The following is a 144179-nucleotide window of genomic DNA, read 5'->3' as shown; positions in this document are numbered from 1 at the left end:
AAGATTGTAAGAGCTCCGTATGTACATATACTTATACAAAATAGTTTATTCTTAGCAAACAGAGCGTTTGATATTAGGTAGCAGTATTTAAATTACCAAAAGTTTTGTCTCGAGTCTAATCTCGAATATTGTCTTGGTCTTGTTGAAATTTAATGATTATAAATAAATACAATGAAATACGCTCTGCCCTGAAACCTTGTAACAACCCTATTCAAATTATTTATAACAGCCTAGTTTCTTTTGTTGATCAAAATTACCGAATGCCCAGAGGCGTATCGCTACATTATTGACATAAGCACTTTAAAACTTAGGATAACAATAGGACGAAGGTTATTTCTGAGCTTGAGCGCGAGTTTTGGGACAAAGCTTTTGCATAAACTAAGACGAATCTGAGACCGTACACTTAGAGGGAAATCTGATGTTTCCAATTTGGAACGGTCTTCCCAAGGGTCTGCGATAGAGCTCACAACGAGTCGGCATCATTCTCAAAGTAAATGGATTGACTCTTTGTTGCGTTTATGTGTACATTTTTTCTGTTGACAAATATCAAGGGCCGGCAGTCACGCGAACTGCTCACGAATCACAACGACATCATCTCCCTGAACAAAAGTATAAAAGTGTGCCGCTGATGGTTCGTACAGATGCATCGTATCAACCTTCGTATACGTATAACTTATAACGAAGAGCTGTGTGGAAATGGAATAATACATAATATCGGCTATATTCTTATTAGATACTACGAGTCTTATTATTTTATTTCAGATATGAGGTCTACTGTTAGTTATGAACACGTTTTATCACAACAAATATGGTCTGCCTACTTTATTAAACTTCGTATATTGTGTGATAAGTTCGCGGGAAAACAAAGGAGGAAATCGTTTCCGGAATACCGAAAAACAAATACTTACCATTCAATTTCGAGACTTTGAACTGAAACATTTGTTTCTTATTTCCTTGTCTTTTGTAAATTGTAAACTTTTGACAAATTACTTGTATTTTTTATTATATAAATAAAACCAAACTAACTTTAGTTCCATGGCTAACTTTATGTAAACACGGTTAAGCTTCTTCTTATCGCGGGTTTTTCGGGATATTCTTTTGGGAGACCTCGTAAAGCGACTCATTATTTAAAGGTTAAGCGTGTGGAATTGTGGAGAGGTTTGACGACGGCCAGTGGCTTCGCGACCGGGTAGAGAGCCCGCCGCGCCGTGTGGCATGGCCAGGCTCTCGGCACTCGTAAACTACACATGTTTACGACCACCCCCACATTCCCACTCGTAAAATGGAAATAGACCCAGCGAGATTATGCGTTTTACCTACCAAACTTTCCCCACGCAATAAACTTTAAACCCGAACTACAAATTCTAAAAGAAAAGCATCGACAAAAATAGCTGTTACTTCCTTAGCCAAGTTTCAGACGGAAATGTTATGTAAGACAAGCCGCAAGCCAAACTGCAACAAAAAAGAACTAGAAAAGTACAATCAAATATTCCGACGCGTTGCAATAATATAAATGGCTCCGTGCTATCGTGCTGAATTTCTGAATGAAATACGCCGCAGTTGCTGCACATGACCTGAAATTGAATCGACGAAAAAATAACAAAAGTTTTCAGTATTCATATTTTCCTTCAGTAGCTCCGTGAAAACATTTCTAAATTTTAATCTTGCTTACGTGTGTATGGTCTATTTCACACACGCTCTTAGTAATATCTATGTTGTTACCGGCATTTTCGTACAACTTCTTATTTTATTGAGCCATTTCCAACACATAACCAACCTTGAACTGTTATGGCATGTAAAAATGGGCGAAACTCTTGGGAAATAAAAGTTTTTTGCGTTTGTCCAAACTTCTGTCTTTATCGGTTTTGTTGGTAGTAAATAAATATACATATGTTTAGCGAATAAACTTGCTTTTATGAAACAAGTTTAGTAGTATTTTGATGTAGGCGTATTGTCATATGTGATAACGAAAGTAAGTATGCTCATAAGGTAAGGTTGGAGACTGCGGCAGCTCGTTGGAGTAGGTAGTAACTTCTCATTCTTCTAGAGATCTTTACGCGCGTTCCGCACTATCACAGTTCTTTCCCTAATATATAATGTTCTCAAGCGAAATTCGAATTTTAAATAAGACGTTCTAGATAAGATCAAAATAAGCATCAAGATAGATTGAAAATTCCAATAGTTTCTACGTGTATAGAAGGGGAAGTTTAATACCTCGGCGGGCTTATAGGCATGTAGTTATCTCCAATAGTGTAGGAACGGCATATAACTGCGTCTCAGAATGTCGGAATACTCTGAGCAACTCATATCCGGTGCCACTGGAGGTGGATAATACGATTTCGCCTGGAGAGATCGACGTCAATACGCAGCCTGTATGTGGGAACTTGTGACTTGATTATTGCAATGTTTACGATAAATTCGGGGTGGCGGTTTTTTGTTTTATTTAAAGCATTTGAGTCTTCTTCTTTCGTGTGGGTTGTGAGGTGAATTATCAACCCTGGTGTCAGGGTTATTATTGAGCTGTCAAAGGCCCCTGACATGGCTCATGTCGTCGATCTTTCTACGGCATGATATCTGCTTTTAAAGCACATAAATAATAGCTTAATACAATGTATATCTGCTTTTGCTATACAGGGTGTTAGTAACATCGTAACGAATACTGAAGGGGATGATTCAGACCATGATTCTGAGGTAATATCAAGTGGAATTTTACGTCGCAAAATTCACTTCAAGTATTTTTTTTTATTATTTTCAATTCTATACTTTCACGATGGAAAATTCCACTTGATATCAACTCAGAATCATGGTCTGAATCATCCCTCAATGTTTTCGTTACGATGTCGCTAACACCCTGAATTGCTCCTAAGTAATAAGCATCTAAACTTTAATAAAACACCAACCTACTTTAAGGTATGTAAACATCGAAACTGAAACTGGATAATGCAGTTTCTTTCTGTTTTGAATCTATCGGAACTCACGTAAACCGTTCTATTTAAGTAGACAATTTCTAAATCTAGGTTGGGTCAAAATCGTGCGTATACTGTCTGCTATTACATCCAGTCTATGCGGTTAGCATTCACGCTATTTTATATCCTTGCTAATACTAGCACGGGTTTGGTCATAATTTATTCTCTTGTTGCCCGGTTGTCTTAACAAGTAAAAGGGTAAATCGCCGATAAAAATGTTTCTCCGCCGTTCGGAAACACGAACACAGCGCCAAATTGATTTCGTACTTAATTTACCATTGCGAGGTTTAAAGAATTTCAAATTGAAAAAGGGAAATCCGAATAATCAGATAGAATATAAATCAGCTGTTCCCGAACGAATTAAGTGCCTCCGACAAGTTTGATCGTGGACTTATTGAGGATACCTGGCCATTGTGAACCTTTGTAAAAATATCCCAAAATACTTAGAAGCGTACTGTGATGATTTGACCTCTTCTAGACACATCATTCTGCCTGACAGGCGCGTTATTTTAAAGGTTTATGACACTATAAATGATTTACAAGTACCTATCGTACTTACAGATCAAAAGTTATTCATATAGATAGCAGTCATTGCTCAGCTGTCTTCCAGGCTGCTTATAGTTCTACAATTCTAAAACTGAATTTCAGGATATTTAAAGTCCAAAGACAAATTCATGCAATAATATGATTCCATAAGTAATTAATTCACCAAAAAAGTTACTTTAAATTTTTAAAACGAATAAGTAGTGAAGAATAAGCATATTTTGACGTGATCTTGTAGCAGAGTACAAACTCTGCACATACTGGCCTTTCGTTCTGACCGTTACTCATTTTAAATTACGAACTTCTCATTCCATTCCGCATTTCCTTTCATTTTATACTCTTTTGACTCATTGCATCCTCGACCTTCATAAGAACAACACAAGTATATTATACTGTTTAGATCTACTGTTTAGATATACTGTCTCCTCTAATTCTTGATTCTTTTGTGAATTGTTATTAATAAACTATATATATTCCTGCTTGCTGCTTGCCTGTAATTTGTCATCGTCATCATCCATAATTGTACTGAGTGGACGAAGCGATCGAGGCCGTATTGGGACCGTTCGCTCCAAATGTATATTTTAATCAATGCTGCGCCGCCCGGAAATGAATGACGTCCGTTTTCAATGCAACACCCCACTCCACGTAATCGACTATATATATAAAATATCCCACCGCCGTCGCCTCGATTGACTTCACCTTTCGCATTGCACAAAATTGAATATTCCGGCTAAAACCGTTTTATGGGAGTCTTAATTAAAAGAGGAAATAGGCCAGCTACTCTCGCGTCGAAAATTAGAAAGCCGGTACGATAATTATACCTTTAATAAACTTGAGATTGTCGTCTTTGTGATGCTATTATGTATACAAAATGGAAAGCGAAAACAACATGGCTTCATTCTTACATAGCAATAATTATTTAAATTAAAATATTCTTAATTTTTCACATCTGGGGTCGTTTCACCCGGTTGAGTACATTTGTATGCTATGCTACCCTTTAGTTGTCTAACGTCCAAATTTATTGATACCATTTTTCACTAGATTGCTTTATTGCAGCTCTCACGTACTTATGCTGTATTAACTTACATCCTTAACGGCGTTTGGCGCGCTTCCAGCGGGGAACTCAGCAAGACAAAACTTTGTAGTCACTAATCAACGGCTCCCTATTTAGTTTTATGCCTCCCTGTGAACTCTCTCGTTCGCCGAGTATTAGCGTTAATGGTTTGAGTGGTAGAATATATCATAATCCTGAAAGATGCGGAAATCTCAGAGGAAAAAGTTGTGAAACTATTATTGATGTGGTGGTATAAATAGTCTGTATTAACGTAAGTAGTGAATTATTGTGAAGTGCATAACGTCCTCTGAGCATTATGTTAAAGATGAGTGGTGATGAGGAGTCGGAAGTGGTCCGCAGGCCAGGTTTTGCGTGGACTATTACGTAACTCAGGAATCGGTCGACCAGCATCACTGAAACGGTTTGGAATCCGGCTCTAGATAGAGTGCCTCTGCATTACGTCTAGATTTCTCTACTAGCCATCCATTTGGAAACTGCTCTATCTTTTACCGTATAAAACAATACGAATAGCGAAAATAGATAACAGTCTAATGAAACCAGATTTCTGTAATTTTGTTTGACGTATGCGTATCGTTGGGCAACAATTCCTTTGAAGAGAAGACTCCTTTGGTTGAGGGCAGCAATCGTGTTTGCTTTATCGGAAAATTCGTCCAATTCCTCTATAAACAATGTATTCTTTTGTTGTCCGATGGTCATATGTGAGAGGAATAAATATGTGATATCTTTGAGTCGGTCTTGTTTGATCATATGTTGGGTAGATATTGCCAAGTTGATCAATGTCGGTAAAATAAATATACTGGAAGGCCGAATCTATGTTTTAGTCAAATCCACTGAAAGTTGTATTTCCTTTTATCACAGATTATATATACGTACAAAATCTGTGTAAGAGTAGTCTACTTGATACTTCATCATATTTTGCATTTGAATTAGCAGCGTGTAAGATACGAACAGCGCGGCGTGGTTTTGAAAGTACGTTCGTATTTTCAATGCAGATGTATTTCGAACACAACGATAGATAGCCGTTGGAGCAGGCATGAACGTGAGCTGAGAGCTCTATTGACGTTTCAGTTAGATTTCATTCACTGTCGAACTTAGTTGTCGTTAATACGTCTATGTTTGTTGCTATTCTGTTATCACAACAGCATAACCAGGTGCTACGCGTCAGCAAGTATCTACTATAATTGCCGTGGTTAAAAATATATTGGATACTAAAAGAAAACAGTAAGCTACAGTCGGCGGTTAAAGATAATATCCAAAGTGAATCCAGGCTGAAGAGGACGACCGAGTGTCTTTTTCGGCTTACAGCGACGAGACACACAAAAGGGTGGCAAACAACTGAAAACACTGGCTGTGAAGAGCTTAAGTTGTCGGATCATTAACTCGTTAATTCAATTAACTTGGCCTAAGTTCTGTTTAGTGGGACTGTGGACTGAAGTGTCTTAAGTGTTTCAACGTTTATTAATCTCAATCCAGTCTCAATCTTATTTATAACTAACGTTCCGCTCCGACTTCGCTCGGGTGCAATGCTGAGGAAAAATGAAATCATTTACGACATCACATTAAAAACCTCAAAAATAACAGTATTTCTCCACTATTTAATGGATGTTGTTATACTAATCACTCTCTTGAATCACTCTATCTATTAAAAAAAAAACGCATCAAAATCCGTTGCGTAGTTTTAAAGATTTAAGCGTACATAGGGATATAGGGACAGAAAAAGCGACTTTGTTTTATACTATGCAGTGATGTATAGATATTTATACTGTATATACTGTGACCGCACATTGGAGGCAGAATACCAAAAGACAACAGCCAAGGTCAACAACGCGTGAATATATTTTAGGTGCATAAGTGATTGCGCAGCACAGATCCACCTTCTCGTCTTCAGGATCCGGGCATCAGTGGACCAGAAAACCGGTACGACCGACTCCTATCGGTCCTAGAAGATGCAGCAACTGACCGCACGTTATTTAAAGACTCCAACATGCGTTCTTTAAGGCGTGTTTATAATAAGAAAAATAAACAAAAATACTTAAATAAAAATCCAATAATTACTAAATACATTATTCTTCGTATATTACTTACTGTTTACATTGTTGTCCTGGGCTGTAGATATCGCGGCAGCTTTTCTATAATTACATGGCTGACCCATGATCGAAGACTATGGGGCAATAAGGGACAGGCCTTAGGCTAATAGTCTGATTATCTAATTACCCTGCACCAGCCGAGTAGATTGTACTAACATTGCTTTTTCCTTTCAAACATCATGATAATATGATAAAAAAAATAGAAAAAAACTGTTAGTACGCTCTACTCTAAAAGGTAGTAAGCACGACTTTGTACCCCTGTTGAAATTAGGCATGAGTTTATATGTATGGTATGTATGTTCAACAAAGGATAACGTTTTATCTTAAGTGGCGTCGTTTTATCTATTTTGAGACATCTCTTGTTTAGACCGAACACATGTTTTTTCCCGCTGATAGGATTCCTCTCACTTGCCCCTACGTGGGTTGTAAAGGCTCATAATTTTATATTTCACAGCGTTGGAGAAAACAATACTGAAATCATTTCCGAAATTTTATTCGGTAAGTTACACAAAATATTTATCAAGCGTGGGTTTTATCGGTGTACGTAGGAGGTACTATGAGTCCCACATAAGCTACTGTACTTCTGATTACGTAGTTGTATAGATTAGAATGGGAAAAATGTTTATATTTTCGAAGAATACAAAATGTGTTACAATTACAAGCCCACATACCTACTTTCCTGAACTGAAACTAAAATGAAATTGATTGCGAGCAACTGCTTATCATGTGGAGCGTATCAAAGAAGTCGACTAAGAGCGTATGAACTGATAATATCAAAAGCAGGGTCAAGTCGGGAACAGTGACTCACTTTATTCAACAAGCCTCACTCTTATCATAGACAAAAAAGGCTGGTAAAGTGCGAGTCGGACTCGCGTACTGAGTAAACTGCCGTAAATTAACAAATTTTATAATTCATATTTATATAGAAGTGATTGACAATTATTTTTTTATATATTTTATAAATAAACTTTCTCGGGTTGGTTCTTTTTGGTTGAACTTGCTACTGGGTTTTCTATTTCTAGTATTTATCATTGTTTTATTTATGTAATCGCCAATTTATATGTTTCGGAATATATTCCTTGTTTATGTACTTTATGAATATACATTATTTTATATTTCAAAATGTTAAAGGTCGCCTAACAAACACAAGGATATAAAATGTTAGCCTACGATTATTTACCGCAATCAATAACATCCGATTTACTAGGTAATTGAAAACAAAGGGTGCTAAGTAATTAAACGTTAAGAGGAGAATTAATACCGAATATTATTACTCGCAAATATTTTAAGCATCTCACTTCGTTTTCATAAACCTTAGAGGCAGCTCGTTTTAATAAGATCCGAATTAGGAGTAGAGGATAAGGAAAAATATACCGAGCTGACTCGGGATAAAATCGGAATTTCGTTTTATTATATTTTGATTTAAAATTTTAAACAGCCTGAATATTAAGCTTGTGTTTTAAGTGGCTACATTAGGGCTTTAATTAGTTTTATGTGGTAACTTATATGCTTATATTTTATAATACCTACTTTGGTTTTTCATCAGTTCTTTAAGATGTTAGGTACACAATTGTTTATTTACTTCAATTTTAAAATTAATCCTTTTATGAACGCCTGTAACGGTTGTCGCGGCTTGAAATTCCCTGTGTTTGTCGGGTGCTAATAATAGATTTAATATAGTGTTTACCTTTTACTTCTTATTTAATTTATTAGCCTACTTAACAACCTAGTTTAATGAGATACTTTTTACAAAACTACAATACGATACGTTTTCTTTGTAGTTTGAATGGAAATACTGTCCTGTCGACATCAATAAAAGCGGTCAAACGTCGTGCTCATTGTAATTAAAAATAAAGTCGGTAAATAAGTTGAAAAGTAAAATGAGATTGACTTTTGATCATCTTAGATTGGTTTTTATTTCTAAATTAGCATTTTATAATTTATCTTTGACGCAGCCAAATACCCTATTGCCAGTCAACGGCATATCGAGAGCTATAGTTCTTTGTCATAGAAATTAAATCTAAAATCCTCGTATCCTGGCAACACCGTGATTGTGGTCAGTACTGGATGTTTTATCGTCTGTCTACTCGCGCGTACCAAACACCATAGTGTGACATTTCGCAAAAATGACAATGAAATATTCAGGACGGGAAACGTTGAATATGTAAATAAGAGAGAATGTTTCAACTACATTCACTTTGCATTTCCATCGGGCTCCTCGTTACGGAATCGGAGCTACAAATTAAATATTTGTCGGGAAACTTACACCCAGTAGTATATTTAGGTAATAACTGCTCAAATAAACCGCATCGTCGCTTTTTATTTATTCAGTTTTCACAACTTATTTCTATTTGCATTTTCCGTTTGTAAACAGTTGCAAAAGTGAACTATATTTAGCAAAAAAACTCATGAGTTTGTTGCATGGTTGTGGACTTTGCAAGTAATAGTATTAAAAACTAAGTTGGTTTAAAAGTTGGATCTGTATTTAGCTCTACAAGCCGACCGCGCTGTTCTGACCTCACTTGAACACAATGTGTCCGCAAACTCCGTAGTAAGTTTGTAGTGCGTCAAAAACCTTTTAATAGCGCTCAAAAAATTAAAAGTTTGAAAAGCTTTTTTATGTATTCTTTTTGGCCTAATTGTGAATGTAACAAGCGTTGGTTATATGAACTTGTACGTTTAGGTACCTTTTTTTTTGATGTGACTTATTGTAAATTTGCCGCAGATGGCATTAACTACTTGGCCGGACAAATGGGGAGCGCTGAAGGCTCTCACCTGGTACAAAGTTTAAGACAACATGCCTGAGGGTGCCCACCTCGGCTCAGGGCGTCGTCTGAGAGGAAGTTTAGGTACCTACTACCTACACTTTTTACACAGATTACTACATAAGTACATAGTTACCCCAGGGGTACACAGACAGGTTTCAATCAAATAACTCACAGTGTTTATATTTTTAAAGTACCTAATAAATAAGTAAGACTACAGAGAATAGATCAATATAAATATCTTTAGAAATAATAACAAAATATATATGAGTTATGTAGGCACTTTTTGTACACCTTTGGTGCATTGATAAGCAACAAGGCAAATAAGTACTGATTTTTTGACATATTTTGGCTTATGAGTGTATGCATGTATAGTAAAACAACTTAGAAGAGGCAAACGGACAACCAAGTCAAACGATATACTTTTTACGAAACATTAAACGATACATTTTATCAAAGTATAGAAATACACGCATATTATGACGTCTGCCATCAAAGTGGTCAAACTTTGTACTTTTTGTCAAAATTCGCAGTTAAGTTAAAAAGAAGATTGAACATTTTAATCATTTTAGACTGGCTTCTATGTCTAGATTAGCATTTTATAATTTTATATCTTTCATCCAGTCATCTAGCCTATTAAAAGTGTTAGTGAAAATGTGACCCGTACTACTATGCCGTGGGCAGCAGAGAATGTAGACAGATCGCGGCCATCCATTCTCTTAACGTGGCCCATAAAGTTTGGAAAGATTCAGTGGGAATAAGCGAGTGATATCACTAGCTCCTACGTTCACTTTCACAGTTTTAAGTGTCCTTTATTCTCGTTGCTGGAAGAGATTTTTTTAAGTTCTTGAGTACAACTGTACTAATTCAAGAAGTCTTTTTGTCTTTTTCTTTCGTGTCGATGACAAGTCGAACAACGTGACTTATAATTTGATTTCCAAGTCCCACCTAATCGTATGCCCCCTGTGCCCTGAAACATGCGCGCGGGTGGACCTGATGAGCGCTTCCGCCCGTGCTCTTGCCATGGCAGCATATTGGGCTGACAAAAAAATATAATTAATCCATATGTCATCAGAATACAACAAACACATACGGTTGGTATGATGAATATGATTGTAATAAAGGCTTTGCACACCAAAAACAGGTCAGTAGTGGAGCAGTTCAGAAACAGCGCGGGGCAGTTTCAACTTAGGTCCACGTTACAACTACGTTGTTTTTGTAATCTTTGTCTAAGGATTTATCTTTACGCACTAATTTGATAATATTTCTTGTAAATCCTACACTCGGCAAAATGCGGCCGCGTCGCGCCTGCATAGCTGCTGATTTTGGTGTGACGCACGCGCACGGCATAATAGTTTCTTGTATTACAACATGCGCCCGCACCCGCACACAATCTGTGATGCTTCTAATCTGCTATAGGTACGTTATGCATGTGACTGACTTTTAAAATAGGTAAAAAATCCCATTACTTTTCTTGCCTTATCTCCATGATTACTCGTTTCTTTAGTACATTTTTATACAACCACATGTAATTTCCATTTAACAAGCAAGAAACACTACGCGCTAAAACAAGCAGCGAGTCTAGAGAGGATTTGCAGCGCGGGGAGCTGGTCGTAGATTCTGGAGCCTCACCGTCCACCAGCGCCGCGTGTACCACGCGCCGCGAGACCGCGCCGCGAGGTACCACGCCCCGTAGGGCTGTGAGACGCAGCGCCGCGCCGCCCAGTGCCGCGTCGCCTAGTGCTGCGCCGGCCAGGGCCAAATCACGCAGGGTTACAACACGCAGAGCCGCGCCGCCCATCGCCGCGTCGCCTATTGCTGCGCCGCCGGCCAGGGGGCCTACCGGCTAATTCGCCGAACTTCGGCGACTTGAAAACGATTCAGATAAATCGAAGTTCGGCGTTTGGTACCGGGTAATTTCCGATGTTCATTGCAATCTGGATGAAAATCAATCCATAGATAATAATAGACATATTAGAGGGGTGCATGATTGAACGAATGACTTTTGGTCTTGCGTTCCGTTGAGACATTTGGTAAACATTTAATATTTTATATCATTATGAAATTAAAAAATACAGACTAATTTTGTATGTTATTTTTATTAATTGATAATATTTTTAGTTAATCACTTTGTAAAGTCTTACAAATGTTTAAAACAAAAGGAAAATGCAACGACGGATTTTTCTTTTGCAACTGAAGTAATGAAACGCAAAAAAAAAAGAAAAATGACGTTATGTTATATCAGCTGACATACTTGAATTCGCGCCGAATGCAACAGTTTTATCTTCTCAGAATTTATACAATAACAACAATAACGAAAGAAATGTAAGTAAATTATTAATCTAGTAGTAGTAAGAAACAAGTCAAGAAAGAATAGTCACATAATGAACCTATTCATTGTTCAACAACATAAATAGTTTGTTGGAAACTTGTAAATGTATCTTTTTGTTTTTCTAGATCACCGATTTACTACCTACTAGATCTGAGAGTCGGAGGCTAGACATGGAGGAGCGACTTGTTTCAGCAGTTAACAAGCTGGCTGGCTACAGCTGCTGAAGCTAATAGCAAGGCCGCGGATATGCAAACAGAGTTGCTTCGGCTGCTGCTGGAGGAAGCTAGGTGAAGACCAATATAAGGTAATTTACTCAAACTTATTAAAAATTGTATGGAATTGGAGCAAGTAGGAGAAGTTTATAAGGATCACGACACTTAGTGGTCTGTCCTTACTGCCTACCCCGCCAGGGATGTAGCATAAAGATTGTATGTATGTTATATACCCAAATTTACCTCCTTGATCAGCATATTTTACTCCATACTAGCAAGAATAAAGGCCAAATATAAATATCCTTATACCTTTGTATGTGCTACTTTATTACATTCCAAAATATTTCCTTTACATTGTATTTCATTCCATTAGAGTCGGCTAGTGTTCCTAAACTTTTAATTCATGAAGGACCACTTTACAAAATTTTTGTCTTGCCGGGATCACCCAAATGAATAAAGTAATAACTAAAGGATTATAACTAGTCTATAAAGACTATTACTAATGTACATGATAGACGTCATAAAAACTTTGTCATATTGTGACTGTTTATATTTCGCATGTATTTTATATGAATTAATGGATTTATTTATTACAGGTTAAAGAATAGCAGCATGACGATTCTCAAGAACAAAGACACTAGCGAAGAACGAAGATACAAACTAAGTTAAAATACTTAAGTAAAAACATATGTATTCAATAAACTTGTATGTAAATATTTAAGCTAAAGTATAAGTACTCCATTTATGTTATTTAAGTGAAGTTGTATTTAATTTAAATACTTAAGTTTGGTCATGTTATTTAAGTGAGTTTGTCTAGGGGTAACATTAAAGTACATTAAAGACAAAGCAACTAGATATCATTTTACCAAGAACTATTTTGAAACAAAAATAATATAGCATCACGCTTCTATTCCCGAAGGGGTAAGCAGAGGTGTATAGTATATGTATACACCCACTCCTTGCCAACTACTATCTAATAAAAGGATTTGTATAGGTGTATTGATGAAGATGTTGGATGCAATTAACTTATATTTCCATATTATAGTAAGAATTGGGAACAATATTATATTTGTAGTATGTTCTAATTGATTACATTTCTTTGATCCACTCGCAGGGCTTTTTTGACTATACTATTACACATTACAAATAGTCTAGTCCAATAAGGCCCCGCAAGCTTGTATTTATACAAAATAAATGGATTTATTTATTACAAGTTAAAGATAGATGGATAAACTACTTTATTAAGCACAATGGACACAAGATTAGAAAAAATGTATCTACTTGAGAGATAGGTTGGTTAATGAGAGGGGTGTAATGAAACAAATTATGTAATAACACAAAATAAATAAATATGCATAATGAAAATAGTTTATTTGATGTCAATAAAGAAAGGTTTGTTTAGATGTTGTATTATTGAATAACAAATCTGCCACTTTTGATTACACCACACTGACTTCATAATTTACATTTCAAGGACCACACAAGTCCGCTTAATGAACTTAAACATATTAAAATTAAGGAGATGTTCCTTTTCCCTTCTCAAAGTGCTGTTGTTCCAAATATGGTTATCTTGGCTAGTAGTCTAGCACTAACACTCCCATTGGATGCATCATAAATGTAATGCTCATATCTCCATCACAAACCTGAAAATTAAAATATTTTTAGTGACTCAATCATAAGAATCAAAACAAATGTAGCTAGTTAAAGGCATGATTCTTACCAACATAACATGCAATGAATGGTAATACTTGCTATTGAAGAAGGCCTCTTCCCACTTGTGAGGTTGGATAATGGCAATTTGTGTGCCATGGATGCATCCAAGTACTCCAAGAAATCCAAATTTGTCATTAAAACCTCTGGAGACTTCTATATGCTCAGTTTTTGTCCGAGGAAACTTGATATATTATCTCACGATTGCAGGCTGATTGAGGGCATTTGTCACTGTAATTATAACATACAGATATTATATTGGATTCATGTAATGTTGTAGTATAACTTTAATTATCAAAATATAAGGTAAAATATAACATAATATAGTAACCACCTACCTTAAAGTCGATTGCACAGTTGTAGAGCATTGGACCTTCAGATATGGTCCTAAGTCATGATACAAAGTCCGATATGCATCTTTTGATAATCTAAAATTACCAATGTAGCTACTCTCTGAAACAAAACAAAATAGATAAGTATGAAATGATCAAAAATGGCTTCTAGTAAGTTCAGCAACTTTTCCTCTGTAAACATTGAGCCACTTGTCAGAAATAATGTTATAAATAGATGTACCTGTGAGAAGTATATACCGGCTTTTCTCTCGAAGTATCCTGCAATCGATTTGCTCAAGATTCTGAAGACATTTTCTTCCGCAGCAGCCCATAAAACAACTATCTCCATGACACTGTATTTAGGTATTTAAACACGAAAATCCACGCCGATATCAATTTTATATTGATTAAGATGTTCCTAAAATTTGTCGCCCACCGTAAATAGCTCCTAATATTGGTGAAAAACAGTGAAAATAAGAAATTAAAATTGATCACGGTTACTGAAAAGTGCCCGGCTTCAACTGACACTTCCAATGGGAATCGGCTTCAGACGCCGAACTTCGATTTTTTACGCGGTAGCGATTTTAGTGTCAAAAGTACTGAAATCATTCGTTCAATCGGCTTGCCGAACTTCATGTGACGTCACGAATCGGGGATCGCCATCTTGGCTGCTTACGCGGTACGACAGAATCAAATCGATGTTCGATTTGCTCCAATCTGAATCGGCTTCGTCTTAGCCGGTAGCCCCCCAGGGCTGCATCGCGTAGGGCTGCGACACGCAGAGCCGCGCCGCCCAGTGCCGCGTCGCCTAGTGCTGCGCCGGCCAGGGCCGCATCGCGTAGGGTTGCGACACGCAGAGCCGCGCCGCCCAGTGTCGCGTCGCCTAGTGCTGCGTCGGCAAGGGCCACGCCGCGTAGGGCTGCGTCACGCAGAGCAGCGAAATGCAGTGCCGTGCTCCCCGCCGGTGCGCCGCTGGCCGCAGTGATGTGCGACACCGCACCGCCCAACAACGAGCCGCCGTGTGCCGCGCTGCCAAGTGTCGCGCCGGCCGGTGATGTGCCGCCGGGAGCCGAGCCGCGGAGGGTCGGAGCTCGCGGAGCCTCGAGGCGCGGGGCGTCAGCGACAGCGCCACCGCCCGCGGCGCCCGCGCCCGCTGCGCCGACAGGTGGGGCGCTGCGAGGGCCCGAAAAGGTCGCGACCGCATTGCCAAACATCGTCGCGCCCCAGAAAGACTGTGTCCCACGTCTAACGAAAAAGACTGTTGTGTTCTCGGACGATATAGGCATAGGTTTAGGACTACTTCTAAAAAACTCTTTTGATCATGACATTATTAATGTGTGCATGCCTGGCGCGTCATATTCGCAAATCATCACAAAATTATTCCAGTGTAAATATGATGCAAACACTACCGTTATTCTTTTAGTAGGCAATAGTACAGGGCTCACAAAACAGCAATTGACTAGGTATCATAGGTCACTAATGACTGTTGAGTGTGGAAACTTAATTATTTGTTCTTTTCCATACTCAAATACATTAGCTAGTGAGGAAAATAATTATATATTTTCTCTCAACCAACACCTTTATAACAGAACCTGTCATCATAGTAATATTATTTATTTAGATTTGAATAAGTTTATTCGAAATTGTATAATAACGACAGATAGAATATATCTATCTAAGTACTTTAAAAAAATTATATGTTCAGTACTAGTTTTTTATATTACAGACACTTCTGCCAGACCAGGCAGTAAACTTATTGACTGTACTGTCTTTTACAGTACAAAACTTTTTATTGACGGTAGTCAGCAATGTACCACGAATGGTACTTCATCTTTAAACTAGACAATAAGACAAAAGAGAAGCTTGGAATATTAAAACTAGTTCACCAAAATATTCAAGGCTTCTCTGGCAAAGAATTAGACGTAGAATTATTTTTAGAGACATTTTTTATTGACATTTTATGTATTACAGAGCATTGGTTTAAGGATTATGAATTGTTATTCGGTTTTAAAAATTATCATTTCGCTAGCGCTTTCTGTCGAAAGATCAAATTACGTGGTGGCTCCCTTATTTTTATCAGAAATAGTTTAAAATATAAAGAACGCAAAGATATTACTGGACTTTCGATAGAGGGCACTATGGAGATTTCATGTATAGAAACAGAGAAACATATTGTTGTAGCCGTATACAGACCCCCATACAGTGCTAACTTCACAGTTTTTGAATCAGTGATGGAAAATGTACTGAAGGTCATATCTAAAAGTAATAAAGCCATTATAGTGTGTGGAGATTTTAACGTTGATTTATATGAAGTAGATTCAATTACAACTAGATTTCTAAGTTTGTTTACATCTTTTAACCTTGTTAATATATTTATGGAGCCAACTAGAATTACAGAAACAACTGCCTCATGTTTAGATAACGTTTTTTGCAATTGTGACTTCCAAGACAACAGTATCCTTAACTGTTTTAAGTCAGATCACAGTGGGCTGCTGGTCAGTTTTCCAGTACTTAAAAATGTTCAGAAAATTAAATTTCGTACACGACCCATCACTGATACTCGGATAGAGAAATATCGAAATAGTCTTATAAGTAACTTACCTTGTCCAAACTTTGATACAGACAATCCTGACGATTTTTACAGGGATTTCTTTACTATTATCCATAAAGAATTTGAAAATAATTTTCCTCAAAAGGTAGTTACCAACAGTCAATCATTCAAGTTCAGTGACTGGGCTACCGTAGGCATTCGCAAAAGTAGAAATACTCTTTATTCTTTATATGAGGAAAAAACGTATACACACACTGATAGTTTTAAAAGCTACGTCAAAAATTATTCTAAAATATTTCGAAGAGTGTGTTATACAGCCAAACAGATGCATATTAGTAGTAAAATAAAGACCGCGGATAATAAAATAAAGGCAGTTTGGCAAGTAATAAATAGCGAAACAAAGGCTTCGAAACCGCGTGAATTAGAATATAATATAGAATCGGGCACTGGGTTAGTTAAACAAGATAAAGATGTAGCTGAAGTTTTTGATAAATTCTTTACGAACATCCCTGTAAAAACTACAGAATCTCTCAGGTCCTCTCCTGTTCAAGCTGATATATTGTTGAAAAGTAATGTTACTGCTTGCACTGAATTATTTGATTTTAAACGCGTTGATCCGAGTAGTATTGTTAAAATATTCAAACAGCTGAAACTTAAAACCTCGAAAGATTTATGGGGATTGTCTGTCAAATTGATGAGCTCTGTTATTGATATCTTAGCACCATATCTAGCTTACATTTTTAATATGAGTGTTGAAAATAGCACTTTTCCAAATTTAATGAAAATCAGTAAAGTTATACCTCTTTTTAAATCGGGCACAAAATCAGACCCCACGAATTATAGACCGGTTTCTATTCTACCAGTACTTAGTAAAATTTTCGAGAAAATTATTCTCGACCAACTGCTATGTCATTTTAATTTAAATAACTTACTTCACAGCCAGCAGTTTGGTTTTACTAAGGGTCGGTCTACAACAGACGCGAGTGTCACATTTGTTCGACACATTTTCGATGCTTGGGAGAGGTCGCAGAATGCCGTAGGAGTATTCTGTGACTTGTCTAAGGCATTCGACTGCGTGGATCACGAGACCTTGCTTTTGAAATTGAGGCACTATGGATTAAATAATGGAGCTCTCAGTTTGTTAAATTCATATCTAGGTGATAGGATACAAAAGGTACAAATCAATAGTACGACTTCTTCGGGCTCTCATGTTCAAATGGGAGTTCCTCAAGGATCCATTTTGGGGCCATTCCTTTTTTTAGTGTACATAAATGATTTACCTTATGTAGTACAGAACCAAGCTGACATTGTACTGTTCGCGGATGACACTTCTCTTATATTTAAAATCGATAGAAAGTTAGAGGAACTTGACGAAGCAAACAGCGCTGTGTCGCAGGTTCTAAGCTGGTTTACAGTAAATAATCTAGTTCTAAATGCTAAGAAAACGAAGTGTATTAAATTTGTTCTACCAAACGTAAAGAAAGTAAATAATAACATAAAAATTAACGACGAGAAACTAGATTTTGTTGAACACACCGTTTTCTTAGGAATTACTGTAGATTCAAAACTTCAATGGGGCCCACATATTGTATCACTAGCGGGCAAGCTAAGTTCAGCAGCATATGCCGTCAGAAGAATCCGACAACTCACAGATGTACCCACTGCTAGACTTGTCTACTTCAGCTACTTCCACAGCATAATGTCTTACGGTATTTTATTGTGGGGTCGAGCCGCTGATGTAGAAACTATTTTCATTATTCAAAAAAGGGCAGTTCGCGCTATTTATAATCTGCGTTGTCGGGACTCTTTAAGGGAGCTGTTTAAAGAAATAAATATACTGACGGTCGCAAGTCAATATATTTATGAAAACATTATGTATGTGCGTAAAAATGTATCTCTCCTTCCGAGAAACTGTGAAAGGCATACTTACAATACAAGGAATAAAAATAAAATTGTTGTTCAAAATTCTAGATTAAGTAAATTAAATTCATCTTTTTTGGGGTTATGTATACGTTTTTACAATAAAATACCAGATAATATTTTAAATTTGTCAGAGAATAAATTTAAAGCTCACGTGAAGCTTACTTTATGTAAAAAAGCCTATTATAAGATTAATGATTACCTAAATGATAAAAATGTCTGGTATTAAATGTGTTCCTCTAGTTATTAAATAACTTGTAATGTACCCTCATTGATTTAAAAGATGTGTTGCTGTTGCAGTTTCTTGTCATTTCTTCTCCTCAGCCATAACACCTTGCGAAATGACGTAAATTCAAAAATGTTACATTGACCTTCAACAAGTTTATCCATGATAATTACGTTGAATAAATGATTCTGATTCTGATTCTGATTCAAGAATACCTCGTGTAACATAAGCTAAAAGCTTCCGAATTTCTGAAAAATATACACATAAGGCTCTCGTTATTACTTATTATAGAACATTAAGCTTTAGTGCCTACCTAAAGATCGCAGTAAATAAGGCTTTATTATGGAGAAGGAAGGTTCGCTATTGTATAGCACATTGTACACCCATTACCGCTTTTTACGAAATTCATCTATGCGTGACAGCATTTACGACCCCTGTGGTGTAGTGGTTAACCTCGATTCTGTATCAGGGGGCTTTGGGTTTGGTTTGTGTCGGATTTAGGTATTTACAATATTAACTTTTCCAGATTGTTTAGATTATGGGTATTTTGCTATCAAATATACAGGGTGTTAGTGACATCGTAACGAATACTGACGGGGATGATTCAGACTATAATGATTCAGCTCATTATTTTGAGTTAATATCAAGAGAAATTTTCCATAGCAAGAGTATTAAAATAATTTAAAATAAAACACAAAAAACATGAATTTTGCGACGAATAATTCCCCTTGATATTAACTCAGAATCATGGTCTCAATCATCCTTTAAAACCTCCTTTCCTTCTTTCCTGTTTCCACTTATAACATAAAATGTAATGAGCCGAAGTCTGCGCTCTACTGGGCACCCTAAGGCCTGTTGTCTTAAATTATGTACCGGATGAGAGTCCTCTGTTCTCCCCATTTGACCGGGCAAGTAGTTAATGTCATATACAGTAAATCTACGATAACTTCTTAAATGCACTGTGATGCGGGTTAAGAATGATCAGTTTATGATGTGGTAAGAAGTTATCATAGTTATTTTAAGACGCCAATGGTGTGGATTCCGGTACACACTATCTAATGTTATTTTAACCTATACCTGTCATTTTCTTATCCGCCGAAAAGGAAAGGGACGGGTAATCGACAGACATCAAATTCATGGAACACACGTCAATTTTAGGCACAAATCTAAAATAATCTGCTAAAAATTTTACAATTACCCGACAAAATTAAGTTGACAGAACACGTCCAACGGTTTGCATACCAGCGAGATACCTATTTTAGTCGCCCGGGCTATTAATTCATTTTAAAATTAACTTAAAAATGACAGGTATAACTTAAAATAAAAGTACGAGGTGTCTGCAGGAATCAGGGGGCCATTATTAAGAGTGGTTGCAAGTAATACATAGGGCTCTGTCCAGCTCCATAGGGGCGTAATTGTAAGTAGACTTACATAGATTAAATATCTCTATCTCCCCTTAGCAAGTGCAAGCCATGAAATAGTATAGCACAAAACATTTTGTCGGAAGCATTTTGCAATGCCTTATTGGGCCCAGAAAAACCGAGGATAAAACATCGACGGGCATTTACAGAAATGTCTCGAGCACAATATTTATGTGAAAGAGATATATAAAACGGTCTTGTTAGGTGTACGAATAGTGTAAAGGCCAGTCTGTTATATTTGGAATAATTTAGAAGGCTACTCTACTATCAAACAAACAATTGTTTGTCTATTATATTTCTCTGACAATAACGAGCTGCTTTTCAATAAAAACTTCTAATATTTCGTGATTTTGTAATTTTTATTAAAGAATCTACATTTACATAATAGAGTTACGAGAAACTTAACATAGATAAAAGATATGTAATAACTGTAAAGCGATATATTACCAGGCGATCAAAATGCATACAAAAATGTTGTCTAAAATAGGAGTTTATCAAGGATGAAACCATCGGGTGTGTGATAATACAGATGTGCGCTCGGCCGAAGGAAATCTCGTCTCGAGAGATCTAAGCATGGGTTGGAGTTGGCTGGAGTGGAAGGCAATTAGGACGAACGTCGTTTGAGCGAAAAGTGTTTTCCAAGTGATAGTACCCACTTGTATTGTCTGTCCCTATCTTTACAGAAAACTGTGATTTTTTGTCGTAACAGATAAAATATAGGCATCCTTGTTTCTATTTTCAAACCGAGAAAGTAAAAACCATTTATTTCAGCTGCCGGACTTCCCGGGAATGTTTTGTTCTTTCTAACGTGATGGAAAATTATTATGGGCGATATAGGCTGATATCTTGTCACCGGAAGGTTCATCATATCCATCTTAGGACTTTGTATCAACAGTGGCTGCAAGTTGTCTTTGATAGCCGTTGGGGAAAACAAGCGTGAGTTTATGTATGTTATGTATTAAATAAGACGCAACAGGAATTATATATTATGACCATGGAGTGAGAAAACTCCTTTCCATGGCTTCAAGAAAGAGGGAGAGGGGAAGACCTAAAACCACCTGGTTGACAAATGTCCAGAGGGACATGAAGACGCTGGGTCTCAAAGAAGACGATGTTTGTCAGCTAATACCTAGCGCCGCATGATTGGGAAAGCCGACCCTGAAGAAGGAAAGGAGAAGAAATTATATAATTATTATGCTGTATTATTGATATGTTTTTCATACTAATAGTAGCTTGGAAAGTCACTTATTGGACGGGGGCTGTTCAAATTCAATCGAGCACGTCATAGTTTTCATGAAAACTACGGTAAAGCGCAATCAATTTGATGATTTTATATACTTATTTTTTAACCTATACGTACTTATAGATATTAAGGTTGGGTTAGAGGTTGGGCCCGCTTGACAAATACCATGAAAGTGCAATCACCAACACATGCCTGGGGTGGTGATTATGGCTTCATCCCCTGTAATGGCACACGTCATTATGGGACATGATGGTCACACTATTTTGTCCCTGTAGTTAACGGCTTCTTTTCATGTAAGTCCCCATGTAGAATGGCTGTTTATTATTTGTTATTCATTTGATGCGTTTAGATGAGTATAATGTGCAGACATACTCAGAAAACATTACGGGACTTTTTACATGCTTATTATTCGCGGAAGTATGTAATAATTTTATTATTGTAGACTATATTAGAAAGTTTCATTTACTTATAGTAAATTAACTATTACCTACCACGTTTCTTAAAAAAAAAACGATGGTTCATTATTTAAACATTCCACTCTGATGCTTCCTGTACACACCATCTAATTTTAAGTTATATCTGTCATTTTCTTATCCGCCGAAAAAGAAAGGGACGGATGATTGATAGCTGTTAATTTAAAAAAAAACCTGGGCGAATCAAATTGGTATCTCGCTGGTATGCTAGCCGTTTGACGTGTGCTGTGAACTTAATTCTGTCAGGTTATTGGCCGATATAAAATTTTTAGATTGTTTTAGATTTCTGCCTAAAATTTACGTTTGTTTTCAGTGAATAAGAAAATCACATTTATTATTGCAGATAAAGCTCGCAAATCTAAGTTGGGAACAGCTCTCAAGGACGAGTCGCAACATTAGGGCACATAAACAGTAAGACGGTCCCTAGTGCCTCGTATAGCCGACGGAACCTTACGTCCTGAGTCCTTATCACCGCGTTATTGGAAACTGAAATCACCTATCAATTTACTGTCCTATTTTTGTTATCATTTAGGTCCCGTGACGAGTGGAAACGTTTCATTTCGAAATATACAGAATTTCCTATGTGTATGAATAAATATTTTGTGTAAATAGTTGAATGAAACGAATGGTACACATTGTGAGCGTTGTTTTAATTTCAGGTAGGTATTTTGAAATAAAATATTTACGATATTTTATGGTATTAAATTATTAAGGTTGGTAGTAGGACTGGCAGAGAAAGACCTAGAAGGACGTACATTGACCAAATGGGGAAAATGGTTTAGTACCATCTACTCTGAATAGGCTGGTGTGTATGAAACGATTGATAAAGGTAAAGGAAGCAACAGAAGTGTGTCAGGATCGACGCAAATAAAATTCCATAGTCCCTGCTTAGCCCGGTGGGAAATAGGCGTGAGTTTATGCATGTATATTATTCAATCAGATTAAAAATAACCTGAAACCTCTTATTAGCATAATAATAACCTTGCTAACTACGAATAAATAATATTGCTAATGAGGCAATACAAGTCGATTCCGCACATTTTTTTTGACGTGACATATTGTAGATTTGCCGCAGATGGCATTAACTACTTGGCCGGATAAATGGGGAGCGCTGACGGCTCTCACCCGGTACAACGTCTAAGACAACAGGCCTGAGGGTTTCCAGTTGGGCAATTACGCACAGATAGGTAGGTATAATTTGTAAAATAGCTACTCGTACATACGTTAGAACGAAAGGTTTGAGTTTTAATCTTGTCTGCGCAAATATTGTTTGCATTATAATATACTTACTATATGTATTCGTGTTTGTGTTCGTCAGCCCGACACGTGGGATGCCGAGGGACGTTCTGCGGCGTATTTTCCTCTGTGAGAAATATAAAGTTGACGTGACAACAAATGTAACTGTTCCTCGTCCCCTGTATGAATACACAGCCGCCATTGACTGTCTATTGTCGGCATTGGGCCTTGGGCCTATATTCATTCCAAATTATATAGGTTAGGTCGTCAGGTATCTACTACCAGGCGTGGTAGTTAATGTACTGCATAAATATGTGTGTAGAATGAAACTTTTATCAGTTTTCCCGAATGTTTACTAGATTATAAGAATTATCCGAGCCCGTAGACCTCATTGCTCTCCATCAAGTGACATATTTATGAACATAGTGACGTACGATTTTGAATAAAGCCTGCCCAGAAATAATAATAACTCTTTGACTCTGCTTCTTACGTAATCTTAATTAGCGTATTTTGTCCCACTTTTGGCTTCCTTCCTTTGATCCTTTGGGTGCAATTATATATCGTGCCAATATATATTTTTTATAATAACCACTATGTCTAAATTGGAGATGTCCTTAGAAAAGGTTCAGTAAGATCTACTCTGAACCGACGTGCGTGTATGTGTGTGAATGTGGAGGAAGCAAGAGAAGTAGGTATGTCAGGACACAAGCAAATGTAATTTCATAATCTCTGCTTACCTCGGTGGGAGATAGGCGTAAGTTTATGTATGTACTTACATATGTATATATGTACATTAGCCATAACAATTGAATATATAACAACAGGGGGATTAAATGGCCACATTGAAGCAATTCACCTAAGAAAGCAATATTGCAATTTGACATTTGCGCATATTAAAAGGTTTGTAAGTTCGCAATGCAAACAAGTGTTAAATAGCAATATTGTTTTCTTAGATGAATTGCTTCGATGTGGCCATTATAACCCCCAGAACATTCTTGTATTCAATGTGTATTTTTGACTTCGGGTATAAACTGGCGAAGATTTTTATGTGTTTGATCAAGGTTTTAAAAGTAAATGTGTTGCAGGCGCGCTGGAGGGAGGCGCGCTGGGCGGCGGCGGCGGCGGCGGCGCGTTCGCGCTGCGGGCAGCTGGCTCGCCGCCCGCGCCCAGCCTCGGCGCCAGCCGGCACAGCCTCATAGGTACTTACATCTGATCCGTATATTGTGAATGTGGCCACTGACATGAACATTTGCTCCATTTGACTATTCTGATAATTAGGACGTTAGTGAGTGTAAATATACTAAAAATAGAACCATTTGCCTTTTGACTAGGCTTTTAGACATACTCACATCGAACGATTATTCTTGTTAGTTGCCATATTAAGAATATTAGGCTGGTTTCAGACTGGTATGGACTCTCTGGCGCGGCCTCGTGTGATTTACATGAGAAAAGTGTTACAGTTTTACAGGTCCCTCGGTACACAGGTTTGTAGGCCGACAGTCCGTACGGACTGCATACCCTGAACCCAGCCTTAGTATATTCACAGCTGAGAATTATGAACGCTCAACTTCATACATTATCCTTCTCAACTGCGAGATTATTATGAGTATGTATGTAGCTGAGTATTCACTAAATTAGATTCTGTAAAATGATTATATGACAACAGGCCGCAGTTTTGTTTTAAATATAACACGACCCTTTAGACACCTTTCTCTGTCCGCTTATCTATTTTGTAAAACTCATTTTGAACCTAAACCTACGACTATACTTAAACTACAGCTATGTTATATATATATATATATATATATATATAATAAATAATATATATATATATACTTTACTTAATATATATATACTTTTGCTTTGCCTTTATCCGAATCTAAAGACGAGTGATGTTTTACTGTAGTATTATTAATTTTATTACGTACCTCATAGAACATTTATATGATGTCGTTACCTACCTCAAACTTACATTAATGTAACCTGTATATTGGATTCATTCTCTGTACTACAAAGTATAACTTCTAACCCTTATATACGCTTAAATGTATCTAGGTTTCTGCCTTATTGACAACGCCTTTCCATTTTACTGCACTCTAGAATATATAATGAGATATAAAGTGACACACAGACAGAACCTCATGTGTACCTGCCTAACTTACTTACACCATGCGTTCACACCTTTCCAACACAATTACGATTAAAATGACTTATAGTGTTTTACATACTTTGCTTCTCAGATTTAGTGAAACATTAAAAAGTAATTCCCTAAAATAAAAAGAATATCCGAAATCAAAACATTCAGTCATAAGTGGACTGTTCGCTTTTTGTAATTGATATTAGGAACTGTGTTTTGTTGATATCTATTAATATAATTCTGTGAAACATGTTACGATATCTCCGTAACTCAATATCCTATAATTCCATATCCTTTCGCTTTTGATAGCCACTTGTATTACATTTCTTGCGAAACATTTGCTCCTTGGTTTCCCCTCAGACTGCAAACCATTTTACCTCTCTTTACCTGAAATTGGTCCACTTACCTCTACCGGTGCATGCTCTTACTCTTACCTTAGTTTTTACCTATTCTTCGCGATAGCTGTTCCGTATCCAGACCACTTCGCTTTTTAGTCTATTTGTTTCGACCGGTGTCTCCATTTCTTTCCTGTTGCTACCGTATGTATCAACTTTTGCTTATCTTTTTCTCTTCTTTGTTTTTATTCTCGCTTTATTTGTTACTAGGAGGGCACAGAGAGGCACAGAGCATCGCGACTCTGGCAGATTTTCGTAGCTTCTTATCGCCAACGCCTTCCGCATACATGTTGGCAGATGAGCGTGAGTTGTTTATGTTGCCATTCGCAAGCATTTGATGTGTGTTATCTTGGAAAGTTCGTAAAACTTGTTCATGTCATATAGTTCGTGTGTCACCCTTCATTGTTGTATGTAGTTTTAAGGCCACATCACACTAAACGTCTTCGGACGTGGGTTACGTCGTAGGTACGCAAAATGCGAGCTGATCGTAACGTTATATATGACGTCAAGAAGAATTTGTCGTGTTCATGATGTTCGGCCAACTTGCGTTTTCTGAACCTGTGATATGGCCCTTAAATTAAGTCGTTGTCTGTGGGTTGTGTTGTGTTCGTAATCCCTTACGTTGATTTAGTATCAATTTCCCGGTGTCGTATTCCCAGTGACAGTTAAACGAAAATCCATATATTGTGTAACATTGTGTACCTACTGCCATATAACCCTGTAACTTTATTGGAGTTTCATTTCTATCTGCATGTTGGATAAAACATATTCGTCGCAAACATTTTTATGCATGTTCAATCCCAAAAGCCATATCCAACATTTTAATAAAATATGTGTATGGATCCGGAAATATGTCAATTTTTAATGTTATTTCTGTAAGTTATAAAATAACCATAATATTTTTGCGTCGTTTTATATTTCACTATGTTTCCGTGACAGAAATCATAACGTTTGACATTGTAATATATACATATTGGCCCCGATTCTTGCAGACACCGCCTAATTTTATTTTAAGTTATATCCGTCATTTTCATATCCGTCGAAAAGGAAAGGGACAGATGATTCACAGCTCTTAATTTTAGGAAGAATGAGTAAATGAATGAATAACCCGGGCGAATCAAAAAGGCACGTCGCTGGTATGCAATCCGTTTGACGTGCAACTGTGTCGGGTTATTGACTGATGTAAAATTTTTAGACGGTTGGTTTAGATTTGTGCTTAAAATTGACGTGTGTTCCATAAATTTTATGCTTATCGATTACCCGTCCCTTTCCTTTTCGGCGGATAAGAAAATGACAGATATAACTTAAAATAAAATTAGATGGTATTTACAGGAATTAGCACCAATGCCATACTAAGTTTTACTCTAAATGCACATATACTTATTTATGGTAAAAGTAATATCAAATAAAATGCTCAAAACTAAAGTTAAGTAAGGCGAATACTTGGAGGCTATCCGTAGACTTTACATGTACCTAAAGATTATTATAGTTCGAAAGAAAAATGACACTCGGGAGTAAACATTTGATTATTGTACCCTGGCAACACACATATCCGACCTGAAAATGTCTTTAAATAATAAAGTTGTTTTACCTGAGCAACTAGAGTTTATTCCCAGTTTATTCAACTGGCGCTCTTTTCTAGTGTTGTGTTATTCAGGCAGCCTTACGTTCTAGCCAGCTCGATGGTATATGATTTCGTTCTACTTTGCCCTCATAATATGTTACTTAGGTATAACAAGTGCGACGCTGTCCCGACTGCCGGCGCTATCCCTAATGCGCATATTTTCCCCGCTCGCCGCAAAACCGCGTTTCCCTCGATTGTTCTGGTTTAATTTGGCGGCATAGTTTAATTAACAGGATTCCAAGTCGTATGTCCTGAGGAAATTGATGAGTTGTGTAGTGTGAGGGGGGCGCGAGCGGGGGACGCGTCTCCTCGTAAATCTACGCTACGTGGGCTGGCCTGGCTCTTGATTAATTTATTTTCAGAGGAAACCTTGTAACTCATCTGAAAAGCGTTATTTAGGGGGATTTCGTTACACTCACCGTCTTCCCCTAATTTCTTGTGTCGGGTCTTATGAATATTCCGTCATGTTTTCGCAGTAGGTATTGAATTGAGGGTATTTATCATCCTTAACGACGTTCTGTTGGTGTTAAGTCAATTGGTGTATAAATAAGAACAGGGGATTTTTATCATTTTGTTTTTCTCATCCGACATTTTAAGGGATGAAAAGAAATCATTTCGGAAATGCAGTTGGTCATATTTATTCAAATAACCTCCTTCTTTTTTGAAGTCGGTTAAATAGCGTAATTGTTCGGCTCTAATAGGGATTGTGGGCGTTATTTAAATTGTTTCTGTTTTACAAAAATGTGTGTTGTATCACAACAAAAGAGTGTGTTATTCTAAAAAAGTTGGATGTAAGTTCACGCGGGTGTAGGAATAGCAATTTCCGTAACAATGTGGTGGGCACTGGCCCCTGCAATATTCCCTCCCTGGAGGCTACTCGTTAAAACTTGCTACACTGTACGACTTCTGTCAAAAAGATCGTCGTGTCTTTTGCATTGTTTCTTTTAAATGTACAGACATAAATCCTTTAAAAGAAAATAATCCGTATTCCCTCATTTAGGTAGCTACGTATAATAATGCGAATAAACATTTAACTTAAACTTCGAGCCCGTAAGTTATGCTGCTTTTTTCATTTAAGTACTTATATTATTTACTTTACAATTGATTCATACAGAAAACATCATGTTCAAAAGGTAGGTATGGTCTTAATATAAGTAAAAGGAAAACCTGTTACTTAAATAGTTGTTTGCATTTTGCAACAGTGTCGAAATATCGGGAGTCTTATATCCCTACTTTAAACGCGGTAAGAACCCGTTATTATGTGTTTTAATTATGATAATAACCGCGTAAACTTAAAACAATGTATAATAATAACTTGTAGGTATTGATCAGTGTAGAAGGTTCCCAAAATAACCTGAATTATTAATTAAGGGACCATTACTACTATCCCATTAGTAACGATACATACATATCGCTACATATTCAATTTTAGAGGGCTTTGAACCTTCTAGTAAACATGGAATTATTAATTTGGATACTATGTTATGTATGGAATTTTCTAATTGGGTTGGAAAATGTTCAATTTGCTCTCACTAAGCAAATTAATTTATAGCTACTAATATTTGTTGATTGAAAACTTTAAGCAATGTCGGGAGCGGTCAGATTTTCTACCTAGCTACCTGTCGAACGAAAACGACAGTCAATTTTTATACTCAGTTTTAAGATAGAATAGAATGAACAGGAAAACAGACTACATAAGGTCGGTTTTACCACCGAAATAGACGCCGAAAATACATCTCAACGTAAAGAAAATAACATAAATATACACTTAGCATCTACATTGCCTCACGTATATTGCACTTAATAAGATATTAACTAGATTAGAAGCAATCAAGCTATATATACAGAGTTATGTTGGTTCGTTATTGATTAGATGTATTTAGTTATAATGGCTTGGCTCGGGACGACTCCCGATGTTGGAATTAATTGCTCCTCTCGCCGTGTTTATGGCTTACAAGCCTAGTGTGATGCGGACGTGTAGACCAGGGAAATGGGCTGATTAATCGTAAACTGGATTATTAGAGCAGTTACCTATTATGATTAGTTTACGATCCACGTACAGTCCGAAAACAAAACTTTCATAATACTGGATATGTTTATATGATAGAGCCACACATCAGATCTGGTTAAGTAGTGACTCCTAAACAAATCGTCGTTAAGTCACATCAAAAATGTCTTATATCATGCAACCTAGTCTTGGGCATTGGCGACCTACAGAACGATCTACTGAAATAAATAAGAAAACTTCAGCTTCTAGTTGTGATTGTGTAGTTTGAAAAAAATATTTTTATCAACAAATAGCTTCCCATATTGACCAAACTACGTTTCCGTTAAAATCGTCAAAGAGTGCTACATAGGTTAGTAAGTAATAATATATAACATTTTATTACGTAGCCAACACAAAAGCGTTTATAATAAACATTTTCCGCATCAATATCCCCGCGAGCAATCACCGGTTTTGTGTACACTGGGGTGTCAATGCAATTACTATTATAATATATGCGGCTATTGACGTCACTGCAGAGCAAGATACATACATGTGCAATACAAATGCTGTTTTACGTAATGCAGGTGCCATTCGCCGCAGGCATTCAGCCTATGACACGTTAAAACTTATCATAGCCATCGGACAGTTTTGTAAAACGATAATAATAAATCGTGTGTACACAATCGGTAATGACGTCAGATGACCAATGGAAATAAATGGTGCAGCCGGGATGTTTTATCGTTCCCAAGCGGGTTTATGGATTCAGCGGCTATGCTTGTTTGTTTATTCAGCGGTGTTCTCTATTGACGTAAGGAGCAATAGAGAGACAGCTTACGAATTTTATTCAACGAGTGTTTGTTTTGTGATTCGAGAGGTGGGAATTTTATACAGTGTGCGCGGGGCGTAGGACGTGCTTCTCGTCCGGGGCTGCATCAGCATAACGGGCGCCCGGGCGCATGGCCGACGCGCGGGAACGTGCCGGAATGCCGTCGTCTCAATACACCCTCGTTATCGCCCAATCGTTCGGACTTGTATTCGGCACAATATCCATTTTTTACGACTCAAAAGCTGAAAGACTGATCGGAACAAATCGCCTTTTACTGGAACTCGTTGATTACAATCGTTTCTGCTATTTCGTCGATATCATTCACCAGTTTATTATGCTGCAACCTAATTGTGACTCGTTGGTATTCATCCGGTGTCCATCCATACTCTGTGCAAAATTAGATCGATACAGTTTTATTTATAAATGAACTGAATCGGAGACAGTCAATAGTTGTATAAAATCATCCCAACATTTCAACAAAACGATAAGGGTAAATCCTTTTACGGATATCGCTAAGTCTCGTTGACGTGTGTCTAAGGGTGGTTTATAGCTCGTAGGCAACGATTTTATAAAACAATTTTCATTGAAACTACCAACGCTAAATTCGTATGGATAAGTGCAAAACATCTGGAAGGCGAATTTCTAACACGCAGCCGGCTTTGGGTGGAACTTCATCAATTAATATTCGATATGTAAGTATAACTTGGGTAATGGATAGATTGTGGGTGGAATATCCTCTGATTGATAGCGATGTGGCCGCGGGTCGACCGCTGTCGGCCCCTGTCACGGAATTATTGTCCATGCCAAACCGTTTACCACTAGACTCGAACACGACGAAATTGTTTCCCTGTTTTATTCTTGATCTCATTTCTGATGATACGGGACGAGTCGAAAGAAATATTGGATTGTGTAGTAAACATTTATTTTACATATTGTGTTGAGTGCGCAGGTTGAGTGGTTGTATTTGGTGCGATTTATCGTCGTACATAGAGACGATACTATGAACGACGTCATTTTTATTTGGTACTTCATTTTTACTTTTGTGAGCCGTTGTAGCCCAGTTGGAAGAACGATTGACTCTCATTATGAGGTCTCAGGTTCGAATTCCAGCACGGGCCTAAACCAATGACTTTTAGAGTTTGTTTTACAATTAGTATTTGGATTATAAATGATTGGAAACATCGTGAGGAAACCCACATTACCGAGAAATGCGTTTCGGAGTTATGTGTCTTAATCTGAATTAGTTTGGTTTTTATTGGGTTTGAAGGTCAGCCAGGTAGTCGCTTCTATAAAAAACTGGACCTGTTAAATCGTCAGGTTAGTTAAGCGGAACTCTTGAGAAACGGGATAACGCTAGGAAGATGACTTCTGTTTTACTTTTGGTGTTTATCCTATAGTACGTGCAAATGTTCAATTACTTATACCACTTACTCAACATGAAACTTTATAGTTGGACATGAAAGAAGTGTTACAACGAGGGAAATGAGAAACTATACGTTACTGCGCTCCGCTGTCAAGAAAGTTATAAAATTGAATCATAATTTACATTTGAAGGCCGAATATAAGGAAAGGCATACGAGTTTCATTCATTTTACGAGGTGATCCGAATGTTGGCCGCGGGTTTAATAAAACTTGAGGCTATACGGTAGAGCCGCGGTATAAAATATGATGTTGCTGTAATGCAGGGCGTAAAAGTTTGACGGCATACCCTCAATATCCGTGATATGCCGCGCGATCTACGCGCCTGTGCCCGGCATAACTCTCTGGTAGTAACGCTAGGTGCGTCGGAAAATGCTGAAGGTGAACGCTTTCAGAACCTACTCTATGACAAAAATTCTATTACCGTTACAAAGTACTGGCGGTTACATGGAAAATGTACGTTAGAAAGATGTCTTGCACATACTTACAACATACCTACAACTAAGTTTTATAACTTTTCAGTGAATAAATTAACATGTAGGTAAGTATTCAAAAGCCACAGCGGAGCTTGTGTGAGACGTACGTCGACCTTATTTTCCACAACGATATTCGAAATCTAAATAAAATTTCGAGAAATTCATTTTCGGAGGTATGTGTTCTAACCTGTATTGGGCTGGTTTTCCCTTCGCGGGTTGGAAGGTCAGACAGGCAGTCGCTTCTGTAAAAAGCCGAACGTGTCAAATCTTCAGGTTAGGTAAGCGGACTCTGTGAAAAACGGGATAGTGCTAGGGAGATGATGATATATGCAATGTATACGTTTTTACAATAAGATTCCCATTGACATTCAGAATTTGCCTTTCAACTGTTTTAAGACAGTAGTTAAATAAAAACTATAAAAATAAAAAGGTTAGTTAGTAATTATTCAGAAGATATGAATGCATGGGATTAACTGTCTGAGAACTGATATTAGGCAGCTAAATTACTCAATTGTATACCAATATTTTATGTTTTTTTTTAAAGAACGTCTAGGGCCCTGTGCCGAGGTTTTTCTTGCAGCTTCTTTTCCCCGGCTATACAAGTTGTGAGAAGCTGCAGTAGTTTTAGGCGGATGAGACGTTCGTTATGTAAAATTGACGATTCAAAGTGTAACTATGTTACCTATCGAATAAAGATATTTTTGAATTTGAATTTGAAATCTAATTAAAAAACCTGATTCAAAACTTAAGCTGCTTACTTTTATAACACAGTTTAGATACTTCTCAATTAGATTTTTTTAAACCTAACGAAACTGTTTATTTAGTTACAAATCAATGGATTTTATATCACTTAAATGTGTTAAGCGTCCCATTCCACTGTATCCAATAATTCTGTAGTAATCATCCTTATCGGGGTAATCGAAACTTTCCTCATTTTTGGAGGTTTTATCACCGCAAACCGCCCATTTAGCGGCGTTTACAATCCCATGGGATTTATCTCGTAGCCAAAAGGAGGGCTTACAATAAATAAAGAAGCATAAAAGGGAAAGGTTTATTCACTGATTTGAGTATTACGTATTTGACTCGAATAAAAAATACTGGAGATCTCAAAAATACTGGAGATCTCAAAAATACTGGAGATTTGCGCTGATGCTGTTTGTCTGTATTTTATTTAAATAAACTTAAATATTAATATACTTATTTCCAAATATTTTCTTTTGCTATAAGTAGATAATATAATAATACCTAATGTATTTTTAAAGTGATTTAAGTGCAATAAAGAGTTATTGTATTTTATAATATGGTCACGTTACTATCAAACCGCTTGCAGTCAGCACTCTCGGCATGTCACGGGAGCAAGCTACAGAGGCTGCAAAGGATCCCGAGGAGTGGAAATCTATCATTCGGGTCCTACATCTCAACAGGAGGTAAAAGGATTAGAAGAAATAGACTACCAAACGTAATATCACTAACATGCTTAGTGACTTTTTTATGTATGGTATAGTGGGTGTAGTTGTTGGATTGTCGCGATAATCTATTATAACCATTTCGCGTTCATCCTTTACTATAAAGATATTATCTTAGAAAATGAATGAAGCTATTAGTTTAATTATGATCCCTCATTTAATTTTTGAGCTAATTAGCAAACGACTTGATCGCTAATGATAAATGGCGTTAATAGAGTTACTCTAAGTCCGAAAGAGGTTGTTAGTTAGATTCCATAAATCCTGGGCCGTGGTTAATTATTTATCTTAATTCACCTTCGCGACGATGAAGATTAAAATTAGAAGATTTAAACACGGGATATAAGGTTCAGGTACTTTTATTAAAGTTTGAATTCAAGTAAGACAAGAAACTGATGATAGGTCTAAAATGATTTATCTATATCTATGAAATTGCTGTTTGTATAGAAAAAATCAAAAAATATATTTGTTTATTGAAGGCCATTAATGGGAGTTGTGGTACCCCACATGGAAGAGGACCTCATTGTGAAGTTAAAGGTTCGAATCCAGCACGGGCCTAAACTAATGAATTTCGAATTCGTTTATGAATTCATGTTTGTTATGTAGATATTCCCACAATCCCGGGAAATGCGTTTCGGGATATATGTGACCAAAACCTGCATTTTTAGTCGAAGCTCCTGTGTTTTTTTTTTTCGTTTTTCCGTATGTTGTCGTGAAAAGGGGGTGGTCTTTCGGTTATTTGCAGGATATTTATTTATTTATTTTATTTATTTATAAGAAACAAAGTTGTACAAATTAATTGTTGAACTCTGATAAACCAAACTAAGCACACAGGCCTGTGACTTGGTAATCAGGGTTCGGCCATATAAGTTGAGCTATAAGAGTAAACTTATATAATGTAAATTAAGAACTAATACAGTAAAATGTCAATTTTACTATTGAACTTTAGACTACCCAGTATTAGAGAACACCAATATCATAGATAAAGGCAATTATAATTCAGTTAGAAAATCTTCTGAACAACGATGGAATAAGGAAACATGTTCAAAAAGTTTCTCCGCAAACCAATACCAAAATATAGACTTTGTAACAATATCCACTTTCGTAGTACGGCTGTTTTTCCGTGATATCAATTTTGCGCCGTCCCGTATGACTGTGGTGGAGAAATTAAGAGGAAGTGAGGAGTTATTAAGGAATACACAAGGTGGTTCTAGTCGCGATGCATGGTTCCGTGTAACAGGTGTAAAGGGGTCATATTTTACCGTGCGGACATGCCGCGACCGGCCAAGGTCGACCTGGAAAAAATAGTAACAATAGGTCTTTCGGACTGACGCGCAGATAGGTGGAATTTTGTCATTCGAAGCGTAACTTTTTGAGGTAGAAATAGTCTGCTGTGTAAAGTCGATAGAATAGATAGATAAAAACATTTATTTGGTCACATACAGACACACACGCATACAAAAAGAAAAAGATTAGATACAGACAACCAATCAACAGAGACGGAGCTCTGTAATAAACACGCCAGGTATGTATGTGTGCTGCACCAGCGCAAATCGGTCATAGCTCAGCGCAAGTTTTGCTCTTACGAACAAAACGCTGATTTAAATATGATACTAAGTAGGTAAATCTTCGTCATAGTTAGGACATCACGGCGAAATCGTTTTAAAACGAGTGATCAATTTAAAAAGCTTCTTGTACTCTATATATCAGGCTGCCTAATGTGCCTTTCTGTATCTGTTGTCCTTATTTCTGTATCTTGTGGCCATTGTGCTTAATAAAGTATTTTATCTATGTATCTATATTGTAAGGTCATTTTCACAAAAGGGCAATAAAAAAAGTTACATGTAGTGTTACCAAATATTTTCGATAGGTTATAATGATTATATTGTTTTTGCGTCAGAACATAGTGCTAATGTGCCATACGCTATCATTATGTATTACAGATATCACCTCTTAACACTACACACACATTGGTTATAAAAATCGCTAAACCAGAATGGAAAATTAAATATTATTTTAGACGCTACTACACTGAATATCATTCAAATTTGTAAAACTAGACAGACTTGTGTGAGAACTAATGCAGTTTAGAAACAACATTAGCAATTGGAATTTTAGACCAAAATTGTAAAAGTTTAGTTGGTCTCGAATTTCTACAGAAGCTAAGAAGCGTTTAATTAACTAAATTGAAATTACTTTGTAAGCGAAGAAATCAATACTGTAAGTCGATTTAACAGGAAATTAATTTATAAATTAGATGTTCCCGTTGGAGATGACTTAATTATTTTATTTGGTGCCAGGGTGCTTACTCATTTGGCACCGCCTTTGGAAACGACCGAGTAGTGGAGGTGATTTATACAAAGCGCGGTGGCGCATTCTTGAATTGATATTGGCTTTTCTGGTGTGAATTACTATAGGTTTGCCACAGACGACATTAAATTGGACAAATAAACAGTAACATAGTATGATTTGCCTGAAAACAGCATTCAAGTAATACAGGACGCTGCGATACTTATTCAGAGAGCCTCCTTAGAAATAAATTATAGTTAGGTTGTTTTGTACTTATTTGGAAAAAGTCCCCTGCAACATTCTTGGTAATAAGTTACTTACATCGTTACTTATGCAACGTAAATAATATCGTTAATAATATATATTTTTAATGGTTTTGATAGGTACATACTCGTAAGCTTTTGAAGTTTTACGAGTATATTCCTTGAGAACACATTGAATAGACTTTATCCGGGAGGAAGAAGAGTAATCATTTTGATAGGATATTCAGAAACGTAAGATTCCTATTCTATTTTCATAAAGGTGTAGAGTATTCGCCACGAGGCAATTTTATTCATCTCAAATAAGCATTAACCGACGTTTTGTTGAGAGCCCCTTGAATTTCTCCCCTGAATATTTTGGTGCAGAAAGGCCCATAAAGTTTCATTAGGGTTGGAAATTCTTGGATACAACTTAACACAAAGGAGTTATGGAGCTGAAGGCATCTGAAGTGGCGACCCTGGCTCTCTCGGCGCAATCATTATCATTGCAACGCAGACTTGTTCATATTCTACTTTATTAAGTTTATGGCTGGGTTTAAACTACCTTAACTTTACACTTGAATACTAGGTATTCTCCTGAAATGGAATAGTGTTTTAACGTATGTTCTAGAAGTCCAGAGTAATGTCTTTTAATCAACTTCTGCAAAGCGCAATTAGCTCGACTTAACTTAGTCGTAAAATAATAAGTAGATTTATAGGAAAATGCTTGAAGAAAACTTCATAGAGTCAAACCATGGTACCTACATGTCATAATTAGGTACCATTTTTTAATACAATGTGTCTTTGCCTGTCTAGTATGTTTTTTTTTTAATTTAACTATTTGTCTGTCTGTACTTAAGACAAATTAACGGACGATTTCAGTTTCCAGTAGTAAGTTAGTTAGAAAGAGCAGGCAAGTTAAAACCGCAGTAAAGCAAAACGCTCACTCTCAGAATTTAATAATCGTGGTCCAATCGCACGACTGGACGATCTCGGTTTATAATGGTGAGATCAAAGGGAAGAGCTTTAATTATTATCGGCTTTCATCTCAGAATTTCAAAATCGTCATATTTTATGACCATCATAATATGTTCTATGACATTGCCAGTAGTACATTAGACTAAGTTTACGAGTATAATGCGTTACTTGTAATTAAGGCATTATATTATGATTATTATAAATTATGATTAAATTATTAATAAAGTAAGATTTCCTTGGAAAGAAATATACCTATACATAACGTACTATTGTGTTTCCTCTTCTATCAAAGGTACAAGTCGTGTATAAGCCAAAATCTTGCAAATATAATGAAACACGAGGTAAAGGAATGTCACGTCTTCAAAGAAGCGTCAAATAAGTCAATCGTGTTTCGCGACTTTAGTCCTTATCACGTTAGAGATCTGCAATGCACAAAATGAGAAAATCACGAGAATTTTTCATACTTACAGATTACCTTTATTTTTAGTGGAAATACTGGTGTGAATTACTATGTAGCATATACGAAGCCTCTTGTGTGTGTAAAATGTTGCCAGCCACAGTAAATACGCCACCGGGTTTTCAAGTAACAAGTATGAATGGTGGCTGTTGCGGCGGATATACCGGTGCATTTTGCGCCTAATTTGTATCTCGTGTGAACAGCGGCTCCGGGGAACGATACAGAATTCGTATGAAAAATAAATGTTTCGTAAATAAAAATATACGAAGTTTGAGTCGCTGATTACTTGCACGTGTCGGCACGTTATGCGTCACGTGACGCTCATCTCTGAGGTCCCTGTGGTCTCTTCCGTGGTCAACTCTATCATTACTGAGAGCGTGTCGCCATTTGCATTATTATTTCAGGAGCTTTCTGTTCAGGAGATCCGCTAGTTGATTAACCAAGTGTAGTTAAAGCGTTGTCTGGTTCAGTAGTCCCTTATGTACAGGCGACGTGCATAAACTCACGTCCATAAACCACGAGGCGTGACGATAATCATTCAAGCGACACGTATCATTCAAATGTTATAGTTAAGTGTCTCGATGAGGAAGAGCTCGATGGCGCAGCGGTTAATGCGCTCGGTGTGAGATTGTTGAAGTTAAGCAACTTTTGCAAAGGCCGGTCATAGGATGGGTGACCACAAAAAAAAAGTTTTCATCTCGAGCTTCTCCGTGCTTTGGAAGGCACGTTAAGTCGTTGGTCCCGGCTGCATTAGCAGTCGTTAATAACCATCAATCTGCACTGGGCACGCGTGATGGTTTAAGGACCGATCTCCCTATCCATCCATAGGGAAGGCCCGTGCCCCAGCAGTGGGGACGTTAATGGGCTGATGATGATGATGAGTTAAGTGTCTCTCCTTTTTTTTGTAGTAGTATTGTAGATTTGCCGCAGATGTCATTAACTACTTGGCCGGATAGTTTCTCTCCCTAAACCCGTGCGAATATGAGATATATTTCATGTGCCATACGTAGTATGTATTTACATATTGCCCATGTTTTCAGTCGGCTCCACTGCGCTAAGAGTTTGATTAGGTGCGTGGTAGACGCGGCGTGTACTCACCTCGCAGCCAGGTCCCGGCGGATCATTACTGCGGGCCTCATATTTGCATGATTGTTGCTAACGTTGTCGGACAAATTGGAATACATAATCAGGTTTCTACCTACAGGACCTTACTGGTAGCTTTGATTTCCAGAATAGAATTTTTCATATGCACCGTCTAATTCTTATGCAGCGGAAGCGCTATGAGGGGTTTGGGGGTATCTATTGATGTTATAATTCACGTGCATTTTTTTATCTCATCCATTAGTGATTTCAACTGTTTTCGATTGAGATATTTTCCATTCCATACATACATACATACATAAACTCACGCCCGTAATCCCAAATGGGGTGGGCAGAGCCAGAAGTAATCAAAGACAACTTGCAGCCACTGTTGATACGAAGTCCTAAGATGGATATGATGAACCTTATGGTGATAAGGGATCAGCCTATCGCCCATAACATTAGTCCATCATGTTAGAGGACGCAATCCCTCTGTCGGTTTCATTCCATTTTGTTTCAAACCTGTAGGTTGATAGACTATACTTACATAAAAACGTGTTTAAGTTTAAATATCGCAATTTAAACTTAAACGTACCTAACCCTTTCAATGCGAAAGTCTGCAAACTTTAAATTCCAAAGTTTTCCAGTAGAGTTCTTTAAGAATATGTTTAGGACGCAAGAAAGGAGCCTCGTGTATAAGATTCGATATAGTCTTGTCTTCTTGTGGGTTGTGAGCTGGATTACTAACCTCGTCAACCCTGGCGTCAGGGGTTATTATTGAGCTGCCAAAGGCCCCTGACATGACTCATGGAACGACTACGTACTTACATTACATTCGATAAAGTGATAGCAGCCTCCATTACCTACATCCGATGGCGTGGGCAATCGACTAAAATAGGTATATCCTACACAGATTTGAAAATCTTATTCCCATTATGGTGCGCCGTTCGAACGAATATGGATCTATTATTATTATTATTTGAGTGTGAAATGGCTCGAGCTGCCACAGGCCACATAGCCACTGCGACCAAGCAAGATCTATTGTGACCAAGTCCCTATTACTACTAACTACTGAACGACACGACGACCACACAATACGATACTACACACCACTACTATACAATATGTTAGAAACATTAAACTATTTATTAACATCATACTATTTAAAATGTTAGAAAGCTTAGTAAATATTTAAAGTAACATTTTTTCATCAACTTATTTTATTTTCAATGCTTTATGTGACTCAATGATTATAATGTGGTACATGATATTGATGAATAAATTATTGCGTGTTATCAAGCTTATCAAAAGCAGAGGATCGGGAGTTACCTTGGCTGTGTCGCCATTGTTATTGAAGCGAAAAACATTTGTAACTCAGTTAATATACTATAATACTATACTACATTTAGAAATCCTCCTCTAGATCGATGCTTTGGATTAGATCTAGCGTCTTTTTGGGAGGAAGCTCCATGACCTCCTGGGGTAACGAATATGGATAGGTGCGCCATTGACAAAGAAAAGTAGAAGAGCAATAATATATATCCGGTGTCAGATTCACACTTGGATTCCATCAATAACGGCCAAAGTGTCGTTATCCAAGCTAGACCTGTGCCAACTGTGGTCCTAGGACTTCCGTTTACCAGTTTTAAACTGGGTAATATTTCATAAACTGTGAACTTCTTCGATTTGTTACTATGGGAATTGGGTTATCATTGATTTTGATGGGAGCTACAATAGCTGTTGAGGTACTTTACCATACGGATATTTCACTGTGTTGTGCATTCAAAGGTCGCCCGGTGCGTGAATGTTTTTAATGCTATTTTATATCATCACCAATTTAAGAGCCACGCTCTTGTCGGTGTAGCATTTTCGATTCCAGTCTATCAAATGACAATTCCTTGACTTCCCTATAAGACACGACGTTAACCTTTTCTTTAATCTGTTCCATGTAAGCTCTTAGCTCTTAGCTATTTTATAACCCATTGGTAATTCTCTTACTTGGCTATTTTGTGCTAATAAACTCGGATTTTCAAATGCTTAAATCAAAATAAAGTAGTAGATACAGTAGTAAAAGCTTAAGCACTGTGATTAGAAACTGTCGCAGGAATGGTCCAATTAATAGTTGATTCGAACTATCTAATTGGTATCTGCTGGTCACTTTCTGTGGTCGAAGTAGTCCAGTTCAACTCTATATTGTGGACAGCCGCGCCCTACTTTCCACAAGTTAAAGATATTTTCTCAAGTCTCGATAGGTTGAGATACAATACGAATGGCTTGTTATGTGAGATGGATATCACAGACAGCGAGAGAAAGCAGCAGTCCTAGTTTCAGTTTTTTACACATTTACAGTGGCTCGCGAGTCACATTCCTACAAAAAAATATATGGAAAAAGCATCAGTTACTATCCTAACAAACAACCTGGACTAATATGAAAAAACTTTATCTTCTACAAGTAAGCTACTTTACTTCTTTCCCAGTAGAAAGCACCAAAGTCAAGAAAAGAAAAAGAAAGGAAAAATAAAGTAAAAAGAAAAAAGTGCATCAAAGGGGCTTAAGAAAATATAGGCACCTACTTACTTAATTTGCATTATGCTACTAAATGATACCAATAAAGTATTATTTTTAGACAACTTTCCTTGATAAAAAATGAAGCTGAACGTGCTTGTTTTAAAGGTCCAACTTCTCCTATCTTTGATGTATTTTTTTCTTCAACAAGAAACTCGTCGCCGATGGAGTTCTAACGAACCGAATAAGCAAGTAATTATGGGAGGCGATGTAACGGACCGCGATGTGCGGTCACAGGCGGAGCACAGCGGGCGCGGGCGCTACAGCGGGGCGACCAGAGGGCGCGGACGCGGGCGCGACAGCGTGGCGACCAGCGGGCAGCGGCCGTATCTACTAATTGAATCTGGGAACTCCGGCAACTTTCCCAACTTGCGCGAAATTTGATTAGCTCGTCATCTTTCAGAGCACTGAGTTTTAATTCTTTAACTTTAGATTATTATCTAACACAAGATTAATCACATGACGTCGGCAAAACGTCGCGTTGGTTGTCACAAGTTTGGTGCTTTGTTACGAAATTTTGTCTTTTTTATATCCACTTTGAAAACAAGAGATATTAAAGTACGTGTTGTTGTTGTTACTTGAGCATTTTAAATTGGTAACTGATAGACGTGTTTCGTTTATTTGGTTGAAACTTTGTGACTTTACAAGTGGGAAATTGGATTGTCTTCACACTTAAATATTTGGAATAGTGCATGCGTGGGTGCATGGATTTGTGGCTTTGTATGTGCGGTAATTTACAAGCTTTTTCACATAAAATGCAATCGTATTTTCACTTATAAGTGATACTGTTTTGGTTTCAATTAGAGGCGAGTTTCGTGTGTCTCTGTGTCGTTAGCTGGTAAACAATCGTCGCTTCAATCTATATCGGGTTACCAGTAAGATTGCTTCGCAGACCTGTGTAATGGGAATGAACTGTGCATGTGGGTAGATCAATTTTCTATGAAAGTAGTATGTGTTCATGATGTGTGTATAGATTATAGTGCATTCATTGTACATGTTAACTTGTAGTACTTACTGTTGTTTTCTGATTATTCATTTGAAAATGTGGGCAACCCCAACATTAAATTTATATTTTTATTACTATGATAACATTTATCTCTTCACTTCCGATCTTCTTGTAGGGTCACGAGTACTAATATATATACACTTTGAAACCGTGTCACATTAACTTTTTTGACAAATTAAACCGTAACTCTCATTAAATGTCAAATATTATAGTGCGACAGGGTTCTAAAGTGGGTACATGATATTGTTCATGACTATATATCATACTATTTGTACGAATTTAAATTAAATTCAGTGAGTTTTGGCACTCAGGACGTTTTGTCTGTCAGCCTCATCCTCAGAAAACCAGCTCTCACAGTCACTAGGAACTTTACACCCATAATAATGTTAGACATTTCGTCACTTTCTAACAATTCGAAACAAACACAAAAATAAAACAAGACAGTGTTTTAAGTTGCTCAAATGCGCTCGGATTTCTATCACGAATTAAATTTTAATTAACAAATCCGTAGAGAAATTAAAGTCGGCCACATAGTCCATATAAACTGGAAGGTAAACTAGAAAAAGTTAGCAATTAAGTAGCTTGTAGGAGCTTTAACCTATGGGACGTCTAATTCAATAGACCTTTGCGTCGACCTCCATGATAAAATGGTCCTACAGTCAAGCAAAGGCATTCCTCTTTTGTCCATGTTAAAATTATCAATAGGTATAAACAAATAACATGCATTTTACTTTCTTTTTCTTGAAGCGTTTTGATATAAATCAGTAAGTATATGCTTTGTACCTTTAAACATAAGTAATGACAAAATGCCTTTGTCCCAGCCACGGCAATTAATTTCCACGAGATCAAAAAGAAAGATAATTACTTATTTTTCAATCCCATTCTTATAATAACGGTGGTTTTAATTTATGGTAGGCAGGCATTTTTATTTTTACATAAATTCAAACATTTTGTAAGAGGCTTATAAAGTGGGTACTATTTTAAAGCAAGAAAATACTAGTAGATAATTTGAAATATAGACGTATGTTATAATTGTTTTTTTTTTTGGCGTGACTTATTGTAGATTTGCTGTAGATGGCATTAACTACTTGGCCGGACAAATGGGGAGCACTGAAGGCTCTCACCCGGTATTACAATTGCAGTTTTAATATAATTATATTAATCTAAATTATTCTATACTTTTCAGATTCGTTACTGTTTACTAAACGTCAAAACACGAAATGACTATGGAATTCGTATGAAAAAGCAACCTGTGACGTCACAGAAAAACGTGACAAAATTTCGCACTTATTATTACACAATTCTTTATCAAAATTCATAAATAAGTTAAATAGAAAAAAGAAAACGTTTTTTGTCACTTTTAGATATCTTTATGTACTCGTAGTTAATCAGAATTTCATAATTTATCTTTGATCTCGGGAATTGATTTTATAAACAAAGAGATACATTATTTTTTGACGTGACTTATTATAGGTTTGCCTGAGATGGCATTAAAATACTTGGCCGGACAATTGGAGAGGGCTGAGGTGTAACGTCACACAATTCATTTAAAGTTATCCTTATAAGTAACCAAAGATGATTATTACTGTTCTTGGCTTTTCGTATATAAAAAAAAAACTATAAAAAAAAATAGCTGATCTTCCGGATCTCCTTGAAAAATATCTGAGTAATCGTTCTTCAAATTGCGGGTAGTATCATAAATTGCTGGCGGGCCTTTATCCCGGCTATGATGATCTTGTCAATTAGCAGAAATTTTGCCGCTCGTGCGCACGGCCCGTTATATTCGTACAATTAACTCTAATTTGTAGCCAGCCTGCAGATATTGCTTTTAGACACTGTTGCGGCGTTTGCAATTTACTTAGTTTTAGAGGAGAGTTTGTATTTGTAGTGTATCTTGTGGAATTGGCTTTGCAGTTTTGTTCTGCTTAAGGTGTTTCGATTAATCTGATAATATTGTCCGTCATAATTCCGAGATTGGATGGAAAATATTTTCAGGAACCATAAGTATCAGACTTTGACTAATAGGAATAGTTATGAAGTAAAATAAAAGAATTATAAAGATAAGGATAGTGAATAATAACTTCTGAAGTAAGGTAGAAAATCGTGTAAAAAGGTACAAAACGGGCTATGATCATTTCCTAAACCGTAAATAATCGCTGAACATACATGGGGGTGTTTCTGATAGCCAATGAGCTCCTGTAGTAATAGCCTTTAGGCCACTTTGTATATTAGTGCATATCCTCCTAAAGTTAATAAGGATAAATATTAAGAAACTGAGTAACATTTTCCAATATCAATGAAGTCTACTTAAGACAAGAATTTACGGATTGAAGTTTCTGAAAGCCTTTTAAGAAATTGGGTACCGATTTAGAAATGATGCTAATAACAGTAAGTACCTTATATAACGGTGATTTATTCTTTAGCCAAGAGTAAAGATCTCAACAGAATCAAAATCATCTTTTGGAAAATGTTTATGTAAGTAACTTTAAAATATGCAAAAACGCATTTTACGTGACCTTTTTATGAATCGTGAAGACGACTCATATTTTATTCAAATGAACTGGGATGCGGGTGAGATGGGACGAGACTCCCAACTTTTGCAGGGTATCCCAGACACCTCCGTCAACCTGGCTATAGGTTAATCATTGAGGCATTTTTTATGTGACTTATTCAGACGGCAGTTGACCGGAATTTAGCGACGTATTTTTCTGCACATTTGCTTATTTAAAATAATTTAAATTATCAAACACGTAAGTATTTAGAGCTTTTAGAGCGTCTAGTATGATAGAACATAAAGAAAGAAGATTAATTGCTCTCATATTAGTCCCGAGACGGATTGATAAATTGAACGGGAACATTTCGAGAACATTCGAGATTCGTTTTTCAGAAATTGTATTTAAGAACATTCTGTACGTACATAAAAATATTATTATACATGTAGATGATATTTTATATATCCCAGGGCGACCGGTGAGCTATCAATCTTTCCCTTTAGTTATTAAACTTTCCCCGCTCAGTCTTTATCGCGCCGTTCTCAGTTTGCTTGTAAGGCTTAACCTTTAAGTTTTGTTAAACTGAGTGTTATTTTAGTAACATACGCTATATTATTACATCAATGGCAGAAATACTTAGTTTCCCATTTTAAATGATAAAAATGGACATATCGAAGGAGAAAACATTGTATAAAATAAAGATAGAAATACAATAATTGAACTTCTGGAAAGGTAACACGGAATATAATGGCAGGTAGGTAATTTTTAAATATTGTTTTAAATGCTCTTTTATTTGGCATCTGGATTTTTCATGGGATATGTAAATAATACCTTTTCCGAGATTTGCTTTGAAATTAAGTATGTTTATTTGATGTGTTTGTTCATCCATTGGTTTTCATTATGTACGTAATACCTATTTTATACACCATAATGAAAACTTGTTATAACGTATGAAGGATTTGTTTGGAAAGCCGTTTTCATGATGTGACACGTTGTCGTGGAGTTGGAAAATTCCAGCGAGAGAATTGAAAAGTTGCTCCTCATGCGAACAGGTGGGGTCGTGACTTGCACTATGTTTGCGGCGGTGTTTTATTATCCCTCGTGGAATGTTTATAACACCTATTTATGGTGTCACCGTATTACGTTGAAGTGTGCTGAAAGTTTTTCACATGGCGCTTTAACTTTATTGATTGATTCAATTCCAACTATTTTTGGTTCGATTTTTTGGGTGTATTTTGCCTTACAATCAGTGATCGGGATAGGTAGTGCCATTTGGGGTCAATAATCCTGAATGTTGTGGTTAATATGGATATGACCACGAGATTCTTTTGATATTGCAAGATTACGTTACATTATAATATTGTCATCTTCTTGTATTAAATAAAAGTAAACTGTTTGAGATATCATAAGTATAGTTCTACTAATAATATAAATGTGAAAGTTTATTGATCCACTACAAACAGCTAAGACTAAAATACATAAATATATAAAATAAACGTGTGACAATACGAAAATACTAAAATAAAAAAAAAATCTTTATTAAAAATTCGAATGTTGTGTTTCGAGATTTAAGATTTGGGACGCATATCCATGTTCTGAAAAATCTCGCAAATGACACTACCTGTCTCGATCAGTGTTTATAATACAAATAGGTCTCATTGTGAATAGATGTTTTTGAATATTTGCTATTAGTAAATAGTAACTAAAGGTTTCGTAAATATAAAATACAATCAGTGTAATGTCAGTATCAATGCCGGTATTCAAAACGCTTCGAATATTCATTTTTTATTATTTCGTACCTGTTCACTCGAAAAGGGGCAACGCAAATATCCTGTATGAATTAGTGCAAAGCGGAAACATGAGCGGAGGCGGGCGTGTTCAAACGCACGTGGCTGATTCACGCACGAACGGTCACAAAGTCCGCTCGTGTCGCTGCCTATTACTTCCCTTTTCCTTCCAAATATTTTATAGTTCCTTTGCAAAAACGTGTCACTCTTTTGTAGAAAAAAGAAACACATTGTCCATTATTAATTTTAGGTAATAAAGAAAAATGTAATAATTTGTCCATTTATCCAACTGAAAAAATACTTACATACCCGAGTAATGAGAAAATAGGTAGGTTATTAATTATCACGCCATCTATATTATTTTTGGGGACCGTAGCCTGGAAAGTTCCTCATTGAAACGTAGCTATTCCATTGCAATCCTCAAATTGCAAATACCTGAATTAGAGATGCACTGTTTGATGAAATTGTTTCCGGATTACAGTTTAACTACTGACGCTGCATTGCGACAGAAAACGAATTCGAAATATTCAATCAAGTTGCACGGTTTAAAATACGAATTTTTTGGCGGATCTCAGTCGTTGGCCGTTCAATAATTATCCTGATACCAGGGTTGGTTAAATCCAAATTCAAAAATATCTTTATTCAGTAGAAAATAGTTACTCTTTGAATCGTCATTTTTTACATAACGAATGTCTTATCCGCCTAAAAATACTGCAGCTTCTCACAACCTGTATAGCCGGGGAAAAGAAGCTGCAGGAAAAACCTCGGCACATGCCCTAGACGTTCTTTAAAAAACATTTTTATACAATTTAGTAATTTGGCTGCCTAATATCAGTTCCCAAGTATCCAGACAGTTAATCCCATGAATTTATTATTATTGGATCATAAATTATTACGTGCTCAGCGGTGAAGGAAAACATCGTGAGAAGATTCACATTCCCGAGAAATGTATTTTCGGAGGTATGTGACCTAACCTGTATTGGGCTGTTTTTTCTTTGGCGGGTTAGAGGGTCAGACAGGCAATCGCTTCTGCAAAAAATCGTTCCTGTCAAATCTTCAGGTTAGGTAAGCGGATCCTGTGAAAAACGGGATAATGCTAGGGACATAATATTTTGAGCTATTTTGACTTGTCGTATTGCTTCTGTCGAACTCTGACGAATAGATAAAAACAAAATTTGTATCATTTTTCCTTTTTTGCGTTTTTACCTACAAAATTGTGCAACTTAATACTCTCGCCAACAGACAAAGTGGAAGATTGAAAACGGTATAAATCGTTTATTCGTATCCCAGAGCCACGTCTATAAATTATGTCTTACAAACGGACACATAAATTATGTACCAAGACCACCATCTTGCCTACTTCATTTGCTAGCTAAGAAGCTACCCTTCTTGAAGGGTAGGGCTTGCTCAGTAATTATTGTATTAGTAAACATGGTATAGGGTTTTCACGGTTGAATAATTTAGCGCCTGTAGGGGCCTGTAAATGTACCCCAGTGATGCTTGTTGATTGATATCGATGAACAAAGTTATGTAATGTCGGGTGAGGCTAGGCACCTATTGGGTCTTTTTGAAGTTACAAATATAAATATTCGTAGGAGCAAAGTAAAAAGGCATCTTTTTAAAGGCAAGGAAACTCAAAATAAAATTAACTTTGGACCAACAAACACTGACGTATAGGAGTAATACTAGGAATTATGGAAATTCTTCAAATTATAAACCGCACTGTTGTTCCTGGGTCGAGAGATGCTAACAATAATGTTATGCGAAAGTTTCATTATTTACTTCCTTCCTTGTATATGAAGTAAGGTATAAGTAAAGTCATGAGCAATATAATGTACCCACTTTAGGACTCTGTCACACTAACATATTTGACATTTAGTGAGACTTACACTATAATTTGTCAAAAAAGTTAATGTGACATGGTACCAAAGTGTATACATATTAATGTTTGTGACCGTACGTTCATTTAATATAAGTGGACACTATGACGTGTGCTGCTGGCTGTTAAGATATTTATGATAGATTTTGAAATTAGTGTTTTTAATTTTTACTTTTCTTGAGTGTAACAAGGTAATAGCCCCGATTTCTGTAAACACCTCCTAATTTTATTGTAAGTCACCTGTCATTTTCTTATTCGCCGAAAAAGAAAGGGACGGATTATTGTCAACAAGTTAATTTTAAAACGAATGAATAACCCGGGCGAATAAAATAGGCATGTCGCTGATATGTAATCCGTTTGACGTGCTGTGCTGTCTACTTAACTCTGTCGGGTTATTGGCTGATGTAAAATTTTTAGACGGTTGTTTTAGATTTCTGCTTAATATTGACGTGTGTTCCATAAATTTTGTGTGTTTATGCCTGTCGATTACCCGTCCCTTTCTTTTTCAGCGGATAAGAAAATGACAGGTATAACGTAAAATAAAATTATACTTATGGCGTCTGCAGGAATTAGCACCAATGTTGCATATCTGTACTACTCAGAATGGTGAGAGAAATTACCGAAGTGTTACAGATTATCTTTTATTTTCGCAATACGAAAGACTTTAGTGTCTAAAAATTAAACTATCCTCGAGGGCCTGACTGGCCTCTGAAGAAATATATGTGTGCTGAACGCGAGTCTAGTCCACAAAAATCTGCCCACGACAGCAGACGTCTTCTAAAAAGTGAAAATTAAGAACGTACGATAAATATACCTATTACCCACCAGCACACGTCACTTACATTTCTTAGAAGAGGCAACATCACACACACTCGAGTTATCACAGGATGGTATAAGATTGAGCAATTGTTCTTGCTGTCACACTTTAAGCTACTTAATATTAAACGTTAATGATAAATTATCAGCACACCACCACCTGATTTTCCGTAAAAGTAAGATGATTCCGTGCTACGGAGGGCACGTTAAGCCGTTGGTCCCGGCTATTAGCCGTAAAAAACACCTCCACCAACCCGCATTGGAGCAGCGTGGTGAAGTATGCTCCATACCCCCTCCGGTTGATTGAGGGGAGGCCTGTGCCCAGCAGTGGGACGTATATAGGCTGTTTACGTTTACGTACGTACGATAAATTATCATAAATTCACGATTATTTCTATTTATTACAAAATTAATGTATAATCATGGAATGAATGCCGTTTAACGTTCAATCTAGTGACGCGCGGAAACAAATTACCTTATTTATATGACCAAAATCGTATCAAGTGTTCCTTTCTGAGAATTTAAATTAATACTTACATGTAAGCACGTGAGGGGTTTTCGGAGTAATTCTGTAATTCTCAGATTACCACCGCTGCTGGGCTCACACCGGATCGACATTTGACGAGTTCCATAAATAGGTAGCTATTCGTAGTAGGTTACGAGTACTGCAGACTATAATTAAATAACATTGGGCTTGATTTTAAATGCGATAATTAATTAAATTACTTATATTTTTCCTTGAAGGTTGAGAAGGAATCAGATAAAACTATAAAGTATGTCCGGTAATATCACAATAGGATCATCCTCCAACGGTTGAGCGTATTGCTCACGATCCGAAGGTCCTGGTATCGATTCCCGGTGGGGATATATCATAAAAATTACTTTGTGGTCCCTAGTTTAGGACATTACAGGCTGATCACCTGATTGTCCGAAAATAAGATGATCCGTGCTTCGGAAGGCACGTTAAGTCGTTGGTCCCGGTTACTACTTACTGATGTAAGTAGTCGTTACATGAGTCATGCCAGGGGCCTTCGGCGGCTCAATAGTAACCCTGACACCAGGGTTGATAAGGTTGGTACTCCACCTCACAACCCACACGATAGAAGATGGATCATCCTAAACGTTAAGTTTGTGTGGTGTCCTGTAATAATTAATGCATCTTTCATTACTTAAACTTTTTTTAAATAATGAATGTTTATGAATGATTTTTGATTGCAGAGTTATTCTTTAACAATATCGTAATTAATATCTATCGTATCTTCAAAATCTGTAAAATCCCGCTGTTTGGCAAGGACTTCCCTTGATTTCGTCACCTTTGCTGATCTTGAGCGGACTCCAGCCAGTCTTTTCAGTTCTGTTTCTGGCCTCAAGACTGATAATTTAGCGAGAGTATTTTCTTTAAAAAAAATCAGTAATTCATATTTAAGAAAACTGTTCATAAAAATTATTGAGCACGTGTGTGCTCAGAAACATACATTCCCGAGAAATGCAATTTTCGGATGTATGTGACCTAACCTGTATTGGGCTGGTTTTCCTTTCGCGGGCTGGAAGGTCAGACAGGCAATCGGTTTTGTAAGAAATCGGACCTGTCAAACCTTCAGATTAGGTAAGCGGCACAGGGTCCGCTTACCTAACCTGAAGGTTTGACAGGTCCGAGTTCCGTACGATTTCCGTACAGGTCCGTAAACGGGATAATGCTAGGCGGGAGGTAGAGTATTTTAGGCACAGGACCTAGAGCAGTCTAGATTGTAGCACCTACGTCTAAGAAAACGTAATTGCGACATTATGGGAACCATGAGCAGCCATGTCTAGTTATCAATAATAATATTTTTATCAGTAAACAAATCAGTGCGTTCGTCATCACGTAGGATGAGGAGTAATAGTAACGTGTAAAGCGAATTCAGGCTGGTGGTAGGAGTCGGTAAATTTTAATGATATGTGGCGTCGCAGTGCGGCTCTGTGGAGCGACAGTTATGTCCCCGCAGGCTCTAAGCTTCAGTCCCGGCAGAACAACAACCCAGAAAAATTAAGAAAATCATAAGTATTATGCTAATAAGCCCCGCTTAAAAGGCGTGTGTTTAAAACCAAGCAGAATTTTCGTCTTTCATTATGTAAAGTGTGATTGCTACCTACAGAAGGAAATTCAGCTTATTAGATTGCAAGCATATCGACAGAAAGTAACAAAGAAAATACGTGGGTTTAGAATTGTGCTGACATGTACAAAGAATGTGTGGCTGTGGCGAAGTGTAGCAATCACTGGGCAAGGAGTTGGCGTTATCTAAGGCACGAAGACGCGAGTTCACTCAACCGAACCAAACTTGCGTTCCGACAGAAATTTCCTTTTTCTTCTGCTCTTTCTCTCAGAAAATATTTTGATATTAATTCCATTAAACGATACGCAATTCTCTTTTCGTTTTAAGAATTCGTTTCATAAAATCATAATACTTATTTTCGTCGGGAAATGTGTTGAGCACAGAAAATCGTTTTGCAAACCAAACATTTTTTGCTGAGTTTAATTTTCTCCTAAGGATTCAGCTCGAACTATTGTAGACAGTAACATTAAATTCTAAAGTGTGGTGAGTGCTTTCGACAAAAAGCCGCCGGTGTCAGCAAACTTTCCACTGCGGCTCTCCACCTCGGAACACATGCACATTTCCACCACTTCGCATCTGTTTATTGACCACCATTTTGGGCACGCTACTTCTACGCAGCGCTAAATTTACTTTTGGTATCGAAACAACGTTTTGATATTTCATTTGAACATTTGTTACCATTATTTTCCATTTCGCTACGACAGAGTTCTATTTCTGCTTTATCTAGTTGTATAAACAAGGGGAGTAATAGAGAGTTTTGTTACGTAAGTAACGTCTAAAACTAGCGTGAGCTTACGTGTTTGTGTTCTTACTCAATATAAACTTATAGCTATTCATATCCCGCCGATTGTGTGTGTGTTGTGTATGTAAATACGAGCGTAACGTATGATAAGCAGGCGGGATGGTAACAAGTCCCAGCTTTCCGCACTCCGCACTGCGTCGCAACATGACATTAAAATTTACCAAAACCACTGCCTGCTGCGAATGAAACAATCCACGTACAACCCTATTTACATAAAGCGTCGGGAATGACGTCAGAACACAGATACTACAGCTCCAGTATAGAGGCTCGACTAAATATAGAGCGCTTAATTAATTCTGGAATTCCGGTAATTAGCCGCGGTTCTATAATTTCCACATTTAATGGGGTTGTAGAAGTTGTGTTCGTCTTTCAATCGAGTGCCGATCGCATCCGATTTTTATTTATTTTTAGTTCGTTAGCCAACTCGGGGAGTGCTGTGAGTTTCTTTTCAACCGCGTAATTTGGACCGGAACTTTCAGGGAGGGCCTCGACGCAATCGTGGCCAGCAGTTTATAAAGGCTATAATGGTCTCATTCGATTTGCCGCTGTATTCATTTCATGCTTTAGCCGAGATAATTCGCTTTTATTATCTTTTACTTACCCTTTTGTTCGATGATTGGTCTTTTGAAGAGTTTATAAAAGCCGACTGAATTCGTAATGAGTACCTACCCAATATTTTTCATTTAGACTTTGATGACTAGGAGAAAAAAATATTCTTCAACTTAAAGCGAGTACCTTTATGTAACTTACTTATTACCTACTTTCTTGTGATTACATACCGTCTTTTCGTTCTTTAGTAAATTCATTGAATAAATTGTTACATACGTACATACATAAACTCACGTCTATTTCCCACAGGGGTAAGCAGAAACTATGAAATTCTATCCGATCCTGACACACTGCTCTTGCTACATCCACATTTATCAATCGTTTCATACACGCAATCCGGTTCAGAGTAGATCGTACTAAACCTTTTCTGAGGACAACTCCAATTTGGTCAATATACTTCCTTCTAAGTCTTCCTCTGCCACCCCTATCACTAACCAAAATAAAAATAATTCGAATAAATTGTTATTATTTCCAAATTCGTTATATTTATCATCCCTACATAACTGTGACTAAAAATATGAATGATATTTACATAAATATCATAGTCATTTACGCGTTTTTGCTATCCCTTGAGTGTAAATAATTTGGAGTCGTTTATATGTTCCCTTAGTTTATTATTTCTTTGGCAGTTTATAGCTCTTCCTTATCCTATTTAATTCTTCGTGATCTCATTATAATCTATAAAAAAATAATGTACGATATGGAGACGAGTAATCGTGTTCAGCGAAGTGGTGTCGTATCTATAGTGTCTGTTACCATGGTACGAGTTTGGCATTTACATTGTAACATTCACTAGAGTATTCATTGCAAGTAAATCAAGTCGAAACCAAACATCGAGTGCCGAGTTTGAATTATTTTGTTGCTCAAGTTTGTATCTATGCTCTGTACGATACGAGTACATATTTCAAGTATAAGTGCTTATATTAAAAAAGGCGGGCTCCGCCGCGGTCCAGCAGGACTTGGTCAGTATGCTCTATTACTCTGGAGTAGTTCCCTCATGTTCACGTTCACGTTCCCGTACTTAAATGTTATTGCGTTCATTTTTTTGCTTACAGTTGTTGCAGAATAAAAAAGCAGCGAGAAAAGTAAAACATTTTTCGAAATAAGCATTCTGAACCCTTTCTGTGTCAAGTCCCTAAAGTATTTATTTTATATGTGTCGTTTTGGGTATTCTAAATAAAGTTTTACTTTTAACATATTGCGACGTACCGTGACGTGTTCGGCGAAGGGCTATAAGACTGAGTATTGACAGTCTTATTGTCAGAGAAAACACGATAAATCCCGGACCCCGAGGGTCTAGGGATTCACTATAAACATTATGCATCTTGACAGAATATTTTGGGGTCTTTTTTTTTGAAATATGAATAGAAATAATCTCCCAAACCAAGGCGCTTACTTATATAAGTACCTATTTAAAAGTATATTTATATCTGTTCAAGAATACATTTTATATAGGTCAATTGTACACTTTGCTTGTTCTTTTTCCATTTTATATTTATTTTAGTACTTATCAGCTTTTTTCCTTATTTGTTGTTTTAAACGTGACATAAAAAGAAGCTAAAAATAGGCCGCTTATTTTTCGATTCACGACTTTTTTTTTAATGTGTAGCAGTAAAACTGGGATGAATCGTGACTGACGGTTGAATAGATAGATTAGAAAACTTGTTTTTTTTAAATTGTTGTTTTTAAGTTTTATATTGACCAAGTGTTGAATGCACGATGCAAATAACATGACGCTTTATTTTGTCCCAAGTAAAAGTATATTTGGGTTGCGTAGACTTATGTCCGCCAGACAGAAAGAAATATTTCCAAAAATTCATTTCATCTTTTTGGAGATGTCCTTACAAAAGGTTTAATACGATCTACTCTGAACCGGCGTGCGTGTATGAAGCGATTGATGAATGTGGAGGAAGCAAGAGAAGTGTGTCAGGATCGAAGCAAATGTAATTCTATAGTCTTTGCTTACCCCGGTGGGAAATAGGCGTGAGTTTGTGTATGTATGTGTTAAATTCATTTCTCGCGGCGCTGCGGTCAATAGTCCATCACGCGGGTTGTCCCAGGATTATGCAGAGTTACAACTCCGCATAATCCTGGTTTACTACAGTAGTACCACATGTAACAGTTGTTGTGTCATTAACAGAGATGATGACGTGCCGGCTGGGGTCGCGGCGGCTGGGCGGCTCGCGCGGGTCGCTGCAGGCCGGCACAGCGTGCTCCGCCGCCAGCGAGCTCGACCTCTCCGCGCGCTCCCGCCGCTCCAACAAGGCTCGGTCAGTATATAACACTCTTAATATGCACTCATCATCATCATTTTAAGAGCCACGCTCTTGTCGGTGCAGCATTTTCCATGCTACTTTTTTAGGGAAAAAAAGGGCAGTGGTTTCCCTCTTGCCTTCCGCCCCGCAGTACTCTGTCTGACGCGAGTGGGATGGCGCCCAGAGTAGTTTATTACAAAGCCATACCAGGACTCTTGTCCTTCGCCTCTGAATACTACTGCCAGTTACTGCTGCCCTCTGTCAGGTTCCAGGTTACAGTCCTTGTGACTTGCCCCTTCCGTCCTGCATTGTCGTACCGATGGCTCCCATCTTCGCCTCTGCAACCGTTGTGGTCTTCACCCGTATCCCTGAGCAAGGGTTCTACGTTATATCCCGTAGGTCTGGGTCCCTATTCGAACTCAGCCATCATCTCACTCCGGCTTCTGAAGTAAGATGCGCCCACTCCCGCGGCAAGGACGCGCCGAACATAGTATGCAAATAAAGAATATTGAATATTGAATATTGAACAGGAATTGCCCCAGTGGAGGGCAGAGAAGATGACTCTGTCCCCCCTGGGGCCGGGTTAATGGTCTTGTATGGAACCAAGACCAAAGGCAATACCATCCTGCATTAGACTGTAGTCGCGGCAGCTGGGCGACCCGCTGCAGTCCGGCACGGCGTGCTCCGCCCGCTCCCGCAAAACGTGGTCACAAAAAATCTGACTCGGGTGGGACTTGAACCGAGCGTGTTAACCATTACACCTCCGGGTCCTCCTCCTGTCCGTGCGAAATTCTTTCGATGTTATGTATCGTCCTTAAGCAGACGCCGGCCATCTATCTAAAATATTGAGTACTAATATAGGGTACGGATAATGTAGAAGGACCCGATGGTATAATGGTTAACACGCTCTTCCCGCCTTGACAAGAGCTGCAGTCCCCTCCGAGTCTGGATTTTTTTCGATTTAAATTTTCTCTTTGTGAGTTTCCTTAAACACGGGTAAGTGCTAAAAAACAAAAGTCACTTAGTTCCTTCACGTTACAAACTTACAGTCATGAGCAATATAATGTACCCACTTTAGGACTCTGTCGCACTAACAATTATTTGACATTTAGTGAGACTTACAGTTCAGTTTGCCAAAAAAGTTAATGTGACATGGTACCAAAGTGTATACATATTAATGCTCGTGACCGTACATAAACCCACACCAGTAAACCTTAGTCGGGTGTGCACAAGTAATCAGAAGAACGCGGCCACTATTGTAACAAAGTCTTATAAGATAAAATATGATAAACTGTATTGTCACAGGTAGTCAGCCAATCTTTACGATATTCCCGGGAAGCTTTTTATGTGTGCAGTGTACAGATTTATTTTCGTATGCACATAGAAATTTGGACAAGACGCGATGCGGAAGATGCGGTAGATATCCGTTTCCTGTCCTTAAACACTCTCGATACCGATTCGTATGTAGAGAAAAAGCCGTTGGAATCGTGTATACTGCTCTCTTGACAGCTATATCTTCGTATCAATTTAAATAAAACCGCGTTGCAGCGGATCAGACGTAACAAAACCGCAATCCGTACGGGTGCGCAGCGCCTGTGGGATCTTCTGCCGTGTGTAATTTTACTCAGTCACAAAAGTCGAGTATAGCAAGCCGCGTGAAAATAAGCTTCACAGTTGCCTGATGACCTTTTCCTCTCCTCTTTTTATTTGATCTGCTGCCTGTGGGTACATAATATATACCTATTCACCCAAATGACAATCTACTTTCAGATTTAAGATCTATTTACGATAAATATAAGCACAATAATGGTTTAATAAAATACATCATTAAATCCACCACAGGCTTCGTCAAAAAGGAACTAAAAACAAGAATAAACCATAAATCCACAAATGTTTCGTCAAAAGATTAAAGATTTGAAGATTTTTTTGGGATTTAAGATTATAATTCTTATATTCCGATTAAGTACTAAACGTAAACGTATTACTTATTTACAATTAACTGGATCCATATTTATTCATCATCATCATCAGCCCATTAACGTCCCCACTGCTGGGGCACGGGCCTTCCCTATGGATGGATAGGGAGATCGGACCTTAAACCACCACGCGGGCCCAGTGCGGATTGGTGGTTATTAACGACTGCTAATGCAGCCGGGACCAACGGCTTAACGTGCCTTCCAAAGCACGGAGGAGCTCGAGATGAAAACTTTTTTTTTTGTGGTCACCCATCCTATGACCGGCCTTTGCGAAAGTTGCTTAACTTCAACAATCGCAGACCGAGCGTGTTAACCGCTGCGCCACCGAGCTCCTCATTATTTATTCATAATAGCTCAAAAACCTTAACTATTAAAGCAGAATGTAAAACACAAACCATTTCGTGTATGTAGGTATAATGATATGTAACCGTATGTAGCGCGAACTTTGTGACGTCACCGTGACGTACAGAGCGCGCGACTCGTGAGCACAAATTGAGATCTCTCTTTGTGACGTCATCACTCCGGCTTGTATGACGGGCGTAGACGAAAGATGCTATGTGAGCACAGGAATTGCATTCTAAGCGAATCTACATTTATCTCGCTTTGGTATCATGTTATAAAGGAGAGTCAGGATAGTTCTTGTTAGAATATTATGTTTGTGGGTGAACTGTAATTGTAATGTTTTAAGAAGAAAGAAAATATATTTATACATACCTACTATCACTTTTTGTTATGGGCTTTTTAAGACTTTATAAAAGATAGAAAACTTCGTAGGTACCTGATTTTGAAGTTTGTGTTTTTATATTAGTTTATAAAGTACGGCTTCTTTTATATTTTCTGTTTATCGGAAAACCACTTTAAAAATATTTGTTTGAGTTTCTTTGTTATAAGTTTGATACTACCTTTAACTTTCTGAACGTGATATATGATCTACTTACGTTTATATTCTGTTTTGTTATGCTTACGAACAAGAGCTTATAAATATAACAAAAGTTGGGCGTATCGTAACAAATGTTATTCAATACACAATTTACGAAAAACAGAACAAAATTGTAATTTTAGTCGGGTTTCCCTAATATTGTACCATTAAGGTATCTACTTGTGTTCGTCCCGATGCGATATGGATAGAGACAGATGGGTTAACGTTACCAAGGAAGATGTAGCTGTGAATCGGCCGATAAAAACTTTATATTAGATCAAATTGATATCGATATGGTGCTCGTTCATTCATAGGAGGAAACAGAACAAATTGGAAAATTAATTATTTTCAGAAAACTATTAAGTACCTAATATTTTGGGACAATATTTTATATCTGATCAAACGTACAAATAAATCTAAAATACTTGTCCTTCCTTAATTGCTAAAAGCCTGGTAATTAAAATAGAAATTAGATCTGTCAAACGTTCACTTTAGCAAAGAGCATATAATTAACTAAGTTCGAGATATATTATTGCGAACAGTTCAGTCTGTCCTATTACAGTTTAGAGTTTCTAACAAGGAGGTCTTTTCCAAAAAGTGTCTTATTCCACGACCGAATCTACAATGACACTGGCATTCGGCACCCGTAACTAGTTTAACTCGATGTGTAGTTTCGTCCCATTTTCTCACCAAAGAGAACATTGAAAAATTTGGTCGAGCGCAGCAGTTTCTAGTTAGTTAACATTTGTAAAAGTTCCCGTACTAGTTTTTTTCAAAAGCGCATTTTAATTTTTTTTTCGGCCTCTATTTAATCATTAACCTATTTCATTTTTATAAAAAAAGAATCAAATCAAATCAAATCAAATCAAATCAAATCAAATCAAATCAAATATACTTTATTGCACAGAACTAGAATTTCAACAATCAGACATAACACATGAATACAGTACAATTTGGGCGGCCTTATTGCTCTAGAGCAATAAGAAGCCTGGCATTTGCGTTTTGTAAGTCCACGATTTAAGCTTCGCAAACCAAACAAACATTTTACGAAAAACAGAATCGGAATTTAAATCTATTTCCGTACAGGTAGAAATTGAATGGAAAATCGTGAAATCCGTGAAACTGACAGGAAAGTTGTTGAAAGAAATGATTTCCCGTCTTCTGTTTACAGTTGAAAGTAACTAAATCCCGGATTGAACTTTGGAACTTTGTCTTCAGGTGCCTTCGTGTGTGCACCAGCTTCGTAAGAGGCAACTTTTCAAGAGTTTTCTATAGTAAAGGCAGGGATGCAAATGATCAAAGTTTCTTACACTACAACTACACTGTTACTATGTTCATCATCTCAGTTCAGAAACTATGTTCAAACTAGTTGAGAGATGTACAAAACAGCACTTCGGGTTGCAGACGTAATTTGTACTTGGACTTTTGCTCACGAATTTGCAAACTTCGCTGTAACAATGAAAGGTTTTTGAATAGACTAAATAACCAAAAAAAAAAAAAAAAAATTTTTATGCCTTGTATAATGTGATGACATTGAGACATCTACTTCATGTGATAGCTACATTTTTGCGCACTATGACGCCACCCTTCAGTTCACAGATATGTTGTTGTATACCTATGAACCTTCTATGATATTATACTATATATATGAAGTTTTTTCACATTACAGCGGTATAAATAAAAACTTTACCTACCTGCTTTTCTGAGTCTATAAGTGGGTGCTTAAAGTTATTCAAACTAGAAATTCAAATAAACTTTTATTATAATAAGAGATCTTGTCTATTCTCGGTATAATGTTATTAGGTACTACTACACTTATTTGTATCAGAGATATGGCTTTAAATATGTTATTATCACAACGGATTGCGCGAAACAGCCGGATTCGCGGTCTATTTAGAGGCGGTGAACAAACACTGTTATTGAGTTTGTATTATAATATTATACAAATAATTATCACTACATAGTACAAAACAAATTCGCTTTTCTGCCCCTACCTATATCTCTATGTACGCTTAAATCTTTAAAACTACGCGACGGATTTTGATGCGGGTTTTTTTAATAGATAGAGTGATTCAAGAGGAAGGTTTATATATAATATAATAACATCCATTAAATAGTGGAGAAATACTGTTATTTTTGAGGATTTTAATGTGATGTCGTAAATAATTTCATTATTTCCTCAGCATTGCACCCGAGCGAAGCCGGGGCGGGTCGCTAGTAAATTATATAAACAAGGTTTTGCAATTACTCAACAAACAAATTGCGGTGAAGCGTGCCTCTGTTCTCCATAAATAAATAGCTGAAGAATTTTCATAGAAAAACAATTATATTAACTAGAAGAACTTTAGTTCACAATGGCTACAAGATTTTTTTGCCTATTGAGTCGGTAGTGCAGTGTTCTCTCTTTGTATATCGAATCGAATCTTTTCATCGAATAATTAGTTCTTTCAAAGCTAAATTAAAAGGGCATTATCTATATCACACAATGCCTAAAATATAATAGAGTAAGTATATTAATATATTTACACTTGTGTTTATTTATATAATATGTATATCTATAAGTAAGTATGTATAGTATATACGTTTCTTTTATTTGTACACTTTGTGCCATCCCACTTTTATTGACCTCTCACACCATGCGGTTGGCTGGAAGAGATGTCTTTTAGAGATATGTATTATTATGTACAATAAAGAGTTTAATTAGACATATATTCCGTAATCACTGAACGTAATACGTATTTTTTTGGTAAAGTACATACTTTGATAACGTATATATTCAGTATACGCGAATTCACGCGGTATCGAATCGTCTCGCATATTCTGTAATCCTGTTGTGTGGGAAAAAGGCGATTGATCATCGAAACAATGTGCAGTGGTGCGGATAAGGCCCGTGCCTGAAGGTTGAACTCGCACAATTTGCGCAGCTGAACGCGCACCGATCGTTCGATATCACCGCAACCGGGGCCTGTCAAACCGCCGCCGCCGATAAGTCACTTGTTCTACTGTTGACGTGGAGAGAATGTTTAGACAAAGTGCTATTGTTACTCCATGAGATATGATAAAAAATACGATATTTCTTGACTATACGTATAATTACTAGATACAGATTTTAATTAAACGGTGAGGCAACCACATGTTTCCTTCACCGCTGAGCACGTGATTATCATTTATGATCCAAACATGAATTCGAAAACAAATTTGACAATCATTGGTTTAGGCCTGTTCTGGATTCGAACCTGCGACCTCGAAGTGAGAGGCAAGCGTTCTACCAACTGGTCTACCACGGCATGGTTATGGATAACGGCAACGCCGTATCCAAAGACTGCAGGCACCTACATCTCTCTAAAGTATGTAGAAGCTCGCGATAAAAAAAAATATAACTAGCTCAAAAATGTATAAGTGGTCTTCGATAGATATATCCAAACCACAGAAATCGTCTTTCTTAAACATCATCACACATCACTAATATAACAGCCACGCTCTTTCCGGTGTAGCCTGCTCCATGCTACTTTTTAGGGAAAAATAGGGCAGTGGTTTCCCTCTTGCCTTCCGCCCCGCTGTACTCTGTCTGACGCGAGTGGGATGGCGCCCAGAGTAGTCTATTTCAAAGCCGTACAAGGACTCCTGTCCTCCGCCTCTGAATAGTACTGACAGTTACTGCTGCCCTCTGTCAGGTCGGGGTTAAACATCAGGTCGGTTTAATTCCACTTGAGACTTATCGCGTTATTGAGCAGGGGTACAAAAAGTGCTAATGACATTGAATAGATTGATGAGATAAGGAATAAGGATACGTCCTACCTCCTGATTCGTTATTTGGTGTTTTTTTACCTTAAGGTATCTACAATGATATTGACCAAGATATGTAGATATTATTCTATTGTATGATGTTATAATGATTGAGTAATATTTGCCATTACTCATTCATTATAACATCTTTCCTATGCCCTGTGGTCTTTCTCTACTGATCCTGCCAGTGACATAGCGTAGAGAAATGTGGAACAATAAGTAACATTCCTCACTGCCTGTTGGTTTCGCCGGTATTAAACTGAACATAAATAACACATGTCATTTTTATCCCTACGCCAGAACACGATGTATAATAGCTTGGTTATAATAGCATCCCAAAGCCATTACGGGACATTTTGGTAAAAATATAAATTTTCTTAAGGTTAACGGGCGAGTCTCCATTAAGGCGAGGCTAGAGAGCTTCGAGGGTCTGTCTCTTGTTTGCGGAGGGAAGGGCCCTCCTGTCTAGTGTGCCTTAATCACGAGTGTTGACTCGAGGGCCGCGGCCGCCACACAGGGCACCGCCACGCGTGTCGAGGTTAATATTATCATTTTATTTTGAAAATTTCTAAGTTTTCTGCCCTCGTGGAGTTAACAGGGTTACGACATTCAAGTTGACGTATTTATAGACTATTAACTTTTGCCCGCAGCTTCGCTCGCGTAAAATTCGGGGTAACACGAGGCACGTTTTTTTTTGTTAATCACAAATAGACCACATACCAATTTTTAGCTTTCTACCTCCATACAAACTCCTAACCCCCATTTTAGAGAAATGGGTGGTTAGAGACACAAAAATTAGCCTATGTCATAAATTATCTCCACTTAAAAAAATCACGTCAATATGTCACTCTGTTTGGCCGTGAAAGACGGACAAAGAAAAACAGATAGACACACACATACACTTTCCCATTTAAGATATTAATATGGATGTGCTCGACGATTGAAACGGCCGTCGCTGAGTTCGTTCAAGTTAATTCAATTGGTTATAGATACCTACCACCGAACCGAGATTCTCATTTTCCGGTCAAGTAGTTGTATACGACATGACGTAATAGATACTTGACATGAATGTCACCCGAGACAAATCTATAATCAGCCAGAAGCACTTTGATCCTTAATGTAAAATTGAAGTATCAACTTTCTAACGGCGCGGTCGTAAGCCAAAGTTTTTTTATTGTAGCCTATAAAACAGTTACAAGTCTTACTGCGTGCCTGTTACAATGTTAATTAATGTGCCAGGAAATGCTAAGGCGTAAAGCTGAAGAAAACAATATTGTTGCCTTTTACGATTCCTCACCTAGGAATCTTAATAGTGGTATCAAACAATGTAATTTCTTAGATGGATCAAATTGAAATTTTATCGATGTGTTTTACTAACGGATTCTTGTGAACTTAGTTTACGATCAAACTCTTTTGTGGACGTTAGCCGCGCTTCCGCTACTTCCAATTCGAGAACACACTCTAGACTAGTTCAGGCTGAAAAAGTATTAAAAGAGTTTAGAGTTCAGATTTTCTAAGTATTCTATATTTTTCTAAGAATAACTTTATGGAGTATTCAACCTGTAGAACCGTTAAATTCTACCAAGTAAAATACTAGTTTGTTCTTGAAGCGTGTCGAGACGAACCGGTTTTATTTTCTTTGGAGTATCTCAAAACGTTTGCTTTGTTTACATTTACATAACTATATACAGGGTGTTAGTGACAACGTAACAAGTACTTTTGCTTTAGAGTTGATACACTTGATATCTTTATATTTTTTTTGTGCTTTTTTAAATTATTTTCAGTTCCATACTTTCGCGACGGATAATTCCACTTGATATTAACTCAGGACACTCATCACTGAAATACACACACTCATTCACCCACTCACTGACCCACTCACTCATTCGCTCATGGTCTGAATCGTCCCCCTCAGTATTTGTTACGATGTCACTAACACCTAGCAAACATATTCTCATATAATTTACGTCAAGTTTCTTAAAAATAGAGTCATCGTATTTCCGGCGAGCACCGTATCGCTTGTTGGCGACTACCCTCGTAATACGAGCGCCCGCATAGTGTCACTATGACGCGGCCGCGCGAACCGATCAACATTTTTGAGCGGTTTATATCTCATTTCACGCTACACCAGCTCGGTTCCAGCGGCTCTTTTAGCTTTCACTCCCAGTCGCAATGTCGCGTCGAGAAAACCAATTTCTTCCCGCATCCGTTCGTGTGCCACTAAGTCGATTGGCCACCAAACGACATCTTTGCCTTTTCTGGAGGACTTTTGTAACTTCACAGATTACCGGTTTGGCTTAGGGAAATGGAGTTAAGTAAATGTCAATACTAATCTTGGCTGATATTCAGTGGTTATCCAATAGTTTTGATTCAGAATATTATTGGCGTGTCGGTCAAAGATTAAATTTCGAAAACTTTTACTTCGTTTTTAATTTAAAGAGATTTATTTATGGCCACTTTTTACCGACTTCAAAAAGGGAGGAGGTTCTCAATTCGACCGTATATATTTTTATAAATACACGCTTAGACAAGGTCATTTACCATTATTAGTTAGAAAGAACGTTGCACTATTCGCGAGGTGCATATCCCCTGGGCTCCCTACCCTAGTCAGTTATCGAGTCAGGTCAGTAGTCAGCATACAACAACTTCCGCCATCCTCGGTATTGAAATCCTGATGTAATAACTACGTAACGTACGTGTACGTTTTACGTGTATATATTACGTATAATCTATATATCTTTTCATTTGGCACAATAAATACAACATAACCTAAGCTCCCCACTATATCCTAATGGGGTAGTTAGAATTACATCCATCGTAAGTTGAACTAAGTAAACACCCCTCACCGAGCTTTCTGTTAGACCAACGTGATAGGTTATAAGCCATATCATTCTCTGTAATGGTCAAGCCAACTGAGTTAGTGTAACTAATAAATTATTGGTGCAAGTCCGCCCATGTGTTGGCCATGTCAGGGGCCTTTGGCGGCTCAATAGTAACCTTGACACCAGGGTTGATGAGGCCGGTATTCCACCTCACAACCCACACGATAAGATTGGTGCAAGTCCGGTACTGCAGTTCGAACCGGTACTTTTGTTTGAGAAGCAAGTCGGTGTACCACAAGACCAAAGTGACTATAAATGAAACATAAATATTTTGCTGGTACAGGTTAAAACTGCTGGGTGCTAGCGGCGAAGCGCCCCTGCTGACCGGGTGGCGCAGCACGCCGCACACGCCGCACGCGCCGGCGACGCCCGCGCCGCATCATTCGCACAACCACCTCGCCGCGCCACATTGTAACGGCACTGACAGGTAACATATACAAATAACAAATAATATAACATAAACAACCTACACGAGAAGAAGTAGAAGAGAGCCCAGATGAGTTCATTGAACAAATTGACAAGAAGACGAACGTAGCTACTTAGCAATAAGGCCGCCTATTGCACTCATTCTATTTCTCTTTTGTTTTGTATTTAGTTTTTTCCTGTTTGTGCAATAAAGCATTTGTTATGTTATGTAGTGCCTTTTTTTGGTGTGACCTTTTGTAGATTTTCCGCATATGGCAGTCACTACCTGGCCGGAAACCTCGTCAAATATCTCCAATCTAGAATAAAAACAGCCTCCGTGGTCTAGTGGTTAGAGCGTTAGGCTCACGATCTGGAGGTCCGGGTTCGATTCCCGATGGGGACATTGTCGAAATCACTTTGTGAGACTGTCCTTTGTTTGGTAAGGACTTTTCAGGCTTGAATCACCTGATTGTCCGAAAAAGTAAGATGATTCCGTGCTTCGGAGGGCACGTTAAGCCGTTGGTCCCGGCTATTAGCCGTAAAAAAACACCTCCACCAACCCGCAGTGGAGCAGCGTGGTGGAGTATGCTCCATACCACCTCCGGTTGATTGAGGGGAGGCCTGTGCCCAGCAGTGGGACGTATATAGGCAGCTTATGATAGACATAGTTGGAAAATGCTACGTAGACACGAGCATCCCTATTAGGTTAAAAAGAGAGAGACAACGTATTCGTCCTACTGCTCATGGCTACCTTCAATCAACTGGAAAGGGTATGGAGCATATCCTATCACATTGCTCCAACATTTGGGGCAAGTAGCCAATCCATTCACTAGTTTTCAAGTCGCTACAAACAAATAATCTTTTATATTCTCCTTCATTTACGGACTCGGTGAATTGGTTAGAAGATTTTTTAATCCGATATACAAAATGGATGTCGGATTAGTAGTAGGTGTATTTCACGATTAACTTGAACCTTTATTTCCTGCGTTACTATTGTTAACCTGTCGTGTAATGTGTAATGTTGGAGTGTTAAACAGTTCTAAATTTCGCTTTCGTGGGAAAAGTCGTAAATACAGGGTGTTAGTGACACCATAACGAATACTGAGAGGGATGATTCAGCTCAAGATTCTTGAGTTAATATCAAGGTGAATATTCCATCGCAAAATTCATGATATTTTTATTTGATTTTATTATGTTCAATTATATTCTTTTGCGATGGCAAATTCCATTTGATATTAACTCAGAATGACGGTTGAATCAACTCCCTCAGTATTCGTTACGATATTACTTACACCCCGTACAAGTACTTACAGGTAGCCATACGAGTAAGTACGTGTTAGTAACACCGTAACGATTATTGAGGACGATGATTCAGACCACAATTCTGAGTTGACATCAAGTGGAATTACCCGACGGAAAATTAATGAAATATTTTGTGTATTTTTTAATTAATTTTAGTTCCCTACTTTTGCGACGGATTCCACTTGATATCAACTCAGAATCATTGTCTGAATCATCTCTGAAAGTTTTCGTTACGATGTCACTATCACACTGTACAATAACCAATGAAGTACACTCAATCTACTTACTGTACAGGCTGGAATAGGCACTTCACACATGATTTTGGGTTAATGGGTTTTACTGCAACAGCCTTTTAGCCGTAATGTAACAACCACTAACGTAGCAAGCAAAGGTGGCTACTAGTATAACTGACAGGCAATTATTTCTGACAATAACACGTCGATCATCACAACGAAACTCTTGTCAGTCAAAGCTTGGACATGGTATTCACCTGAATGTGACGTATTTCGTAAATGGTTATCAGTCAGTCAATTTATTGATGGTAAGCGGGGGTTGATAAGGCCATTTTGAATCAATTCATTTGTTCATATTAGGGTTTATTATGTTATGTTTTGTTACAGAATTACTGGTTTGGTTTTTCTTGATTCCCTTACAGGTTGAGCTTTCATATTAAGTATTTTTTCTGTTACTTATATAAGCGCTACAAACCTTGTTTATCTTACTTTAAAACACATCCTTTTCGGCGTAGACGAAGATAATGAAGCGCGAATTTCAGGACGGCATCGTTCTTGCGTCGCGTTCGTTTTGAAACTCAATGCCTCTTATATTTTCTGCTTAAAATTAATATAAATAAAATCCCATCAGCAAAGAGGAAATATTATTTTATGAAAAGGAGCACCTTTTCAACGTAAAGTAAATCTATCTTTAAATGTCTGAATTAATCATACTCAAAATGATCAAGGGGATATACTTATACTAGTGTATCAAAGCCGGAAATTATTGTCACCTCACAGATTTAATGAACTGTTGCCATTATCCACCGCTGTTGTATACGTAATGAAATAAATACGTGGGTCTGAGACTGCAAACTCCAGGTGCCGCTTGCGATATCCAATTATTTCTATGGACCGCCATCAAAGGGAGGTTCTGAATTATTTGTTAATTAATTCAAACGTTACAATTGTGTTTGCGCTGTATTTCTGCGGACGCGTCCAATTGATTGGTTGGTTTGTGGCTATTGACAATCGCAGACTTACCGCGGCGCCAGCGTCAATAATTTACAGTTAGCGTTCGTAGTGCTGCTTTATGCGGTGCTTCCTATTTAGACGTGTTTATTGCATTCTTGTTTTGCAATGTCATTCAATTTTCAGCGTTCGCTCTAATTCAAATGTTCAGACTATTTTCCTCGTGATTCTCGTTCCAAAAATTTTGTTTGTTACTTTTATTTTGTGTTTTATTTTTTGTCTTTATTAAAGTACTTAACTAAAACACAAAAGTCTATGAATTCGAACAAAACTTTATGGAATATACTTTTTCAACACGTAGCGTACTAATTTTGAATCTGAATCGAAGCTAAATCACACCCGTTACTAGCTAGCTAGTATATAGTTTCAGCCTATTAGATAAGACTCTACCAATAATAACCCCAGGTGGTCTAACCGATATGATCTTGATATTCGATTATTCCCGAGACGGAATTATCTACGACTCAATCGGAGCTAACTCTGAACAATCAACTAAACACAAACAACTGGTTATATATCGTATAGTGTATGCTGTTGAATATTGTACGTAATCTCACAGATTAGGAAGCTAAAGGGATCAATACCTGTTTGTTTGAAAATAAGTAGGTGCCATGCTAATGTTGTTTGGCATATTCGGATTGACTCTTTAAGATTTTAGAGTCATGCATAGGATCGAAGTCATAACTATGTAGCGTCAGAGTTTATAACTACATGTTAGTGCCTACATTACTTAGTTAGCTACAAATATAGAACAGACACAAAAAGCTCTGGAAATGGGTCGTGTGTCGTCGTCAAGATAATTTACGAAATTCTGATTACTAAATAAAGACAGATCTAAAACTAATGAAACACATTTTATTTTTTCTATTTAACTTATTTATGAATTTTAATCAAGAAAATCGTAATAAAAAGTCCGACATTTTATCACGTTTTTCCAATCCATAGTAATTTCGTGTTTTGACGTTTAGAAAAAAGTAACTGATTTGACTGGTTGGAAACTAAGTGTAACTAAAGCTTGTCATTGATTTCAATACTTTCTGATTTTGCTACGCATATATCTACACACAAAAGGAACAACTTCTATGCTGTTCTGGGAGCATATAAAAAACATAGAACACGTTCAGCTGCTTCTCTTCCCGGGCATGTCGTAAAAACCGACAGAGGGATTGTGTCCTCTAACATGATGGACTAATGTTATGGGCGATAGGCTGATCCCTTATCACCATAAGGTTCATCATATCCATCTTTGGACTTCGTATCAACAGTGGCTGCAAGTTGTCTTTGATTACTTGTGGCTCTGCCTACCCCATTAGGGATTACGGGCGTGAGTTTATGTATGTATGTATGTAAAAGGAACAAATACAAAAAAAAGACTAAAACTGAGAATTATTGAGGACAAAAGAGGCAATATGATTGGACACCTAATAAGACACGACGAATTTATTAAAAACATCATAGAAGGAAAGAGAGGAAGGGGAAGACCAAGAAGAGCTTACATGGAACAAATTAAAGAAACGGTTAACGTCGTGTCTTATAGGGAAGTCAAGGAATTGGCCTTTGATAGACTGGAATGGAAAATGCTGCACCGGAAAGAGAGTGGCTCTTAAATTGATGATGATGATATCTACACACACAGATAATTGCAGTATACGTTTGTTCTATCTATCATAAATGAAAGTGCCTACAATAGATTAAATAGTAATAACACGTAGCAGAGTACAGTAAGGGTGAAATCAGACGTAGGTTTATGTAGAATCCAGTTGCTTTTGATCTGTGACTCAATACCAACACGCGCGGGTTGAGTAAACGAATTAGATAATGTTAGCATTGGTACCGCAGTAATAAACACCGAGCCTCAATTTAAATTGGTTTACATAAAATCAAGTCAGGTGAGATGATAAACATGACTTGTTGATTATCTTTGTACGGTACAACGACAACGACTGTACATTGTCACCTCAGCACTTTCATCATTTGTATGTAATTTGAGTCAACGCAACTGAGTTCACAATTAGCAATCATCGTGTGTACTCATCATCATTTTTATACTTAATTTCTATCAATAAATTATCGTAAATCAACTCAAATCTATCATTTAAAGTTTGTACTTGGAACACCGTACAGTCTTCAACATGTGTATATTTTTACATTTGTTATTCAATGCGACTTATAAAGCGGAGGCAATCCGTACAAAGCTTCTATTCGAAAATTATATACTTACTTATAAATATCATATTTTAGGCTGTAGTGCGTGCGCTCTGTAGTCACGTTAGAATGAATATTAAGACTATGCTTTCTTGGGTGTAACATACAAAATTTCTCATGTATTACCGGGCACGTACCTATACTGAGTCGATATACAACGCTTTGATTATCTTAAGATATAAAACCTCTATTCAGTACCTAGTGTGCTGGCGCGTAATTCAATACGAAAACGCTTTATTTGCACATATAAACACAACACTAAAACATTTACAAATGTGACAAGAGAAGTACAATCGGCGGCCTTATTGCTAAAAAGCAATTAATAATAATTTAATTCTTACTCGACAGACTTGATAGATTCTTAGATAATACAGGTTGTGAGATGCTGCAGTAGTTTTAGTCGGATAAGACGTTCGTTATGTAAGAAATGACGATTCAAAGTGTAACATACCTACTGTGGCGTTAAAAAGGCCAGATCAAAATGAGTCAGCTAAAAAGCAATATTGCTATTTGACATTTGTTTGTATTGCGCACTTACTGTTATATGCGCGAATGTCAAATTACAATATTGCTTTTGTAGATGAATTATATAAAGATATTATTTGAATTTTAATAAACAACTCCTTTGCAAAATGATCGACTGGAATATCTGGACAATAGGGATATGGGTGAAAAGTAATAGTTTGAACTTACCCGTGGTTTTCTCCAACAGTGGCAGTCGAGGTGGACTCAGAAGGCGGTCCACGTACGCGAGCGGGCGACTGCGCGCCGGACCACATTGGTCCTTCGTGTTCGACCCCGCCGGCCGCCTGTGCTACTACTGGTCCATGGTCGTCTCCCTCGCATTCCTCTACAACCTGTGGGTCATAGTTTATAGGTTCGCCTTCCAAGAAATTAATGGTAAGTGTGGTTATCATAACATCGACAGCTTTAACTTATGCGTCATCTTGAGTGTAATCAGAGCGGTTGGTACATCAGAATCCCTTTTTATGTGTCGGTTTCTATAGTAACTGCGTTTATTAAATTGGTAAATCTGCACCAGAGGTTGCTGTGATTCGTAAATTGCCGACGCTCCGTAATACTCCGTCCGTATCATGTCTGTAAAGTAAACCCGTTATTGTTTGTCATATTATAAGACATATTATGCTGCTATGTTCGAAAGCGTTATATGAGTCAACTATAGCTCGGGCAAGCTCGCGAAGAATCAACGATACCCACCGAAAGAGGATTTGCGCGATATAGATACATGGCAAGAAACGATTGGTTCCGTGTTCTCGCAAAGTGCTAGGAAATGATAAGGCAGTCATCATATATCACAAGGGATCTGACGGGTTTCATAATAAGTACTGTCATTCTCCCATTGGTTGAGAAGGTTATGAAAAGAAAAGCGCCAAAAACTATAATTATGAATAATTTACACCACGCATCGTCAATTATAAAGGGTTGATGGATTCCGCGCGGCGGGTTCGAGACCTAATAAATTGACACATGAACAGGTAACAGGTCTAAAGTTTCCATAGAAGCTTATTTTATTTAGGAAAACGAATTTGTGTATGTGCGTGATAAAAGGATTACCTTATTCTAAGCTGGAATATATTTCACGTCCCAATAAGCGTATGAGAAGTAAAACCTGATTTAATCTATGTTTCGCATCTCGCATTTCCTACGGATAAACTTGAAAGAGGGTGCTTAAATGGATAAAAATCCAATTTTGACTCTACGACTTATGCAAAGACGTCGCCACTTAAGATAGCGGGTGAGATTAGCGGGAACCTCGACGGCGACGCAGCGGCTTTGCGCACTCGGCATAGTTGCTAGCAACTTGCTCCGCGGAGAATTAAATTAGTTACCTAAATAGCTTTTCCCATGGTATAAGAAGACCAGGTATGCTCAATCCTATGACAAACGTCACCATTGACGTAAGTGTTGCCATTAAATTGGTATCTCCAACATTTTAAGGATGTAAATTTTATTATTGAAAATTAAGTGAATTACTGATTAATGTACTTAATTATGAAAAAATTAAGGAAAGAGAGGAAGGGGTAGACCTAGGAGAACATTTATGAAACAAATAAAAGAGAAGGTGCAGGTCGTGTCGTATCGGGAGGTGAAGGTTTTGGCGGGAAGAAGAGAGGAATGGCGATTACTCCACCGACAAGAACGCAGCTCTTAAATAGAGAGAGAGAGAGTACTTAATTTAATTACTATTATTTGTCACATATACAAAAATAATTTAAAACTGTACGTAAATCTTTTACTAAAAGTACAATATTTCCTTGCAAAGTAAATTACTTAAATTGGACGTGGGTAATTTATTACGAAATGGCAACGTAGGGTAGGATGACGTCAGCTGGGCTAACCTTGAAATGCTAGCTGTCAGTTTTGAGCATACCTGGTTTTCTTATACCGTGGCTTTTCCAAGTTAAATATCCATTGTATTACTTCGCAAGGTAACGGACGTGTCGACGCCCGCCTCTGATTGTCTCCGCGTTCTCACGAGTTATGAGTTCCCAACACGTAATCTTATTTGCGCCTCTCCTCACTCATTTTGATTGATATCGATCGTTACTCTTGTTTACACTTTACTGAAAAAGTTATCAAAGTAAGATGATTCTCTTATTCGAGCCGAGTAATTCAATATTTGTTAGTAATTATTTTATAGAGTAAGTCAATTAGTTCTAATAATTGTTAGCACTGGAATTTAATTATTTTATTAAGACTCAATCTAATACAATATTCAGACTGTCATTACGTCAATATTCAAAAGTTTTATCGTATAATCTCCGGGTCCTTCTAAAATTACTAAGTCGTATTTTTTCACGCCAACTGATACGGAGTTAATCTACTTTTATAAGAAATTGAAAGATGTTCGAGGATGTCAAAGCTGTGGCTGTTCATACAGTTGGCACTTAGAGAGATTAGATGACAACTTCTAATGAATAAACCAATTGTGCATGATACATATGATATAGTAATTATGATCTATGCGATGTAAATATTTGACAATATAATATATTCGTAGGTAATCGTTTTTATTATAATAAGGTGATGCTATTATCAAGCTTGAATAGACGTAGTTAATACATTCTATCGTTGCGTTTAGCACTTTTTTACGTGTTGTCGTTGCGTTGTGACAAATAATAACAAAATTACATGTGATTTACCGAGATTATGAAACATTATTTGAGCTAGCTTTTCTTTTGTTTCAGGCGAGACGCTGATAGTGTGGTTCTGTTTGGACTATTTTTCGGACTTCTTATATTTGGCGGACATATTGTTCCACTTTCGCACGGGGTACTTAGAAGACGGGGTGTTGCAGACGGACGCGGCCAAGTTGCGCGCGCATTACATGAACTCGACGACCTTCTACATCGACTGCCTGTGTCTGCTGCCGCTGGACTTCCTCTACCTGTCCATCGGGTTCAACTCTATCCTGCGGTCGTTCCGCCTCGTCAAGATCTATCGCTTCTGGGCGTTCATGGACCGCACCGAGCGACACACGAACTATCCTAACCTATTTAGATCGACAAGTTTAATTCATTATTTACTAGTGATATTTCATTGGAACGGGTGCTTGTACCATATAATATATAAAAACAATGGGTTCGGTAGTAAAAACTGGGTGTATCATGACACTGAAACGGCGGACGTAGTGAAACAGTATTTGCAAAGTTATTACTGGTGCACGTTGGCGCTTACGACAATTGGTGAGTCATTTTTATCTGTGTATTACTTGTAGTGCTTTGAACTGAATGAGGGATTTTCCAATCGGCGTTCCCCAAAAACAATAAGATAAGAGAAGCTATATAGGTAGCAACATCATTCTTTACATAATGTGATACAAATATCAAGCAACAATTACATTACATTTTTGAATAATTATGTACCCGAGCAATGAGAAAATATGTAATTATCACGTTAAAAGTGAACAATGCCATCTATCGCGTGTTTCGGGTACAGCGATTGGAAAATCCCTCATTATATGGATTTCCTTCTAGAGAATTATTTACGGACAGTCGCAGTATTTTTTCATTGTACTTATTTGTATTGTTAATCATCTTAGCTGCAATACGGACTGACTGCTATCATCATCATCATCAGCCCATTAACGTCCCCACGGGCTCGAGATCGGGCCTTAAACCATCACGCGGGCCCAGTGCGGATTGATGGTTATTAACGACTGCTGATGCAGCCGGGACCAACGGCTTAACGTGCCTTCCGAAGCACGGAGGAGCTCGAGATGAAAACTTTTTTTGTGGTCACCCATCCTATGACCGGCCTTTGCGAAAGTTGCTTTACTTCAACAATCGCAGACCGAGCGCGTTAACCGCTGCGCCACCGAGCTCCTCAACTGCTATCATCCTCGACTGCTATCAGTCACATTCTATTCGTAAGCAAATATATAGATACATTTCTAATTCTAAAACTTGCAAAGCTAATTCAACCCTTGTTCGCATACTCAAAATTCCTGACCACGTATTTGTGACAACCGTTGAAAGGTAGGAAGGTGCGTAAGGCACCTTTGAATATTCGAAATTCACCGAGCCAGAGGACTTAGGAGCTTACAGCGATGAATTTAAAATGAAAATTATACGAGTGATTCGCGGTTACGCATGGGTTTCCATCGGCATTTGGTTGCTATTCGCCTCGCGTATTATCTCTAACAGGGCAATAATAATAACTCTTTAGTCTTATTCATTAGGATGGGCCTCCCCGGTCGTTAATTTGCATTTGAAGGAGTATCGCTTTCGGTAATAATAATTATTATTACAGCGATGTAACTCACCATGCCCCGCGCGGCTCTTAATTGCGTAATACCTAATTGTGTTGTAACTTGTAAGTTATGCGCTAATTGACAGAAAAAAATATTTATTACACTTGATATCCCCCCTTTGTCTTGTTTCCGCGTATTTCTTTACTATATTTTTTACGAGTTAATGGTTGAGTAATTATCCAAGGTTATTGGAGCGATTGTGAACGTAATCAGTATATTACTTATAACGTTTATCAGGTCAAGTTAAGGAAATATTTTTTTGATCAGTCGATAAGTAAACGAATTATTTAAATTATGTTACGTTTTATAATTTATGTATAAGTGTTTGATGTGTAGAAAAAAATAGAGATTATCTATCTATATTTTATGGCAAGAGAAAAACATAATAAAATTTCCTACCACGAAGCAGTAGCTTCGTGAGACGGAATTGATTTCAAACAACTGCGTCCACGCTTTGGCCACGTGATGACCGAATTAACCAGGCAACATCGTATGAGACAGCGCTCGCGCACGTTGTCATACGTCATCCTGACGTCAGCGTATCGCTTCTACTCGCTTGATAATAGATAGCACTAGTTGTATTTTAGAACGCGGTATCGAAAATTTCAACACAAAAGTATTTATGCCGAGTATAAAAATGGTTGCGGCAAGACCTTACTTCATAGGATCATTTCTATAGTAAGCTCTTCAAACGAGATTCACACTATGTGAGAATCCACAAGCCACGATGAGGAGACGTGGCGCGGCGCCCTGAGCGTGAGATTGGCGGTGGTGGTTCACCACCAGCCATCGATGATCGTTCGCTCCCCTATGCGAGTGGGGGAGGGTGGGGCGTTGTCGCTGTCTGAGCGGCTTTTTTTTAAACTTTATAATACTGATTGGATGGGTTATCCCGTCTTTATAGACGCGTCACCAAAGTATTTGTAGCAATGCCAACAGGACGTGCTGTCTTATTACCGAGGCTAGTCATCATCAACTGTGTAAATAATAAATTATTTACCTAAGAAAGTCAATATTACGCATCTTGACTGTTTCAGTTACCTACAAACAACATAAGACCTGGGGCATGTTTAATAAAACTTACAATTGTAAATTACAACGACAATTTGATGCTCATTACGTAGCTAATATGAAACTGCAAAATATTCGTAATCACACACTCCGCAATGTACATCAAATTGTCATTGTAATTTACAATTGTAAGTTTTATTAAACAGGCCCCTGGAAATTAAATGAAAAAGTGCATTTGTTACAATACAATATAAACATAGTAACTAAGTAAGTATACAAGTGGCATATACCAGAAATCACTTGTTAAAACTCGATATAAACAGCTGGCAAAGACCATCGCCCTACATAAACGAGAACATGTGTGATAGCAGCCAAGACGTGATAATAATGGGACTGTAGGAAATGTCGTACGTAACAAAAGGCCTATATTTAGCACACCCAACCATTATTGGTTGACTCACCGTAACCACATCTTCACTATTCTTTACCCATATTTCTCTTTTCGGATAGCAGAGACTAATGAAAATAAGGTTGATCTTTTCTAGTTTTATTAATTATACCTTCACGACGGATCACGGTGACTTCGCGTCGGCGAGAGTGTCCGTTGCGGCGACGTGGCGTGGCATGCCAAGACAAACCCAAGATGGTTTTTATGGTGTGCATTTAATATAATATTTTTTATTTTTTTCTTAATAAAAAAAACGTAACCAAATAAATATCATCCTCCTAAGGCCGAGATTTTGATGCGTTGTCTAAAGTATTTGGTGCGAGGTCCCAAGTACTTGGTGCGTTGTTCAAAGTATCTGGGGTTGTCCCGAGTACTTGGTGCGGTGTCCGAAGTACTTGGTGCGTTGTCCCAAGTACTTGGTCCGTTTTGTTCAAAGTACTTGGGGTTGTCCCAAGTAATTGGTGCGTTGTCCCAAGTAATTGGTGCGTTGTCCCAAGTACTTGGTCCGTTTTGTTCAAAGTACTTGGGGTTGTCTCAAGTAATTGGTGCGTTGTCCCAAACAAGTAAACAACATTGTTAGCAGGATACAGTAACCTTTCCACGTGTTCAAATTGGAGGGCTTTTCTCGAAGGTTTTGGTGCAAATAGCTGCGATTTTCTTTTGATACCGAGCCATACGCTTTGAATTATAATGGCCCTATCGCACTCGTATATCAAAGCATTCTTCACCGTTGTCTTACCTTTCACCAAAGCGTGCTGTATGGAAACTTCCTGCTTGATATTTCAATTTTCCTATAAGTAAAGTAAACTTCTTTTATATTTTTTGTTATAAATGTTTCAATAAAAGAAATATTCAAAGAAACGCGACAAAATACTAATTTAAAATTAACGGTTTTTTTTTAAATAAGGCAATTACGATATGATCAAAGATCAACATTTTTAAAATGCCGGTGTGTACGGCGTGTACTTACTAGTCCGCAAAACTTCCATAAATGATTTATTTTTTATGAAAAATATAGTAATGCTTTTCGTAGCTTTGAATTAAAGTAGCTAAATCGTTTCATCGAAAAAGGTTGACAGCTTTTCCCACGATCCTTGAAATGGGAAATGAGATAAGTGTCGAAACGTCAACCATTGCCTCTAAGGAGCTTCCATTGGGGTTTATGAGTATCTTTTCCTTGCAGCACATTTTCTTCAACTTTGTTATTTTCACTTAATATTTTGAAAGTCACTGCACATAAGAAAGTAAGACTAGAATACAAATAAAGTAGCTTATCTACTTCTCAAACTTTCTTTATATCTTTTTCCAGAAAAGACATTTTTTCTTTCACTTATAACACATTGCTAATATTGTACTAGGAGTCTCGTATCCAGTGTTTTCGGAAAAATATATTAGGCGGTTTTTTAAATTAGTTTTTAGAATTTTCTTGATAAATGTTTCTTTGTAAACGTTCAAGATAGACTAAAAATAGCATTGGCAATAAATGAATCTAATACTTTTTATTATATTTCCGTTCAGATATAAATCATTTTCACACGATTTTTGTCTATTAAGGCCTTTGTTTAGGCTAATAGTAAAGCTGCGCAACCAAACTATAATTTCTCCTATTATGCCGAGCTCAGGTGGAGCACTTAGTAGACCGTACTATAGGTGAGCTTCACCCGCTAAACGTTAATTAAAGTTTCGCCTGACATGCCGGGTATGTTGCTGTAAGCTGTCTGACCTTGATTTTTAAACGCATAGACACCTAGGTAGGCCCTACATGGAATATGAGGATAGGTAACGTGTACGACACGTGAACAACTTGGAGGCAAACCAGAGTAGATTGATGTCATTGGTAGAATCAAAGGTACCTATGTTTATTCTCAGAGAAGTAAATTATTTATTAAATAAAAATACATAAAAAAGTATATTCCATCCAACTACAATTGTAGCAACACACATATTATTAAAAATAAAACATTTAAAAAGAATAAAAAGCTATAAATAAAAAATGTCCTCCAGCTCACCAAATATAGGTACCAAAAATGGAATAGAACTACAGCATATCTATTCTTCTTCTTTTGTCGTGTGGGTTGTGAGGTGGAGTACCAACCTCACCAACCCTGGCGTCAGGGTTACTATTGAGCCGCCAAAGGCCCCTGACATGGCTCATGTAACGACTATTTCCTTACATCAGTGCATATATATCTATTTAACAAAACCGAAAATTTTTGACAAATCCGCATTCACTGATTTCTTGATTTAATTCTACGTTACATGTAAGATGGTTCGACGACTACCCTATTCTATATTCGAAGGCTTGGGTCAAGTCACATTTAAATGAAGACTTTAAAAATAAAAACGGAGTAGAGCGTGCTTGAGGAGCTCGGTGGCGCAGCGGTAAACGCGCCCGGTCTGCGATTGTTGAAGTTAAGCAACTTTCGCAAAGGCCGGTCATAGGATGGGTGACCACAAAAAAGTTTTCATCTCGAGCTCCTCCGTGCTTCGGAAGGCACGTTAAGCCGTTGGTCCTGGCTGCATTAGCAGTCGTTAATAACCACCAATCCGCACTGGGCCCGCGTGGTGGTTTAAGGCCCGATCTCCCTATCCATCCATAGGGAAGGCCCGTGCCCCAGCAGTGGGGACGTTAATGGGCTGGTGATGATGAGACCGTGCTTTACTCTCGTCACTACGCCTTGATAAAAAAATAATTAAGTTTTCAGTTGGCTTAGGATTTAATTAAGTTTTATCGGCGTAGAGAACAAAAGGCGTGACGAGGCACAAGTTTGATAATGTTGCTCGATGAAGAAGTGGCCGACAAACGACTGCTTTAAACTTACTTCGGTATTTGCTAATGACTTTGAAGATAGTGCTATGATGTAACTAGTTGTAAGTTGTTATTAGTCCGACTTATATAGGGTGTTATTGACATCGTAACGAACAATTTGAGGAATGATTCAGACCATGATTCTGAGTTGATATCAAGTGGAATTTTCCGTCACAAAAGTATAGAACTGAAATCAATTTAAAAAAAGACATGAATTTTTCGACAGGTAATTCCACATGATATCATGTCGGAATCATGGTCTGAATCATCCCTGAACCATCCCCCTTAGACAGAAGTGTATAGGTACTAAATTTAATGACTAAAGAATTAAACACTGCATCTTTAAACAATTTCATAAATAATACATAAAAAAAATCCGTCATGGAAAGCTGCACTGTATCACAGACACTTAAAGAGCTATTCGTTTTAAGTACCTATTACTTTTATTTGCAATAACACATTTCTGTAAAAATAAAAGCTAATAAACTTAAAGTCGTTTGAAGCGAAGGCGCCATTGATGTTGGAATAATTAGAGACACTTCAATATAGGTAAAGGTGGAAAATAAAAGGCGAAGAACAAGTCTTTGAGGAGCCTTCTTGAGTGAAGCGCTATCGAAGTGAGTGTCGACGTATTCGCCTCTCGCGGTTCTGTGACAAAGCGTTGATCGCTGAGCCGATAACAGCTGGGTTAGATAATACTGTTGACCTATAATTTCAAAAGAAATGGCATTTCTTAGGTCATCATTATTTATTTTATACATCGTCCATCACGTTTAGCTAAACGTTTATTTGACTTTACGTTTTGGTTAGGTCAGATACCTTTGAAACGCATTTCTCGGATACCTATGTGGGTTACCTCGCGATGTTTTTCTTCACCGTTAGGCCAGGCTCGCACTACGAGAGCGTACTGCGACATTATGCCGTTGCTCTTTTCTGCCGCGCGGCGAAAAACTCGTAGTGCGCGCCTGGCCTTAACCAAGTGATAATGATTTATGATTATAATATTAATTCGAAAACAATTTTAAAATACGTTGGCCCTTGCTGCCTTTGAACCTGCGACCTTACAGTGAGTGATCTATTTTTACATGGCAATATTACAAGTTGTGATTTGCCGATTTGTTATTCTTATTAGCTGGATAAAACTGAAGTCTGTGTACGGTCACGAGTATTAATATGTATACACTTTGGTACCATGTCACATTAACTTTTTTGACAAATTGAACTGTAAGTCTCATTAAATGTCAAATATGTTAGTGCGACAGAGTTTTACAGTGGGTACATTATATTGCTCATGACTGTACGTATGTGAATAGACGGTTTAGAACAAAATCTCCCTTGAAAACTATATTGTAGACTCCAACATGACTCGATATATCGATGGGTTCTGGGTCAGGTTACATGAATATAATAGTTTTAATCCCAGGGATGACGTTTGCCGTATGATCAAATCCCGTAGAGATTTGATAATAACATCGATATCAACTGTATCCCACATTACGACTTCAATGGCGCTGGTTTATTCCGGTAAAGTACCTTATTGTTATAATATTACTGTTGATATTTTAATCTCAAACAGAAATCAAGCTGTGTTATTGTGGTTTCGTCAACTGTTAATTGATGTCAGTGTCCATGATTTTGTGATGACCAGTTTCCGTAAATTATCGTAAATGGGAATTGCCTGAAAAGAGAGAGAAAATGAGGAACTTTCCAGGCTTTGTTTCCCAAACACAATATAGATGGCGTTGTACAGATTTAGTTTGGTAATTATCTATTTTCTCATTGTTCGGGTAAGCACATAACTAATTTAATAATATAATGTAATGGCAGAAGCATATATAAAAATAATTGTTGCTTGATATTGGGATAGGATATGGTTTAGAATTATGATGCTACCTATCTTGCTTATCTTTATCTTGATCAGAATAACAATCGGTCTTCTTCTTATCGTGTGGGTTGTGAGGTCGAATACCAGCCTCATCAACCCTGGTGTCAGTGTTATGATTGAGCCGCCAAAGGCCCCTGATATGTCACGATTCATGTAATTGTGTAAATGTCATTCATGTAATGATTACTCACTTACATCAGTAAATGGTAACCGGGACCAACAGCCTAACGTGTATTCCGAAGCACGGATCATCTTACTTTCGGAAAATTAGGGGATCTAACCAAACTAGGTATCACAGAGTGATTTCTGTGATATGTCCCCACCGGGATTCGAACCCGGGCCTCCGGATCGTGAGTCCAACGCTTAACCACTGGACCACAGTGGCCGTAATAATAATCGGTGAAAGATGTGTTGTGCCTGGGTGTAATAACACTGGCCATCATTTATACCCAAAAACAAAGAAAAAATATGCATAAGTATGTCTCTTATCCATGAAATTAGAAGGTTAAATGAAGGCAACTCTGTACAGTGCCATCTGCAACTTATTTTAGACAACATAGCCTGGAAAGTACCTCGTTGTGTGTTTTTTCTATTAAATTGTAATTTGTAAACTTAGCTACATATTTCATTAATTATGTCGTAAGTAATATTTATAAAATAGAACACTATTCAAAAGCTACGATTAACGTCATCTACACAGAGCACCTCGTTCCCGTAATTTATAATAATATCAAAACATTCTCATAATTATGTGACGAATATGTGCTGGTTGATGCCAATTAGTAGTGTTGGTTCAACAAGTTTAATTAATTATTTCCCTAGTAGTACATAACTAGCATGGCGATTAGCACGTTTAATAATAAACTCGCGAGCGAGGCGTCTGTTCCGGTGAGCAGGGATGTCAAACTTTGTTGAACTTTTCCTTTGTACTGTTTTTAAATTACTTTCACTGGCTACTTTTAAATCACCGTTAGGATTAAAGTGCCAATATTTTAGAACAACAATGGTAGTCAGTGCCGGTTTTAACTCTACCAGCGCCCTGGGCGAGATTTCTACGGCGCCCTCCAACTGCAATTCAAACCCATACGAAAAAAGAGAAAGCATATAATGAAAAAATAATAATAATAGAATTAAATAGTAGTGATTCCAGTATACACCATCTAATTTTATTTTAAATTGTACCTGTCATTTCTTATCCGCCGAAAAGGAAAGGAACACACGTCAATTTTAGACAGAAATTTAAAAACCCGACAGAATTATGTAATTGGGATGATTTATAATTATTTAAAAATCCATATTTAAGTAAAATATTAACTGAATAATTTCATTCTCTTCTCATAACCCTAGTGAAGCAACAGGGAGGTAGTTTCCGACAATGAATAACAAGATAATTACAGGAAAGATAGAGCGAGAATGAATGATGGAGTTGGACAGATCCTCGGGGTAATAATCGTAAAGTTATGCAATAATGTATCATGTCATTTTTACTAGTTGCACTTTGAATGCATAACTGTGAATAGAGGCTTAATTTCAATCTACTTCTTAGTGTCGGTATATCATATCGGTTCGAATTTGACTTACCATGGGGTGATTAACGGCCTCCGTGGTTCAGTGGTTTGAGCGTTCAGCTCACGATCCGGAGGTCCCGGGTTCAAATCCCGGTGGGGACATATCACAAAAATCACTTTGTGATCTAGGGATCTTTTTTTAGGACACTTTGGTTAGGACATTACAGGCTGATCACCTGATTGTCCGACAGTAAGATGATCCGTCAGACTTAAGCCGTTGGTCCCGGTTACTACTTACTGATGCAAGTTAGTAGTCGTTACATGAGCCATGTCAGGGGCCTTTGGCGGTTCAATAGTAACCCTGACACTAGGGTTGATGGGGATCCACCTCACAACCCACAAGATAGAAGAAAATGGGGTGATTTTTTCAGATTAATTTCACAGATTAGTACTAAAGTAACGCATGATATATAGGTACATATTAAATACATCAATAACAACACTTTTAAGATTTTTTACTCATTAGCAAGCATAAACACTTCTGTCTGTCTCTTCGGGGATACAGGCCATAATATACAATGGTGCTAATTCCTGTAAATACCACGATCTTATCCGCCGAAAAGGAAAAAGACGGGTAATCGACAAGCATAAAATTTATGGAACACACGTCAATTTTAAGGACAAATCTAAAACAACCGTCTAAAAATTTTACATCAGTCAATAATTCAACACAGGTAAGTAGACAGCACGTCAAACGGATTGCATACCAGCGACATACCTTTTTGATTCGCCCGGTTTATTCATTCATTTACTCATTTTTCCTAAAATTAAGAGCTGTGAATCATCCGTCCCTTTCCTTTTCGACGGATATGAAAATGACGGATATAACTTAAAATAAAATTAGGCGGTGTCTGCAGGAATCGGGGCCAATATGCCATTTAATTACGTAAATTAATATTATTAATACGACAGCCTCCGTGGTCTAGTGGTTAGAGCGTTAGGCTCACGATCTGGAGGTCCGGGTTCAATTCCCAATGGGGGCATTGTCGAAATCACTTTGTGAGACTGTCCTTTGTTTGGTAAGGACTTTTCAGGCTTGAATCACCTGATTGTCCGAAAAAGTAAGATGATTCCGTGCTTCGGAGGGCACGTTAAGCCGTTGGTCCCGGCTATTAGCCGTAAAAACACCTCCACCAACCCGCAGTGGAGCAGCGCGGTGGAGTATGCTCCATACCCCCTCCGGTTGATTGAGGGGAGGCCTGTGCCCAGCAGTGGGACGTATATAGGCAGTTTATGTATGTAATATTAATATTGTTCTGTAGTGTAAATGGCTGCAAATTGGCATTTAAGTACTGTGTTTAATTAATATTATACCCACACCCACAAGAACTACTCTGAGGCTGTTAGTGACATTGTACCGAAAACTTTGAGGGATGATTCAGACCATTATTCTGAGTTATCAAGTGGAATTTTTCGTCGCAAAAGTATGAAACTGAAATTAATTGAAAAAAAAAACACTTAAATTGACATGAATTTTCCGGCAGGAAATTCTCACTTGATATCAACTCAGAATCATGGTTTGAATCATCCCCTCAGTATTTTTTACGGTGTCACTAACACCCAACACGCACCTGTAGGTACATACTTGTATGGGGTGTAAGTGACGTTGTAATTAACGCTGAAGGTGATTCAGCTCATTATTCTGAGTTAATATCAGTGGAATTTTCCATCCCAATAGTATAGAATTGAAAATAATTTAATAAACATTATTAATTTTGCGATGGAAAATTCCACTTAAACAGCCTCCGTGGTCTAGTAGTTAGAGCATTAGGGTCACGAACTGGAGGCCCGGTTTCGATTCCCGACGGGGACATTGTCGAAATCACTTTGGTCCCGGCTATTAGCCGAGAAAATACCTCCACCAACCCGCAGTGGACAACCCGGTTGATTGAGGGGAGGCCTGTGCCCAGCAGAGGGACATATATAGGCTATTTATGTTATGTTATTAACTCAAAATCTTGGTCTGAATCATCCCCCTTAGTATTCGTTGCGATGTCACTAACACCCTGTGTAGTAGTGACTACTACCTACCAGTTATGTCGCCTTATTACAAAACGAAAACAAAAGTTATCTTTTCCTGGTATTACCAGGTTATTACCAGATATAGTCTGTGCCACGAAAATGTCCCGCGCCGGTAGCGCTAGTGTCAATTAAAATAAAATAAAAATAACTATAAAAACTTAGTCTAATTACACATAGATACAAAATGATAATTAAATGATTTTTAAATTAATCCAACATCAGTGAATTAACGTCTATGTGCACGTGCGTCATGTTCAAATAATCCACCTCGTGTCATTCCCGGCGCAAAGGTGCCCATCAAACTAGCCGCGTTTCCACGCTGGATAGCGATAAAATAAAAATAACCTTTAATCACCGACATTATTACATAGTTTTACTTAATTATTTATATGTTTATTTATTTGTCGGGCTGTCCTAGGACATAGGCCTCCTCCTTATTACGCCCCACCTGTCTGTCCCCTGTTGACCTTCTCCAACCTTGTGGTAGATCGTCTTCCCACCTTTTGTTTAGTCTCCCTTTTCGCCTTTTACCATCTCTGGGGTACCATTCTGTGATGTCTTTAGTCCACTTTTTTATTCTAGACACGACACGGACTATATTTAAAATCTGGTACTTACTGCTTTTTTTGTAATAAGGTGGACGATGTTTATGATATAAAACAGAAGTAGAATGTGAAGAAGAGCATATAACTACACATAGTATAGATAGCTTCCAAAGTTACTAGTCGGTTATTCCTTAAGTTTGCGAGTTACCACCGCCCGTCACAGTGAACTTTTGTTAGTAAACATACTAATGCTCTACTACATATAATGCAATGTCTATTATACCTGCACTTAACAGATCGTGTATGTATTCGCATTGTTTTTTTAAAGGTAAAGCAATATAAACTTCTATCCTACACCCTTGCCAAATCTCTCCACATTGCGACCTTTATAAAATAATATCTACGTACATGCATAAACCCACATTATTTTTATTATGAGATTAAACGAACTTACCTGTAAGTGAAGTTCTATCTCAATTATACGAAGCTCCTTGTTCGAGAGGTTTTAAACAGTGTAGTCTACGTCTTATGCTCCAGCATCGTCACAATTTTCAAAGCTCATATCCAAAGCTAAAAAAAAAGTTAGTTTCCCGCTTCCTGAACGCAGCTGTCAACTAATGTCATTATGTTTAAAGCATGTTTCATGGACAACTCCATCACCTGTGGAAGCTTTAGGGCGGGATATTAAAATTGAAGGGAGGGAGTCCTCTCGAACAAGGAGCTTCGTATAATTGAGATAGAACTTCACTTACAGGTAAGTTCGTTTAATCTCATAATTATACTCGCTCCTTGTTCGAGAGGTTTTAAACAGTGTAGATGTTCAAAGTTTAGTTGGGAATGAAACATTTAAATTGAAACGAGTACCAATAATATGATTATTCATTAATGAATAAAGTACATTGTTATCACGAAAGCTAATTAAGCTGCCCATGACTTTAATCCCAATAAAGGCAGTGAGAGGCACAGCCGTCGCCTGATAAACTCAGCGCGGCGTTCCACCAAACGTTTTGATATTATCATGTAAAAAACAATAAGAATAATAACTGTTCGCTAAACAAGTTTCACCAGTTCTCAAGAATGGAATCGATATTATGTATGTTATATAATATATGGTTATACTATACTGTACTAGAATAGATACATAGTTCTAAATAATTAAGTTGAAGTTGAGCAAGTACATTAAATACCTATTTCACATTACTATCAATTTCACAACAAAAGAACTACACAAGAACAAATTTCTGAATGAGCTCAACATCAAGATTGACTATAAGAGCCTCACAGGGACCTCACCATAGAGCACATTTCCGAAGCTCTTGAACAACAACGATAGTTATAGTCGAAAGGACTGTGAGACTTCATCATATAGTATAACACTCATTTTTCATTGGCATACCAAGGGCTACAATAATTATCAAAGTTACACATTATTTGTTTACATACATAAAAGAAGAAGAAATACATAAAGAAGAACGGGTAATGACGAGGGCACCCAGACACAAGATTGATTGTAACATCCTGTGCTAAGTTGGCAATTGTTGTCGACATTGAGTAGTTAAATGAATCCTAAGACAACATGTCAAATTGATTAGAGAAAATACAAATATAAGTACAAGTAAGAATTTCGATACATTTATTCAAATGACCTTTTTCATTAAAATATTCAGAACCACTGAACTAAACTTTCCTCTTTATTATAAGATATTGTTAAATGAGGCTGAAAGTATAAAGAGGGGAAGTGCATTTACATTATGTACTTGTGTGATAATTATCTTCGTAATAATTAAGATTTTGTTTTTATTAAAATAGATTACCTGAGCCCAAGTAATTGTGTATTACCTAATATCGACCATATGGGCTTGGTAATAATATTTAGTATATTTTTTTATGTGGTAATAATAAATATAACTTGTTGTGGATTTTTTTTTTTTCTTATTCCTCTATGCAACCTTTCACCCACCAATCAGATGATAGAACAACGTACACACAACACATTAACACACGTAACATTGTTTACGCAGCTATCTCTTTAGTGTAATAATTATTGAATTTGTTTTTAGGACAGTAATAGTGACGTCCTATTATTTACTGGAAAAAATAAATAAATGAATAAAACATATTTTACCCTTAGGTGTGCAGTTACATATAAGGATAACATTAATTTATTAATTATCGGTCGTGTAGGTATATTATCATCGTTCGTAAAAATCATCCTTTCCTTTAACCTAACTTAACATGATCCTGTTGTTTGCACAGGGATTCACTTCTCGTACCCATCCTGAAGATTTAATATGTCAGGTTATTTAGTGAAGGGACCTGCCTGATTTACGTTACAACACTAACCGAAAAATAAGATAAACATATATTTATCATGAAAATATTATTGTTACTTCTCCACTGCAGTTTGGTTCCGATTGATTAAGTGGAGGGACATTATTGTTGTAATTTTTATATTAATTGTAAACTGTGTTTTGGGCTGATCAGCAACAACATAATAAATCTACAACAACATAATTTAGAGAAAACGCTAATGGTGATGTAAGTTATATGTTACTAATGAACTATTTTTCCTTCCTTTTCACCTATGAGTTAATAATAAAAAGGGCAACTATTCTATCTAACCGAACTAGGTATCAATATTTTACAATTTCGAATGTAATACTTGAAGGAAATTTTCATTGAAGTTATAATATTATCAGGTAGGTACCCCAATTTATACTGAGATTAGTATTGTTATTCCTGATTAACAAAGACAGGATTTGAATCCCATGTCTTAATGATAATGCTAAAACTTTTAGTGATAGACATTCGGAATTAATTTTACCAGAATTTTGAAAAATATATTTGCTTGTGCAAATTTTCCCATTATAACTTTATAGGGAATTCTTCCTCCTCATGAGGTACTATTCTTAAACGGCCTTGCTGCCTGGGCCACTGTTGATACTAATGGCTGTGAGACTGCTAATACATCTGGTTGTAGCTCTGCTACTACTGCTGGCTGTAGGGCTGCTGGTACTGCTGGTTATAGCACTGCTGATCATGACTGGTTGCATCACTGCTTTTATTGCTGGCTGTGGGGCGGCCTGCTGATACTGTTCCTTGTGGGCTTTCTGTTCATGCTGTTGGCTGTGGGGTTGCCTGCTGATACTGTTGTCTCTGTTCCACAGATCCTGTTGCTATCTCGTTTACTCACTCTTCGGGCAATGTTATTCATTATTATTTATGTGCTATTTGAATTTTATGATGTTGGTTGAAAGAATTTAATAGCAGTATTCTCTAACCATGTCTTGTGTACAGTTATCTCTTTTGAAAGTAATCTCTGACAATACATACTTTGATTTCTAGCACAGTTGAGGTTGATTAATAGAACAGAGGCTTTTAGGTTTTGAATTGTCGGTTATTTCTTCAGAATTTGTACTCTCATTATTTTATAATAATCAATTTGACATAATAGTCTATTGTTTCTCAGCATTAGTCTAATCTTGAGTTTCAACATGGGTAGGTAAGCCCCGACAATTCAATGGTTTATCTTCGATTCCTCAAGTGACAAACCAAACATGGAAATAAAAGTATAAAACATAGTTGGTCTATGTTCTAGCTATCTACTAGCGTTTAGCAAAAGGCGATACTTGTAGTGGTAGCTTTATGTTATTTGAGTTGATACCATCAAGTCCATTGTCTATCCTCTAAGTGATAGCTCTAGGTATGGAAATGAGAAATAGGTATATAGCGCTTGCTAATGCCGACCATAATCGTGGTAGCTCTTATATTAATAGGGTTCATACCATAAAGTCCATTGTCTATCCTCTAAGTGATAGCTCTAAGTATGGAAATGAGAAATAGGTATATAGCGCTTGCCAATGCCGACCATAATCGTGGTAGCTCTTATGTTAATATGGTTCATACCATCAAGTCCATTGTCTATCCTCTAAGTGATAGCTCTAAGTATGGAAATGAGAAATAGGTATGTTAGCGCTTGTCAATGGCGACTTTCTTAGTGGTAGCTCTTACATTCATTGTGTTGATACCTTCAAGTCCATTGTCTATCCTCTAAGTGATAGCTCTAGGCATGGAAATGATAAATAGGTATATTAGCGCTTGGCAATGGCGACCTTCCTGGTGGTAGATCTTTTGTTAATTAGGTTGATACCATCAAGTCCATTGTCTATCCTCTAAGTGATAGCTCTAAGTATGGAAATGAGAAATAGGTATGTTAGCGCTTGTCAGTGGCGACCTTCCTAGTGGTAGCTCTTATGTTCATTGCATTGATACCTTCAAGTCTATTGTCTATCCTCTAAGTGATAGCTCTAGGTATGGAAATGAGAAATAGATATGTTAGCGCTTGTCAATGGCGACTTTCTTAGTGGTAGCTCTTACATTCATTGCATTGATACCTTCAAGTCTATTGTCTATCCTCTAAGTGATAGCTCTAGGTATGGAAATGACAAACAGGTATATTATCGCTTATCAATGGCGACCTTCCTAATGGTAGCTCTTATGTGCATTGTGCCTTTAAGTCCATTGTCTATCCTCTAAGTGATAGCTCTAGGTATGGAAATGTAAAATAGGTATATTAGCGCTTAGCAATGGTCTTAGTGGTTGATTTTTATGTTAATAGGGTTGATACATCAAGTCCATTGTCTATCCTCTATTGTGATAGCTCTAAAGGGAAACAAATAGTCTGTCTATTCTCTAGTCAGACAGTTCACTACTAGTGCTTAACTAGGTGACTCTCCAAGTGGTGTTCTCTTGTTGGTTAGGTTGGTACCAATAATCATCACCCATACGTTGGAAGCTTGAATTATAATAAGATTAGAGTAATTTGGAAGAAATTGCTTACTATAATAAGGCTATCTTTTGCCTGTACTCTCTTAACACTCTTTCTGTTTTTATTGTTAGGGTATATTATCATCATCTTATATTGTAAGTATCATTCGGAGAAGATAACATTATTAACACCACTTAACAGAGACTGTGAGAAGGGATTATGTACTGTTATAATATATATAATATCATTTTTAAGTATGGTTATCTTGTAGTAAACCAATTATAATCCTCTAAATGTTTTAAGTGTTATCTTGAATAAGTTATGTATCTTGTCTACCAATGGTGTAGATGACCTCTGTGATATCGAGTACTACTGTGTCATAGGTACTTCTTGATGAACAGGGTAAACATGAAGTGCTTCTGTCATCTAATTATCTGAACTTGTCAAATTATTTCCGAGTTAATTATTTACTTTTCTATGCCATTCTGCGGTTATATTTCACTGGTTCTCTTTGTTTTATAATAAAACTGCTCATTTCATTCGCTGATAGTAAGTTATCAACCGCAACATAAGCCAAGAACACAATTACAATAAGAAACAAAAATTTTTTTATTTTTTTTTGACAGATGAAAATAAAAACGCGGCAATCAGGGACTGAAGACAAGGCTTAGGCCTATTTTGATCGTGATTTTCGAATATTAAATTACTAAAGTCAAGACTGTATAGTCCTGAGATCTTTGCCTGCCTTATATAAGGCGAATTTAAACAACATCAACATCGGAATAAAGTATAACTTTTAAATCACTGTTATAACACGAACACGATACAATTTTAATATTATTATTATTTCTGTTAATAAAACTAGTTACTTTTATTAGTAATAAGTACCAACTTAAGTTACTTCTTCGAATGTTAGGATTATAAAATTATAACCTCAAAAAAAAGTAATTTGTTTTCGACAATAAAAGGAATTAAATTGAATTGATCATAATTATATCTTCTCTTGTTTTAGTAGATGGATAATGTTAAGACTTACCAGTATAATCCACGTTTTGTTTTATCAAAAAGAACTTACGCTCGTCGTCATCCACATTTTTTCTTTGGTACTGTTTCTAGCTTTTTTAGAGAAAAAAGCACTTGATTATGTAAGTAACAGATTTTTCGCACTATATCAATCATGTTTTTGTATTAAATATTGGTTTTCAATTAGTTTATTTACGGAGGCGAAGTGACGCGCCGGTGCACAAAAACCGTAATGACATTAGTTGACAGCTGCGTTCAGGAAGCGGGAAACTAACTTTTTTTTTAGCTTTGGATATGAGCTTTGAAAATTGTGACGATGCTGGAGCATAAGACGTAGACTACACTGTTTAAAACCTCTCGAACAAGGAGCGAGTATAATTTAAGATATTAACCATTTTTTCTTTGACTTTGACTTATTAGATAGACAGGCCTCAATGAAAAAAATCTTTACGATGAGCATTATTTCTACATTTTCCTGTGCTCCAGCCAAGAAGTGTGTTAATCGAGGCAAATCTACAATAAGTCAAAGAAAAAACGGTTATCTTAAATAAAAATAATGTGACTTAACTGTATGAGCAGACGACTTGCTTACTGACTTCATCGATTGAATACGGCACCCGGGCTCCTGTTGCAGTAAAATATGATAAATTGTCTTACACCGCCGCTCCGAGACGATTCAAAAGAATTGAAATATTGAATTCCTTATCATAGCGATCGCAGAAAGTCGCCCAATGTCGTTTGAATAATATGCGGGAGGCAAAATGTATTTAAAGGACAAGTTTTTTATTGAATTCTATTATGTTTTAAAACTTGTAAATATGCTGAATACCAAGAGACAACACAAAACACATGCAAAATATTTTTTCTCGAAACTCAGTAAACTGTTGGCAAAGTTTTAATTTCACACTAAACACAGCAACAAAACTATCTGAACTTCTTCTCAGTGCACTCACGATCTATGGTAGTAAAAATGTGATAAACATAAACAAGTTATTCTTTACAGAAATGGGGAAAATTTCACTGCTTTTGTAGTCAATATGTTAAGAGGGAAGCAAGAGGTGTTAGAATGTTGAGCCTCATTACATTTAATGACTATCATTTGAGTTCCGCTTTGGTGAACATTTGGCGTATTAAGGGCAAGTGCCATGCATTTATGGGCGATCTACAAACGTAAGTTTGTCGGCTAGACCTTCTGTAGATTTAGCTGTGAAGGCTTCGTGGAAATTGACAAGCAACGGTTACTACTGACTCGCTTAATGTTTATTTAATTTTTTAATTTTAATTTAATTCGAAATAGAAATTAGTCGACAAATGATTTTAAGGCACTTTGTCACATTTATTTTATCTAATGATTTACTTTTATGAATCTTATTATTAGCGTTGAGCCGTTGGTCGCAGGTACCACTTACTAATGTAAGTTTGCCGTGTTAAGGTCCTTTGGCAGCTCATTGAAAACTCTGACACCAGGGTTGCTGAGATTGTTAATCCACTTTACACCCATACACGATAGAAGAAGATTATTATGCTGTGTAAATGTTGTGCTCAATATAAACTGCATGAAAGACAATCTCCAAAATTACAATTTTATGTATAACGGTGTCTAACAGCAAGATTTTGCGGACTACAATCGATTTTTTTTGATTAATTTGCTTTCGAAATGTAATCCATCAATAGAAATGGTGATTGATTAATTATGATTGACGTGTTCATCAATATCGGTCGCGATTTTGCGAATGATGTATCAGATAAATGTTTTGTATACTGACGGGAAGATATTCCGTATGAATAAACACAAGCTTGTAATGCTTGTAAGTATTTGTTTTTGAGATAGATTTGAAGCCATTACATAGAATAAACAATAATACAGTAGAGACACTCTGCGCACGGCACAGATACGAGATTGGAACGAGCTTAACCCCACCCCCGCGATGGTAGCCACTAGTCTATTTGAGCTCTAAGATATTAAGGAGAAAGCGGGCCCGCGCAAACTGCCTGTCTCGTTCGCACGCATGGCGTAAGGCAACACATAGTTAGCTCATGATTTTTGTATGGTATGTCCGGGCTGTGGCCATTGTGAAGTATAATAAAATTTTTAACAAAAAAAAAACCGACTTCAAACGCAAAACTAAAAAGCAATAAATAAATTTACTTCGCACAAAGTAATTAGTACGTATTTTCAATTAGTTAATTAATTTTATAAATCTGAAGCCGGTGCCAAGGAAATGCTACAACGAAGTACCGATTCTTATATTTTTCAATACTGATTGTTTTGTAATTTTTTGTTTGACATTGTTTTGTACATACATACATACATACATAAACTCACGCCCGTAATCCCTAATGGGGTGGGCAGAGCCACAAGTAATCAAAGACAACTTGCAGCCACTGTTGATACATTGTTTTGTAATTGCTTTGATATAGGTATTAAACAATATTGTGTGTACATTGTAATTTGATATTGTAGTAGGGTTGTTGTAGCATTTACTTGGCACCGACTTCAGATTTATAAAATTAATTAACTAATTGAAAATACGTACTAATTACTTTGTGCGAAGTAAATTTATTTATTGCTTTTTAGTTTTGCGTTTGAAGTCGGTTTTTTTTTTTGTTAAAAATTTTATTTTATTTGACGATTTTAAGTGATGGTTAGACTGAGCAAGGATGCAGACAGACAGATTTTCTGATTTATATTCATATATAATAATATAATATATGATTAGTAGTGATCACAATTATTATTGATGAACATGTTTACACACACACACACACACACACTCACACACGCGCACACGCACACGAGCACACGCGCACGTACACACGCACACACACAGACACACGCACACACACACACACACGCACACACACACACACACACACACACACACACACACACACACACACACACACACACGCACGCACACACACACACGCGCACACACACACACACACACATACACACATGTGGTTGTCAGTGGAAGCTGCTATCATACACACTCACGCACACATACTGGGTGTTAGTGACATCGTAACGAATACTGAGGGGGTTGATTCAGACCATGATTCGACGTACTAATTACTTTGTGCGAAGTAAATTTATTTATTGCTTTTTAGTTTTGCGTTTGAAGTCGGTTTTTTTTTTGTTAAAAATTTTATTTTATTTGACGATTTTAAGTGATGGTTAGACTGAGCAAGGATGCAGACAGACAGATTTTCTGATTTATATTCATATATAATAATATAATATATGATTAGTAGTGATCACAATTATTATTGATGAACATGTTTACACACACACACACACACACACTCACACACGCGCACACGCACACGAGCACACGCGCACGTACACACGCACACACACAGACACACGCACACACACACACACACGCACACACACACACACACACACACACACACACACACACATACACACACACACACACGCACGCACACACACACACGCGCACACACACACACACACACACACACACATACACACATGTGGTTGTCAGTGGAAGCTGCTATCATACACACTCACGCACACATACTGGGTGTTAGTGACATCGTAACGAATACTGAGGGGGTTGATTCAGACCATGATTCTGAGTTAAAATTAAGTGGAATTTTCCGTCGCAAAATTCATGATTTTTTTTTAGTTTTTTTAAATTATTTTCAATTCTATACTTTTGCGATGGAAAATTCCACTTGATATTAACTCAGAATAATCAGATGAATCATCCTTCTCAGTATTCGTTACGATGACACTTACACCCCGTACAAGTACATACGGTAGCCATATAAGTAGGTATGGGTGTTAGTGACACCGTAACGAATACTGAGGGGGATGGTTCAGACCATGATTCTGAGTTGATATCAAGTGGAATTTCGTGTTAAAAAATTCATGAAAATTTTTCTTTTCTTTTTAATTATTTTCCAATCCATACTTTTGCGACGGAAATTTCTACTTGATATCAACTCAGAATCATAGCCTGAACCACCCCTCAAAGTTTTCGTTACGATGTCACTAACACCCTGTATAGATACAGTAGATTTCGCGTGGTTCGCTCGCTGCTAAAGCAGCTCGCGTGACCTGTTTATTCGAAACTGTCCCTCTTCGTATGGCGGCCATCTTGTTTTTCCGCCATTTTGTTTTTTTTCACCGGCGACAGAATTTGACCAAGATTTAAATGGGTGTCGTGGAAACAAACAAAATCCAGGTGCAATAGGTTTGCCAGGCCGTAGGATGTCTCCCTGATTGGGAGCAGTTTTCAAAGATGACGTTCCGATCACACCCCTATACATCATTTTTAACCCCAAGACATTTTCTGGAAAAACAAAATTTTCTATGGCGGCCATCTTGTTTTTTCGCCATTTTGTATTTTTTTCACCGGCCATTAAATTCTACCAAGATTTAAATAGGTTTCGAGAAAGAAAAATTGGTTCAGGTGCGATAGTTTCGCCAGGCCGTAGGGTGTCACCCTGATGCGGAGCAGTTTTCGAAAATCGGGAAGTATTTCCATACTTAACATGACGATTCGATCACAACCCCGATATATATTTTATACCCCGAGACATTTTCTGAAAAAACAAAATTGTGTATGGCGGCCATCTTGTTTTTCCGCCATTTTGTTTTTTTTTCACGCGCTATGGAATTTGACTAAGATTTAAATAAGTGCTCTGAAAGAAATATTGGTTCACGTGCGATAGTTTTGCCAGGCCGTAGAGTATCTCTCTGATGCGGAGCAGTTTTTGGTGACCAGAAAGTATTTCCGTACTCTACATGACGTTTTGAGTAAGCGCCCCATACATTATTTTTACCCAAAGGGGCTTCTTCCAAAATCGACAAAATTTTGTATGGCGGCCATCTTTTTTTTCCGCCATTTTGTTTTTTTGCACCGGCGTTTGGATTTGATCAAGATTTAAATACGTTTCGTGAAAGAAAAATTGCTCCAGGTTGTATAGTTTTGCCAGGCCATAGGGTGTCTCCCTGATGCTGACCAGTTTTCGAAGGTCGGGAAGTTTTCCCGAAGCCTAAAGAGCGATTTGATCAATATGACTTTACAAACGCACTAGTCGCTCCTACGATTTTTGAAAATTCCCCTCGATTTCTCTGGTCTTCCATCATCAGATCCTGACTTCCTTGACATGGGACCCCCTTGGGTATATCTCCTTTCAAACAAAAAAAGAATTATCAAAATCGGTTCATATACGACGAAGATATGCCCGAACAAACATAAAAAAAAAAAAAAAAAAAAAAAAAAAAATATACGGTCGAATTGAGAACCTCCTCCTTTTTTGAAGTCGGTAAAAAATATTATTGCTTATAATTTATAATTTGCAGCCACATTTAGATAAATGGCGACGTTACATCTCAAGATAAATGTGATAGTTCAGAGCAATTATTAGGTATTACCATCTGTTAAGGCTTGATCTTGTCGTCATATAGGCCATCATGTTACTCACGATGTGATCCCTGACTCGATCACATGTTTAATTTGGTTAACTTTATTTTACTATACAATACAAAAACTCTCCATTGCACTTAAAACATATTAAAAATACATTATTATAATTACAAAGGTAGTACGATAGGCGGCGACAGACCAACACATACCTGTCCTTGGAAAAAAAAATCGAAGTCAAAAAATGGGTTATTTGCGATTTTCACCAAAATGGTAAGTTTTGTCGTATTTGGAATTTGAATTATTTCGAGGATTTTCAGCCGGATGGTAATTTATATATCTTTGAAAGTCTAGACTGACCGGACTAATAACGGATCAGAGGGTCTTATTAAGGTTTTAGTTAATTCACACGGTATTGGAGAAATTTAAACGCATCGGAGCGGCACTTAGCCAGACGATCTGTTTAACTACAGGCGAATAGCGAGTGATGAGAGAGATATTCGATTAGTAGGAATATAACAGTGCCTTATAATATTATTATTAAGTACAATTATTTTACTTTGGTTGGTGAGTGTTTAGGTTAGTGAGCCGTGGTAGCCCAGTTGGTAGAACGCTTGCCTCTCACTTTGAGGTCGCAGGTTCGAATCAAATCGTAGCGTTGACAGCGACTCCCCGAATGGCGACTGCTTGACATCACGTCTGTCATTTACATGTACAGTTCAAAATACAATTTTAATCACGCTATATACAATATTTTTTCCAGCACAAGATTAAATCAAATTTGTTTTCGAATTCATGTTTGGATCATAAATTGTTATCACGTGCTCAGCGGTGAAGGAAAACACCTTGAGGAAACCCACATTCCCGAGAAATTCATTTTCGGAGGTATGTGGCCTAACTTGTATTGGGCTGGTTTTCCCTTCGCGATGTCAGACTGGCAGTCGCTTCTGTAAAAAACCGGATCTTTCAAATCTTCAGGTTAAGTAAGCGGACCCTGTGAAATACGGGATAATGGTAGGGGATGATGATTATAATTAGTTTTCCGTTCAAGCTATTTTCTCTTCTCGTCGTTTCAATGGCATTCAGATTTTTTCAGCCCAGTATTTTGCCACCCGGACAGCATTTTCGGCAGTATTCATTAGCTCCTTCCGCGTATTGGTGTAAGGGCACGCGAGGCAGGACGTCAGGTGAACCATAGTCTGTGGCGTAACACCAAACTTGCAGCTTAGGTGCGATTCGTGAACCCTTGAAACCCGTGAAATTCGTGAATCCCCACATGAACAGTTTGTCTTCCGTTGTTTTAAGTTTACGCGGTTATTATCATAATTAAAACACATAATAAGGGGTTCTTATCCCGTGATCATGGCACTTGCAACAGTGTCGAAAGATCGGGAGTCTCATATTTTCTTGATATAAACGCGGTAAGAACCAACGGGTGGACCTTCTTCTTCTATCGTGTGGGTTGTGAGGTGGATTACCAACCCCATCAACCCTGGTGTCAGGGTTACTGTTGAGCCGCCAAAGGCCCCGGGTGGGCGGGTGGATTATGTGTTTTAATTAGTTTATCTTTCATCTATCTCTAGTCTATGTAAAGATTTTAGATTTTGTTAACTCATGATCTGTTAGACGGTTCTCCGAGAGGGGACAAATGAAGTATGTAGCGTTCAAGCTATAAGGGTTATAGATAAGTATCAGAATGCACCTGTTTAATGTCACAAAAACCATTTCTCGACTCACATTCAATTCGACGAAATAAAGTAACTTTGATCGCTAAACTCTCGGCCGACCAAGTCCGTAGTGTGTTTAAATGGCCTTTATTTGGAATCATTCGGAAACTGGAACGTTTTTGTCTTGGTTGGGAAGCGATAACAAGGTCTATTATCTAAGAGAAGAAAGGTTGTTAAAACGTATCTATGTCTTTTATACAAGTTTTAACTTAGGTAAGTTTTAGCGACTTCTTAACAACATTACATTATCGTTGGCAATAAAACAGGCACCGAAAACACTTTACGCATCCCTGCCAACTTGATATCGAATCGATTTAAACGTTATTGAGTTTCTACGTTTATCATAAGTAGGCAAAAGGTTCAAAATTGATGTTCAGCTGTTGTTATTGAACATAAATGATATTACGGTTTTGTTAGTTTTCATAAACATTTGGTGTTTGTTACATATTACTTTGATACGAATTTGAAATTATAATTAAAAAAAAATATTTACTTATCCTATTGTCGCTCATTAAGTAACTAAGTATATGTCAAGGGGTTTCAAAAGACTTAATATAACATCAAAGACTTTTGTTATAGGTAAATGGTAGGGTAAATGTACCTATAATAAAGAGTCCTTATAAAAAAAAAATATTTGAAAAACGAATAACATGAATTTGTTATTTTAAATAAGAAAGGGAAAGCAAAGAAAAACGAAAGATCAAAGTAAACATTATTGGCGTATTCGAATAAAAATACACAAAACCAAGTTCGGAATAAAGACAAAATTGACGTTATGCCGTGCGTAGGAATCGCCATGGGGCTTCCCAAATCTCATTTCGGCAACTCATTCCTATGCACCTGGGCTCTTGACTTCCCAAATTAAATTCGCCATGCGTCCTCTTTGCCCGAGTTCCCGATTTTCCCTGCTCAACTCCATTTAGTAAATATAGATTGCGAATGTTTGAAATGTTAGTGAAGATAGAGTACACAATAGATTGTGTTGGAAGCTTTTTGTTGGACGTCGTTTCGTCTTATATCAATGGTTATTTATGTGACAGCGGTGCACCTTTGAAGCTGAATTCATTGGATTCTAGGGCAACCCTTGCTGACGGCCTCGTGCCTCCAAAGGATATGTGCGCTCCAGAAATTTGACCTTAAATTTCTTATATAAAGGGTTCTTTGGGTGAGGTATGACGTGAACACACTAACCAGCGGTGACATTTATGTAGTTAATATATTGGAAAGTATAATGCATAACTACGTGTATTTTTGGTATACCTTGTATTGTATTAGCAACTCTATCTTGTTTTACAGGAAAACTAACTACTAGTTGATAACATGCTGTATTCTCTTTATTTTAAAAACTTCTTCACTCATCCATCAAGTACATCTCATTTGATTAGGTATGCAAACATTTGAATACGTATATTTCAGTACTAACCAACTAAGACAATGAAAGAAAATAGACTTACGAAACTGATTTATGATGCGGCAGTGAGTGGTAGTGTTGGAAGAGAAAGGCCTAGGCGACCATATCGCGATCTCCAGCTTGTTTGTAAGTGGAAAACCGAGGATGTTTTAAAGAAATGTCAGGTCAAGATTACTTTAAGCTGGTGAGCTTGCATGAAACTTTTGATGAGAGCCGAAAAAGTGAAAATGGTGTATCAGCATCTTAGTAAGTAGAACTCCGTGGTATTAGTTTACCCCATAGGGAAATAGGATCTTATGGTGTATATTCATTACCCTGCTTCCATGGAGCCTCCGTGGTCCAGTGGTTGAGCGTTGGGATCGTGGGTTCGAATCCCGGTGGGGACATATCACGAAAATCACTTTGTGATCCCTAGTTTGGTTAGGACATTCCAGGCTTATCACCTTATTGTCCGAAAGTAAGATGATCCGTGCTTCGGAAGGCACGTTAAGCCGTTGGTCATGGTTAATACTTACCTGATGTAAGTACGTAGTCGTTACATGAGTTAAGGCCCTTTGGCGGCTCAATAGTAACCATGACACCAGGGTTGACGAGTACCAACCTCATAACTCACACGATAGAAGAAGATGCTCTGCTCCACTAAGTAATTGTCAAGGCTATTGTCAGAGATTCGTTACTACTGTCCAAACATTCATTTACTAAACGAATGAAATTACATTTTCCATTAAATGAATGGTATCCAGCTAGACATTTAAACTTTTACTGAGAACCGTAGTAGCCCAGGTGGTAACGCTTGCCTCTCACTTTGAGGTTGCAGGTTCGAATCCAGCACAGGCCAATGATGTCGAATTTGTTTTCGAATTCATGTATGGATCATAAATGATTATCACGTGCTCAGCGGTGAAGGAAAACATCGTGAGGAAACCCACATTCCCAAGAAATGCATTTTCGGAGGTATGTGACCTAACCTGTATTGGAATGGTTTTCCCTTCGCGGGTTGGAAGGTCAGACAGGCAGTCGCTTCTGTAAAAAACCTGTCAAATTTACAGGTTAGGTAAGCAGACTCTGTGAAAAACGGGATAATACTAGGGAGATGATGACACGCGCGAGTCTTATAAGAACTTTAAGAAGGTATCAAATCTTTCGAAACTTAGCTCGGACTTGCTCACTGGTTAAATACATATATATGTTTTTAGCAACAAAATGTATATACTCGTTACCCCGACTAATGGAAGTTTTCAATAGCAAAGCGAAACTCCATTAATTTTTCATTGTTGTTCCAATGAATTTTAACAATGAAAAATCCAGAACAAAAGCTTCGCCCAATGTGTTTGAAATTTAACACATTTTACTTTGAGAGAGAGAATTAAAAACTTTACCTCGGTAATTTTAGTAGATTAACACAAGTAGTTCATAGCGAAGTTTTAACAAAGTGTACTTTGCTTAGTAGAAAGGAATTTAAAATTATAAAACATAAAAATAATTTAAATGAACTATGTCACTAACAGCCTGTATAATTACATATAAGTTGTACTTATCGACTTTGTATCGACAACAAACATACAGTAGATAGGCAGCAATTAGCAATGCGCCTGGGTTCCCACATTGTTCTCGGTAAATGAGGCATGCCAGAATGTCAGAATGGCTGCTACTGCAACAACTTGGTGTCAAACTGAAAATTATACGCCTTTGTTAACGTCAGTCATTATTTCAATGTACTAATGTGGTAATGGGTAATGAAATGTGATGCTTTGTTCTTCTTCTTCTATCGTGTGGGTTTTGAGGCGAATTACTAACCTCATCAACCCTGGTGTCAGGGTTACTATTGAGCCGCCAAAGGCCCCTGACATGACTCATTTATAACGACTACGTACTTACACAGTAAGTAGTAACCGGGACCAACGGCTTAACGTGCCTTCCGAAGCACGGATCGTCTTACTTTCGGACAATCAGGTGATCAGCCTGTAATGTCCTAACCAAACTAGGGACCACAAAGTAATTTTTGTGATATGTCCCCACTGGGAATCGAACCCAAGACCTCCGGATCGTGAGTCCAACGCTCAACCACTGGACCACGGAGGCTCCATGGAAGCAGGGTAATGAATATATATCTTTGCTTTGGGATGCTTTGTTGAGACGCCAACTCTACTGTTAGGTGAAAACTGGTAATTGGGACACGTATTACGTGTTTCTTACTCGGAATAGAGACTAGCTTTTGCTCATATTAATAATAAAACATAGCTGTATCTATAAACTTACGTTCATATCCATTGGAGTATACATACAAAGTCACAAATAGTCACCTGGAGTGTTAAGATAACCACATTGAAACAATTCACCTAAAAAGCAATATTGTTGCTATTTGACATTTGCACACTTAAACTTATATGCGCAAATGTCAAATTGTTATATGGCTTTTAGATGAATTGCTTCGATGTGGCCTTTAGACCCTCCTAGTAATCTGCACCCAATTTTTGCACTTTTGTGTCAAGTTCTACCTACTTACATTTCATATCGTTATTCGTTATACTACAAACACCATGTGGTCCTTAAATCGAGCTCTCTGTAATTTATATTATGAATGATAAAAGAAAGTCACTCCAAATCACTTGTGAAGTGAGTGAGTGAAGCATTCACCTCGTATGCCAAATAGACTACCAATCTCTGTAAAAAGTTTTCGTGGCGCATCTTGTCACAAGCGGCGGCGTGTAACGGCACTTTATAATCGATACTGCACTTTAATTTAACAGGCATAATAACTTAATTTGAGGCAACGAACTTATACTATTTACATAACTTAATGTTTACGTATTTTATTTATTTACATCACGGTTCGGACGTTTTTTTAGAAAAAACTCCTTAGCAAATGTCAGTCTATTTGTAATAGGATGTCAATGGAGTGAAGTGTGTGTTCTGTTCATTGGCCAATACAATACTTAATATTTAAACTGTTCCTAGTATTATTGTATATTTCGCTCTTTCGCAATATCTCTTTCAGCTTTATGTGGTGGCGAATATTCCGTTGCTAAAATGATTTATTTTGGGTTGCCGTTGTAAGTTCGTCTTATTGCCGCGTGACTACACACGTCGTGGCATTCTTTCCACTCAACCGTTTTTTTCTTGACGTGACTTATTGTAGATTTGTCGCAGATGGCATTAACTACTTGGCAGGACAAATGGGGAGCGGTGAAGGCTCTCCCCGGGAACAATGTTTAAGACAACAGGCCTGAGGGTGCCCAGTTGGGCGCAAACCTCGGCTCAGGGCATCGTCTGAGAGGAAAAATATTTGAAAGAATTAATCGACACTAGTGGGTCGATAGCGATAAGCGCTGATTGAGGGAAATCGTCGACCACGCCGGCGGGGTCAGTATCGGGGTCCTGTGTTTGGTGTCGCGAGCTGATTGGCTGCCTCTATGGCTAGAGTAATCGGGTCGCCTGGGTCGTATATTACGTCCTTCGGACGCCGATACTATTCGTACCGTCCCTAAGCGGGATGTATTCGGATTTTCCACTTAACCAAACTGATATAAAATTCTATCACATTAAGCCTCGTTTCCACTAAGCGTTTGTCGAGCGACATCTAATTTGGTGAGAGAATAGTCGTCGAGCGAAGTCTGGCGATATAGTCTGGTATCGCTCGGTACCTCCGGGGAGACATGTCGCTCGACAAAATGTCGCCTAGTGGGGGCGACTACGTGTTACAAGTTTTGACTATAACTGATTGTTAAGTAAGTTCACTTTTAAATAGGGACAATAATATTACACGATGTTACTAACTGGTTACATATACGTATATTCTATATACTTAAAAATCAAAACAAATAAAATATACATTGTTTTATGTTTACGCAGTTACTATCATAATTAAAATACATACACGTCACTCACATAGTATCATGGCACTTGCAACAGTGTCGAAATATCGGGAGTCTCATATTTACCTGATTTAAACGCGGTAAGAAAGTATTTTAATTAAAATAAAATATATATTAGGTACCTGTGCACAATGTCAAATTGTCAATCGAGTAATGTCCTTTTGTACACTAGGCTTGATATTTTTTCCTACCTTTTTATTTTTTTTACAATAGGATTTCTACTGTAATAAGGTCCCTGTTTTGTACCCGATTGTTGAACGTAAACAAATACCAATCAATTCTAGTATCTACCCTTTTTTTTCACGAGCGTAAATATCTTTAAAACACAATCTTCTTCCTTAGAAAATTCTATAAATTTCAGTAATACGTTTTGAAATTGGAGAGTTCTTTTCGTATACATTTTTCACAACTTAGAAACGCGTAATAAATAAATATTAGTTCTTACTTAATTAAACTGGCCTATTATAGTCGGCGATACGTCTCACCATCTAGCACGTTGGTCTAACAGAAAGCTCGGTGAAGCGTCGGAACTTAGTTCATCTTGCGGTGGATGTGCCTCTGACTACCCCAATTGAGCTATAGCTTGAGCTTATGTTATGTTATCTTAAATTGGCTGTTAATATATATGGCGTAGCTAATAAAGTTACGCATACATATAATCCCAAATAGGGTTGGTAGGGCAACTATTCCCCCCAAATTCCATAAAACTACCACAAGGGAAATACTATAATTATACAACACACGTACTGGATGAAGTGCTATATAGTGTGAGAGTACGTTGTAGTGTGATTTAGGGTTCTCCAGATAATGGGTAAAGTTTAAATCAACAGTAGTAAATCGTACGCAGTGCGTAAGTTCGCCCACGGCGAGTGTAGGTTTATCCACCTGGCGCGGGGACAGACCTAGGGCTGTTTTAATAGGGGGTCATTGATGCTGGGCGCGTACCGGAATGTGTTTTTGATCTTTTGGGAATATAAAGTTCAAAAGTTCGTATAAGATAGGTAGTTTGCATAAGAAAACATACTAACGACTATAATTCATAACATCCATCAAAGTTTTCCACTAATACCATGTATAGTTTTGGTGTGTATAGCACCTTAGGACTAAATAGTCCAGCAGGGCTAAAATGCGCAACGTGATAAAATTATCGATCGATTCAATAAGTTTTGTCGAAATCGATAAGTTTGATTTTTTCCCCTAATATGCGCGCCACGTGATTTTTTTGTTCGTTTTGTTTGTTTGTTCGTTTGGGTTCACATACTAGCACCAATCGACAAAACGACATAATTATATCGCCAGAATTGATAAAATAACTGTGTCAACATTTTATCATGTTTCGCGTGTTCAAGTTCGTATTTCAGTTACGATACAATACAACAACCCTAATAATTGTAACCTAGTGTTTTTATTTACGAAGTAAATAAGAATTACACGATACGTAATACTAATAAGCTGCCATGCAAGCTCGGGACCCCTTTTAATACGAACCTCTGCGTCTAAGTTCGTTTTCCCCTGTACGTTACGAACTCGTAATACTCGTAATCCTAACTATTGGAGGCTTACTAATGATTTGTATTCCAGTCGGATTTTACATGCGGATTTATGGTCGGGTAATCTATCCAGACCCATAAAACATTGTTAGATACACTACTGTTTGATGTACATTGATATTTCGTATTAATTAACAAATGATGTTGATACGACGACCCAATCCAAATAACTTTAGATATAGTTAATGTGGGGAAGTCCGTACACCCACGTTATTGTTACTCTTAATACCCTTATTGTTAGGAGTTTTTAAAAAATATATCTTTGCTTTGTGCTTAAATATCGAAGGTTTTTTTTCATAGGTGGTCGATGATATTTTCAAGCTTTACCGACAAAACTTGTAACAATAAGGGCTTTAAGCGGGATACAGTCGTGGGTGTACGAACTTCCCCATTGTCGGTTATTCCCACATTGACTATGCATGTATATAATGGAAGAGGAATACATGTTGTGCCCACCTAGAGTGGGATAAAGGCAGAAGGACGATGATGTATGTATAATATAGGCGGCTAAATAGGTTTGGACTGCAAATACTTTACAATACCAATGACGCTTATTACGATGGTTCAATTCGAACCAATTCCGATGTCAGGGGGGACCAAAACGCAGGCAGTCGCAAGTGTAGTGGCTATACTCAGATTTTGTACACATGTTTGTTTTGTATCCTCTGCAGTTTCCTTAAGGAAAAGAGTGATGATTTATGCTACAATTATTGTCCCGGCTGCGTAAGTCCCACTGTAATATGGCTAGAAGCTATTACGTAATAATATATGAGTACAAAACTAGTAGACGACCCGGCGACATCAACAAATAATATTTCGCGTAATATCAAAAAGTAAAACTGCTCAAGATTAGACGTAATGTTTTGTTTTCGTTATGACAGGTCACAGAAAATGGTACTGGACCTGATGCACTTACAGTTCCCCCAAATGGCATAAAACTACTTAGCTGGAGTAGAGAGTTCACCTGATATTTATTATTTCTGCTTACCTATCTAAAATGTTTCAGGAAATCAGTAAGAGTACTTAGTTTGTTTCCTTTCTATTTCCAAAACAAGAACAACAAGTTAAAAGAACAAAGTATCAATACAATATAACAATACGAGGTTAAATAAACTTCTCTCGAGGCCTTGTTCCTCACAACTTGTCTTTTCGCCGTCGAGTGTTCCGCAAATTCGGGGACAACTTTCGTCCCCACTAAGTGTTTTGGGAGCTCCGTTATGCTTTTAATGATCGTTTAATTTGGCCTTCGGAATAGGAGTTATACCCCGCCCTCTTACATAATGGTAACGGTGGATAATGCACTTTTACGAGCACAATAAAAAGGTGTTACAATGTCTAAGTCGTTTCCTTTATTGGATATCGTTTGCGGTGCACGTCGCGCGACGTGCACCGCAATATGCTGTAATAATGGCTCGTATTCATGACCTCGTATTAAAATCTGTTATGAAATTCCTTTTTCACTTGGATTTTAGCGGCAATAGTAGAATTCAGAGTGGAAGTTCTAGATTTTCTATATAAATATTTAAGATACTTTGATGGCTAGTGTAGATCTTTGATAGATAGTCAATCTTTTATTTATAAACCCATAGTTACCTGTATCGCGCTGGTTTCACCTTCGTGGGTTGGATAAGTTAAACAGGCAATCGCTTCTGTAAAAAATAGGACCTGTCAAATCTTCAGGTTAGGTAAGCGTATCCCGTAAGAAACAGAATACCGCTAGGAAGATGATGATGAATCCCATAGCCACTTATGATATATGTGCGCGAACAGTAGATATGGCAAGTAAGCAACCCATCGCTCATAACATAATACTCCTATCATCAAATGCCTTACGAAACATCATATAAATAAATAATAATAAAAAGCATTTATTTCAGGCGATGCCCATAAAAAAGTTACACACAGACAACATAATTACATTACACACGGACAAAAAAAAAACACACCAATTAAGAAAAACAAACAATTAAAAGAATTAAAAGGCCACGTGGATCGCATTCCAGTGCCTCCAAAAAGGACAATCTGGCTTATCTGACAATGCCTTCAGAATGCCGTTCGGGCTACATCTCACTCTGCACATCAGGGAAGCGATTCGTTTGCGAATGATGGCGTGAAAGCCATCAACACGCGCCGCCGCAAACATCCCTGACGCGCTACAGTACCTAGGAAGACCCACGAGAATCCTGAAAGCATTATTATACTGGACGCGCAGAGAGTTGATGGCACGCTGCTTATAGTTGACCCACAGGCTGCACGTGCCCGAGGGAATATGCAGCTAGTGAAAGCAAGGTCCTACTTTCTGTTACATTATGAAACAAACATCATAGATTAAGAGTTGCTTTTCTTTACAAATATTTAAATATTTCATGTTTTCCATTAGCACACGTATTGTATTGTAATCACGCAATCTGTTCCAAATTTCACTGGAAATCCCATTCGGCTGCTAATTTCAGTTAACCCATTCAATACTGCCGGTCACCGGACAAAGGTTGGAATGTGAAATTGGTATAATCTGTAACGAATTCAGGGCTTTAACTGTGACATCCACTATGAAATTAAGTGCTGAGTGATTTTGGAATCTAGTTAACTATTTATGGACGTATTGGTTAGTGAATTTCGCATTGTCATTTTAGTCTAAATCTCTTTGTGCACACTGCACATATCCAAGCAATTAAGTTGATTCCGTGCTTCGGAGGGCACGTTAAGCCGTTGGTCCCGGCTATTAGCCGTAAAAACACCTCCACCAACCCGCAGTGGAGCAGCGTGGTGGAGTATGCTCCATACCCTCTCCGGTTGATTGAGAGGAGGCCTGTGCCCAGCAGTGGGATGTATATAAGTAGGCTACTTATGTTATGTAAGTTACTAGATATCCAATGGTGATGAATGAATGTATACGTTTCTTGACTACCATATAGTAAAGAACATAGAATGCGTTCAGCTCCTTTACACCCCGATCGTGTGTTGTAATAGTTAATTAAGGGCAAAGAATAAAGAATAATACAATGGATAGAACGGACACTCTCTAACCCGCACCAATTCGTATCGGTGCCGAGGTAGTTACCTCAAGCTCCCCTGGGTCTCAATTTAGTCTAAATATTTGACTAGCTCGTGCGCTTTAGACGGCATACCATAAGAAGCAAATATTTGTATAGAGTTTCATCACTAATTTAAGAGCCACGCTCTTGTCGGTGTAGCATTCTCCATGCTACTTTTTTAGGGACAAATAGGGCAGTGGTTTCTCTCTTGCCTTCCGCCCCGCAGCAGTGCTCTGTCTGGCGCGAGTAGGACTGTACTAAAACTCCTATCCTCCGTCTCTGAATAGTACTAACAGTTACTGTTGCCCTCTGTCAGGTTCTAGGTTACAGTCCCTGTGACTTGCCTTGATCTTCTTGCATACCTGTCGTAAGACTTCACAGCAGGGTGGGTTATAAATTTTGTGGGGCCCAAACACCGGTGGCTGTCGCGCGCTTCTGCCACCGTTACAAATGTGGCAGCCATTAAAGGCTGTGGTCGCAACTTACAAAACCATTTATATAAACCAAAAACAATTTCCATAAATCACACAATGCATCTGTTATCCATTTTAGCACTTTGCATCAAAAGTGGCTACAAGTTGTCTCTGATTAATTATGCCTCTCCCCACCCCATGAGCGATTATGGGCGTCAGTTTATGTATGTCTATATAAACCGACCGAAAATTGAAACTTATCCCATTAAACGACAAAATTCCTCCTTGCGTAGCTGATCGGAGTAACCGTTACGCCGTAGCATCGTTACGTAAACAGAGGCGAAAACTTCCCAAGGGCCAATTTAATTCAATAAGTGGTATCCACAAAAATGGATCGCGGGGGCTGTCTCTCTCTGGTGTAATCCGTCTTGCGGCACCCTAATGCTCCCTGCTTTGCGCAAATATAGCTGACACGAGGGGTTTACTGTACAATGTGCTAGTGCAATATGTTTTAGACACGTTGAAGAATGGTATAGTGCGAGGATTTTGGTTTATATTTGAAAATAATATGTGGGAAAATTTTATTTTATGAGCGATAAATAAATATTTTGTTATAAAAATGCATACAATCTACCTATATAGTATACCGACGACAAATTACTCAGTCTACAACATAACTTGTTTATATTTAATAGTTAATATTACGAGGTCAATAATCCACTGAAACATAAAAAGGAGAACGACCTCTAAACCACATACAACCTACCCAAGACTCATACTCGCAACACGTACGGAGCCTACGTCACTGGATCACTTGACACGCGCTGGAGGGCGTAATTATCCGCGTTTCAAAAATACGTCACACGTCTTAGACACAGGTGGGGCGCACAATGCGGGTTAAGCCGACACAGGTGGGGATAAAAACCCACTGCGTGTTTTTAACGTTAATATTTATCGTGGCTACTGGATCAACATAACAACAAACAATCCTTTGTTGGCCGTGTTAACAACCGTGTTCCGTGTTTATTAGTTTAGCGACGCGAAGTTGCAATTAAAAACGTACGCTCGGACGGGCCGAATGCCTGCTGACGTCATCCACGCACTATGTAATGTAATCACGGTTAACTGAATTCTGACAACCGATTGAAAGTTTAATATTTTGTGTCGCTCTGTAGGATCAAACTTTGTAGGCGGAATAGGAACGAACGAGTTTTTGTTAGTCTTTTTCATAAAGCGACGTATGCCCGAATGGTTTTATAGCTGACGACTAGCAACTTGGTTTTGAAAAGCCAACTAAATTTCTTATTTCGTTCGTACTTCGCTTGTGACGGACCATGTATTATCGGATGTTCGGGCTTATTCACGTAAACTTTATAATAAAGCTTCTTCGAAGTGGCTTCTTAAAACTACTTATTTTATTTTGATAATAAATAGTTACGATAATGGTTCCAAATTTTACAGGTTTCCTAATTCAAATTATTGATTTAAGCTATCGGTTCTATTTGGTTCTAGTTCCGCGGGATTTTTTTTCAATACAAAAGTGCCGTCCATATTAGTTAATCCCCGAACTTTAGGTAGATAGGCGCCAGAAAAATCGATCACTGCTATTAATTATAGTCTGCTACATTGTTTGTATTATGGATGTGTGAACAAGTTAAAAGCTAATAATACTGTAATTTTACGCATGTACTTTGCCATTCATAATAATACAATGTTAAAACAGAATAATTACACGTGTTCGAATGTTACAAAAGTGAATGTAGGTAACTAGAGCAAAGTTACAATGATAAATTAAATAAATGTCTGGTATATTTGATGTTCAAATACTTATTCAAACATTTTCCTTACTCGTAGGTACATGAATAATATTTGACGAACATCGGTTACCGTGTTAAACGCAGAATTGAATAAATATTGTTTTTGGGGTTTTCCGTTAAATGTGAGCATTCGAATTAGGAATGCGAAAAAAATATATGAGTGAAATTAAATATCATTGTTATGAAAATAAATATTAATATTTTAAATTTTATATTCAACTGTATCGCATTGCAGTAGCGTGGTAGAGCATGATATACGCACCCTCCGGATGATTGACAGGAGGCCTGTGCCCAACATTGGGACGTATATAGTAAACTTAATTTTTAAATTATTTATTCCAACTGTAACTGAAAATAAACGATAATTAATATTATTGTAAATTAAATATTAGTTTTCCCTTTCCAATCTCTTCAAAAGTTTTATTTTTATGCTACATTTTTATTTCATTTATAGAATTTTAAATCTATTGAAATTCGTAAGCTTCGTTCATTTCTTGGTGTGTTTACCATTTGGCCATATTTCAAGATGTCGAATGTTTGAGCCCTGTATTTTACTAATTACTTTCTAAGAAGGTAGCTTACTGATTGCAAATTGCTCTTGACTTTAAAGGAAGGAAAATATTGCGAGAAATACTGTGCGTGCTTGAAGGGAAATTAAAATAATATCAATCAATCAATCAATCAATCAATAATACTTTATTGCACAAGAACATATATAAAGGACATAAACATACGAATAAAACATAAGCACAATAGGCGGCCTTATATCGTTCCGTTAATATCGTTCCGGTAATTGGTACAGTGTTTCATGATTCCTTGATTTTATGTGTTTCATACTTTAAATTGTACCCGTATTTAGAACTAGGCCATAATTATGCGTTATTTATTAATAAGTAAGTATCCTTTAATTTCTTATGTATTAAAACTTAAATTTAAGTGCACAATATTTGTAAATTGTTCTTTAAATTTAGTATTTATTATTTTATGAATAGTTTTATTATAGTCCTGTTCACTTGCACATTTCACTTTTTTCTATCTCGTGCGCAGCGCCGCCATAAGGCAGCACTGGCAGGGACGCCATGCCATTAAATAAGAGACGTGTCACTTCTAAGACGGTCGTTTATTGTCTGTCTGTTAATGTGGTATTTATATACCTTCAACACTTTATTTTCTTCTCAAAAATTCACAACACTATCGTCTACAATCCGCCATTGTCTATCTATCCCCTCTCCTTTCTTCTCACTCCTTCTATCATTCTTTACCACATTCACTCAATCTATCATTTGTCTATGCATCCCTTCTATACTCTATTCTACCTTCTGTTCTACTCACGTCACTCGTCTATGCGTACTTATGGTGGTTGCAAGGTATTCTGAGGAATTGTCGTCTACCCCAATAGGGATAACGAGCGTCAGTTGATGGATGTACCAATGTAAACATATACAATTTTGCATGTTTTTTTAATGGGAATATAGAAAAGGGAATACAAGTCCCTGTCCAAAATGTAGGCTTTTAAAATTTGTTTTTAAAATAGGTAATCCTTGGTGGGACGCGCGCGGCCTGAGAGCCAGTTATTTATTAACTCCCGCATTTTCCTGCGGATGAACATAAAATTATTTTTTTAAAGCCTTTAGCATATTCATTGCATACATACTACCTCGAATCACATGGTTTTATTATGTTATAAAAACGAAATTATGCGAATATGCAACCATAGAAAACTCTCAATGAAAATATACAAGGTAGTCGATACAATTCAGGCCTATGTTTTAAGACCCACACACTACTCGCCCTGTAATTTGATCGAATGCGCGAATGCCCCTCTCTGTGTTCTTTTCACCATTGGCCACGCGTCTTTCGAATATGGTGGTTTTTTTTGACGTGACTTATTGTAGATTTGCCGCAGATGGCATTAACTACTTGGCCGGACAAATGGGGAGCGCTGAAGGCTCTCACCCGGTACAACGTTTAAGACAACAGGCCTGAGGGTGCCCAGTTGGGCGCGAACCTCGGTTCAGGGCGTCGTCTGAGAGGAAAAATATTTGAAAGAATTAATTGACCCTAGGGGGTCGATAGCGATAAGCGCTGATTAAGGGAAATCGTCGACCACACCGGCAGGAAAATATGGTGGTCATCTCGTGATGCATTGTAGATATCGTGCCATTTTGTCTTAAATCTTCACTTAAAATTGTGCTATTTTTGTTTATGCTTTTATCAAAATATTTAGCTATCATCTCATCTGATGAAGTGATAAAGACAATTCGAACGTGACTTTGAAAACGACTAGGCCTCTTCTTTTCAGGTGTATAGGCTATATTGAGGACTTACGGGGCCCTTAGGCCGACATGATGCGTAACCATATTTCCCATTGGGGTAGGTTTAGATCATAGAGTTCTACGTACGACGATCTTTCTGCAAATAATAAATACTTGCTCTCCTACTAACTTATCTTCATCATCCCTGCATATATTCCATTTCATTATCTATTGCACACTTCTGTCAAGTTTAGATTGAATATTATCATCAATTCGGAATTCGGTTTTCAAATTCATGTGTATATACATGAATTTAAAAGCACAGCGTACGGGAAGCAAATTTATCCGCTCTATTTACGTAAGGTACCGTTGTTGGTAAATAGAAACAAGAAATGTATATTTTAATGTTCGCGAATGACGTTACCGAGATTAAAGCTCGCTCGTAGACTACCGTGTGCTCACAGGGAGATAAATATGATGAAATAAAAATATTTTGTTTAATACGAGAACATTTATTGCACAAATTGCGTCGTTTATCTACCAAATACAACATGGTAGTGGAAAACTTAACATGTCTACATACAGAATCACGCCTATGTTTTCACTTTTTCCACCTCGATAGTTACGGATTCATGTTGGCTAACTAGTCTGAATATTTATTTATCATAATATTTATTTACATTTCAAATATATGAACTTGCGAGTCGTGGACACTTCTTATTACTTTAAGCACACCCTAGTAATAAAAATACAAAAAAAAAACAAATCCAAATCAAGTGAAGTGTCAAAATCCTTATTAAAGAACTTTTAATTAATAAATGTTACAACAGCACTAGTGAATAACTTAATGATATTGATGTTACTGTTTGAAAAGCTTCCTTCTCTCTTTTAAACTTCTATTTTGTTGTGCCTGAAAGGGTCTATGATGTGAAACTCATATGTAACTTACAAACATGTACACCATCACAGTATGCAAATATTGAATATCAATTAGTAACATCTTACGTCTTAAGGTTTAATACGATCTACTCTGAACCGGCGTGCGTGTATGAAGCGATTGATGAATGTGGAGGAAGCAAGAGACACTTCTCTTTATCTGTCAGGATTGAAGCAAATGGAATTCTATAGTCTCTGCTTACCCCGGTGGGAAATAGGCGTGAGTTTATGTATGTATGTCTTTCTACTAACCACAGGTTTCCCCTCAACCGTTGTGGTGTAGAGTATACTCCACTATATCCTTACGTACCTATTAATAATATTGTCAAGGAAACAAAGTAATGTTTCGAGTCGCTAAAAGAATCTTTGATAAGATTAGAGATTGCCGGGCAGCAGCGGTATCAGTACTGGTTGGAAGCCGAGGAAATAGATTCTGGTAGGGCTCTAGCTAGAACATCACCGATTGAGAAATTAGTCGGTGTACTGCGGAACGGAAGGCGATTGGAGCAACAACCGTTCTACACGCCCTATCTATGGAGTATTGAAGGCGATTACTCCACCGACAAGAGCGCAGCTCTTTAACAAAGAGAGATACCTACATGTTCAAATGTCAAATTGCATTATTGCTTTTCAAAAGAATTTGCTTTGATGAAGCCTTTTGCCTTTTCAGACCTCCTAAACTGTAATTTTCGCCTTATAAAATTAACATACATTCATTTTTTGCAGTCTAATGAAAGACTTTCCAGGCTACGTTCCTCAAAAGCAAAATATAGATGCCGCTGTAAAGATTTTTCTAATAAATTGTATTGAATTGAACATTGTGTTGCCCTGCAGGTGACCTGCCGCGGCCGCGGAGCAAGGGCGAGTACGTGTTTGTGATCGCTCAGCTGCTGTTCGGGTTGCTGCTCTTCGCCACCGTGCTAGGCCACGTCGCCAACATCGTCACCTCGGTCAGCACGGCACGGAAGGAGTTTCAAGGTAAGCAGTATACATCATCATGTCATCCAAACCGTATCCGGCGACGCCAATTCCTAACTATCTATCACGGGTCGTTGTAGTAGTGAAACCGAAGGCGGCATACGTGTAGCACAAACAGTCTGGGAATTGCGGGTAAAAAAGCAACAAAGAATATAGTCTAATCAGACACGTCGTAAAAGCTGATTGAGCAGTTGTATTTTATAAAACTAATCATTATAACTCCACTCAAGGCCTTAAGTCTACGTTCCACCCCATGACTTAAGTGTCAAAAGTGGCTCCATTTTATCTTCGGATTATCTGCTTGTGACTCTCCATTAAAAATCAACGTATGTTTGTTATATTTGAGTTGTGAAAGATTATTAAAATGAAAATTTCAGCGACACTGTATGCATTGATTGCTATAAAATCCGAGGCTTTTAACCAAAATGTTCATATGCTCCTCTCTCATTAATTAAAACTTCTGTAACGAACAGAATATTATGATGAAGTGTAATGAATTGTCGTGCCAATAAAGGAACACTTTTCTTTACTGTGTTTAAACATTCAACCGTTTTCAATTTCGATTTACATACCTACATGTAAACAGTAAATTGTACCAAAGGTTTTTCGTCCACACATACATCGTTTCACAGTTTCTTTTATTTCTGTTACCAACAAAGTACCTACGTCATTCGACATTTCTATGTAAAAGAGCTGGGAACGCATCAGCGGCAGACGAATAGAGCTTTCAAATGAACAAACTGAGCTTTGAGTATGTTGTTAATGTGAACCTTTTTCGAGTTTAAATGTGTTCTTTATGCTGATTTTGAAGACCTTTGTACCTATTTTAAATACTGTTGTTGGTATGTATCGAACATAGGAAAGAATAGATCCATTGTTAGTTATTAGAATAATTTACTTTTAGTACTACTAAATCCTGTTTTCTTTAAAACATCCATCTAAGTGTTCCTCTATAACAATAAATTTAATATTATTCTTCTATTTACTGTATAGAATCTGAAATAGAGTATTAAACATAAAAGAAACTCAAACGTGGAGAATGTGAGTTTTAATGTCTACTTGGAAGTGGAACGCACCCGATCAACGCTACACATGTTCAAGTCTGCTCCAACTTTATTAGAACTTCGATCGTAGAATTAATTCGAAGCCTCGCATTCTCTTGAGAACGAGCGGGAGCCAGCGCAATTGTAAACATTACCACTAACAAATTCAGAACCCTTGTCTCCTAAAATTTGTCTACAAGAACACTCCTCATTGTCCCCCTGTCAATTTTAAATACTTAAACCTACGGTTTTATCTTTGCCATTGAATGCCTTTTTTTATAGAGGTCTTTCTGTTTGTTAAACAGAATATAGCTCCAAGTTTATGTACCGACGCTAACTTGCTCACGTAAAACTACATTATGTGCAGTATTTAAAGCCCGCGTCTGAGATAGGTCACGTATCTAACGCTGCACGAACGAAACGTTCAGAAATAAAACGTGGCTTCTCATTAACGAGACTTTTATTAAGGTTGTTTACTTTATTTGTAAAGTGTAGTTCGAGTTGAAAAATAGTGTGGAAGGCAGGCGCTATAAATCATATGAGCGTGGGAGCTAAAGGTGGTGCGGGCGCGGCGCACGGCGCGGCTGTCACATTAGCGTACTAAGCAGGTGGACGTGACGGCACGCGCCCCGCCCGACGTGCCCTCGGCCTCGGCTCAGCTCACCGCGACCAATCCTCTTAGCAGGGTTGCCGTTCCAGTTTTACAACTTGATCTACAAAAGCAAGCACTAATTTCAAAAGGTCACTCGAAACCAATAGAATTCTCAGCACCGTCCAATCAATCGTCGGAATGAAAGCGTTTTATACACAGAAATGCGCGGCAAAGTGTCAACAACTTTAATTAGCGCTGCAGCTCGGCTGAGAAGACAATGGCGCCGCGTCGGCAGAGAGTAGGCTGAATCCGTGACCTTCCTCCGTGGCGCTGCAGCGAAATAGGTCAGCGGCTTGAATGCTATAAATAGCTCGGCGAAAGTCGGCCGCCGCCCCATCCCAACGGGAGTGCGCGGCCCGCTCGCGTCCGTCCGCCATCGATCGCCGCGCCGCCGCCGTCGCTGTCGCCGCGCGGCTCGTGTGCTGCCGGACATAAGTGCGCCTTCACACCACATCACGGCAAATTTTCAATCAGAAATTTCAAGAGCGTATAGTTACTCATCAGTTTTCAAACTTTAACATGATTGAGGACGAGGGTACTTTATTGAAAACTCACTAGTATTAATATAATTTCGTTCGGGTCGAATAGTGTGAAGTCCCGTAATGTTGTTAACAATTGATCTAGTCGGGCTCACCGCCGCTCGGCGACACAACACCAATGTCAACAATGTCATGTTGCCATCTCATCACACGTGGGCATGCATTGTTGTACTGGCATACATACCATACAACGAGAACGCTACATTGTGCTGGGCTAATTGAAAATTTGTACTATGAATGCTATTGATAGTGTTCTAGTAAGAAAAACACTGTATTTTCTACGTTGCTCGAAGTAGTGAAATTATAAAAGTCGATTATGGAATCATAGGTTAATTAGTAAGTAAGTAAATAAATAATAGACCACAACATTTTTTTCCAAATTAACTGCCAAAAGTTTTTACTGTTATATTTATATCAATGAACACGTTAAGAAAACATGTGATCGCGTTTCTCGCATGTAACCTTTAAACTTGATCTTGAAAATATCTAAAGGTCGTTGTATACGGCAGCTTAACTCGGCCGCGCGTGAGCGGGTCAAAGTGGATTGACTGATCCGACTGATTTTAATTTCATAAATTTATTGATAGTTTATCTGTATGATACTGTGAAAATGTCAACACGGTGGCGATTTTGAATACGACATTGCTGGTTTAATTTGCAGCTTTGTTTATTCGCAACAAAATTTATTTTAAAAAGGAATTTTATAAAACCTAAACACCAACTTTGGAGTCCTGGGATGAACGGCCAATATTAATTCGGTCAAACTTTTACATTTAAAACATTTTAGGGTTCTGTGTACTTTAGATTTATTCATCTAAATTCTCTCCTATTGCAGAGATAAGGTTTTACCTTCTTCTTCTTCTTATCGTGTGGGTTGTGAGGTGGAATACTAACTTCACCAACCCTGGTGTCAGGGTTATTACTGAGCCGCCAAATACCCCGACATGGCTCATGTAACGACTACATACTTACATCAGTAAATAGTAACGGGGACCATCGGCTTGACGTGGCATTCGAAGCACGGATCATCTTACTTTTTACACCAGATAGCAATCCAGATAGCACCAGATAGCAGATTGGTAAAGATCATTGTAACCGGGTTACTGGAAAAATTGAGATACGGCTCTTGTGGAATGTCACAGGTTAGGTAACAAAATATATATCTAAACTGAGATAAAACAGTAATTAAAGGTCGTAAGCTACCGTCCGGTCCGTCACGGGATCAAAATCCAAGTCCCGTCATCTTCTGAGCATAGAAAGCTCACTTCCATTCTAAAAGGTAGAGGAATACAATTCGATTAATATCTTTTTTTTGACATGACTTGTTGTAGATTTGCCGAAAATAGCATTAACTACTTGGTCGGAAAGTTAAATATCCAATCCTCATTGTTTAATTACTTCGTGTCTGGAATTTCGGGTCTTGAGGTTTAGATTATTATCCGAATTTTCAAATTTATAGATATACTCAAAGACAAGAGTAGAAGAAAAGAGAAGAAAAAACAATAAATGCAGAATGATGCATTTTAATTTATTAAAAAAAATGTATTTATTTAATTTTGTTTCTTTTTCAAGTTCTGTGATGCATGCTATGATAAAGTAATAATTTAATAAATATTAATATCGGAATAATAAAAAAAAGATTCAGATATTAAATTTTGTAATTGTATTTTTAGTGTATTTCATGTTATTTATAATGTTATTTTTGGTTTTGTTTCTTTTTTATTCATAATTTACTTTGTATATTAGTTTTTATATTGTTTTCTCGACATATAGCGCATTAGGTTACACTGTAAAATTAAATGTAGCTTTATAAATAAATAATGTAGGTGGGTTGAGAGAATTTAATTTTAATTTAATTTTGTACATACTAACGAAATTATATTCAATAGTTCAGCATCGTGTGGTCCTGAAATTCATCGGTGGTTCTGTCGAGTGGAAACCGTCCATTATGAGGGTCTGACAATCGGAGAGCCTCGGTCGCCAACGCAGAATTATGGTCCCCATAAAGGACGTAAACCCACTGGCTTTCGTGAATTATCAGAATAAAGGAATAGGGCCATTAACAAATACTCGTATATTTCACCAAATATTCCCCTAGATGCTTTGAATGGACGTTTGAACATAATGGGAAGTTTCTGTCTAAAATAATTCGAAATTTGATTTTCAAAATTATTTTGAATTTAATATTATAACTGTCATTTTTACCACATATAAACTCTTATCATATCTCCGTCAGTTGTAAATATATTTTAAGAAAATATAATAGTAATAAAGAAAATAAAGTAAAATTATGAATAAATAATAAATAAATATAGATTTAAAACTATTGTTTCGCCATCATGATCGATTTTAGTGGCGTAGAAAAGGCACTACGACATGCTACGCCGTAGCAAAAGGATTCCATTTTATTCTACATACGAATTGTAATCAGGTATACTTGCTTAGTATCTCAAATTCGTAAGTAGTTACTTGCCAATGTTCACGCCTTTCATGCATATTCGGGTGAGCAGATCCAATATTCCTATAAAAAACACACTTTTGTTTTTTTATTTAGGTAAAAAGATGACCTGCGTACAGACAGTAGACAGGGTTACCGACCGACCCAACAAAGTCTACATGAAATCCTTAAATTTTTCTTTGCTTCTCGAACTTTCTAACGACATAAAATAACATAAGCTCATAATAAAAACTGCCTATTTCTCCCATTAGGTGTCGCCACTGTTGAGTATTCTTAAATTTTCACAGTTCCCTTATATGTATACTAATTGAGTAAACAAATATATTGTTTTTGTTATATTTTTACACTATAACCCTTTCATAGTGTTATATTTAATACTTGGAAAAAAATATTTTCAATCAAAACTGCCCTTTTCCAACTGATTTTCCTGTTTTGTAACTCATCCTTCAAACGGGATACACTCTACGTTTTATGTAAATTTTTCACGAATTTTAGCTGGACAATGGCCCCGATTCTTGCAGACACCTCCTAATTTTATTTTAAGTTATACCTGTCATTTTCTTATCCGCCGAAAAGGGGCGGATGATTGACAACTGCTAAATTTAAAATGAATGAATAAACCAGGCGAATAAAATAGGCATCTCGCTGGTATGCAACCCGTTTGACGTGTGCTGTCAACTATGTGGGGTTATTGGCCAATATATAAAATTGGGAGGGTTTTTCAAATTCCTGCTTAAAATTGACGTATGTTCCATAAATTTTATGCCTGTCGATTACCGGTCCCTTTCTTTTTCAGTGGATAACAAAATGACAGGTATAACTTAAAATAAAAATAGATAGTGTCTACGGGAAGCACCAGTACTGATTGTAAAATTTAGAAACACTAAACAGTGCTACCGCCTACATTTGAGGTTCTGTTCTATTCCCATTGAGGTAGTCAGAGGTACATCCATCACAAGATGAACTAAGTACCCACGCCTCACCGAGCTTCCGTTAGATTTTGTACCGTTACCATAATTGATATACTTACAATGGAGGGATTTTCCGGGTTACTTTGCCCAAAAACAATATAGAAAGCGCTGTACTGATTTACCGTGATAATTACCTATTTTCCCGTTGCTTGGGTATATAATTATTTAAAAATATGTTATAATGGCAGAGGCATATATAAAAATAATTATGGTATATAATTATGAAGCTACCTACATTGCTTCTCTTTATTTTTACCAGAATAATAATGGGTGAAAGATTAATAGAATTTAGAATAAGAAATTAGAAGGTTAAACGAAGGTAACTCTGTACAGGGCCATTTTTTTTTTGGGAAACGTGCCGGGGACGTCCTCATTGACATGAAAAAGTAACCTTTATAATATTTTACAACACAAAATTGTTTATTTCTTCATTTATTGGTATTCTTGGTTATAAGCTTGGTGAAACTTTGTGTTGTTAGTTTGTATAGAGTTATTGTAATAGTTGGAGCGGCTTAAGTATTCCTGTACGAGAAGTGACGTCGTTTATAAGTTTGTGTAGAGGTGGTAGGGTTCGTAACGTAACTTTTAAGTTATAATTTAAGTATTATTTAAGCCATCTTCGGGCGCATCAGCGTCGTGCCGACTAGGAGTCGAAGTGGTCGCCATGGCCGAAATCGGTCGGAGAGATCATCATCATCATCATCATTATTAATATATTTATTTAGATTTTTTTTGTATTTTGTATATTTAGTAGTATTTATTTCGTATTTAGTGTAATTTTTTGTAAATATAGAAGTATATAATAGTTTTTTTCCAATTTAATTTACGAGCTATGTACGCGGGTTATACCATTTGGAGTTGCATTATTCTGAGTTAATATAAAGTGGAATTTTCCATCGCAAAAGTAAAGAATTGAAAATAATTTAAAAAATATAAATAAAATCGTGAATTTTGCGACGGAAAATTCCACTTTATATTAATTCAGAAGGGCCCTGTGAAAAACGGGTTAATGCTAGGGAGATGATGATTAACTCAGAATCACGCTCTTAATCATCCCCCTCAGTATTCATTACGATGTCATTAACACCCTGTGTAGCCAGAACAGGCAGCTAAGTACACTTGATGTTGTTTTAGTTTGTAAAACTATCTTTGACACATAAGGAATAATATCATCATAATAATAATATAAATCGCCATTTGGTGTCACACCACATTTAGATTAAATTGCCTTTACGTATTAGCTTCGGCCCCACCCACGCCTTCCAAAAATCCGGGACTCTATAGGCCCGAGATATGGAAACGACATACTTTGTTCAAAAATAATAGTGCAGACAAGAGGTTTTTGTACATCCGTGGGTAAACTAAACAGCCGATATCCATAGTAGTCCAAAGGCCAATGGGTGTCAGGAGTTTACATGGCGGAAATCTTCTTCTTATCGTGTGGATTGTGAGGTGGAATACCAGCCTCATCAACCCTGGGGTCAGGGTTATTATTGAGCCGCCAAAGGCTCCTGACATGACTAGTGTAACGACTACTTACTTACATCAGTAAGTAGTAACCGGGACCAACTTAACGTGCCTTTCGATGGACAGATCATCTTACTTTCGGACAATCAGGTGATCAGTCAGTAATGTCCTAACCAAACTAGGGATCACAAAGTGATTTTTGTGATATGTCCCCACCGGGATTCTCACCCGAGGCCTCCGGATCGTGAGCCCAACGCTCAACCACTGGACCACGGAGGCCGTTCATTTCCACATGGTGGAAATGTTCAAATTGTATAAACCAAAGAACGAACGCATTCGTTTGAGTGTAAGGATATAGGAGGTGTCACAAAGGATGGACAGTCCCATCCTCACTCACTGGATGTACATGCATGTGACATCCAATGAAAATTATAAATTTTACTAACTTATAATATTCTATTACTAACAAAATATGGATAAATATCTGAAATAAATATTTCATTTATTCATTCATTCATTCATAGGAGCAGAAAGAATATCACACCTCCATGTGACACGACGGGTTCGTACTACTAAATACTCAATAGATGTAGAAACGTAGTACCTGTACTTATGTACTTCAGTGAAATAATTTCAGAACTTACTCAGACACATTGAAGAACATCTGTCAGAATACAAGCCGGTGTCGAATGCAGACTGCAGCCGTATGGATTTCGCTATGTCTGCTCCAATGCCAAGGCATAATTGGCAAAAGTTTTAGCTAGTTCATACTTCTACTTAGTTTTGAAGTTAAATAATTTGCATATACTGAAGGTTTGTTTCAATGTATAATGGAATTTAGCTTCGTTGCCACTTCTAATAGGTTTTAGCTAGTTATGCGGGTATACACTATAAATACACATTACACGAGTACATTGTAAGTATTTAGACAGATTTTAATTTAGATAGTTGAGGAGTTCTCAAGCCCCATTATATGGTATTTAAACATAGCTAGCGAGGAGTAGATGTACATAGTACATCTCTGCCTACCATTTCGGGGATCCACCATCTATGGCTACATTTCCGTATTACGTCTATATTACGAATGACATTTTAAAATGATAAAATAAAAAATAACCGATGTTAAAATCCTTTCATTACTTGCGGTAGTACAATACCCATCATCAGCATCTATAGATTCGTGTGCGTCAAGCTAGCGGCCTCAAAAAAAAAATGGGCACGAAAAAATAATTTGACCATACCAAAAAATAGTACTCTTATTGAAAAAAATAGTACCTGTTGTAAAAAAATTAGTACCATCACGGTTCTGGATTTATAGCCATGTTTTATTGCACTTGCTAGCTTGACGGTGAGCGAAATTTGGCGAGAGTTAACGACAAGGTCTTTCGCTTTGATTTAAACGCCAAAAAATAGTATCGAAATAGTACTCACCCCCTGCAAAATACCGAAAGTAGTACTTCAACGGTTCCAAAGTTATAAAGGCAGTTCTTTGATCCCGCTAGCTTGACGTTTTGAAAATACCTATTATCTGGGGAACGCTTGCATACTTCAGTATGTAACTAATGTCAATAAACTCGTATGAAATAGTACTCCCTACCATCATAATTTTGATCCGATTCTCTTTGTAGAAATGTTAAAAAATCATCATAACCTATGCCATACATTTGTTGTTGATACAGTCACGTAGACAATTACATAACCTCACAATTTATTCGTAAGTATTGCCATTTTGGAGGTCTACCCTACCATTTCTTTGCACTTCAGTGCTGCTATTACAAAAAAATCCTATTGCATACACCCATATGCACTAATTTTAATAGAAAATGGCTGCATGGGTCTAGTTCTTATCGAAAACAATCTGTGATTTTAATACATCATAATACATTTTTAATCTGCTGCTTATTTTATAATTTATACCTTCATGTTGAATTTGTTACGGATCGAAGTGTTTGTTAATAAACAATTTGCAGTATTTGTAGAATAACTCAAAGAGTTTCAACAATGATATTACTTTCATCTAACAACCCTGGCACTTCACCAATTTTTACCCAAAAATGGGGAAAAATACTGAAATTTGACAACATTCTTGACCATGTGTAATAATTTTGTTCGCGACTGTACTCGTCTTGATAAATGTATGACATAGGTTATAATGACTTTTTGACATATTTCTACAAAGAGAATCAGGTCCAAATTATGATGGTAGGGAGTACTATTTCATACGAGTTTATTGACATTAGTTACAAACTGAAGTATGCAAGCATTCCCCAGATAATAGGTATTTTCAAAACGTCAAGCTAGCGGGATCAAAGAACTACCTTTATAACTTTGGAACCGTTGAAGTACTACTTTCGGTATTTTGCAGGGGGTGAGTACTATTTCGATACTATTTTTTGGCGTTTAAATCAAAGCGAAAGACCTTGTCGTTAACTCTCGCCAAATTTCGCTCACCGTCAAGCTAGCAAGTGCAATAAAACATGGCTATAAATCCAGAACCGTGATGGTACTAATTTTTTTACAACAGGTACTATTTTTTTCAATAAGAGTACTATTTTTTGGTATGGTCAAATTATTTTTTCGTGCCCATTTTTTTTTTGAGGCCGCTAGCTTGACGCACACATAGATTCAGCTCACTATTCTGAGTTAATATCTGATTGTCTGAAAGAAAGATGATCCGTACTTCGGAAGGCACGTTACGCCGTTGGTCCCGGTTACTACTAACTGATGTAAGTTAGTAGTCGTTACATGAGCCATGTCAGGGGCCTTTGCACGCTCAATATAGTAACACTAAAACCAGGGTTGATAGGGTTGGTAATCCACCTCACAACCCACACGATAGAAGAGAAGAACTGTTAAGTAACTGAAAAGATCACATCATCACAGCAGGTACCTACACTTTTCTGATTGTTTTAATGGTGGCATTTGACTCTAGCCTTTATTATTTCCAACTTTCCAATTATTTGTCGGCGTCCTATTTGTAAGGAACTGTAAGCCCTCCGACTAATTTGAAAACTCTAGCAACTAGATTTCCTACTTAGTTTAGACCCTCCATCCAATTATGAATATAATTTCCCTTCAATTTAGCTTTTATGCTGGTTTGGGAGCAAATGAAAAACAGAACGTTCAGTTGCTTGACTTCCCGGGCATGGATTTTGTCATTTCTAATGTGTAGTTTCCAACTAGTCAAATTAGTTACGTTTTACTAAACGTCAAAACACGAAATTGTCGTCGAATTTGTATGAAAAAGCATACTGTGACGTCATAGAAAAACGTGATAAAATATCGGACTTATTATTACGTTTTTCTTGATTAAAATTCATAAATAAGTCAAATAGAAAAAGGAAATTTTTCCGTTAGTTTTAGATCTGTGTTTATTTAGTAAACAGAATTTAATAATTTATCTTGAACCTAGTACATGACCCAATTGTTATGGGCGATAGGCCGATTCCTTGTCACCGGAAGGTTCATCATATTTATTTTAGAACTTCGTATGAACTCTTGCTACAAGTTGTTTTGGTTATTTGTGGCTCTGCCCACCTCATTACGGATTACGGGCGTGAGTTTACGCATGTATGTATTTACCTTCAATGTTAGTATAAATTAGGAGCTCGGTGGCGCAGCGGTTAACGCGCTCGGTCTGCGATTGTTGAAGTAAAGCAACTTTCACAAAGGCCGGTCATAGGATGAGTGACCACAAAAAAAAGTTTTCATCTCGACCTCCTCTGTGCTTCGGAAGGCACGTTAAGCCGTTGGTCCCGGCTGCATTAGCAGTCGTTAATAACCATCAATCCGCACTGGGCTCGCGTGATGGTTTAAGGCCCGATCTATCTATCCATCCATAGGGAAGGCCCGTGCCCCAGCAGTGGGGACGTTGATGGGCTGATGATGATGATGTTAGTATAAATGCCGTACTTATGGGGCCAGCTAGTAGCAACTGTACCAAGCAGTTTCAAATTTTCAATGCGCTTACACTAATAATTCTCAAAGCGACTTTAATGGTAGACAAGTCTGCTCTGACAGGTCTTTAGAAATTTCCCTCAACTTTCCTATAGATGCAGTCTGGTTTCACTTGCTTTTATGCGACATTCAGTGCTATTTTACGAGGCTATTAAACTTATGTCAACATTATTTAGGGTTATCGTTATGAAAATGTTATTCACTTATCTGTGTTAAATAAGCAATATTATGTTGTATCAATAGAAATGAAGTATATCGGTAGAAGTAAATTGCTCGAAACCACAATAAGCTAGAGCTGATGATGATGCTGTCGGGTACGCAGGATAGGTACTAGAAGTCGTTAAAAGACATTTTGACACAATGGACTCTAATAGTGACTGGTTACGATTGGTCATTTAGTATCATAATATTATTTGGTGGAAGTAATAAAATAATTTATAGCATAAACAGCTGAAATATTCATAACAATTCGAATTTTCACGTTAAGAGCTTTTCATAACTTTTTATAGCAGTTGTTGTTTAATCTATTTACGTGAGCAGGTATATTCTGATTTGCATAATCTTCATCCTATCCGAGCATGGCAGTCTAGCTAACTCACAAAGTATATGAGGCGAACAAAGGCTGGAAAACTGTGCCTCATTAAATGAAAAGGCCGTTTTTTTTCCTTATTTCCAAAAAAAAGTTTTATCCTAGCGAACCTAATGTAGCGTAGCGTGCACGTGGCTTCCTGCCCCGCGTCCCGCGCCCTATGTGCAGTCCGGCGGAGGGTGGGGCGCCGCCGCCGTCCGTGTTTGAGGAAGATTAAATTACTCAGAATGTCTGCACGCTAATAACACCTTGTACTACGTTATACTACGGCAAAGGGTCACATTGTTGACTCGTTTTTGTATAGAAACACTCGTGTTGACGTTGTTTTGTAAACAATGTTACGGTCTGAGCTTTGAGCGTTATTGAAATCCATTTGGCGGCTGCGGTTTTGAATTGTAACACCGGTCGCTGGAAATTATTTGTTTAAAAGTCAACATAGTAAGTTAGCCAGTTTATTTGCCCGGTACATGTTCTTGTATATGGGACGTGAAATAAGGATGTCGGAGAGGACGGACGGTTTGATGGGATTTAGCTAGAAGGAAATATAAGGACCCTTTACGTTAAACCCTTCTTGCTGCTAGCTATAAACGCCACTTTGTATTAGCCACGAAATGGTGATCGTACCATACGAATATTGCGTCGTTGTTCTGAATTTAACTTAACATACTTATTTTCCCTTGTACCAGTACAAATCTGCAGTTCTATTGTGGTGGTTTATTCAAATAGTCGGTATAGTCGGACAATCACTTTGAAATTAACCAGCGGATTCAAGTGGGCTTCCTACCGGTTACGTGTGCCTTTGACTAACTCGTGTTCAGAACCATACACAGGCGGCTAACATTGCAATTGTAACATGAAATGAAACCATTTCCTGAAACGGTCGGTCGTTTCATGATCATAAGAGTGTGAACCGACTTGTGTCTAGCTGGACAGAATTCACGTGAATTCGACCCGTGTACTGCCTTACACAGTACAGATAAAATATTCCAACATTTTTAGAAAATATATTATAAAATAATAGCCTCCGTGGTCTAGTGGTAAGAGCGTTAGGCTCACGATCTGGAGGTCCGGGTACGATTCCCGATGGGGACATTGTCGAAATCACTTTGTGAGACTGTCCTTTGTTTGGTAAGGACTTTTCATGCTTAAATCACCTTATTGTCCGAAAAAGTAAGATGATTCCGTGCTTCGGAGAGCACGTTAAGCCGTTGGTCCCGGCTATTAGCCGTAAAAACACCTCCACCAACCTGCAGTAGAGCAGCGTGGTGGAGTATGCTCCATACCCCCTCCGGTTGATTGAGGGGAGGCCTGTGCCCAGCAGTGGGACGTATATAGGCAGTTTATATATTATAAAATATACTTACATAACTTAACTAGCCATTTAAACATTAATTTAATAAATATAACACTAGCTTATTATAAATAGAATACCTCTTACAGCGCGCCACACTGAGGCAGAGCGCCCAAAACGCTGGCAGCATTTTTCAGCTATATTTTAATAAAGTGAATTACGAAATTTAGATGAATATTTATAGTTATGTTCATCTAATTTATTTCAAACGGCCGTTAATAATAAACGGAATGTCATAGAGAAAAAAGAGTATATATCGGCGCCGGTGTGTCATATATTTTTTAGTTCTGCATCCGTTAAAGTGTCAAGTTTTCATGCCAGCAGCTTGTTGTAGCTTGGCTCAATTTTATGGAAACTTTTTATATTTCTAAAATGCTTTTGTCAATATATTTTTTTGTGTAAGTATAGTTGTTTTTAACGGATACTGCATCGATTATCCGATTTATTTGCCCTTCGACTATAGTCCCCGCCATTTCTGTCTCTTCGGATTATACCTTAAAGGGTTACACGGAACAATTAAATGATCTACTGGTAAGCCCACTAAAACAATTTAAAGTTTGACACGATAATTAAACAGTTCTCACGCAATTGCATATTAAGTTGGTGTAATAAAGTTATGTCAAAACTTAGCAGCAGTGACAATGGAAATATTACAGTTTCGTATGTCACACTTAATCTTGTGTGTTGGTGGAAAAGTTAAGTTGCAGTAAAGTGGAGCGTCGTGTGTCAAGCGCTAACTTAGTGACGTGGAGAAATAATTGCAATCCCGAGTTTGCTCTAACCATTTTACAAGGCGTCGCGTCGAGTCGCGGCGCGTTGAGGTGTACCGGCGCAAAACGGTGTACATTTATCTTGCTTCGCTATTTTGGTACGTCTTTGCATTTAAAGAGGTGTTTATCCTGTGACACATTACATAGTGTTAGAAAGCAGTTTTGGTTTTTTCTTACCAATTAACTTAAAACTGTATTTAAGTTTTAATTTTAATTTGTATTTCAATTTTAATATAAAGCCGTGATAGCTCAGTTGCTAGAACGCTTGTCTCTCACTTTGAGGTCGCAGGTTCGAATCCAGCACAGGCCTAAATTAATGATGGTCGAAGTCGAATTCATGTTTGGATCATAAGTGATTATCACGTGCTCAGCGGTGACGGAAAACATCGTGAGGAAACCTACATTTCCGAGAAATAAATTTTTGGACGTATGTGACATAACCTGTATTTGGCTGGTTTTCCCTTCGCGGGATCTTCTGTAAAAAACCGCACCTGTCAAATCTTCAGGTTATATAAGCGGACCCTGTGAAAAACGGGATAATGCTAGGGAGATGATGTATTTAAATTTTATTCTGAATATTTGACATCATGTTTTAACCTAAGTAACTTATACCTATTATATCAAGGATAACTTTTATGAACTGTTTATCTTTTCTGTTACGTTTAAATTTTAAAGTACTTTTGTAAAGTTTCAATCCTTCCTTTTTTCTTTTCTTTTTTGACTTATCGATTTTTAAGGCTAAAGAAAGCAATTACTATGACCTTTAGGTCAACATAACAAGTACTTCACTGCAGAATTTTGCATCGAAGCAATCCAACTTAATATGCAAAGTGAGAGGGCAAAGCGAACAGTCAACCCGTTTTAATGGAGAAAATCGTGTGCGCTCTCGGACTAGGAGAAAGTCGTTCGAACTTTAACACTAGCGCTCTTAAGCTTTGATTACGTCTATCAACGGCGTAAGAGGCGATACGTACGTACTACTTATGTACTAAGTATATGTAGCATCGTAATCTCTTCGCTTTATTATACGCGGGACAGGTAGGGGGTCGGCGATTTTCATCATAGGGTATTTGACTGAGTCAAACATAAATTATAAAATGCTAATCCAGAAATACAAAACAGTCTAAGATGATCAAAAATCAATGTCATTTTACTTTTCGACTTATTTTCGAATTTTATTTGTGAATTCGGTAACAAGAGAGGTTAAACCAAGGTTAAACGTGGTTGACCGCCATTATTGATGACGTCAGTCAGTATTACCATGCAAACTTCAAATAAAACTTTCGTTGTGAGACATTTCGTAAAAAGTATTTTCTTTGACTAGATTATCAAGTAGCCTATTGAAACAAGGCGCAGATAAAAAATCAACTACTATTATGTCCTTTTGAGGCTGTCGCGCACGTGCGAGAAAAAATAGTTGTATCAACATAAAAAAACCACTGAATGTAACTTTAGGTTCACATTTTTATAGAAAGTAGCTCGATTTTTTAACACGACCACAAACAAAAACATATAACAATATAAGTAGTCAGTCTTCTCATCATATTTTTAAAACACGCGTTTGTGTAGAAGTTTAGGCTAGTATTCAAATCAGTTCAGGCTCTGCACGGTGACGGTCCCGCGCGTTGCGTGTATTATACCAATAGAAGCAGCAAATGCTCTTTACGTGGATAAAAGTCGTGAGGTTATCGATATATAACGCGCAACGTGCGGCGCGGTTGCTGTGCCGTGAGGGACGGTAATTTTCAAGTTGCCTGTAAGTTGTAGATCTCCGATTTAAATAAATTACTAGTTGGACTATACTTTCTATCTGAAGTAGCCGGCAGTGAATACTTTGCATCTTAAAAGAACTATCGAGGAATGATGTTCGATCTAAATACTGCTAAACTAAGTATTACTTGTTCATTCAACTACACCAAATACAATAAGTACAATCATATTGTAATATTACCAAAAATCTGATAATCCGATTTGATAAATGAAATTGAAGTGAATACACTTACGTAGAATTTTAACGAAAATGAAAACTTTTAATATACCATTTCAACGATAACAAAAGACTTTTTATATGAATCCGTAATAAATGAATGTGTATTGAATGCACCATTTTGAATAATTGGCTCTGTGCAATGAATACGTTGTAAGTTCGAACAAGAGAGTACGAGGTATGAAATTGATAAGGAATTATTTAAAAAAACAGTATTTATAATATTTTCTTATAAAGGTAGGTGTACCTTATATTTAGTAGGTACATTACTTGTACATAAATTAAACTCACCTTTTTTTTTGACGTGACTTATTGTAGATTTGCCGCAGATGGCATTAACTACTTGGCCAGACAAATGGGGAGCGATGAAGGCTCTCACCCGGTACGTTTAAGACAACAGCCTGAGGGTGACCAGTTGGGCGCGAACCTCGGCTCAGGGCGTCGTCTGAGAGGAAAAATATTTGAAAGAATTAATCGACCCTAGTGGGCAGCGAATAGCAATAAGCGCTGAATGAAGGAAATCGTCGACCACGCCAGCGAGGTTGGTATCGGGGTTTAAACTTACCAACCACAAAATAAAGTATAGAAAACCTTTTAGCTTTTGTTTGGCAGCAAAATGTCTTTTACGAAATCATGGACAATTTCTTATAGTGATGGGTTTGCGGTTCATCATATCCATCTTGGGACAAATACTAAACAGGAGTGATGCGAATTGTCTTCAGAAAAAAAAAATAGTTATTGTTTACGAAACAGAGTGATTACATAACTTTGTATTCTTCTTCTTCTATCGTGTGGGTTGTAAGGTGAATTACCAACCTCATCAACCATGGTGTCAGGGTTATTATTGAGCCGCCAAAGGCCCCTGACATGGCTCATGTAAAGATTACTCACTTACATCCATAAGTAGTAACCGGGACCACCGACTTAACGTGCCTTCCGAAGCACGGGTCATCTTACTTTCAGACAATCAGGTGATCAGCATGTAATTTGATAACCAAACTGGGGATCATGATGACTTTGTATTACTAATTAATATAACTGTTTCGTAATATTTTATCAATGATTATTTGTAAACACAAAAAATCAAACACCAAGCTAACGCAAAATAATAGTCAATATAATCAAATTTAAATAGGTACATTACATTGGTTTTTTTGTTGGTGTCTTGTTAGTAATATTGTGACTCTGGTTTCTAAATATTTTTTTAAATGTTATGTGTATGTCATGTGATGATTGCTTACCTTAAGGGTACGGGCGAGAATTTGTATGTACACAAACAAAAATCACGGTCAGAATTGTAAATAACTTACAAAATGCGAAGTACGACCCGGGGTCGTAGGAGGGTCGTGAATACATATCTTATTCATGCAAAACATGTGCCCTTTATAAAGTACCTACATGTAGTTGAGATTGTAAATTTCTCAAATAGCTTTCTCTATTTCTCTATAATAATATAATTTCTCTATTTATTGTCATTTCTTTATTGGTAAGTACAGAAATCGGAAATCAGAATCATTTATGCAACGTAATTTTCATGGATAAACTTGTTGAAGGCCAATGTAACATTTTTGAATTTACGTCATTACGCAAGGTGTTATGGCTGAGGAGAATATAAAGAATCGACAAGAAACTGCAACAGAAACACATCTTTTAAGTCAATGAGGGTAAACATTACAAGTTATTTAATAACTAGAGGAACACATTTAATACTACACATTTTTATAATTTAGGTAATCATTAATCTTATAATAAGCAATTACATAAAGTAAGCTTCACATGAGCTTTCAATTAATTTTCTGACAAATTTAAAATATTATCCGGTATTTTATTGTAAAAACGTATAAATAACCTCAAAAACGATGAATTTAATTTCCTTAATGTAGAATTTTGAATAGCAATTTTATTTTTATTCCTTGTATTTACTTTACCAATTTCGTTAAAGAAAGGAAATAATTATTTTTTCGTTTTCTCATCATATGATGTGTATGTACGTAATGAGATGTTTAAGTAATGACTGGGACTTTTCAATCCAAAAAAATATACAGATGGCGCTGTGTAGTTGCCTTCGTTTAACCTTCTAATTTCATGGATAAAAGACGCAACATTTTTTTTTGTTTTTGGGCACTTATAAATGATGGCTCTTTTTATAACACCTAGACACAACACAACTTCCATCCATTACGATTTTGATCAAAATAAAGTGAAGCAATATAGGTAGCAACATAATTCTATACGTATCTGATCCAATCAAGCACCAATTATATTTATATATGCTTCTACCATTACTTTTTTGAAAAATGATGTATCCTGAGCCATGAGAAAGTAGGTAATTATCACTTTAAATCTGAACAGCGCCATCTACATTTTTTTTAGTGAACGTAGCCTGGAAAGTCCCTCATTGTGTATCCTTTTCATGCAATAAAAAAAAACTTAATTGAATTATTGACATCACCACCAGCCTGTGTTTGTCCGTTGTACACTACTTTAGACAGTATGGGTATCCCATCTCTTATTCTGGGGTCTAAAAAGGCCATATTGAATTGTCGCTAAAATTAATTGCTTCAAAGTGTCATTTTAGACCCCTGTCTACTAAACCAATAACCTACTCTTTATACTTATGTGACGCAAGTAGTCGAAGTTGGATAATTAAGTCTTCATCCGTAGTTCACAATGAACAATGAACAACATAATGAACACGTGAACAATGTGTCTTCCCCTTAAATTAATCAAGATGAGTCAGTGGACAAACTCTTAGGGAATAATATTTTATTTATAGTAGTTTAGGTTAAAGAAATTTTAAATTTGTCAGAGAATAAATTTAAAGCTCACGTGAAGCTTACTTTATGTAAAAAAGCTTATTATAAGATTAACGATTACCTAAATGATAAAAATGTCTGGTATTGAATGTGTTCCTCTAGTTATTAAATAACTTGTTATGTACCCTCATTGATTTAAAAGATGTGTTGCTGTTGCAGTTTCTCGTCATTTCTTCTCCTCAGCCATAACACCTTGCGAAATGACGTAAATTCAAAAATGTTACATTGACCTTCAACAAGTTTATCCATGATAATTACGTTAATAAATGATTCTGATTCTGATTGATAAACTGCTTATTAGCTTGTAGGCTAGATTGTAATATTATGAAGCATATATTTTATTCTAATGCTTAACTTAAAAAAAAAATCGTAGTTCGTATTCGGATTCGACAAACGTTAGGCTTAACACTGATATTAGTTTTAATCCTGGCTTCGCATCATTATAATCCTGCAGTAATCCATTAAGCGTTCTATTCTTTAATACAGCAGTTTTTCCGTACAAAAGATTTCACCAAAGAAAAAAAATGTCTCAAAAGTAAATGAGGTTCGTCAGTCAGAAGCTTTCGTTATTTATCGCCAAAACGTCATTATTTTTTAAGAATCCTATCGATAGGATTTTCCTCATCATTATCCTCCTTTCCGTTGGGATGTTTTACAAGAACAGCACAAAGTAGGTACTATTGGCAGAAATATTTTCTTTGGACTTGTTCATTACGTCGGTTGGTCAAATGAAAGGACTTTTTGGAATGTCGTACAAGCTCATTGTGAAAAAAGAACGAACCTGGACTGTACTGTCTGTTTCTTTTGTCTGTAGTATTGTGTACAAATAAACAACTAATAAATAAGCCAAAATTGTGTTATGATTCCATTAATCATAGGTAATAAAACTTTACGTTGATATTCGATCTTGTGTTTATCATTGAGATAGCTATTATAATATTAATAATAGAAAACAGTTATTAAATTAAATTGCTTCTATGCTTTTATGGAAGCCAATAAAAACATAGAACACGTTCAGCTGCTTGTCTTCCCGGGCATGTCGTAAAAACCGACAGAGAGATTGTGTCCTCTAAAATGATGGACTAATGTTATGGGTGATAGACTGATCCCTTATCATCATAAGGTTTATCGTATCCAGCTTACGACATCGTATCAACAGTGACTGCAAGTGGTCTTTGATTACTTGTGGCTCTGCCCACCCCATTAGGGATTACGGGCGTGAGTTTATGTATGTATGTATTAAATTAAATTGAAAAGGAAATACAAATACAGGTTAACGTAACATTTGTATACCTAGGTTAGAATATATCATCTTCTTACACATATTTTCGCCATTCATCACAACAGTTGTAATTTAACAAATCCCATTGTTACAGCGAAACTGGATGGCGTGAAGACGTACATGCGTATGCGACGGGTGCCGACACACCTCCAGGTGAAGGTGATCAAGTGGTTCGACTATCTGTGGCTTACGCAGAAGTGTTCAGACGAGGAGAAGGCCGTGTCCTGCTTGCCTGACAAGCTGAAAGCTGAGATCGCTATCAATGTGCATCTGGATACCTTAAAGAGGTAGCTATTTAAATATATTTATTCTACGTTGTTTCCAAGTTGATGAAGCATGAAAACCATTATCTCTGCGTAAGGCTGCGTTTCCATTGACGCGGAGCTATGCGGAGATGAGCGGAGATGTGCAGGAATCGACTAATCACCCATAGGGAGAGAGTGACAGAGCGTCTTCGTTTCGCTCTCTCGAACGCTGTGATTGGTCAAATCCGCACATCTCCCATCTCCGCGTCAGTGGAAACCCGGCCTTAACCGACTAAACTGAAAAATGTTAGAAGTACTTATAACTTTTATTTTCAATTTTTAAACTCAGAATTTAAGTTGTATAAAGTATGCAAAGATAAAGATTTGAAATGCAGATTAAAACTAACGTTATGACTTTACAAAATCTATTTTCCAACAGAATGCATTCAAAATGAAATCCCTTATCTGAGTGGTCGGGGTTTCTTGTAAGTACATTCCTTGCAAATACAAAGTAAGTTTTTGCAAGAAGAGAGATAAAGACGCGACTCGCGACTATCTCACGCTCACATTAACGCAGCACAGTTCAAGCTTAATATCCCGTGTTGTATAATTAAAAAGAGAAACATTCGCTTTTACGTCCATGAATTATGCAAAAGTGTTCGTTTACGATCCGTAAATTTTTGTCGCCAAATAGCACTTTGGCGCTTTTTTCGTTTACAGCTGAGCTCTGTTTGCTCAGTTTAGTATGTTCGTGTGTTGTGTACATACACCGTTGACATTGAATTTGAATGTTTTTCGGCCAGTTTAGACGTCGTTAATGTTTTTCCGGGAACGCAATTCGGTGGAATGTTTTCCGCTGGCCCAGCAGATGTGTTTCATGGCGATGTGATTGCAGGGTGGAGATATTCCAAAACACGGAGGCGGGCTTCCTATGCGAGCTGGTGTTGCGGCTGCGCCCCGTGCTCTTCTCACCCGGGGATTACATCTGCAGGAAAGGTAATCATTTCACCTGCAAACTACCTTTTCTTCTGTCTGCTTAAAGAATCGACTCTAATATATCTGTTGTCCTCAGGCGAAGTCGGAAAGGAGATGTACATAGTGAACAGAGGGAAACTACAGGTGGTAGGAGACAATGGCAAGACAGTGCTAGCAACATTGAAAGCGGGTTCTTATTTTGGCGAAATTTCCATTCTGAACATGGGCACGGCAGGTAAACAACTTGGTAAATATCGCCTCGGCCCGAGACGCCACGCCATTATTACTATTTATTATTTTCTTGAAAAGTTTTCGAAAAGCAAACGTTTGAGGAGACGCTGCAATCAGGCCGAGGGAGCGGCCGCGACGCTACCAACAGGTTTTGGGACATCATTCGCAGGGCGGCAGGCTCGCCCCCTTGCCATGGTCGCGCGGCCTACCGCTTACAGCTCTCTTAGAGCGACCACTGACGTGGCAAGGGTTCGCGTCGACGCCGTCTCTACGAGGTTTATAGGGAATGCTTTACATTTCATAATTTTTCCATCATAAGATTTTTCGTATTCTAGAACCGCTATTTTGCATTACTCTTTATTTCTATCGTCCTATTTTTTCGTATTGCCAAGCAATTCATTATTTGACATACTTACCTAAATTCAATAAAGAACTTGCCCCTATGTATGGTAAGCACGTTCTTTTCTTTGTTCTTACTATTTCTGGCTTTCCGTTAGATAACCTTTTTCGAGATTTGTAGCATTCAGCATCATGTGTTTGTTTGCGACGAGTAGTGTCTCCTTTGGTTGTATGAAGGCAGTGTCCCCGATCGCTTTGCATCTGCCCCTGATTACCTCAATTTATTATACTTGGCGTGACCTCTTGGTGCATGTACCCCGTATTTATAAGTGTCCCGTACATATTTACCTGTTTAAGATCTTTCGTCGTACTGTCAGTTGAGTTTCAGAGCGTTCTTTTATTTCTCAAACTGAACTTGATATACGCATTGTAAAACTTGTAGAACTGCTTAGTTCTTTGAATCTGAATTCTTTTCATCATTAAATTTTTGTACCCTAAACGCTTTTGAATGAAGCACAAATTGAGAATCCTATAGAACGGCTTCTTATAGTTAGTTTATGATATATTCTATTAATTTTGGTCCACGAATGAATTTTTGCTCAACTAATTTCCTTCGAGTCATCTCCGGTATCAACCCTGCGTATCTGAAACAGTAGTTGGTGAACGGCTTTAATGTATGCTCTCTCCTAATCTTCCTCTCTTGCCCTGCCCGGTGTTCGGTCTTTCCCTTGCGTCTTACGAGTTGTTCTGTCGGCTGAATGTGTGCGGGACCGCTCGTAAGAGTCTTGGACCGAGCACCGTTTGGCACGGAGTTGTGGATGACACGTGGACAGGAAACCGGCGGACAGCGTCGGTGCGGTCCGTGGGCTACTCGGACCTGTTCGTGCTCAGCAAGAAGGACATGTGGGACGTGCTGAAGGAGTACCCCGCCGCCAGGGTGCGGCTCGAAGCCATCGCCGTCAAGAGACTTGAGAAGTACAAGAAAGCTCCGCTTGAAAAAGGTGCGCAGTATCTCCAAAAAGCAAAAATTTCTTAAGTCATGTACCTACTTAATCATGCATTCAAATGACATTATTATTATTATGAACAGACTTAATTGTTCATCATCATCAATTTAAGAGCCACGCTCTTGTCGGTGTAGCATTTTCCATTCCAGTCTATCAAAGGCCAATTCCTTGACTTCCCTATAAGACACGACGTTAATCTGTTCTTAATTCTGATCTTAATTGTTCATTTTCTCTTTATTCATATTCGTAAGCACAGGAAGTGTTTCAAGTGTAAACAGTTAAATCATGGTATCTTATAATTGTACCATTCCATCGTTCGCGAACTTTTCACATGCAAATCTTACACCATTATACGCATATATTTTAGTGGCAATGGGTCGGTGTCAGTCAACGCCAGGACTGGTGGAGACGGCCGGCCGCGTGCCTATAGAGGAGATGCAGCTTCCGCCTGCGCCCGCGCCGCCCGCGCACCCTTCACACCCGCCTTCCTACCGGGACCAGCTTTATAGGTGATGTCACGTTTTTATCACTTCAATATAGAATTATTTTTTTTAACTGATTTGATTGTGGCAGTAGGAAAGTGGGCCTTGGTACTGGGCCACTAAAGAAGATGTAGATATGTATAAACCGGCCCGTGCCTTTCCAGTTCGTCAGTAAGTCCTCTTCGCGTGGCGTCACCAGTGGCGTCGCTAGCGTCGTCTGTGCGCAGCAGTGCAGCCGGCGGCGGTGGCGGCAGCTTGGCGCCGCGGCTCATAGATTCGCACGAGCAACTCGAGAGCGAGATCAAACGGTTGCGCGAGCGCCTCTACACTGTCGAGACGGAGAACGCTGCCATGTCCGCCAAGCTCAGTCAGCAGCAGTGGGAGGTGGATCAGAGGTATGTTCCAAGGAATTAGAAAGAGTAGCGCAATTTTTATCAGATAATGTAACTTGTGACATCAGGAATAAAAATAAAGACAAATATTTGAATACTAGAGACCCATAAAATCCATCCCGAAAGGACTAAGGTCGGCTTCATTGCTTGGTACGAAAGGTTATGGCTTTTAAGACTTTATTATTCTTGTAACTTAGGTACTAAAGTGCTATCTGGCTGTTCGACATAATCGTCGATATGAAAAACGCTAAGTATTATTGATTGAACCTTAAAAGAAAAAAAAAATATTCGACCCGATTAAAATATTTGTATATAAGCGTACAAGTTTACAAGAGTCATGAAGTAAAAATATTTCATCAGTCATAAAAAGTTTCGTAGGTACTTGATAGTCAAGGAAAGTACGGAAACTCGAAATTTCTCAAGTTGCACCTCCAGGGAGTCGCAAAAGGGATGAACGCTTCCAAGATTAAAACTTAGGAAGCTCCAGAGCGGACGTTTACGTTTTAGCAATATCATCATGTTACTCTTAGTATGTATGTAGATACATACACAATACAATGATTCACGATGAAGCTTAAATGCATGAATGCTGCAACCAAAGTTGCCCAAAAGTTTCAGCAAAGGTAAAGCTACCTTTAATTTTGTTTGACTTCACTACAAATAATTAATCTGACTCTGGAAAAAGTAAAGCATATTCCTTTTCTTTTTTGACGTGACTTATTGTAGATTTGCCGCTATAACTACTTGGCCGGACAAACGGGGAGCGCTGAAGGCTCTCACCGGGTACAACGTTTAAGACAACAGGCCTGAGGGTGCCCAGTTGGGCGCGAACCTCGGCTCAGGGCGTCGTCTGAGAGAAAAAAAAGCATATTCCGTATATTATAAATAAGTATTATCAACCATTCATTACTAAACCTGTACCTAATAATAAAGTTGTTTGTGTTTTGTGGCAGACTGCAGGAGATAGAGATGCAGATCTGCGGCGGCAGTTCGCTGAGCTCGCAGGAGGAGAACGAGCGGAACCGCGAGAGCATCATTTAACGGCGCGCCTCGCCCGTGCCGCGGCAGCTCGCGCCCTTGCCTCGCATGTCCGCCGTCTACTGAACCCGCGCCCGCGCACCCCCCCGCGCGTCCCGCGGCGCCCCGTGCTAAACCCACCCTGTGACCTCTGTGAAACAGTACCACAAACTAGTCGCAGTGTTTTTACGATGAATAATTATTATTACGGAATATTTAAATACGAATTAACTTTATCAAATTTATATATACGTAGTATATACGACTCGCTAATATTTGACGAGTGTCGTGGAGTGAGATTTTGCCAAGACAATATTATCTTAATTCTAATGTCGTTTAGGTACATCGAGGAAGTGTAGTGAGTGAGAGCGCGAGCGCAGGCGCTAGGCGGCCGGCGGCGCCGGCGGCGTAGCGCGCGGCTCCAGCGCCCAAAGGGCAATGTCGTTGTTTTGTTAGCGGCTGTATGTTGTGCATACCTCGTGTCTATGTTAACGAAGTTTATTTTAACGAATCGCTAAGATTACCTAAGTATTGGATATTTTCCTATAATTTAAGTGATATTGTTTTACCTGTTTTCGCTGAATACCTGTAAGGTGAAATGTTCTCTGTCGAATGTGGAAGTCTGTGTACAAATGTATCGTATAATCAGTATTCTGGATTGTGTGCCAAATGAAAGGCCAAAGTGAATGTGCTATGATTAAGGTTTTGTGTTAAATAAAGTGTCTCATTTTTACCAAAATGGATATTTACATCCATTAAATTTGAGCTTTAATTATAATAAAGTAAAATCCCGGAAGACTTATCACATTCCATGTCTCGTTTCCAGATTATTTAAGATTTATTTACTGAAATGTGTTACTTATAACAGTCTAGGATATAGTTCTTTCATCGTCAATAAATTTGGTATATAATCTATGTATAATCGTGGAATAATGTTATTACATTCTGATGCAGTTTTGTCCGTTGTAATAACAAATGACCATAGTACGTTGTAATTTGTTATATAAAGTGAATTATTACCTATGTATAAGAGAAGTAGCTAAAAACTGATTACCACATCAGTTTGGTAAATTAAAAATCACTACTGCCAAATAAAAATTAAGTAGATAAATCAAAATGTTTTAATGTAAAGTTATTACCAATTGATTAAAGAATGTTTTGTACTTAAATTCATTCTATTTACAACCTTCATTGATTTACAAACATTTGTGTAATGCGAATGTTTCTATGTGAGTGACTTCTATTGTTGAAGCGTTGGGTTTTCGTTGGTTTCTTTGATATCTTAATACTTTGATGTAACGTAAGTGTAATACATTATGAAACAAGACGGTACCAAACATGAGAATAATAATAATACAATATATTTCAACACTAAGTGAATTGTAAATAGTTACTCTATGATACGTGTTTGTAAGCTGTTTTTTCATTGAAACTATGTGTTTCTGAAAGCCACGAGTTTCCCGACGGGACGATGAATGATAGGAGAGACGCTTGCTGAGGGGAGCTATTCGTTACGTTCTCGCTAAACACCTAAACTATTTCGTTGTGCATCACACAGGAATGCTTCATTACCGTTTATGTACATATGTGCATATGAACAAACAAGCTATCGTTTACTCCTACTACTAAACTATCACTTAAGTTATATACCGACGCGTCAAAAGATACAGTTTAATTTCCTAGTTGAGTTCTTAGATACGCTTCATCCTAACGCCCGAAGATATAATAGATAGGCGATAAAATTTTTAACTGTAAATAAAATATTTATTTATTGTTATATATTCCATAAATTTTTCTTCTTACAAATTTCTCGATTCTAAAATGGTAAGAGAGATGCATTATGCAATTGAATTATAATTAAACGAAAACGCAAGTGCTTTTTATCATGGTAACTTGTAAGTGTATTCAAAGCAGGCCGGACCCGGTCCGTGGCACGAGAGATCGAACCAATTGTAATTCCTTTTATATTAGTATGATAAGTGATATTTGTTTACCTTCACAAGAAGCAGTTGTAAGCGCAGTATGGGGTCGGAAGTCAGTGGTTCAGTGATCGGCTTGTGCATCTTAAATTGGGAATTCAATTATGTATCGCACAGATTCATTTTATTGTTAATAAAAAGATTATGATAATACGAATATATGTTTTCATTTATTCCTGTTGGTTTACACCGTTCCGACTGAACGAGTATGCAAAGACAGATTGCCATTCAGAATGTTATTGACAGAGAAAAATCTGTCAATCTTGAATATCCTTATACGTTGCGTGCTTAGGTAAATACATTCTTCATACGTCGAGGAAGGTAGGCTACAGAGATCAAACACGGCACGTCGCTATCCTTCATTCGCTTCCTTTTATATTGATCGTTTTCTTCATGAGCACTCAAAGAGAAGTGAGCTACTCATAAACGAGAAAAGATAAATATACCTACTTGGATATCAGAACGCTTTTACATTTTCTTGACTTTTTGATATGTACGGTCACAAGTACTAATATTAGTACTTGAAACCATACGTATACACTTTGAAACCATCACACATTAAGTTTGTTTGACAAATTAAACCGTAAGTCTCATTAAATGTCAAATATGATAGTGCGACAGGGTTCTAAGGTGGGTACATGATATTGCTCATGACTGTACGCCATACAGATAGTGAAATAATGTGACACGTGGTTGGGTAATGTTAAGAGTCGCATTGCAATGATAATACCATACCTACACTCAGTCCATGAAAAAGTCAACCTTAAAGCCTTTTTTAAATCGTCTGTAACAGATGTAAAGAGATTAAGTTATTCTAAAAAGGTTTGTCTAAAAGGATTTGCAGTAAAATGTTACTGCACACTCTGCACAGGTTCGGGATTAGCTTGGCAGACTTAATTTTTTAGCAAGAATTCAGGCCGTGGATTTAAGCGGGCCATGTTTCGGGACACTAGTACGGGCCGGCTTATATTTTGTTTTATTTAAAAGAATCACTCGAGGAAGGCCGAGGCCTACTTTGTGAGGTTACCGGGATTTCCACTCGCGTTAATATTTTAGATCACTTTAACGCGCAATCCGCTAGCCGGAGCCGGCTGTACACAGGTAGGTACCTATTCTCTTTCTTTTATACTCTCCAATTAAATCTTGTCTTATCAAAGCTGCAGATGTAATGAAACAAATAGGGGATTGACGAGACTAGTTTCAAAAAACCAAACCTCAAAGCTGGGAACGTTATAAGCTGAGTAAAATAGTGTTTCTGTATTGCAGCTTTAAAGGCTTAAGCCTTTTGTGCTCTGTAAACAAAGAATAAGCTTTGAGATGAGCCATTCTCGTCAAAAACAGGAAAAATATGACACCGCCTGATACAATATTGCTCGGGATTCCCAAGAAGTAATCGCTTGTGAACGCTGAAACGTTCTCTGTTGTACATTGGCTATGAAAAATAGACGCTCGTTCCGCCACCGGAATTCCTGAGATCTACACTTAATTGGTGATTCCGTGTCTCATGAGAACGTATCTTGGGCTTAAAGCAAAGGATTAAGACATGTCGGGTGCCTCGCGCTCGGATGCCATATGTCTGCGTTCCTTGCGGTCGGCTGCACTCGAATCTGCACACCCCGCGCCGAGTTTGCACTCTTGCATTCAAATATCACGATTTTCACTTTACGTAGTTAAGTAGGTTTGAACTTTATCAAGCTGACTTAATAGGGTTATCATGATTAATTTAAGATCCACGCTATATTGAGCGCTTCGACCAATAGCCGTTGTAGATAGCATTTGTATCCTTTATTGGTCCAAGCGCTCGATATCGGCAGGAAAATGATTTTATTGAATACCTATACATTAAATAGGTGTAGGACAAATTAAATTAAACGTTAATGTTATGATCCGACCCTGTAAACCTCCGAAGGAAGCTGCGAGCTTATTTATTCATAGCACAAGCAACACCGCAAAGAACCTTAGAATAATACAAGCCCTACCTTTCTATATCGAACGCTTTTCATATATAAAACCTATAAAAACATCTTCTCGCTGCCATTCGTAAACATAGATAAGAAAAAGGAAAATGGATGTTGATCGATTGACAGCTTGGGATGAAACACTTACTTACAAAGAGTTTTCGTAGATAATTTAGCATGCTACGTTTTAGGGAATTATAGGGCAGTAGTTTCCCTCTTGCATTCCGCCCCGCAGTACTCTATCTGGCGCGAGTGGGATGGCGCCCAGAGTAGTCTATTTCAAAGTCGTACTAGGACTCCTGTTCTCCGCCTCTGAATAGTACCGACAGTTACTGCTGCCCTCTGTCACGTTCCAGGTTACAGTCCCTGTGACTTAATAGGGTAACAGATTGAGGGTAACATTTTCGGTATCTTTCTCTGTAGGTGCGTAAGTAGGTACCTACCTACTTTGTGGCTTTACGTGCAGAAACTTGCACCTGCAAAGGCCTCAAAAAGCGTACATGCTGAGAATAAATAATTTGCACTGTCAAATGATGGGTAAATTAATCGATGGAAATATCAATGTTTTTGTAGGACGTCATTTTAGAATTTAATTAAGGTAAAGTACCTTTATTTTCTAAGTAAACGTTGTATTATTTATTTTACTTTTCCTTATACAGTTATAACGGTAACCTTTCCGCGAAGGTATACGCCAGCAATTTCAATCTATCAAAGAATCACAGAACGTACTCTTAATAAAGAAGATACTTGCTTTTCTCAGCGGAAATTGTGTGACGGAAAAATGTTTCCCGTCACAAAGGGCATCTAATGAAACCTTTGGTCGAGGGCGGCGGGCAACCGTCAACTAATTGAATTTTCATGGATCACCCGCACTGCCTGCCTCAGAATGTAGGTAGCAGTAGATCTTCATTTGTACACGCAAACACTCAGCTTTGTGAAGCAATTAGACTTTAATTTAATAATAAGACTTTAGTAGAGTACATTCATACAGAGAAAAAAAATAAATTGATTAAAAAATGCTATTTCAAAATAATAAGTATTCTGTATTGTTTCGTGGTGACGTGTGTATTCGTAAAAGATTCGACAAAATAAAGTCAAGTAAGTAAATATCAGTTTTAAAGGAAAATCATTTTTAGTTACAAAAACAGTAGGTATATTATGCCTTTCCAGGTGCGAATCTGTTTCCTTGTATGTGAAGAGGGCGGCTCCCGCTAGCTGTCGGCATTTATCAATAGACGTACAAATGTTGCACTCTGGCCGCACTCCTCGGCATTCAATTTCCTGAAGTTGGGCCTCGGCCGCCGACTTGATATCACTTTTTCCAACTTGCATTCGAAATGACTACCTCAACCGTGAAGCAGATATTCCAGGCTTCTTTGTAAAATCTTTTACATCGTTTCGAGAAATCTTTCATTTGCAACTACCTTGACTCTTATTACTTTTCCGCGGCGTTTTGAAGAGCTCATTTCTCTATTACGCCGACTGAATACTTCATCGAGATAAATCGTTTTTCTACCATTCCCTTTTGATTTTTGTTCATATCACATGTTTTATTTTGGCGGTTGGTAGCTACCACGGGAGCTTGCCTCGTTCGTTGATTTAATTCGACAAGCGAAATGTCCGGTTAGTGTCGTTTCCGTAAACGGTGTTCGCGGTTTTATTCCACCGGCTGCCATTGAAAATCCATTAAAATTTTAATTCTCTCGTCGAGGGAAAGAGCGAAAAAGTCGTAATAAAGCTGTAAAAGGCAGTGCCTAAGTACCTAATATTCGCTTCGGTAGAACTTTTTGAATGGTTTATAGGTGATGGCAAGATAAATATTTACTGCTCCTGTAATGGGACCTAAAAAGAGCCAAGTGGACTTAATGTACAAGACAAGACATAAAGTATTTCTATTGTATTTCTTTTTTTTAATAGAGATTTAAAGAGAGAGAT

General features: G+C 37.5%; 1 protein-coding gene, 2 long non-coding RNA genes and 1 other non-coding gene across 4 annotated transcripts; 3 read left to right on the top strand and 1 right to left on the bottom strand.

Moving 5' to 3' along the window:
* Window positions 1-11271: 11271 nt before the first annotated feature.
* LOC126381813 (uncharacterized) lies at window positions 11272-12707 on the top strand. Its single transcript, XR_007568978.1, has 3 exons — window positions 11272-11761; window positions 11894-12072; window positions 12577-12707. It is a non-coding gene; the product is annotated as an uncharacterized LOC126381813 (long non-coding RNA).
* A 210-nt stretch (window positions 12708-12917) lies between these two features.
* LOC126381814 (uncharacterized) lies at window positions 12918-14224 on the bottom strand. Its single transcript, XR_007568979.1, has 3 exons — window positions 14029-14224; window positions 13701-13921; window positions 12918-13623 (listed from the first exon to the last, which is right to left on the bottom strand). It is a non-coding gene; the product is annotated as an uncharacterized LOC126381814 (long non-coding RNA).
* Window positions 14225-24269: 10045 nt separating this feature from the next.
* On the top strand, window positions 24270-140388 carry LOC126381794 (cyclic nucleotide-gated cation channel alpha-3-like). Its single transcript, XM_050031280.1, has 14 exons — window positions 24270-24291; window positions 54652-54781; window positions 64613-64756; window positions 70198-70385; window positions 72695-73192; window positions 113594-113737; window positions 133714-133906; window positions 134760-134860; window positions 134937-135086; window positions 135502-135519; window positions 136243-136410; window positions 136784-136925; window positions 137063-137293; window positions 138244-140388. Exons 2-14 carry the CDS (start codon window positions 54654-54656, stop codon window positions 138329-138331), a joined length of 2193 nt encoding a protein of 730 aa, XP_049887237.1. The 5' UTR covers window positions 24270-24291; window positions 54652-54653; the 3' UTR covers window positions 138332-140388.
* Window positions 74908-75112, top strand: LOC126382312 (small nucleolar RNA U3). Its single transcript, XR_007569052.1, has one exon. It is a non-coding gene; the product is annotated as a small nucleolar RNA U3 (small nucleolar RNA).
* Window positions 140389-144179: the final 3791 nt, after the last annotated feature.

This window comes from Pectinophora gossypiella, chromosome 3 (assembly GCF_024362695.1).
Source record: "Pectinophora gossypiella chromosome 3, ilPecGoss1.1, whole genome shotgun sequence".
In the NCBI taxonomy this organism is placed as follows: Eukaryota; Metazoa; Arthropoda; class Insecta; order Lepidoptera; family Gelechiidae; genus Pectinophora; species Pectinophora gossypiella.
This window is presented reverse-complemented; position numbering and strand designations above follow the sequence as displayed.

Excerpts from the sequence above, each read along its gene's own strand:
- LOC126381794 (XM_050031280.1), top strand. The coding sequence starts at position 54,654 with ATGATGACGTGCCGGCTGGGGTCGCGGCGGCTGGGCGGCTCGCGCGGG. Across the intron at positions 73,193-113,593 it reads GTTGGCGCTTACGACAATTG|GTGACCTGCCGCGGCCGCGG; the intron begins GTGAGTCATTTT and ends GTTGCCCTGCAG. Across the intron at positions 113,738-133,713 it reads GGCACGGAAGGAGTTTCAAG|CGAAACTGGATGGCGTGAAG; the intron begins GTAAGCAGTATA and ends CCATTGTTACAG.